General features: G+C 38.2%; 9 protein-coding genes and 1 long non-coding RNA gene across 20 annotated transcripts in view; 6 read left to right on the top strand and 4 right to left on the bottom strand.

Moving 5' to 3' along the window:
- The window catches only part of LOC125480728 (flowering locus K homology domain-like), a 6176-nt gene extending 4517 nt beyond the window's left edge, over positions 1-1659 (top strand). For both annotated transcript variants that reach the window (XM_048591806.1, XM_048591807.1), the window contains exons 8-9: positions 31-107; positions 1307-1659. In XM_048591806.1, the coding sequence (XP_048447763.1) occupies positions 31-107; positions 1307-1316 (87 nt within the window). In that variant the 3' untranslated portion in view covers positions 1317-1659. The remainder of the gene's footprint in view (positions 1-30; positions 108-1306) is intronic.
- A 21508-nt stretch (positions 1660-23167) lies between these two features.
- On the bottom strand, positions 23168-26416 carry LOC103942900. Of its 4 annotated transcripts, XM_048591653.1 has the most exons (5): positions 26130-26416; positions 25501-25628; positions 25180-25233; positions 24897-24919; positions 23168-24866 (listed from the first exon to the last, which is right to left on the bottom strand). In XM_048591653.1, exons 2-5 carry the CDS (start codon positions 25611-25613, stop codon positions 23461-23463), a joined length of 1596 nt encoding a protein of 531 aa, XP_048447610.1. In that variant the 5' UTR covers positions 25614-25628; positions 26130-26416; the 3' UTR covers positions 23168-23460. The 4 variants fall into 4 exon arrangements, with proteins under 4 accessions (XP_048447610.1, XP_018501911.2, XP_048447609.1 ...); XM_018646395.2 differs by having other exon boundaries at positions 23168-24919; XM_048591652.1 differs by having other exon boundaries at positions 23168-24919; positions 26164-26416.
- Positions 26417-33505: 7089 nt separating this feature from the next.
- On the bottom strand, positions 33506-34359 carry LOC125480655 (coiled-coil domain-containing protein 86-like). Its single transcript, XM_048591660.1, has one exon. The coding sequence runs from the start codon at positions 34305-34307 to the stop codon at positions 33708-33710; it is 600 nt and encodes a 199-aa protein (XP_048447617.1). The 5' UTR covers positions 34308-34359; the 3' UTR covers positions 33506-33707.
- A 34665-nt stretch (positions 34360-69024) lies between these two features.
- On the top strand, positions 69025-70241 carry LOC103942542. Its single transcript, XR_007261014.1, has 2 exons — positions 69025-69659; positions 69748-70241. It is a non-coding gene; the product is annotated as an uncharacterized LOC103942542 (long non-coding RNA).
- Positions 70110-81196, bottom strand: LOC103946136 (protein AATF). 6 transcript variants are annotated; one of them, XM_048591841.1, is made up of 16 exons: positions 81115-81176; positions 81012-81020; positions 80845-80925; positions 80538-80624; positions 80258-80445; positions 79822-79894; positions 79575-79649; positions 79380-79490; positions 79179-79221; positions 78322-78415; positions 77641-77743; positions 77438-77533; positions 77293-77325; positions 76792-76909; positions 76322-76406; positions 75853-76198 (listed from the first exon to the last, which is right to left on the bottom strand). In XM_048591841.1, the coding sequence occupies exons 4-16, from the start codon at positions 80607-80609 to the stop codon at positions 76075-76077; spliced, it is 1215 nt and encodes a 404-aa protein (XP_048447798.1). In that variant the 5' UTR covers positions 80610-80624; positions 80845-80925; positions 81012-81020; positions 81115-81176; the 3' UTR covers positions 75853-76074. The 6 variants fall into 6 exon arrangements, with proteins under 6 accessions (XP_048447802.1, XP_048447798.1, XP_048447797.1 ...); XM_048591845.1 differs by lacking the exons at positions 75853-76198; positions 76322-76406; positions 81012-81020 and adding exons at positions 70110-70359; positions 70483-70567 and having other exon boundaries at positions 81115-81196; XM_048591840.1 differs by lacking the exon at positions 81012-81020 and having other exon boundaries at positions 81115-81194.
- Positions 73852-74659, top strand: LOC125480741 (disease resistance protein RPV1-like). Its single transcript, XM_048591847.1, has 2 exons — positions 73852-74121; positions 74255-74659. Exons 1-2 carry the CDS (start codon positions 73855-73857, stop codon positions 74639-74641), a joined length of 654 nt encoding a protein of 217 aa, XP_048447804.1. The 5' UTR covers positions 73852-73854; the 3' UTR covers positions 74642-74659.
- Positions 81197-94016: 12820 nt separating the features above from the next.
- Positions 94017-96360, top strand: LOC125480740 (homeobox-leucine zipper protein HAT3). The gene is made up of 4 exons (XM_048591846.1): positions 94017-94416; positions 94628-94932; positions 95043-95122; positions 95651-96360. Exons 1-4 carry the CDS (start codon positions 94242-94244, stop codon positions 96006-96008), a joined length of 918 nt encoding a protein of 305 aa, XP_048447803.1. The 5' UTR covers positions 94017-94241; the 3' UTR covers positions 96009-96360.
- A 771-nt stretch (positions 96361-97131) lies between these two features.
- Positions 97132-99234, bottom strand: LOC125480742 (actin-related protein 2/3 complex subunit 5A). Its single transcript, XM_048591848.1, has 4 exons — positions 99075-99234; positions 98895-98967; positions 98604-98704; positions 97132-97455 (listed from the first exon to the last, which is right to left on the bottom strand). The coding sequence occupies exons 1-4, from the start codon at positions 99170-99172 to the stop codon at positions 97320-97322; spliced, it is 408 nt and encodes a 135-aa protein (XP_048447805.1). The 5' UTR covers positions 99173-99234; the 3' UTR covers positions 97132-97319.
- Positions 99235-101719: 2485 nt separating this feature from the next.
- LOC125480709 (secreted protein C-like) lies at positions 101720-103528 on the top strand. Of its 2 annotated transcripts, none has more exons than XM_048591740.1 (2): positions 101720-102686; positions 102717-103528. In XM_048591740.1, exons 1-2 carry the CDS (start codon positions 101729-101731, stop codon positions 103352-103354), a joined length of 1596 nt encoding a protein of 531 aa, XP_048447697.1. In that variant the 5' UTR covers positions 101720-101728; the 3' UTR covers positions 103355-103528. The 2 variants fall into 2 exon arrangements, with proteins under 2 accessions (XP_048447697.1, XP_048447698.1); XM_048591741.1 differs by having other exon boundaries at positions 101720-102707; positions 102744-103528.
- A 933-nt stretch (positions 103529-104461) lies between these two features.
- LOC125480710 (peptidyl-prolyl cis-trans isomerase FKBP20-2, chloroplastic-like) lies at positions 104462-107883 on the top strand. Its single transcript, XM_048591743.1, has 7 exons — positions 104462-104619; positions 105536-105614; positions 105719-105939; positions 106074-106183; positions 106315-106423; positions 106587-106663; positions 107559-107883. The coding sequence occupies exons 1-7, from the start codon at positions 104583-104585 to the stop codon at positions 107679-107681; spliced, it is 756 nt and encodes a 251-aa protein (XP_048447700.1). The 5' UTR covers positions 104462-104582; the 3' UTR covers positions 107682-107883.
- The last annotated feature ends 36296 nt before the right edge of the window (positions 107884-144179 follow it).

The following is a 144179-nucleotide window of genomic DNA, read 5'->3' as shown; positions in this document are numbered from 1 at the left end:
TCATCTTTTAAATCTCTGGTTGTGTACCAGGTGGCACTCGCAAAGCAGAGGGTTGATGAGTACATATATTCTCAGCTGGTACAACAACCTGGCGCTCAACAGCCCGTGTAAGTTTCCTACTATAATGCTTTTTCCCCACCATATCCTTGGTTGTGTACTAGCAATCGGTTATTTGTTATGCACAAGTTGCTTTTTGAAAAGTCACTTGGATGTTTCTCAGCACATATCTTTAATAATTTACATACCTAGAAGTGAAAGCTACTATGCGCTGGGACTAGTGTGGCACTTCCCCAAGACGTTTTTGTCTGGTAAATTGGCAGAAACTTTGTTAATGTATGAGTGATGCCTTTAACATTAAGTTGGGGGTGTAGTTTAAGATATCTTGCATAGGATCACAATAAATTCTCTTGCATACTGATCGCTTGGCCAGTTACTGTGAAAGAGACTTTATACCCGTTATGTGGTAGAATTTATTCTAATTTAGGTGTATGTGAGTATCAGCTTTTTTTATCTGCCGGGTATGGATACTTCTTTTTAGGCAGAGAACAGTTTGTACTGGTATAACTCAAGTGAACTTTCATTTTGTCTCTTGATAATTCACTTTGGTCTTTGATATTTTATTATGATCCACTTTTCCTGTAAAATTTTGCACATGACACTTTGTTTATTGCCGTGTTAAGTCAAACGAATTTGATGCTAATTAAGCTGTTATTAGGGTAGAATAAGAATGAAAAATGGGTTCCCACCTAAAGCAGAATAACTGCAATATCTGCAAAAACAACAGAACGAATGCAACAAAAGGCGGGTAGTATCCTAGGTATTGCACACTATATATGTTGTAGGTTGGAATTCATCAGGTGAAACTTCATTTGCTACACGAGGCAGTGCGCGATTGACCCATTTATCTTTGTCAATCTGTGAGCTCCGTTCTAGGTGTTGGGTCTTAGCACTATGGTTTAAATGTCATCTTTGGGTGAATACATGTGTTAATAAGGTTTTTAGTTTTTATTTTACATCTGGGCGTTGACTGGAAGGGAGATACTATCGTGAATAAAGGGCGTTAATTCAATGCATGCAGAGCCTTCCCTGTAAGCTCTATTAAATCTTGGGATGTTCGCTCTGGAACTTGCACCTTTGATTTGCAAGTGTTCATGACAATTTGATTTGCTTGATCAAGTTTGCCGTAGAATTGTCAGAAATGACGCTGTGCATTACAGAGGATATATAGTTTTGATTACTGAGTTATTGGTTTTGTATTCCCCTCTTTTAGCCCATTTCTAATCTAAGGCTGATGCTTTGTCCTCAGTTTACAGTGAATATGAGGCAGGAAACACCGATCTCGTTCATCAATTGCTCCAATCACCACTACTGAATCAGTTCATGTTAACTGCTGACCCTCGATTCTTCATTAGCATATTTGTAAATGCGAGTCATGCAGTTGGATTGCCTATGCTCTCTGCAACAGTGATGTACCAGATATCGAAACTATCGACAATTTACAGTACTCTTGTTTGTAATGGTTGTGTGTTGCCAGATACTTGAAGATAGAAAAAAAAAAAAAACAAATCAAGGAAGTTTGGCCTGGTGAAATTTGCTTGCAGAGTGGATAATTATCACTAGAGCAAAAACAATCAATGAGAATCTTTTATTCTGCTTTCATCGACTTCTCCAATTTTTTTTTCTTTTTTGATACAATATTCGCCAAAATTATATCCCGTCCTTGTCTCTCTTGGTACAAATGTTTAATGGTATTTATTTTCATTTATAAGTGAGAGATCTCATATTCGATTCTTGTTAATGGTGAATTTGAATTACAGTATTGCTAGACTATTGTGAGGTAAAGTCATTCTCATCTGTTTTAAAAATAAAAAAAATGCAATTATATATTTCTTAATACAACATTTTTGTAATAACCTACCAACTTTTTCTTATCATCTATACTATTACTAAGAAAATACTCATTTGTCAAACGCAATGTAAAATGTCAATTATGGGTCAGGATTGGAGGACATTTTTTTTTATGCATTTTGACAGACTTTCTTAGGGCTTACTCTACAATGTATTTTAATGATCCAATCGTTCATCTTTTAGATCTGTTCTCAAAAATGGTATCTATTAAAACTCACCCTTAATTGGGAATCATGACTGTTGACTAATAATAGTCATTTTAATTTTTTTTGTAGAATTATATTTCGTTATTTTCTTCACTATAAATAAATGTCTTTAATTTCTTAGATTTATCTAATTTTTTGCAAAGATAATAGTAATGAGTTGATTAAAAATAAAAAAAAATAAAAAAAATAAAAAAGGGTTCAAATTCTTAAAAAAAAAAACTTACAGAATGGGAACCACAAAAAAGTATTAATGTATCCTCCGATTTTGACACGACAATTGCAACTTTCTCATCTTTAATAAATATGAAAAAGAAGAATAATGTAATTAAGGGCATTATAATAATGAGACATAATTTTACTCCTCCACTGCCTCTCACTCCCTCAATTTCCTCTTTCCATTAATAAAAAATAAAAAAATTAAAAAAAAAACTCCATTATTGATATTCTAATTTCTTCTTCTATAAAAAAAAAAAAAGAAGTTTAATTTAATTTTCTAATTTTCTCTAATTTATGCTTTTATATTCCTTGAGAAAAAAAACCTCTTAATAATCATAACACACATATTTAGTTTCGTCTCAATTTTGAAAACTGAAAGTTACAGGATTAGTGACACACATCCGTCATTATCTTCAAAAAACACTGCGATCTTTGTATTTTTTGCCATATTATTTTAGGTTTTCTATTGAGAAAATTTGGGAAGAAGATTGTCTCATCTATTAATTCAATCGCCACAGAAGAACGTCATGGACATCATTGTCCCATTTGTCCCATTTGTGTTTGATTTTGGTTCGTTGTTTCTCGTTGTGTTTGATTCTAGTTTCTTCCAATAATTAAGTTGCTTTTGTTGGGCCAAAATAACATATAAGGCAATCAATATTAAAAAATTGGTAGTGCATAAAATTCAACTTATGTTCCATATATATAGGAATTACCTTGGAAGTAGGGATGGTAAACGGGTCCTGACACACCCCGATCGAGATAGGAGCGTGCTGGCCGTCACACAAAGGCGACGTAGCCATGTGTACGTGCGGAAGCTAATAGAGTAGTAATATAAAAGTACGAATAATTAAAAACTAGCATACTAGTACTAGAATAAGTGCTAGTTAGTGCGATACAAATTCAGAGCAGGTCTATAGCAGTCCAAATAAAACAACAACAGTAGTACGCCCGAAGGCGACCCTACAATGTGGAGTGTCTGTCAGAACGCCGAAAAGCTCGCAAGGGAAACCACCGCAACGGCTAAGCAACTAGAACCTGGAGGGGCGCAAAACAAAAGCGTGAGTGGGCAAAAACAAAGCTCTTTGAAAACCATTTAGCAAAACACAATCTAACCCCTCACCGTAAAACCTGTATACTTCCCAGAAAAATAACATATGTACGTATGTATAGATATGCCCAAACATGCTCAAGGGTATGCCAATCATGCTCAATATATGCTATGTCAAAATCTCCTAATGATATGCAAGTGATCGGGTGTGAGTCGTATCAATCACAAAATCCTCTGGCAGCCGGAGTCACCTAACGTGACCTGTACGGCTGTATATAGAGCTCAAATATCAATCTCACAAATAAACCTACCCACAAGTCGGAACCACCTAAAGGGGTCTGTACGACAGGCCTGGGTGTAACATGTATATACGCTCTAGTGCTACGATCAGGTGAAGGCTGTGCGAATAATCGCGGGTCACCTACGAGTCGGAACCACCTAATGTGGTCTGTACGACAGGCCTATGCACCTAACTTGGATCCAAGCTGAGCGTATGGTGCGGGAGGTGAACAACACGTGAAGGACTGTGCCCTACTCTGGGCGGGAGCACTAACACCGGGGGTGCAGGTTATGAGCTCTCTAAGCATCTCTAAACACTATGTAATGCAATCGTTAATTAACGCTTACCTGGCACTTACCTATGCCTCCACAGCACCCACACATAAATATATATGACATATGCATATGTATATGTATGCCACAAATAATGCATGCAACGATGCATAAACGATAAATAATAAAGTACATGGCATAAGGCATATAACCCTTTTTAAATCAATTTCTGGGAATATAAATGTATATAGGTATATACGGAAAACAAAAGCCCACTCACTGGTATGTAGAAGGGTCGTAGCCCCCCTGTCTCGCATGTGCACGCTCGTCCTCTGGGTACGTGTCACCTAGATGCGAAACAACTATAAAAACGTTAACTTTAAAGCACATAACCCGTTTCTCGTAATAACTTCTCATACATTGCTCAAAATGGACAAATGAATATACCAACGTGCTCTACACAACCTCAGGATCACAACCATATTTTTAAAATAATTTTTGGACCCCGCACGCGCCCCCACGCGCCAGAACAGGCACGGACCTACGCGCCACCCACGCGCGGCCACGTGCCAGGCACACTGACGGTGTCAACAGACGCCGTCAGGAATATTCCGTCAACTGACGGAATATTCCGTTAAGTCTAACTGGTTCCGTTAACGGCGTTAGGAATATTCCGTCAGAATTGACGGAATATTCCGTCGCCTTCAACCTTCGATCGCCGGCAACGTCGCCGGCGCCGGAAACTGGGAAAACCTGCAACTCAGGTTTTCTCACTCATTTTTCAATCGTTTTTCGTGATTTTTGGACCAAATGAAAGCCCTAGACTAGAAGAACATGTCCCAACAAGTTTTAAGGGCTAAAACTAAGAGATTATACCTGCTCAAAAACTCCAAGTTCGGCCAACCTCGAACCAGGCCTTCCCGACGTCCAAAATCGTCCAACGAGCTACTCCGACACTCCTGGGAACCTCACCAACACAACTACAAGTTCAGAAAACCCAAAAACTTAAAGTACAAACCTTGCATGAACAGTACACAATTCGGACCACTTCGAAACGACGTGAAAATGGTAGTTTTCTTACCTGAAAATGGTACCACTAGACTCCTCTCAACTTCACGAGCTTGAAGGTGTACCTGGCTCCCTCGATCTACTAAGATTTGAGGGGATTTGGGGTTGTCCGTACTGTTTCTAAGGAGAAGGGAGGAAGAGAGCACGGGAGAGACAGAGAGAAGACGGAAGGAGAGAGAGAGACAGTGTCTGTCTGTGGGAGTGTGTGTGTGGTCCAACACATGCCACCCCACACCAAAACAATCCACAACGTGACAAAAAAAACGACTAAGGGCAAAAAGGTAATTTCACACGTGCGTTTAATAATCCCGGGACGGGATGTCACAACCTTCCCACCTTAAAAGAATTTCGTCCCGAAATTCAAATAACCAAGTAACAACCCCTAGTGGTCAAAGAACAACCGAGGATACAAATCCCTCATTCGATCTTCCGTCTCCCACGTTGCTTCCTCAACTGAATGGTTCCTCCACAAAACCTTCACTAAATTCACTGTCTTGTTCCTCAGGACCTTTTCTTTCCAATCTAGTATCGTCACCGGCTCCTCGTCGTACGTCAAATCTGGGTTAATCTCAAGCGGTTGAGGTGGTATCACATGAGATGGATCAGCAACATAGTGTCGGAGCATAGACACGTGAAAAACATTATGCACTCTAGCCAACTCCGGAGGCAACTCCAACCTGTAAGCTACCTCACCAACTCGTTCTGTGACCACGTAAGGTCCGATGTACCTAGGACTCAGTTTCCCCTTCTTTCCGAACCGCACAACACCTCTCCACGGTGAAAGCTTCAGAAATACCCAATCTCCGACCTCATATGTTCTGTCCGTAGCACGCCGATCCGCTAGACTCTTCTGCCTGTCCTGGGCTGCTTTCAGGTTAGACTTAATCACCTGAACATTTTGAGTAGTCTCCTCGACAATCTCTGGACCTACTAAGACTCTCTCGCCAACCTCTGACCAACACAACGGTGTACGACAAGCTCTGCCATACAAGGCCTCAAATGGCGCCATGCCAATGCTTGAATGAAAACTGTTGTTGTAAGCAAACTCCATCAAATCTAACCGCTGGTGCCAAGCGTCACCAAACTGCAACACCGAAGCTCGCAGCATATCCTCTAAGGTCTGAATAGTTCTCTCTGACTGCCCGTCGGTCTGTGGATGATATGCCGTACTATAAAGTAATCTCGTGCCCAAGGCTTCTTGGAAAGCTACCCAAAACTTCGATGTAAATCGTGGATCTCGATCCGAGACAATACTCACAGGGACACCGTGGTACTTCACAACCTTCGAGATGAACAACTCCACTAAACGGCTCAAAGAATACTTCTCTCTCACTGGAATAAAATGAGCCGACTTAGTGAGTCGATCAACGATCACCCAAATGCCGTCAAAGCCATTATGTGTACGCGGCAACTTGTACACAAAATCCATGGTGATATTTTCCCATTTCCACTCGGGAACTGGAAGCGGCTGCAACAACCCAAACGGCTTCTTCCTTTCTGCTTTAACTTGCTGACAAACAGCACAACTGCTCACATACTCGGCTATCTCCCTCTTCATACCCGGCCAATAATAAAATGGTCGAATGGTATGATACATTTTCGTAGCTCCTGGATGCATGGCGTAAGCCGAGATATGTGCTTCATCGAGAATTTCTTTCTTCAACTCCACGCTCTTAGGTACGAACATTCTACCATCTAGCATCAACATGCCATCCGAATCTCGAACTCTGAGGTCTCGCCTCCTTCCTTGCTCTCGAGCTTGAATAAGTTCTTGAGTCTCTTGATCAGCTACTTGGGCTTCAAGCACCCGATCAATAAGAATTGGCCTAACTTGGAAATTAGCAAGTAACGCCACTTCTCGATCTTCAGCTTCTAACCTCACTCCCGTGGCACGCAAGTCAGCCAAAAGAGAAACACGACTAGCGTACAACGCATTAATGCGGCCCTGTGACTTCCTACTAAGCGCATCAGCCACTACGTTCGCACGACCAGGATGATAATCAATCGTGCAATCGTAATCGCTGAGCAACTCCAACCACCTCCGCTGACGAAGATTAAGTTCCTTCTGAGTAAAGAGATACTGGAGACTCTTGTGATCTGTAAAGATCCTGCACTTTTCTCCGTAAAGATAGTGTCTCCACAACTTCAACGCAAAAATGATAGCAGCCAACTCCAAATCATGTGTAGGGTAATTCATCTCATGAGGTTTCAACTGCCGCGAAGCATAAGCAATCACCCTACCCTGCTGCATCAATACACACCCCAAACCATTCAAGGAAGCATCGCTATAAACCTCGAAATCACCGCTATCGTCTGGGAGTGCCAAAACAGGTGCATGAGTGAGACAATGCTTCAACTGTTGGAAACTCCGTTCACACCTATCATCCCACTCAAATTTAACATCCTTCCTTGTTAACCTCGTCAGTGGTAAGGCAATCACCGAAAAATCCTTAACGAATCTCCGATAATACCCTGCCAATCCAAGGAAACTTCTCACCTCGGTGACGGTTCGCGGTTGCTCCCAACTCTCTACCGCTGCAACCTTCTGAGGGTCAACCAGAATACCCTGAGCAGAAATGACGTGCCCCAAGAACGCAACTTGGTCTAACCAGAACTGGCACTTGCTAAACTTAGCATATAGTTGGTGTTCCCTCAACCTCTTTAACACCAAAGTAAGATGTCGAACATGCTCCGCTTTCGACTTAGAATACACCAGAATATCGTCAATAAAGACAATGACAAATCTATCCAAGTAAGGCTGGAATACTCGGTTCATCAAATCCATGAAGGCGGCTGGTGCATTCGTCAACCCAAATGGCATAACCAGAAACTCGTAATGACCGTAACGAGTCCTGAACGCCGTCTTAGGGACATCATCCCTACTGATCTTCAGCTGATAGTAACCAGACCTCAAGTCTATCTTAGAGAACACGCAAGCACCTCTCAGCTGATCAAACAAATCATCGATACGAGGCAAGGGATAACGGTTTTTAATCGTCACCCGATTGAGTTGCCTGTAGTCGATGCACAGCCTCAAAGTTCCATCCTTCTTCCTCACAAATAACACTGGAGCGCCCCAAGGCGAAGTACTAGGCTGGACAAATCCCTTATCCACTAACTCCTGCAGCTGAACTTTCAATTCCCTCAACTCCGCAGGGGCCATACGATAAGGAGTTAGAGAAATAGGATTTGTACCTGGAATCAACTCAATGGTGAACTCTACGTCTCGATCTGGGGGTAACCCAGGTAAATCCTCAGGAAAAACATCAGGGAAGTGTCGGACCACTCTCACATCCTCCATTCTGCTAGTAACAGTCTCTTCTAGCACCACATGAGCCAGATACCCCTGACAACCCTTAGTTAACAACTTCTTCGCTCGTAGCGCCGAAATAACGCCATGTCTCACCCCACACTGCTCACCCACGAAAGTAACCACAGGTAGTCCAGGTCGGTGAAACGTAACTACTTTCCCGTAACAGTCAATGTTGGCACGGTAGAAGTGCAACCAATCCGTGCCCAGAATCACATCAAAGTCCACAATATCTAACGGGATAAGATCGGCTGACAAAGCAACACCCTCTACGATCACTGGACACCCTGGGTACACACAATCTACAACGCAACTCTCTCCCCTAGGCATAACAAACTCTAAATCATACCCTAGGGGTGTGGGGCGAGGTTGCGTCACTTGAGCAAACGTATGAGAAATTACGGAATGTGTAGCTCCACAATCAATTAAGACTCTAGCAAAACAACCAAGAATGTTCAACGTACCCATAATCAAGTCTGGGTTGTTCTGAGCGTCCTGCAGAGAAATATTGTGAAGACGCCCCTGTCCCTGCTGACGCCCACGGCGGCCTCTGCCCGCCTGAACGCCGCGTCCCTGAACACCACGCCCCTGACTGGGCTGGCCCGACTGTCTCGAAGACCCTGCACTGCTAGTGGCAATCTCCCCCTGCTGATACTGTCCTCCCTGATACCACTGTGAACCACCCGCTGGGGCTGGAGGATACGGCATATAGCCGCCCGAATACTAGGGATAGCCACCCTGGGAATGGGGATCCTGGGGATACTGATACTGCCCCGGAGCATAAGGGACAGCATCGCCCTGATAGTGGTAAGCACCACCTCGACCCGTCTGGCCGTAATTACTAGGACCCTGGATCTGCTGGAGTGGTGCAGGTGGTGGCATAAAGGTCTGCTGTGGTTTCTGCTGCTGCTGGCCCTGGGGACAATGTGCCGCTCTATGTCCCACCTGTCCACATGTGAAGCAACCGTTGCTACCACGTCTACACTCACCGAAATGCCGGTTGTTACACCTACGACAAACTGGGGCTCTGCCTCGCCCACCATCGCCCTGCCTCTGGCCTCTAGCGCCACCAGAAAATCTACCTCCACGACCCTGCCCAGTGGCACTGAAGCCACCACTCGAAGAACTAGAACTAGCTCCACCTCTCTTGAAGTTCTGAGTCTGACGGGGCCCAAGCGATGCTTGACCTTTACCTTTGTCATCTTTCTTCTGGTTGCTGTCCTTCTCTTCATCAGTATCGCTTGACATATTCTCCGAATCCTCGATCCTCAGCAGTATCTCATAGAAGTCCCGGTAAGTCTCGCTGTGGACTGTAGACGCCATAGAACGCCACCTCTTCCTAGTGCCCAAACGGAAAAGACGGAGCATCTCCGCCGGATTACCAGCGACATCAGGGTGATAACGGGACAAGTCCGTAAACTTACGGTAGTACTCATTTGCTGACATCTTCCGCTGTTTCAGTTCGGAAAACTCCTGTTTCTTACGGTCAATATACTCAGGGGGCACATACCTCCTCCTAAACAACCTCGTAAAAACATTCCAATCGATCCTCTGATCCGGGGTCAACCTACGAAGCTCCTGCTCCCACCAAGCTGCCGACTCCGTATCAAGAAACCAAGCGGTCGTCTCAACCCATCTCTCCATAGGTAAGTTCCCCTGATTATGTAGCACCCGAAAAGTCTTCTCTATGTGTTCTAGCCAGCGCTCTGCGTTCTCGGGTCCCTCACTGCCCTTAAACTTATCCAACTTCAGATTGTACATAGTTTCCAGAGGAGTCCTCTGGGGAGGGCGCATCACTGCCTGAAGGGCTGTAGCAAAAGCTTCCCCCAACTGAGTAATATCGGGGAATGTAGGCTCAGAAGAGCGACGGGGTTCCCGACGAGGCGGCATAGTTCTGACAGAAGACACCAAAATTATTAGAATACTCACAAGGACACAGGACTGCCAAACCTAGGCTCTGATACCAAACTGACACACCCCGATCGAGATAGGAGCGTGCTGGCCGTCACACAAAGGCGACGTAGCCATGTGTACGTGCGGAAGCTAATAGAGTAGTAATATAAAAGTACGAATAATTAAAAACTAGCATACTAGTACTAGAATAAGTGCTAGTTAGTGCGATACAAATTCAGAGCAGGTCTATAGCAGTCCAAATAAAACAACAACAGTAGTACGCCCGAAGGCGACCCTACAATGTGGAGTGTCTGTCAGAACGCCGAAAAGCTCGCAAGGGAAACCACCGCAACGGCTAAGCAACTAGAACCTGGAGGGGCGCAAAACAAAAGCGTGAGTGGGCAAAAACAAAGCTCTTTGAAAACCATTTAGCAAAACACAATCTAACCCCTCACCGTAAAACCTGTATACTTCCCAGAAAAATAACATATGTACGTATGTATAGATATGCCCAAACATGCTCAAGGGTATGCCAATCATGCTCAATATATGCTATGTCAAAATCTCCTAATGATATGCAAGTGATCGGGTGTGAGTCGTATCAATCACAAAATCCTCTGGCAGCCGGAGTCACCTAACGTGACCTGTACGGCTGTATATAGAGCTCAAATATCAATCTCACAAATAAACCTACCCACAAGTCGGAACCACCTAAAGGGGTCTGTACGACAGGCCTGGGTGTAACATGTATATACGCTCTAGTGCTACGATCAGGTGAAGGCTGTGCGAATAATCGCGGGTCACCTACGAGTCGGAACCACCTAATGTGGTCTGTACGACAGGCCTATGCACCTAACTTGGATCCAAGCTGAGCGTATGGTGCGGGAGGTGAACAACACGTGAAGGACTGTGCCCTACTCTGGGCGGGAGCACTAACACCGGGGGTGCAGGTTATGAGCTCTCTAAGCATCTCTAAACACTATGTAATGCAATCGTTAATTAACGCTTACCTGGCACTTACCTATGCCTCCACAGCACCCACACATAAATATATATGACATATGCATATGTATATGTATGCCACAAATAATGCATGCAACGATGCATAAACGATAAATAATAAAGTACATGGCATAAGGCATATAACCCTTTTTAAATCAATTTCTGGGAATATAAATGTATATAGGTATATACGGAAAACAAAAGCCCACTCACTGGTATGTAGAAGGGTCGTAGCCCCCCTGTCTCGCATGTGCACGCTCGTCCTCTGGGTACGTGTCACCTAGATGCGAAACAACTATAAAAACGTTAACTTTAAAGCACATAACCCGTTTCTCGTAATAACTTCTCATACATTGCTCAAAATGGACAAATGAATATACCAACGTGCTCTACACAACCTCAGGATCACAACCATATTTTTAAAATAATTTTTGGACCCCGCACGCGCCCCCACGCGCCAGAACAGGCACGGACCTACGCGCCACCCACGCGCGGCCACGTGCCAGGCACACTGACGGTGTCAACAGACGCCGTCAGGAATATTCCGTCAACTGACGGAATATTCCGTTAAGTCTAACTGGTTCCGTTAACGGCGTTAGGAATATTCCGTCAGAATTGACGGAATATTCCGTCGCCTTCAACCTTCGATCGCCGGCAACGTCGCCGGCGCCGGAAACTGGGAAAACCTGCAACTCAGGTTTTCTCACTCATTTTTCAATCGTTTTTCGTGATTTTTGGACCAAATGAAAGCCCTAGACTAGAAGAACATGTCCCAACAAGTTTTAAGGGCTAAAACTAAGAGATTATACCTGCTCAAAAACTCCAAGTTCGGCCAACCTCGAACCAGGCCTTCCCGACGTCCAAAATCGTCCAACGAGCTACTCCGACACTCCTGGGAACCTCACCAACACAACTACAAGTTCAGAAAACCCAAAAACTTAAAGTACAAACCTTGCATGAACAGTACACAATTCGGACCACTTCGAAACGACGTGAAAATGGTAGTTTTCTTACCTGAAAATGGTACCACTAGACTCCTCTCAACTTCACGAGCTTGAAGGTGTACCTGGCTCCCTCGATCTACTAAGATTTGAGGGGATTTGGGGTTGTCCGTACTGTTTCTAAGGAGAAGGGAGGAAGAGAGCACGGGAGAGACAGAGAGAAGACGGAAGGAGAGAGAGAGACAGTGTCTGTCTGTGGGAGTGTGTGTGTGGTCCAACACATGCCACCCCACACCAAAACAATCCACAACGTGACAAAAAAAACGACTAAGGGCAAAAAGGTAATTTCACACGTGCGTTTAATAATCCCGGGACGGGATGTCACAGGTCCTGTGTTAATGCTCAAAATTGGGAGGTCAACCCTCAATAAGCGCGCGTTAACGCTCATCAATAGTAAGGTTAACTTATAAGATTTAATCAAGATTAATAGTAAGATAAACATAAGAATATATAATAATTCACCCATAAACAGAGCCATGTCCAATGTAGTATATATTTGTGTTACTAGGGAATACACTGGGGAGCCCTCCAGAGATAGGAGGGTCCAACCCCTTTCTTCTACATGGCAGCCTCTTTATATAGGCCTAGGGCCTTACACCAGAAGGTCACGTATGTGGCTAAGGGTAGCCTAGACTTGCAAGATGCATGGTCCTAAAGTATGCTAGGCGTTAATCGGGCGATGGGTAAGAGCTTAACACTTAGGCCTAAGGCGATTTTTTTTTTAATTTTATTTTATTTTAATTAAATTTATTATGTAACATATAAATAACAGTTTACTTATACTTAAAAAAATATATAATTGTATTAGGATACATAAATTGCAAAATAGAATGACATATAGATTAAAATTTTAGAATTTAGAACATATTGAAAATGTTGGGTCCTACTCTAATCCTTGGAGTAAAACTCAAATTTTATGTTCTAAACCTACCCCAACTTACTCCAACCCTTGAGTCAAATATAAGTTTTAACCCAAAACTCATTGTTGGGGCAAGTTTAGGCTAGAATTCCCCCTGGGTAAGTGGGTTGGGGCACCATATTTGTGTATTTTTTTAGTTTCATATTTATAAATTCATTTAATCCAACAACTAAGATATAATCGTAGAGATCGAAGTTTCAGGATCGAACGGTAAAAAAATAAAAAAATAAAAAATCTAATGGTCCAAATTTAAATCCAACGGCTAAAATAATTTAAAAAAACTTTTTTGTGTTTCATATTCTTTCATAATGTTTGACGAGTTTCATGGTGTTGGTTTAGTAATTTTTCAATATTTATCGGAATATAAATATTTATAGGTTAAAATATTCGTAAAATTAAATTATAATAACCCACAAAAAAAAATTTATTTGTAAAAGTTACATTAAGGAAAAAAAAAATTATCCTAAATTCATTATTTAATAATCTCGGGCTAAAAATTTAACCCAGAAGGGTTGGAGCAGAAAACTATTTAAGGGTAAAAAAGTTAGGTTTTAATCCAAGGATTGGAGATGGCCTTACAATTTATTGAAAAAATAAAATACAAAATAAAAGTTATCTATTTTCTGTCTAAGTGAGAGTCGCCACTTAGACGAGTCTGGGCAGGCTAGCTGGGCGCCTAGGTAGGACTAGGCGTGCCTTCTTAATTTTCAAATGCCAAAGAATTAATCGGGGTCGTGGCCAGTCGTTTAGTGCTTAGGCAACGCTAGGTGGGAATTTTTAGAATAGTGACATGGTGGTGTGGCCTCATGCAAACCACTCAATAAATATCTATATACTAACAAATATCTAAAAACCAATGAAAGCACCAATTATTGGAATCAAATTCGCGCACCACCGTATGTGGTAGAAGTGCTCGAACTCGACTACTTGCAAAATAATAAGCAACTGTAAGCAAGCCTAGGACCGTCGGGAAGGGGGTGGAGGGGAGAAGGGGTGTGCCTGCCAAATACTCTTCAATGATCAAGGTAGTGAACAATTTTAGACTCAAGTTATGGGCAAGAGAATTCAAGTATTATGAATGCATTACCAGAGGATATCTAGAAGTAGATATTGCATCCTTTTAGGAGTTATGATTACTTGCAATGCATGTCAATTCCTAGATTATAGGAACTCCAAAACTTATAGGATCTGATTGTGTCCATATCTAGATCAGATCACGTATCTTGAGGAACAAGCATGTTCTTCTAATGATGTTTCCGGGACTCCACATATTGCCCTGGATTAAGGTGGTTGCATCACTACTATGTTTGATCCAGGTTTGCTTGGAGTCGGTGAGTCCATGATTGGACTTCTGATGTAACAGTAATCAGATCAGCCTTGCTCCGGCCCTAAAAATTATGGTCCCACATTTGAGTTTGTAAAACTTGTCATTTGGCAAAGCCTTGGTGAGTATGTCTACCAGCTCCTCAGACTTACAGTAAACAAGATTGGTGATATTTGATTGCAGTGATTCCCTTATATAACGATATTTTCTGGCAATGCGTTTGGACCTCTAATGGAATACAAGATTTCTTGTCATTGCAATTGTAGAGGTGTTGTCACAATAAATTGGATTCAATTCAAAGTCCATTGTACCTTGAATGTATCTGAGCACTCTTTTTGCAGTTCTAAAATGTTTCTTGGTTGTTTGTGCATATATCTTGCTAACAAACTAGCTGCATACATGATATATGGTCATGCTGCAGTAAGGTATAATAGACTTCCAACAAGTTGCCTATACACAATTTCATCAACATGCTCGCTTCCATTATCCTTTCTGAGTTTGTCATTCATCTAATGGGGTACTCATTGGCTTGCAATCCTTCAATCCAAATTTCTCAAGTAAGGTTAGTGCATACTTATTCTGGTTTATAAAAATACCATTTAAAAACTGTACAATTCTTATTCCCAAGAAGTGAATAACAATCCTAAATTAGTCCTCTCATATCTTTTCATCATGTCAGCTTTGAACTCATTCAACAAATCAATACTACTGCCAGTATATATTATGTCATCAACACATATCAAAATAATGATTGACTCAGATTCACCTTTAGTTTTGGTGTATAGTGTTGCTGCATTTGGACTTCTTGTGAAATCAGACTTGTGCAGATGTGTATCAAGTTCTTCATACCAAGCTCTTTATACTTGTTTAAGATCATAGAGATCTTTCTTTAGTCTGTAAATTTTGTCTTCAGCTTCAGCAACTTCAAAACCTTCATGTTGATCGACATATAACTCTTCTTGCGGTACACCATTCAGAAACGCTAATTTAACATCTAACTGGCATAATTTCAAACTCGTCTATGCTACAAGTGCAATTAGAGTTTAATTATATCTAACCTTGCCACTGGGCAAAGGTTACATTGAAGTCAATTCCATGCTTCTGAGAATAGCCTTTAGCTACTAGCCTAGATTTGTGTTTTTGTATAGTGTCATCCAAGTTTAGTTTGGTCTTGTACACCCATTTCACTTCCAACAATAGGTTTATCTGTAAGCTTATCCACCAACTTCCATGTGTTGTTCTTTGCTATCCATTTCAATTTATATATTCATCCATGCATTATCAGTTGTTGCCTCTTCATATTTCTTAGGTTTTGTCATACTGACATTACACCTAGCATATTCATCACTAAGTGTTTTTAGCTTCACAAGAGTACTACTTGGACTATTGGCTTCTCCAAATTCCGTCTGAGAATCAACAAACACTTGTGCATGAACATCACTCGCTTCTAGCTGAAGTACTTCATCAAAAACTCTTGAGTAATATTCGTTGCTCTATTCCCATCATTTACATTCAAATTCACTGGAAATATCATAGACATTTTCCAGTCCCATATACCTATTTCATCAAATACAACACTTCTAGACTGAAACACATTCTTGGTTGCTAAGTGATATACTTTGTAACCCTTCTTAGCCTTCCCATAACCAACAAAGGTCCCATATATAGAAGCTTCATCTAATTTTTAACTCAGTTGTCCAGGAATGTGACTGTAACAAATGCAATCAAACACTCTTAGATGCTTTATTCTCGACTTTCTGCCACTAAATGCTTCAAATGGAGTTTTGTCATTTGTTGGACATCTATTTAGAAGATATACTGCAGTGTTAACTGTTTCTCCGTCATGTAACATGCTTTTACCTATTTCAACAATGGTCATATTCTTCCTTTCTACAACATTATTTTGTTGAAGGGAATAAGCCACTGTCAGTTGCCTTTCGAGGCCTAGATGATCACAAAAGCTTTGAAACTCTAGAGAAGTATATTCACTTCCTCTATCACTTCTCAATTTCTGAATTTGATAATCACTCTAATCCTCAACCATAGCTTTGGACCTTTTGAATACATAGAATACCTCTGACTTATCCTTCAAGAAATATAGCCAACACATTTTGGTACAGTTATCAATAAATGTCAGACATTATCTATTTCCTCCAAGTGCAGTGACCTGCTTATGACCACATACATACTAGTGTATCAACTCCGGTGGTTTACTTGTTCTCTAAGACAACTCCTTACTGAATCCCTCTTTGTGGTTCTTTCATGCAACACAACATTCATATATAGCATTTGTTTTCTTCAATTTAGGCAAGACCACTACCATTTCCTTATCAGCTAACATATGCAAACTTTGAATATTCAAGTAGTCAAATCTTTTGTGCCACTCCCAAGAGTCTTCTTCAGTTGTTGCCTTTAATGCAAATGGCAACATATCCTCCATGATGAGAAAAGCATATGTTTTTTGTCATTTGCACTATGACAAATGACTTTCAAGACTTTTATCTTCAAATATCTTTACCTTATCATCTCCAAACAAAGGAATATCCATGTTGCAGCATTTGGTCTACACTTTGCAAGTTTTCATCTAAACAAGGAACAAGCATAACTTATTTATGTGCCTTGTACCATTTTTGGTTTCAATCACCAAAGTTCCTTTTGCAGTGGCTTGTACTATCTGTAAATTTCCTATCTTAATTCTTGTGGTCACATTTCTATCTACATCAATCAACATTGACTTATTTGAGGTCATGTGATTTATACATCCACTATCAATGTACTAAGATGTTCATTCTTGATGATTGTTGCAAAATTGCAAGCAAATATTATACTAGTGTTTCTCCAACTTCTTTGGCATAAGAACTTCCTGGACCATTTTACTCGTGGTTTTGGCAATGTGACCAAACTTATCACACTTGTGACATTTTGGTTTTCCCTTAAACCAGCATTGACCAAAATGTATATTGCCACAAATCTTTAGCCTTCTTTATTGCTATTGTTCTTCACATTCACATTTGGCTTTTCATTTTGTTTCACAAATATTTCTTCTCCTTATTCTTCCAAGGCTTCTTGCCTCTATAACCACCAGCTTGTGAGCTATCCTTTAGCTGAATACTTAGCCTACTAAATACTCTTTCATTCACCTCTCCATCTTTAGCATGTCTCATCAATTTTTGCTCAAAAACCTTGAGTGTTGCTACAACCTCAATAACAAATACAATATTATCATAAGTAGGAGTGAAGCTAATTAATAGTTTCTCTACCATCCTTTAATTTGGCAAATCCTCTCCATACATTTTTATTTGATTCACCAAAGCAAACAATCTATGTTATAAAAATAGATGAGACTTGTAAGGTGAAGCTTCACTTGGGATTTGGATATATGGACTTGAAGATATTACACAATTTGTGTGAAGTACGAGACAAAATGCATTGTATGAAGTGTCATGGCCTTTGAGCAATTTGTGTATCGATTCAAAACTTGCATCTATAATTACTTTTTGCTGATGGATCAACTTATGGACATTATGACAGATCTTGATTTTCTGGTTAAGGATACAATCATTGCCAACTTGTTTGCAAGCATGAAGCTGAGACGAACCTAATTAATGGAGTTTGTGATCACATTATGGAAGAACAATCGTGTGGATATGCTGGTATTTGTAGACAACTTAATGAGCACTATGAGAATCCTTGGAACCATACTCTGGCAACCATGACACAACTTTATTTCAAGGATCCATGGCCAACTAGTTCAACTATAGTTGCACTTCTTATCCTATTTTTCACAACATTTGGATTCATTAAGTCCATCACACAGTAATTGTTAGCATATAAATTATGAGTGTATGATTTTAATGGAAAGAATGTATGAGTTCTAGAAAATTGCAGTACAAGAAATCAGAGAGCGGAAAATGTATAAGAGCTCGAAATCTTCATTGGATTCTGTCTTTCACATCAAATCTGTGACGAAAATATATTACCGTTAAAGGAGAAGCCAGCTCACTCTCTCACTCTATCACATCATTACAAATCATCCTAGCCATTCAATCTCAAGTTATCCTATGAGATGATTACATTTGTCATGAGCTATGACTCAATAAAATCCAATCTAAGAGACCACATGGGATATGATCTAATGACTCACATTAAATCCTATAACTTGAATTAAAAACAATCACAGCAAATACATTTACACATTTATACTCCATTCTAAATGTTTTGTTGATTTCACTCCAAGTGCAACTCTCAAATACTCAAATCAATCTTTAGACAAAGCCTTTGTAAAAATGTTAGCCAACTATTCTTCTGTTTTGCAGTATTTCAATTCAATTATACCATCTTGAATAATATCTCTAATAAAATGGTCTCTTCTGTTTATATATCTGATTTTCTGGTGGAAAACTAGATTCATGAACATAGCTATGGCAGATGTATTGTCACATAGCAGAGGTATAGCTTCCATTTGTTCATCTCCCAAAACAACACGTACAATTCTTAACCAGATTTCTTATGATGTGGTTTCTGCAACACTCACATATTAAACTTCTGCAGTAGATAAAGCTATACTGCCTTGTTTGACAGAAGCCCAAGAAAACATTCCTAAGCCAAAATTGAATGCATAGCCAGAAGTGCTCTTCATATCATATTCACTTCCTGTCCAATCACTATTACAATATCCTATCAACACAACTTTACCCTTCACATACTCAATTCTAAAATCCAGTGTCCCTTGCACATATCTTAGAACCCATGTGTTTTTTTGGTAAGGTCATGCATAAATCTTGCAAGTAAGCAAGCTCATACATCAAATCTGATCTAATAGCAGTTGGGTACAAAAAACTACCCATAATCTTCCTGCATAAACTTTCATATACATTCTCACTGCCATCAAACTTAGACAACTTCTCATTAACCATTAATGGTGCTCTAACAACCTTGCAATCCTTTAGACCAAACTTCTCAAGCAATGACTTCGCATACTTCTTTTGGCAGATGAATATGCTCTTCTCAGTTTGAATTATACCTAAACCAAGAAAGTGATGTAACGGTCCTAAGTTTGACATCTTATACTATTTCATCATTTCCATTTTGAACTCTTGAATCATTGTATCTGAGCTCCCTTTGTAGATAATATTATATACATACAGAGATACAATAAGAATACCTGCATCACTGAACTTGATGTATAATATGACTTCACTTGGACTTTTCTCAAGCCCAAACTTGTTAAAATAGGTATCTATCTCATCATACCAAGTTTTGGGAGCTTGTTTCAAACCATATAAGGCCTTCTTCAACCTGTAGACTTTATCTTCTTGTTCTTTCACTTTGAATCTAATGGTTGATCAACATGCACTTCTTTGTGTAATGTATCATTCAAAAATGCTGACTTGACGTCCAATTAGAACAATTTCCATACCTTTTGAGCTCCCAAAGCAATCAAAGTTCTAATGGTATCCAAGTTTACGTCTCATTAAAATCAACACCAGGCTTTTGAGAATAGCTTTTTGCCACTAATCTTGCTTTGTCCGTGTACACAAAGCCATCAAGATTTAGTTTTTTCTTATAGACCTATTTGGCACCAATGAAAGGTTTATCAAATAGTCTATTTACCAACTCACATGTATCACTTCTCTATTTTCTCAATTTATGTGAACATAACGTTTCTCCAAACTTCATCTCTTGATGCCTATTCAAAACATTCAAGTTCAACCACACAAAAATTACATCTTTCATATATCTCATTCAAACTTTTAAAGCTGAGGCGAGTATGATTAAACTCAAGTGGAACTGTGGATGCCATCTGTGCATCTTGACTTGGTAAAGAAGTAATTGTTTGATCATGATGATCATGCAACAATTATGTATTCACCATTTCTTCATTTTCCTCTTCAATCTCAACTGCACTCCCTTCATCTCCATGTGTGCCATCTGTAATTGAATAGTCATGATCTTCTCAGTACCAGATTTCTAATCCTAGCTAGCATTCTCATTGAAGATTACATCTCTAGAGATGACTATTTTGTTTTTTTCTAGATTGCAGAGTCTATAGCCTTTTTCACAGGTTCCATAGCCAAGAAATACAAACTTGGAGCTGGTTGCATCAAGCGTTTCCTTATCTATATTGGAACTTGAGCATAACATAAGGATCCAAACACCTTTAAGTGTTTAAATCCAGGTTTTCTCCCACTATAGGCTTCAAAATGAGTTTTCTTATTCAAAGCCTTAGTAGGACACCTATTGAGGATATATTTAGCAATGTAACCACATGCCTCTGCCTAGAATTCTAGTGGAATACCCTTTTCCAAAATCATTCATTTGCCCATTTCTACAATGGTTCTGTTTTTCCTCTCAATAACTCCATTCTGTTGAGGAGAATAGGCCATTGTAAGTTGCCTTTCAAAACCAAGATCTTCACATAATTGACTGAACTCAAGAGAAGTATACTCTTCCCCTCTGTCACTTCTTAATTTTTGCAATTTATACTCACTTTGTAGCTCAAAAGTTGCCTTGAACTTCTTAAACACATTAAGTGCTTTTGAATTATTTCTTAGGAAGTACTCATCTCATCCTGGTACAATCATCTATAAAAGTAAGAAAATACTTGTTGCCAATTTTTGTAGATGTTTGCATAGGACCACAAATGTAAATGTGAACCAACTCAAGTGATAAAACAACCATCCAAGTTGCTTCTTTTGGAAATGAATCCTTACAGTGCTTGCCAAGTGCACATCCCTCACATACAGTGGTACTCACTTTCAACTCAAGCAATCCAATCACCATTTATCGTTCTAAAAGCTGCATTAAAGCACTCATGTTCAAGTGCCCCAATCTTCTATGCTAAATCTTAGCAACTTGTCTAACACTAGCTCTTATAGCTATTTGAATTCCTAGTTGTAATTTCAGAGGGAAGCTTGTGTTTCTTTTCATAGGGAGATGACTATCAAGTTGGAACAAGAGCAATCATCATAAATACTAACTTCATTTCCTCCAATTACAAGATAGCATCCATGCTCCATCATCTGTCCTACACTCAACAAATTTTCTTTCAAACCAAGTACTAACATTACTTCTTTTATGTATCTTTTGTCTTGCTTGGTTTCAACTACCAAATGACCTTTCCCAACCATATCAACTAGTTGTCTTGTGCCTATTTCAACCTTTGCAATGATACTCCTATCAATATTCACCAAAAGGTCTTCTCCCCCTATCATATGATTGCTACAACCACTGTCTACATACTAGACATCTTCACACTTCTTTCATAGTAGCTACAGTACATGCATAGAACATAGTAGGAGTATCCTTAATCTGGTTCGCATAATTCACATGTTGAGTAGCCTTCTTGGAACAACAATCCCTAGCAATGTGACCAAGTTTTTCACAATTGTGACATTTGAGCTTTCCCTTGATCCAACATTCCCCAAAATGCAATTTGTCATAGTATTTGCAAGGGTTCTTTGCTCCATCAAAAGTATAAATAGTTTATCCTTGCTAATACATAGGGTTATTGTCCAATTTCTTGCCCTTTATCTTCCAATTATTCAACGGTTTGAAGTTTTGATTGGCATTGTGATTATTGTTCTTAGGAGTTATACTCAGGCTAGCAAATGCCTTGTCGCTGTTGTTCTCAAAGTTCTCTCAATTCTTTGCTTATACCCTTCTAGAGTAGCCACAACATCTTGAACATCGATAGTCCCTAAATCCTTAGTATTTTCATTATACTATCATAGGACTTAGGCAAGCTAATCAATAATTTTTGCACAATTCTTTGATTACCAAGATCTTCACCATAGCTTTTCATTTGAATAACTAACTCAAGCATTCGAACAAGATATACAAAAACTGATTCATGCTTAGCCATTCGAGTATATTCAAGGTCACGCCTTAAACCTTGAAGTTTCACAGATCTTACATGTTTGTCTCCCACAAACTCTTACTTCAACGTATCCCAAGCTTCTTTCACCATCTCTAGTGTAGTAATTCTTTGGAAGATCTGATCAAATACAGCCCCTTAAATGATGCCAAGAGCCTTTGCATCCTTGACAATATTTTCTCTTAGAAGCTCGTGCTCGTTTGCAATGAGCTCCTCATCCTTCTTCACTAGAGAACCGAAACCCTTCTCAACCATAAGCGAGAGCTCATGGGATCTAAATATAGTCTTCATTCTTATCTGCCAAAAATCAAAGTTTTCTCCATTGAAAACTGGTGCTCAAAGATCAGCACCACTCGATCCAGCCATGTTAGATTTGTTATCGAATAACTCAGAAAGCTTTCAAAATTTTCTTTCATTGCAACGAAACTCAATTCTCCTTCGAGTTTCTTCGCTACCAATACTCACAGATTCACACCCAGATTACGAAGGAACCTGGCTCTGGGGCCATGTTAGTATATTAATTTTGAGTGTACGATTTATCTTAGAGTCATCCTATGAGATGATTACATTTGTCATGAGCTATGACTCAATAAAATCTAATCCAAGAGACCACATTGGATATGATCCAATGGCTCGCATTAAATCCTACAACTTGAATTAAAAACAATCACAGCACATTTTACACATCAACAGTAATTAGCCTTAAGCTAGATCCAAGTAGTGAGATTTGTTAGTCATATTTACATTGCTTCACAAATATAACATCTCTCTCTCCTTTGTAAATTAGGGATAGTATTTAGTAATTTGATTAGCCTAATGACATCTTCTATACTGTTCACAATTTGAAGAAACCTCGATAAAACGAGGGATATTAAATGAATTAGGAAAAGAGAAGTTACACACAGTCATGGGACATGAACCTTATTCCTCAAGAACAATTAAAACAAAAAATTCAAGAAAAGAGGGAGGTATAACCCTGACCCATCTTGAAGGAAAAAATGGAAAATACAAGAAAAAAGGGGAGACGTCGAACCCAACTTCTTGAAAGAAAATCCAAAAAAGGTATGGTAAGCGCCTCCATGCACTATTTAAAACTTATTTATTCTGTCTAATAAGAACTACAGAGCTTAAAGCTTATGATTTGAGCGACTTTATGCTTCCAATGATGGAGAAAACCAGGACGAAAAGTCCCAGTATAGTCGAACTGCCTGTCCAAAGATCCTTGAAGTAAACTCGTTTCAGGGTCGCCACATGATGGTTCCAGAAATTCTCATAGTGCTTGTTAAGCTGTTTACAGACGTCAGCATAGCAGGATTTATCCTCCATAATCTGCTCGCAAAGTCTATTAACCAGCTTTGTCACTGCTTCGTTGCTGCCCAGCATGTTAACAATAACTTTGTTCTCAACCAGCAAATCAACATCTTCTACAGTGTCCACAATTTGATCCATAAGCAAAAAGTAATTGCAGATATAAGGCTTGTCCGGGTACAAAAACTGCTCCAAGGCCATGATGTTTCGAATAACGAACTCTGTCTCATCCTTGACACAAAATTGTGCAAGCTTTAAGTTCATATTTCGAAAACACGCCAAGTTAAACTTACATTTAGTAGGCTTGTCTCCTGTTTTGATAAAGTATCCGTCTTCATGAAGTGGCGTAAACTTCACCCCTGCTGCCCTCAGCTTCCTTACATCATATATATTTTTTATAGGAGAAGCATTATGTACAAAGGTCATTTCTTCTTCGGGACAGAGAAAATGTCTTACCAAATCAGTGAAGTGTTTCGGTTTTACCCCATTCTTGATGGATTTTCCCTTGCAGTAATCTTTGAAGAACTCGCAGGTAAGCTTGAGAAAGGGATGATCAGGGACACGTTCAGCTTGTGGAACATCTATACAATCAGGGACAGGTTCGGCTTTTGGAACATCAATACAATGATCACCGGAGCGGAGAGGGTAGCATGGCAAGCAGTCCTGCTGGTCATGATTGGCACTGCTGTTTCTATGAGCCTGTTCTTGTTGCTGTAATTCGTTGGAATGAGGGGAACAGGAGGCTGGCACCGCAAAGTCATATAGCTCTTGAAGAAGAGAATACGGAAGCTGGTTTTCAAACAATATTAGTTCCTGCTCTACAGCTTTCCTCAGCCACGGTGATCTTAAAATGTAATCGTTTTCATGATTTTTTGTTTCAGAGGAGTTCATCAAAAAGAGCTCAATGATGAAGCAGGCATCAACCACAATTATGTCAACAGGATCTTCTTCAAGTTCAATGGCCCCTGCATAACAACGAAGAATGTGTTCTTGACGAGCCCTGACGAATTTTTTTAGTGCAACGTCCTTCTTCGAACAACGCGCGGAAAAATTCTTGTAGTACATATTTTTGTGGGTCTCCATGTCCTTGAGTTCCGGCTTGCCATAGTGGAAAAGGCCGATTGATAGTAACTGAGGAGTGTATGCTGCTTCGTTTACTTTGCGAAGTTTGCTCGGAACCCTGTAGATACACCACTTGTCTGGCTGATCCAAGACTAGTACGTGGTCATGGAAATCTTGTTCGCAATCATTTTTCTCCCCGATTTGTGGTGTTGTCTTTATCCTTCTGAAAATGACAATCAGTAAGGTAACAACAATTAGTACTTCTGGAAATAATTTCCGTGGTAACTCTACTACAACAGCATTCGCTGTAAGAAATCATTTATAATTACATTCTTTTTATATACTTGATATTTTTCTATTGGTTTTTTTATTCATATTTTTATACTATAATTGGTAGGCATGGAAACATTTGATGAAGAGATGAAAACCATTTTACACTAAAATAATTTGTCACGGTATCAAAAAAAAAAATTTCTTGCAAACCTTAGGTTCTTCCGTCGATAATTTGTGCTTGCACCCCTGATGAAAATTTTGGGCCTGGCAGGATAAAAAGCAGTTTATGGTAAGTAGATGACATGCATTCTACTAACTATTGATTAAAACTTGGTAATTACCTTATTAAATTTTAAATCACGAGTGTTGCACTAAATACATTTTTGGTACCTGCTCAAATCTACTAACACACTTGCTGACACTCTATTATTTAGAGTAGCATTACCCTTCGAAAATTGCTTGAACAATCCCAGGATTGTATAAAGTATTGACAGATACGATATATACACCTGAAAAATGGTTGTACGGTACCTGAGATTGAGAGACTTAGAGGTGTTGAAAGTGGGAGGATGTGGTGGAGGGTTAGGCTTTGGACTACTGTACTCCGCAGTCTCCTCCCTTGCTTTTTTCCCTTTTCTGACCATTGTTCTCTTGGGTAACTGTAAGTGAAAAGCAACCCCATGTCTCAAGAAAAATTAATAGCTTTTTACAAGTGACACAAAATTTAATTGACCACGCAACAAAATCCTTACATGGATTCTTACAAATTCAGACCATGCCTTACAACATTTGGTTTATAAAAACGCAATCTAATTGTAATTTTTTTGTTTATTTATAAATTTAGTAACTAGTTAACATTGAAAAACCACGCAGACGCGAACATGGGGTAGGCCACTTGCCGTAGACGATGTACTCGCCATCTTTCACCCAAGTCGAACTCCCTCCCTTAAAGATCTCGGAAAAAATACAAGTTTCCATTGAACTATGTATCAGTAGTTCAGATTTATATACTGTCCATGTTTATCATTGCATGAATGATTTAAAACTGATCAATATTAATTTGCAAGCAATGATCTCTCACTAAACGCTGTAAAAAAATGTGCAAACAGAAATATATTATTACATAATTTAGCAAAAAATGAAAACTGTGATTGAAGAACCTGCAAGTTTATCCAGAAGTAGCGTGAAGTTTACCAGCCGACCACGATGAAGTTGACTAGCAAGTGGTCTTCGTGTTATTGTCAAATCAAGAAACTGGTGTGGTTCTACTGTGATTGAAGAACCTGCAAGTTTATCCAGAAGTAGCGTGAAGTTTACCAGCCGACCACGATGAAGTTGACTAGCAAGTGGTCTTCGTGTTATTGGCAAATCAAGAAACTGGTGTGGTTCTACTGTGATTGAAGAACCTGCAACTTTATCCAGAAGTAGCGTGAAGTTTACCAGCCGACCACGATGAAGTTGACTAGCAAGTGGTCTTCGTGTTATTGTCAAATCAAGAAACTGGTGTGGTTCTACCAACCAGATCCAAGCCTTTGGCTACATTGACCTGACTAGACCAGACTTTCAATCACCGCCATCCGAAGTATCCAACCGTCGGAGTGATACCACGTCACGACTTTGTTTTTCTTCATCCTTTTGGCATTCAGTTCAATTTTATTCAGTTGACGATCTGAAAGGTGAAAGCTTTATGATTGCGGACTGGTCTTTATCATTATTGGTTGCTCTGTCTGTCACTATTTAAGGATTTTTATTGGAGATTGCACTGAGATACCTTTTGGGAAGGGGTAATGTCTAGAAAAATTAAATTTATAGATAAAATTTAATAAACTAAATCATATAAAAGATGATTGAATTATTACTTAATGTTCATTATCTATTGATGATATGTCATTTAGTTTGTAAAATTTATTTATAAATTTAATCTCCATAACATTACTCTTTGTGAAGTAATGTATCCAAGAGAAGCCCTAGTGCTTAAACAAACACTTGATGTGAGGTCAACCGCCTCCTAGTAAATTAATTCAACTGTGACAAAGACTAGTAATAATATGAATAAATTCAACTAGCAGTGTCAACCGAACTTTAATCCGTGTATTAAACGGAGAAGGTGAAGCCAAGTTGTCTAATGGATAGTTTTGTGCGATAGTCTCAAGGTACCTAAAGTTATTATTATAATATATATATATATATATATATATATATATATATATATATATATATTGTGGGGTCCAAACAATATTGAACTTTAAAGATTCGAACAGTTTATTTTTCAAGTTACACATTATAAATCATCTTTTCAAAATGTTAGCAAAATCTAAAATGAGGAATCTAATTAAGTTCAAAGAAATTAACGAAAACTTTGTTCTATAAGAAATAGTGAAATTTCATCGTGATAATTAAATAAGTAAATGATTTCGGATCTATGAATCTAGACTTACAAACTAGACAGTTTGAATCGTTAAAATTCAATGTGTAGTGAGTCTAACAACTAATGCTCATTTTTTGGAAGAAAAAAAAAAGGGATCGTTAAGAGCACTTCCAATGTTGGAAGGCCGCCCCAAGGCAACTGCCTATTGAATCCCCTCTAGTAAATAGTACCTGCCATTAATGAATAGTAATTGTCTTTTGCATCTCCATCGCTAAACTGAATAACCATGTCAATAGGCAATAAAATATTAGTATTTTTTATTTTATAAAATAATAAAAAATAATTTTATTTGTAATTTCGGATAGGATTTTTAATCGGTTTCGTTGTACCACATGTCATTAAATAAGAAATTACAACCCAAAGTATTTGAGAAAATATAAAATTATGGTGTAAGTTGAAAGATAATGATAAGATATTTATAGAAAAATTAAATCAATTTTTTTTTCAATTTAAAAAAAATTTTGGATTTTTTATTAATTTTTTACATTTTTTTTTAATTTGTTTACATTTTTTTATTAATTTTATAACATGGATGACGTCATCATGACGTCAACCTTGCATCAGCACGCCTCAGGCACTCGGGCCGTGGATTCCTGCCTCCCTTCTCCCACAGGCCCACCCCTAGCCCAATTACCCTCATGGGTTGGAGCAAGGAAGGCTAGAGCTTTGGGTTTTTGAGCAGCCGCTCCCCATGGCAGTGCACAAGGCTAGACTTGCTCTAAAGGGGCTGAGGCTGTATATATGTGTGTGAGTGTGTGTGTGTGTGTGTGTGTGTGTGTTGTTATATTAGTATTTATGAATATTTAATTTCTTGGGTTTGCTTGTTAGTTTATGATTTGTGTCTAACCCATTCAAATTATGATTTCATAGGTTTTGCTCTTTATAAATAAAGTTTATAGTTTAGTATGAATAATAAGTCAATAACATGTAACTTTCAGCTTATAGCCGTCTTTACAATCTCGTTTGTTTTTTCGTCTATTTATTTTTAGGTTGGTATCAAATCATGTTTAATCCTTTGGGATTTAATCTACTTGATTTGTTTGTTGTTCTTCGCCTCTCCGACTTCTCCTTTGTTTGTTTGTCTAGTTTGGATCAATATGTTTATTAGTTGTTCATACAAGTTGGATGGATGAAGTGGAAGAGTGCATCAGATGTGTAGGTATCATTTGGTATGCAAACGGGACGGGACGGAACGGAATGGGATGGGATGGGACGGGACAGTACAGAACGGAACGAAGCGGGAGTAAAGATGCCCTTGGATGGAAACAAGGAGGAAGAAGAAGGAGACGAGGATGTTATAATTTTGTGTTCCACGCATGCGGAACGAGTCGTTCCAAGAGGGTGAGGTGGAACGAAAATTCACCCAAAACTCGTCCCGTGGAACAACTCGTTCCACCCGTTTTAGGCGCACCAAACGTGGGACGGAACGCCTTGTCCCACTCTGTTCCGTCCCGTCTCACGTACCAAACGGTACTTTATGGAACAGAAGTATGCCACTAAAGCTTAAGGAAATTTTTTATAGAACGACAATAGGTAGCAATGTTTTATGGCACATAGTGTTGGACGGTTAAGCATTAACAAGTGCAAAGAATGAATGTAACAGAATGGTTTGTTAGATGTATAGGCATAAAAGAAAGGATATGGTTAAGAACGAGAATATCTGAGTTAAAATAAAAGTGGCCGCAATTGAAAAAAAGATGATAGAAAATCAGTTTAGGTGGTTTGAATATGTGCACTTAAGACTTATAGATGCTCCAATTAGTAGATGCAATTATGAGACAGAGGCTGTCTAAACTGCCACCTCTGCTCTAATAAATAAAGCAACTCCAGCTTGAAGGGAAAAGGATCATTGCCGGATCCTTTTTCTAGGGATCCTAGAAATCTCGTGATCGCGATTGTTCATTATACATCGTGCGGTCAGTTTTCGTTAGGTACTATTTATATTTAATTTTAAATTTTAAATGTTAAAATAACTTCTGATCATACAATGTACGATAGACGGTCTCAATCACGAAATTCCTAGGATCTGAAGAAAAAGGATCCGGCAAGGATCCTTTTCCAACTTGAAGCTACTGTGGCAGCTCTGTCCCATTCATCACTGCTTTCTGTTTAAAAGAAAAGTTAGAAAACATAGGAAGATTTGGAAAAAGACACTGAGAAAATACATAAAATACTTGGTGTTAACGAAAGACTTGACACAAATCTAAGCAAGTGACATGTTTAGGATTGATACAGCCTTATCACACTTAGTGGAATAAGGCTTTGTTATTGTTTTTTGTGTTGTGGGAAGCTCAAGCATTGACTGTGTTAAGATGGCTATCATGAAGAGCAAAGATACAAGCCTCTACATCTGACCTGCCCGTTGCCTAGAACCGTTGTCTGAATTCGTTGCCCAAATCCCAATGTCGCACCCACCAACCTTTAATCACAACCTCTACCCCGTCGCCGCTTAACCATCGTGCCAAACTATCACCATCTCACTGCGAGCCACAACTGTTTGAGCGCGGATCCCTATGCCGCACAACAGCTTCCCCCTACCTTGCCCATGCTTGAAATTAAAGGCCTACAATTTAAAACCAGACCGAGATCGAACCCGCTTGCACCCGCACCCTAATACGTAGTCGTCACCCGTGCTACAAAAATCAAAGTCCTGATTGCTGAAGCCATGCCTTAGTTGCGTCTGCAACTTCATCTCGTCACGCCTGCGACTTTATCTCGTCGCATGTGTCATTACCCAGAAGACTCTTGTTTTGCAGATAAGAAGAAGGCCACTTAAGGGAAAAACAAACGAGGAAAAAGAAAAAAGGGCAAGGAAGAAGAGAAATTGAAAACTGTTTGAGGTTTAAGCCCACAAGGGCTTGGTTTGTTTGAAGTCTTTGAAGCCCAAATGAGTTTTTGACATGTTTGGAAGTTTTTTTGTGACTATCACTCAAGTGCTTCGACTTGTGACTACTTGAGTGATAGTGTTACTTTTGTTTGTTTGTTGCTGCAATTGGGATATGGAACTCTTGTTGTTTAGTAACCGGGAGCACTCATAGGCTTTCTCTTCATACTCTCAACATCAACATGTTTGGATCAAAATCAGATTGTCAGTTCGAATCAGTTTGCCGCCAGTCAGAATCAGAATTAGTTTGCAAGTCAAGTCAAGTTCGTTAATCCAGTCCACTTCATCGCCAGTTTAGTTAGCCAGCATGTCCGCGTAGCAAAGCCTACATTCACATATGCTTGTTTGAAACTCATGTCATGTGATACCATGCGTTTGATGATGGGTGTTGAAAATATTAGTATTTTATGGTTATTTAGTGTTAGAATCAAATTTGCACATAGTCGTAGAAGGTGGAGATGCTTAAATCCATGTACCTGTAAAATAACAAACAACCATGAGAAAGTCAAAGATCGCCGCTGTAGTGTTGGGGGTGGTTGCACCGGTCAAAAGCTTTCTAACGGTTAAGTTAGTAAGAGAATAAGTGTGCAGAAATTGCAATACCAGAGATAAACCCTAGAACGGTGAATTTATACTAATCGAGGAGATGACCTTTTATCATAGCAGAATCCTTATTAAACCGGGAGAACCCTAAAGGATATCTAGGAAGTAGATATTGTATACTCTTAGGAGTATAATTACTTGTGACGCACACTAATCCTTAGATTGTAAGGACTCCAATATTATAGGAAACCTGTTAATTTCTCGCTAGATTAGGTTTCTGTATCTTCTGGAATAAGCATGGTCACTCTCAACGAAGTCATCAGCCTTCGCCCATTGATTCCTAAACATGATGATGGTGGCATCGGTGCTCTGTTTATTCAGCTTTGCAATAGAGGTTGTTAAGTGCATAACCAAACTTCTGAGGCATGCGTGTCTGATCTACCTTACATTTGACCCCGGAAAAAGTCAATATAAAATTTAGCCACCAGGTTGTAGCCATCTCGGCAATCTCATTTATTTGTTTTCTGTTAATAATATAATGTTCATTCGTACATTCGTTTATTTTCAATTAAAGACTCGAAAATATGATTATTTTTTTAAGTCCTATACTAAGAAGGTTAGTAAACAAGAAAAAACATCTCACAATTTGTATAGAAACACTTTAAAAGTTTAGATAGAAAGGAAAGAAGACTATTCATCTATTTACGTATAAGTTGAGGTTTTTTTGTTCTCTACTCAGTAGTACAAAATAAATTAGTTATTTTTTGTTTCTAAATAATTGAGTTTGAAGTGGTTTATTAAGTATAATTTTATCTAAATTTTACATATGAAAACAAATCATTTTTCTTATATAAAATTAGGGCATATTTTTTGGCTCGGCCCGGGCCCCAAAAATCCCAAGATTGGCCCTGTCCAAACTGTCACTCATCCTCTCTCTTGAATCCTAATTTCGCAGACCATCAAAACCATGGCCGCTATTTACAATGGATCCATTAATTGCCTCGCGCCGTTGCTAGTTGCCCAGCCATGAAACGGGCAGTTTCAGATTTGGGGGAGGAATGCTCTGGCGGGCACCTACCTAATCCGTCACAAACCCTACAGTATTGTTAGCTTCTACATTCCTAGTCCTTCAAAAACTTACAGTTTTACGGAAATAAAACCCTTACAAGTAACTATTATTTACTCTCAAAGATGTAATATGTGTTTAATACGCTCTAAACGACATCATATCATGCGAATATTTCACCCAAAAAAGATCATCTCTCTTAACCAAGTAGCAACGCTAGCAACAAACGCTACAACACTTGCTGCCTCACTCGCTGGTCGTGAGGTGGACACCTACAATGGTCGTAGGGTGTATACAAGCAGCGACTGCGGCAGCAAGTGTTGCAGTGTTTATTGCTACAATTTGTTCCTTAACAAGTGTTCCACATTTAACAACCTCCCTAGAAGCTAACCTTGATAAGGGAAATCAAGGACAGACCATATACTCCAATACAGAAGTTGAAGAAATTCTACAAGAACTTCAGAAAACAAACTGCAAGGAAAGGAAATTCATAACCCCGTCCCCGTTTTCCTCCTCTCTTTGACCTAGAAACTTTCATGCACAGCAATACAGGAATATTGATCGAAACAGAAAAATGAATATAGCAGTATGAATCATGATAAGGGTAGTATATATAAAAATGTATATAGATACCATCTCTATCTGTTGCTTGAGCAATAGACAGTTTGTTTCAAGTGAAATTTGTCCACGACAAAGTTGCATGAAGCAAACAAGCGGAGAAAACACACCGATAAGGCAATATTAACAGATCCGAATATTGTATGAATCCAATATCAAGCTACGACAAGCTAACCATAGATCAAGCAACACAAAGTCCACGTAATAGTTTTTCTATAACAATGCTTCTTGGAGTTTTATTTGAGAATCCAAAATTTTCATCACATGAGTTAATCAGATACGAATATGCGAGATTGGCACCCTCAACTGAACCATTGAATAAAACTGTTCTGCAGACAAGCTCTCCAAATATTTGAACATACAAGAGAGCGACATAAACAAGATTAGGAAAAAGAAAAACTGCAAAAACAGGTATATGCAACCTATTTCAACTCGAAAACGCTTTTTGAAGCAAGAATCTGCACTTGGGAGTTCTATTACAGAGACAAATACCTAAAAACACTACAGAGAGAAAGGGGTAAAGAATCAACATCAACGAAAATGCATGTCATTTCTTGAATCCATACAGTTTAAACCTATTGAGATACAAGTTTTTGCATTATAATAGAGAATCAGTAACTTTATGAAGAGGTGTTTGGCTTTGCCACACTAAGTTAAGAACACTAGGAGGTTTACATCATCCCGTTGACAGCACAAAGAGGGTACAAGAACAATAGAAAGCCGAAACAGAAGCTAATTACGAGTCAACTAGGTCACCCATATCTGTAACCAAGTGAAAATGAAGCCTTCGAAACAGGTCCAAACAAACCCAACACTGCTTGCTCGCATAAATTAAAGATTTTTGAACACCTTAACCAACTATTACTAACAAGATAACAGCGATTAACGCAGGCAATATGGATACAATCCACAAACAAAATACATGTATTGTGCAAATATTTTGAAGTATCGAAACGAAACACCAATCTATCAACAACATCATACAACTCACAATCAGTAACTTAATCTTTGTCTTCCTTTCCATTCATCGAATAAATATCAACCATAAGTGATTCATAACTGCAAAATTCGAGCAAGCAAAAGATTTCGCATACGAAAGAAACTACATTCGGAACATAGCAACTCTGAAAACAAAAACAAAGGATCAAAATTGAATCCAACCCTAAACATAAAACCGAAAAGCAAACGAACTGACTAGCCTATTCGTGGTCGTTGTTGTTCTTCTTCCTCCTGTTCTTGTTGATCAAATGCTCCGGAACCGGCTGGAGGAGCTTCCGATCCTTCGTCTTTGCAATCTTCTTGATTGTCTTCGGGTTCGAAATCACCTGCAGCTTAGTCCCAGACCTCAAGATATTCTCCTTCTTCTTCTTCTCCCTCTCCTCCCTCTTCCTCCTCTTCTCCTCCTTGTTCTTCTTGATCTCGTCCTTCAGCTCCGTCATTCTCTCTCTGTAAGCCCTCTTTATCTCCTTCGCCTTCGCCCTTTCCTCGAACGTCGTCCCCTTTCGGCTAACTTGCACCGCCGACGCTCTCTGCTTCCTCGGCTGCTTCCACTTCCGGCCGGAGACTTTTCCCGCGATGACGCCGTCGTAGCTCGGCTTCCCGAAGCTGGGCTTGTCAGGATTGTCAGACGAGGGTACCGCCGACCGCTTCGCTGGAGGTGGATACGAGTCATCGATTTCCATTGCAGCGCCGCCAAAGACAGAGGCATCTTCGTCAGAGGCTTGGGGGTTTCTCTTGCGCTTGTAGGTTTTGCCGCCGAAGCCTTCGTCTAGGCGGCGGAAATCGATTGTGCAGGCCATGGATGAAGGGACTTGTTTTACTCGCCCACCGCCACAAACACAGGATTGTGCTATTTATATGCAAATAATAAGAATTAAAACATTTTATTTTATTACGGAATACTGCAATTACAAAAAGGTTTGTGCTATCCACACAAACACTTTTTTACTTTTCACATATCTTTTATTAATTTTTATCAGTTAATTTTTTTCATTTCATCCCATCAGACGGTAAAAAATTAGACAGAAGTCGAAAAGTAAAAAAGAGTGTGAATATCATGCATCTTTAAAAAAATTCTCATTCATATATAAGTCCATGACCATATAAGAGCACAACAACATTTTAAACCTCTATGAATGGTGCCTTACCGTAATAACAGAAAGTAATTATGCATTTTAATTATGCATTTTAGTACAAGTTCGATTTTTATTAATTTTCTTTTTTCTTAACAATTTGCTATCTAACCCATTAATGTTAACAATCCTCTAAAAATATAAATTTTGAACCACTGGTATGACATTAATAGTTTGGTTCTTATCTTTAATCTCTAATATTAAAAAGTCACAAGTAAATTTTGATGTCTCAAAACTTTACCAAAAACAATTGGACTAAAAAGCCCCTCAAACAAAAAAACTTATAACTGATAGAAAAAATAGGATTATAATTGCTAAGGGTATTTTAGTCAATTTAGTATTAAAACTAACTATTTTAATTAACCAAAAAGTTGATAATTATCCATTGTGTAGTTCTACAGTTATAGATCTTCCTCCCTCGTACCTCACGTCCCACATTTTTTCTCCCATTTTTTTTTTTTACCTTTTTCATGCCAAACCCCTTCCATAATATATAGTTTCTTGCAGGGTCTGGGAGGCATAACAAAATGAAAAAAAATTCAGATCACTGTAAAAGCCCTTGGCATTGGAGATTTCTTCCTCGGAAGTGAACGAAAAAAAATTCAAAACTGCCAAAGAAAAATCAAATATAATATCCAGTAACATTTTCGTACATAAAAAGCTGAAGGTATTTTTTTATTTATTTTTTTTATCACAAATAGTTCCTGAAATTGATCAAATTCATCATTTTAGTCTCTCACTTTCAAAATCAATCAATGTCGTCCCTAATATTCATTACCCCACATCAATTTGGTCATTCTGTTAAGATTTTGTTAACTATTCTGTTAGTTTGCATGTGAGACTCACAAATCCAATGAAATTGTGACATGTGGATATAAAAAATAAAGGTTTTATCGCAAATGGTCCCAGATATTGATCCAACTCTTCATTTTGGTCCCTAAGTTTCAAAAATTGATAAATTTGGTCACTAACCTTCAATACTGCACGTCAATTTAATCTTTTCGTTAAAGTTTCGTCAATATCTTTTGTCCCACTAATCTAATCATATGGTACCTCATGAATTAACTATAAGAAACTATTTTCTTAAGATTTAAAATTAAAAGTAATATAAGAAACTAAAAACCAAAACTAAAAGAAAAAAAGAAAGTCATCGTTGTCTTCACCATGGTATGCTCAAAAAGAAAAGGAAGGCACCATGATACCACTAAAGTACTTGACCTCCTGAACTCACTACTCGTTCTCTCTAATTGTTATAATCCTATCTTAAAAAAAAGTTTCTAATAGTTAATCCACATAGAGCCATATGATTGGATTAGTGGGATCATATCAGCACACAAACGAAAAATATTGATGATATTTTAACGGAATGACTAAATTGATGTGTGGTAGTGAAAGTCAAGGACGAAACTTATCGGTTTTTGAAACTCAAGGACCAAAATGAGGAATTTGATCAATGTCAGGGACCATTTGCCATAAAAACTCTTATTTTGTGTAATCCATATGTCACCATTTCATTGGATTTGTGAGTCTCACATACAAATTAACAAAATAATTTACGGAATCTTAACGGAATGACTAAATTGATGTGTGGCAGTGAATGTTAGGGACGACACTGATTGATTTTAAAAGTAAATGACCAAAATGATGAGTTTGATCAATCTCAATGACCATTTGTAATAAAAACCCAAAATTGAATAGTCAATCTCTCAGTATTTGCTTCCACTTTTTCCTTCTCTTTTGTCTTCTTTCACTTTTGATTCCTATCTCCATTTTTATTCTGTATTTTGATTTTAGATTTTGGGTTTGTTTCTAGCATTGCAAGGTATAGTTTAATCACTTCAAATATATACTGCTCTCTCATTATATTGCTTTCTGATTATATCTTCATCTTCTCCATAAACATTGTCTCGCCTCCAATATCTTCATCTTCTCCATAGACATGATTGGTTCCTCCTATGTTATCTGGTATTCAGACAAGATTGAGAACTAACACCATAACCAGACAAGATTATATTGCAGTCATTGCAACTTTTCCAAAAGTTCAATCTTTAAATTTAATTGATGATAGTCATTTTTTAGGATTGTCAAAGAAGAATTTGATGCACTGCAAACTTATTCATCTGAGCCTTCAACATTCAAGCAAGCTTCTTATATTCCTTATTGGCAAATAGCATGCGAGAAGAATTTGATGCACTACAAACTCAAGGTACTTGGGTTCTTGTTCCTTCTCTTCTGATAAAAATGTCATTGATAGTAAATGAGTTTACAAAATCAAAAGAAATTATGATGGTTCCATATCTAGATACAAAGCAAGATTGGTTACTCAAGGGTTTAGTCAAGAGAAAAGATTGGACTATATTGAAACCTTTAGTCCAGTAGTAAGGCATACCACAATTAGGTTGGTTTTAGCTGTTAATGATTATTCAATATGCCATTAATACTCTTAGTGCAGTGTTTGATCTCAAAGATATAGGCAAATTATCCTATTTTCTTGGTCTTCAAGTTTCTTATAAATCAAATGGTGACATATATGTGAATTTGTCCAAATATGTCAAAGGTCGTATTCATAAGGCTACCATGGATGACTGCAAACCTTGTTCAACTCCTTGCAAGCCTCATATCAAGTTCTTACAACAGAGGTTATATTATTAAATGATCCCTATTTATTAGTAGTCTTGTAGGAGATTTACAATACCTCACTTTCACAAGACCAGATATGGCTTTTGCAATTAACACAATATGCCAGTATATGAGTGCTCCAACTAATGTACATTTTGGAATAGTTAAAAGGATCTTGAGATTTTTACAAGGAACATTGTGGTTTGAATTTTACTGCAGCATCATCTCTATCTCTTACTGCATATAGTGACTCAGATTGGTTAGCTGACTTGAACACCCGGAGATCTATTACTAGTTATGTGGTATTTTTTGGAGATAATCCAATTTCAGGGCAATCCAAAAAACAAGAATCTGTTTCTAGGAGCTCTACGAAAGCAAAATATAGGGCCTTAGCTCATGCTACAGCTGATATTTCTTAGATTCAATTGTTACTCGAAGATCTTCATGAAGTTTTGGTGTCCCCTCCACTTATTCATTGTGATAACCAATCTATTATTACTTTGAGCTTGAATCTTGTTCAACATTCTCAGATTAAGCATTTGGAAATTGATGTACATTTTGTTCGAGAACAAGTTCAAAAGGGTGATTTGGTGGTGCAGTATATATCAAATCAGGATCAGGTGGCAGATGTTCTTACTAAGAGCCTTCATGGTCCAGATTTTCTCAAGCATTGTTTCAATCTTAGACTCAGTTATCCTAGCTAATATCCAGTGGGTATTGGCTATGTATATCATATCAGTATTTTCCACATCAGCTTAATAATAGCTATGCCACATAAATAGTAATGACACATCAGTTGTGGCTTATGTCCTAAGCTACCTAGGTTGAATATTAGTGCACAAATACATTTTCCTTCTCATTTCTAAAGGATAAGGTCGATTGTAATAATTGTTTTCTCTAGTGAAATACATTTCAGCTTTCTTTCATCTCTCTTAAGATTTCTCTAAGTTTTTGATTTCTCTGTGTTCTTGATTTCTTGGCTTTCTGCTTAGAGTGTTAATAGTATTAAACCAACTCTCTCTCTCCCCCCCCCCCCCCTCTCTCTCCCTCTATCATAATAGTAAGATTTGAAAAAGTAATGGAAAAATATTTTACAAAAACACTTTCTCTTCTATACCTTGATCATCGGTCATCGCTAACTTGTAGCAAGGTCAAGGTTGTACTAGTAAGGAATTGGTATCTAACATAACAAGAGAGAGGGAGAGAGTTTAAAGAGCTTTGAGTCTTCAAACATCTAAGAGGGAGAAAGGGAGGGAAATAGGGATGAAGATAAAATTTGCAGGAAACGGCCTAAAATAGAATGTTTTAATTCTTATTATTTGTATATAAATAGAAAAATCCTAAGAAGCCCAACTTCTGGAAACTGAGTGATGACGGCACTTTAGGGCCAAAAATAGAAAGTTTTAATTCTTGTTATTTGCATATAAATAGAAAAATCCAATGTTTGTGGTGGCACATGAGTAAAGACCTAGGTTTGTAAAGTAAACAAGCCCTTTCATCCATGGCCTGCACAATTGATTTCCACCGCCTAGACTAAGGCTTCAACAGCAAAACCTAAAGTGCAAGAGAAACCCCCAAGCCACTGACGAATATGCCTCTGTCTTTGGCGGCATTGCAATGGAAATCGACAACTTATATCCATATTCAGCAAAACGATCAGCGGTACCTTTCTCTGACAATCCTGAGAAGCCCAGCTTTTGGAAACTAAGCAATCACAGCATGATTGTGGGACAAATCTCCAGCTAGAGATGGAAGTAACCAAGGAAGTAGAGGGCATCAGTTACACAAGTTAGCCAAAAGGGAACAACGTTCAAGGAGAAGGTGAAGGTGAAAGAGATAAAGAGAGCTTACAAAGCAAGAATGACGGAGCTGAAGGACGAAATCAAAAAGAACAATGAGAAGAAAAGGAGGAAGAGGGAGGAGAGGGAGAAGAAGAAGGAGGAGAATATCTAGTAGTTATATAGTCACTATAAGAATAAGAAAACTAATAAAGTCACTTCAAGAATTTTTGCTTGTAGTAAAGAGGGTTTTCCCCCTAAAAAATGAGCGGGATCACAAGATAAAGAAGACATGGGCAGAGATAAGGATTGTCTCCCCTCCCATTTTTCATCATCTCCTACTTTCTCAGCCATTGATTTCATGCCAAGTTAACGTAATGCTCCAGATTCTATCACGTCACCAACAACACTAAAGTATCTTTAAAGTAGTGTTATTCATACACTAATTTTTACTTCTAACACACCCTTGTTAATTTCTATCCATTGATTTTCTTTAATTCATTCGATCCGACGATCAAAAATAGACAGGAGTGTGTGAAAGGTAAAAGTGGGTGCATTACAAATACTTAGGCCTTCCAACTTTTGTAGGGAAGAATAAGAAATATACTTTTTCCTTTATTAAGGAGAATGTCACTCAAAGGTTACACAATTAGAAGAGCAAGTTGTTGAGTAGTGCTGGTAATAAGCTACTTATAAAGGTGGTTACCCAAGCATTCCCCGCGTATGTTATCCAGAGTTTTTTTGCTTCCTAAAATATTTTGTGAGGAACTTCAACAATTGATAACATGATTTTTGTGGAGCAGTGACGTTAAGGCACAGAAGATCCATTGGATGTATTGGGAGAAGATGAGTTAGCCAAAGTGTGAGGGGGCTTAGATTTTCGTGATTTATATGCATTTAATTTAGCGCTTCTTGCAAAACAGGGTTGGTGAATTCTACATAATCCAGACTCTTTGTTGGTAGAGTATTGAAAGCCAAATATTTTTCGGATGGTAATTTTTCAAATGCAATGGCCCTTCCTCATGCGTCATATGCATGGAAGAGTATTGTGCATGCAAGGAAGTGTTGGAACAAGGGTCAAGATTGGCCATTGGCAATGGGGAGAAAGTGCGAGTATAGAGGGATAAGTTGTTGTTGAAGCCTTCAACTTTTAAGGTCCTAACATCAGTCCCTCTAACCTTGGGAAGTTGTTGGTAAGGGATTTGATAGATGTTGATTCTATGTGCTAGAAAGTTGAGGTGCTACAACACCTCCTTGCCGAAGTGGCTATACGGGGCTGTGGCAAGCCATGTGGAAGGCGTAAGTGCCACCTAAGGTGAAGAATTTGGGTTAGAGAGTGTGCATTGATAGTCTTCCAACAAGGGTGAATCTTCAAAAAAAAAAAAAAAAAAGGAATTCAACCAAAGGCAGTTTTTCTTAGGTGTTATGCTCTCCATGAAACTGCACAACACGTTCAACATGACTACAATTTCTTGGGCACTGTGGTTTGCTACTTCAGTAAGTCTGGGACCAGTGATGCACTCGTTTAACCTTCTAAATGATTGGTTGTACTAGGTTTAGGAGAATAAAGGGGTGAATTTTAATGCCATTTTGATGTTGATCTAACTTCTTGTATGTGGTGCAAAGAACCTTGAGCTGCCTGCAAGAGTTTCAGTTGGTTAATCAACATCCTTGGCCTACATAGGAACCCAAACTGACACGGTGCAAAATGCTTATGCAAGATGGGTCAAACTAAACGTGGATGGGGCTATTAAACTCAATGAGAGATGTGGCGATGCTAGGATTGATCCATAAGGAATGAGGGTTGTTCAGGGTAGCAGAGCTATGGAAGTTTCAGCGTGTGTTGTCTGTTAAGCAAGTGGAGTTGTTTGCTGTGCGTGAAGAGGTGCTGCATGCGAGGTCATTAAGGGTCACACAAGTTGCGATGGAAACAAATTCTATGGAGACAGTGGAAGCATGCAAAGTTGATAGTGCGGACCTCTTTAATCCTGAGTTTATTGCCAAGGATATTAAAGATGTGGTGTTTGAGTTTGTGGGATGGACGATATCGTATGTCTTGAAAGTTTGTAATGGTGTTGCTCATTTCCTTGCTAAGTCGAGTTTATATAGTAATGAGTCAATGGTGTGGTTTAAGGAACCCCTGATTTTGTTCAAAATGTTCTTAGCCAAGATTTGAATTCATAAATGAGTTATTATCAATAAAACAATCGTTTCATTACAAACAAAAAAAAAAACCCCAATTTTCCTGCCTTTTTATGCCGCCCTTCCTAATCCTATTTACCTTTTAAGCTGCCTACCTTTGTTTCTGAAATGCTTTTTACACTTGCTCTGTTATATATTAGGTTATCCGGCTAAGATAAAAGTAAGAGTGCTTTTGCTTGGATATGAAATTTCAGAAGCCTGGACTAGAGTACCAAGACGAACAAAGTGTACAACCGGTGTAGAATCGAATTTGTTTGAGTCATCATTGTTGATATTGTTTGCTTATTCAAAATCAATCATTTTCAATCCTACTACAATATATAAAATAATATGATAGAGAAAAAAAAAACAACATTTCAAATTTTGTTTCTTTACAGAGGCTGTGGGTTTTAATCAACTAGTACTAAAACTTTTGTTATTCAAAATTGCTCTCAATTACTTATAAGAACAAATAATGAGACACATTCAGCCAAAAAAAGGACCTAACATGCATGTTATAAAAAGGAAAATACAAATCCAGTAGCAAAAACAAGCAAAAAAAAAAAAAAAACAAATACAAGAACTCAGACTTGGGAGGACCCAATGAAGATGCAGTGGTATAAAATGGCATAAGGATAGAGTTGCAAAAGTTTAGACAATCAAACTTCTTGTGATTGTGACCCAGAAATCAAATCGGCAAGAGGTGAAGGTTAGGAAAATAAGAGGGGGCGGGAAAGGCAAGAAAATGGGCTTTAAAGGTATTTTAGTGTTGTTGGTGATGTAGTAGAATCTAGAACATTAAATTAACATGGCATGAAATCAATGGTTGAGAAAGTAGGAGGGGATGGAAAATGGGGGAGGAAACCATCCTAGTCCACTTTCAAAACCTCTTCCCTTTTTTTCCTCTTTTTCTCAATCGTGCCCTTTTTTTTTTTTTTTTTTATTATGGTTCATACTTTGTCTCCCCTCTGATCCCAAATCCTTCCTTTCTACAACAGCTATCTCACCTAAACACACCTCACGGCCGAAATCAGCACACACAAAACAATAATCATCCTCGTCCTCAACAACTCCACCATCTCCGCCCTCGCTGCCAAACACCCCCTCTCCGTCATAAAATACACATTAAGCCTCCACGTCCTCCTTGACTACTATGACCCCCTAAAATTCCACAAAATCTCTAAAAGCTTCGTCCTCACCACCACTCTCTACCAGACCATCGGCCACACCCTTAATAATCTCGGCGTCGTCAACATCACCGATTTGTTTGACGTCGCGATTGGAGCCATTGGCGACAAGAACAAGGTTGGCCATGCAACTAAACTCTTGCTGACATGAAATAGATTTTGAGCTCACACAAAAGTAGGAATATGGTTGGAAATTTTTCCCGAAAGTCCCAAACCAAACCAAAAAAATCTCGATTCCATACCAAAAAATTCTCAAATTTTGGGATCCTTTCCGAACCGATCTCGAACTTTTTGGTACGGAAATCAGGATTACATATTCAATGATTTAGGAATCCCGAACCGAACCGAAAAATATATATATTTATTTTGGTTGCAAGCATGTTGAATGTTGAATTTAAGTAGTTTGATAGTAAACTATATTAGAAAATTAAGAAAAGGTGCCTAGACTTTCTTAGGTGCCCACCTAAACCACCTAGGCACCCACCTAACTAGCCAAACCCGCCTAGGTCAAACTCACTTAGACAGAAAATAAATAATTTTCATTTTACATTTTAATTTTTTCAGTAAATCATAACAGACTTGTAGAATACTTAGATGAACACACATTATATACTTGTTCCCCATATTTTCATTATGTTTCAATACTTTATAACTTAGATGAACACACATTATATACTTGTTCCCCATATTTTCATTATGTTTCAATACTTTATAATATATATATATATATGTATATATATTTATTTATTTATATATCATTTTATTTCACAGTTTATGATGAAATTATATATGTTTTAAATATAAACAAATACTTATTGTATGATATATGGTGGATTTACTTAAATCCGCCTAGACCCCAGCTTGCTGCCCAATTAGCATCTAACGTCTTTTAGAACCTTGCCACCAACTATGATACTCCTTTTATTCAGTTGAATAAATTGGAGATTAAATTAAATATCAAACATTTGGTTCAACAGTATCTTTGAATATCTATGTAATTTTCTTAATTTGGCCAAGAAGTTGGAAACTCACGAGTAGTTGTATATATAGGATCTTTCGGCCTGTGAGCCATCTGGTAAAACTATAAATAGCACTATATATTTTGGTATTGCTTCTTGTTGTTTTCTTCTTTCCATTTTGCTGAAAGTTCTTTATTCTGTCATTATATTCATTCTGTTTGCCAAAGCAGAGTTGCAAATTGTTTAACGTACGTACATTCATCTAACTTGTTTTCCAGCAGAATTGGAATGTTAGAGAAGGTTCTAATGATTCTACGTACTGCATGTATGTGTCTTCCCATTTCATCAAACCCTAGTAGAGTCAATTTTTGGTCATTTATACATTTCATATTACAACATATGTATGTGTACGATCTCTTAAAAATGAGAGTAATTATATGTACTAATGTAACCATTGGGATGAGGGTCTTAGTAATTATAAACTTCGTTTGTACAAGAGTGTACATAAGTTAGTACGATTGATGCATGTTTTGCGTTCTCATAGGCATTGCCTCTTATATATGTTGCAAAAGTACAGTAGCTTAATGATAGTTTACCGCAATTCTTGTTATGTTTTTTCCCTTCTACCATACCATAACTCCCCAAGTACTGTTAACTGTGTATTATGTTCGTTTTGGGATGTTGTTAGAGTTTTGTATTCAAACTGATAAGATTAGATATGAAAAAAGTCTGTTTTATTTTTCTACTTCTTAGCATAAACACATGGGTTCTAATTTCCATTTTTATTTAATAAGCAGTAGATAAAAGACAATACAAATAATTAACTTGTATAGTGTGTCTCTGTCTTCAATTATATAAAAAAGAAAGACGCGGTTTCACTACTTGACTAAAACGACCAATTTGTTGTAGGTATAATTTACTAAACAATTATGGAGGCCAGAGAGAGAGAGAGAGAGGTGCGGCAATAGTAGAGAGAAGAGAGATGTGTAATTGTGAGGTGTGTTCTATTCCACCCCATTGTGCCTTTATTTATAGTAGGGACGGTTAATTCCTTACCCTTTAGGATTACAATATTTAATAGGTAATCTACTCCTAATAGGAATATAAGATACATTCTCATATCTATTAGGATTTACATAATCACATTCCTAATCTAATAGAACTACAACACTCCTCTTTAAGTGTGTAAATACTCAAGTAAATGGCACATCAGGTCTTCAACGATGAAGTAAGTACAGTTGATGAAGTCGTCAGCATACTGAGCGAATGCAAGTCTCGTATCAACGGAAGAATACATAAAAAGTAAAACTCACAAAACCTCACTGTGGTAAACCCCAAGATAGGAGAATAACTCATAGACTAAGTAGAAAGATGAGAAGTCACAAGGGTATGATCAGCCCAAGATGGGTGCCTCATTAAAACCTAGTTAGGTAGCAAAAACCCAGTGGGAAAAATGCTCCTAATCGTAGGGAAAAATAGTACATTAAGATCAAGTGAATATCCTTCTGGATACTCCCCCTGAGTTTGACATAACTTCCAAATGAGAATTACAAGCATTGCATATGATAGTTAGGCATACCAATTCCTTGGACAAGCTTTTGGAAGGTTGACTTCGGCAGTGATGTCGTGTAGAGGTTAGCAAGGTTGTTTGGGATCGGCTTGCATAACTTCAATCTCTTGATGTTTAACTGATGTAGATGTAGACGCAATATGTCTTAGTGTTGACTTTGTTGATGTATCATGTATTGGTCAAGTGGATACATGCGGTATAGTCTTCATGGATTGTCATTAGGACTCAATGATAGATGAAAAACATAGCAAGTACTTCAAATATGCTTAACAAGAACTCCTAACCATGTCTCACTTGTGGCATAGTGAAATAAGGTGAGTCTTGGAACGATTAGAAGATTTCGCAACGAAGGTCATATTGTGGACTTTAAGATATTGCGATATCCCTAATGGTAAAGACATAACCATTTGGGGATTTTGCCTTGAACAGGTTTGATAAGTAATCTGCGTCAGCATAACAAACAAGGCACGCATCATTTTGAAAATTAAACAAGCTAAATAGACTCAAAACACCCAAACTAAGTTAAATTGACTCAAAACAGGTCCTAGAGAATGATTTGGACGAAAATTAAACTAAAAAGACTCAAAATACTAAATTGGAGAGATTCTGACGAATTTAAACTAAACTAAGACAAATAAGAACTAAGTGATGTATTTGGACAAATTTTAACTTAACTTGACTCAAAGCACTAATAGAAATAGACTTAAACATGTTCTAACTAAATTCAAACACAAAATATTAAAGGGGGATTGGTTTTGACGAATTTAAAACTTAAACAAACAGATTGGAGCAAACAAACTAAATTGGTACGAAATTAAATGAATGAATGGATGAAAGGCTAGCTAGAGGGTTCATCTCCACACATGACACATATGCATACAAATCGATTTCCAGTTATTATTCCAATAAACCATGAATGACAATGCCCCAAATTAATCGTGAAAAGCACAAATTAACTTTCAGATTTTCCTAAATACATTGAATTGGATGGACAATGCATCCGCAACCAAATTATTCTTCAATAATTCCCTACATGAACAGCATAATAGAGATACAATCAAAGATCATTAAGCTTTATGAAAATCATAAGCATTGACATGACATTCGTAACTATGAACTACATGATAATCCTGCCATGGATTTACTTAACATAATCATGACTTGTGACTTCCACTACTTATAAATATATGTTCATAACTATTAGGTGAAATTCCCTTATATTTTAGCATCAAATTCATGCATGCAAACTATGTAGGTCTCCTTATTCAACACACAAGAATAAGTTACGAATCAAATAGATAAGTAAATCGCATTCATGTTTTACGAAACAATAACTAGAGGAAATGAATTCATATCACATATATGTTCATGGTTTTTAATTCTCCTCTAGCCAAAATGAAATTAGTTCCACATAATTGCATAAATTAACAACGAAATCAACATAATTGTAAAACTAAAACAAGGATAGAAGACACCCCAGAGACATTCCAGCACTCCCAAAAGCTTGGGCATAGGCACAGCACAAAGGGTTCTCCCTTCCTTTCTTCTCCTTGCTGCGGCACACCTTTGAAACTCTCTAAAAATCTCTCAATTGCTCTCTCCGTGTGTTCTGCAAATTATGGTGTGAATATATGGGATGTGGTGCTTGAATTATGTAGCAAAGACATGTATTTATAGGCTAGGGTTATGCACAATTTCTAAAGGGAAAAGGATTGCACAATCGTTGGGGGAAAAGGATTACACAATCGTTGGGGGAAAAGGTTTAGGTTTTATGGCAGATTTGTATTGGAAAAAGGATTAGTTACAAGGCAGAAACAATGGAGAATAAGGAGAGGGTGCGGCAGATTCTTAGGGCTTCTAGAAAGGGGTTTTGTGACAAGTTTCTAGAATGACAATGAACAAGATATGTGGCACAAACTTAGGGCACAAAAATAGGGCTTCTAGGACCAGATATTTAGGTGATTTCATTTGAAATTAAGTCCTTTTTGCAGCTAGAATTAAGGTGGAATAAGATTAAGTTAGGATAAGATAAGATAAGGCTAGATAAGGTTTGGATAAGATAAGTTAGTTTGAATAATGTTTCCTTCTTTATAGCTGATTCCTTATCTTCTTTGTCTTGAATTTGTTTCTCCAGATTTGTAGCACATTCCTAGCCTCTTTTGATCTTCAAATTCGTCCATCCACCTTGCTCCATATGCAAGCTATCCATTCCAACCCAAAATTGCTCTAAAATGCACCAAAATGCACTTTCTTACCTCTTTTGCCATTTAAACCTACAAAACACACGAAAATAGCTTAAATCACTATATAAATAGAAACTAACTTACTAAATGCAAAGAAACAAGCTAACTAAGTCGCATAAATATGTTCCTATCAGTGGCATAGTGAAATAAGGTGAGTCTTGGAACGATTAGAAGATTTCGCAACTAAGGTTATATTGTGGACCTCCAAGATATTGCGATATCCCTAATGGTAAAGACATAACCATTTGAGGATTTTACCTTGAACGTGTTTGATAAGTAACCTGCGTCATCATAACAAATAAGAAAAACATCATTTCGAGGATCAGGGGGGGTTAGATCCCCTGAGATACGTTGAGATTTGTCCTCGTAGTACCTTCAGGGTACGTCTTTAATACCAATTCAGTGGTTGCGTGTAGGCGCAGTGCTGTACCTTTACCAAGATCAATAGCGAATAAGATGTCATGTCTAAATACAATGAGTTAAGTACAACGAAGTGCAAAGTTGAACTTTAGATATGGAGTTTCAGATTCGATAACCTCTTCAAGGGTCTCATTTGCATATAACTTAACTTTAGATATGGAATTTCAGATTCCATAACCTCTTCAAGGGTCTCATTTGCATATAACGTATGTACAATCAAAGGTATACTCAAAGGTGATACCTTCAGGGTGTAGTTCAACTGGTAGGCCAAAATACTGTCAAAACAATGCTTCAATGGTGTAGTTCGACTGGTAGGCCAAAATACTGTCAAAACAATGCTTCAACTTCAGGTCAAGGCATAAACGAGTTTTCCCAAGATCCTTTATCTCAAATTTCATCTTCAGGTACGAGGCAGTTTTCTCAAGCTCTTCGGAGTCTTAGTGAGATTCATGTCAATGACATAAACTGTAGCTCTAGCAATTTGGAATAAGACTTCATAGTTTAACATGCAAAGGCAAAATTCATCCCTGACTGATCAAATAATCACTTAGATAGGTATACCACATCTGTTGGATTATAAGTGAACTCCTCAAACAAGTTAAGAGGGTGTTCTGTGGTTTGGAATTATTTGAACCAATCCATGTAATTCTTTGGGAACTTACATGTAAATCTCTGTATCTATATCCCTATGGAGAAATGCTAACCATATTTCATAATGCTGTTATCAATCACAAGATGTTTTGAAAGAAACCTTGCATCATAAGGCGTACATCATATTGCACTATTTCATTCATCTCATTAAACTTCCTTTCCCACTTGTAACACAATAGGGTTACCTTAGGCAGTGTAAGAACGACAGGTTCAAAACACACTTTGGTAAAGAATTTGATCTGGATTATAACTTTAGTTGTCCAATAAGTTCTACATTGTCACTTAATCAACGGAACACGGTTTGATATCGTTGTTTTTCATTTATGTCGGTAACTACCATATAAGTGAAAACATCATCGATGGTAATCTCATTTCAATTCCATTTAGCTCATCCAAACTAGTATACTGCACCAAGAACTTCAAATCTCAAGAGTAATTCGGATTAATCTTATGAGATATAAATGATTTAAGACAACGATCAAGTATGGATTCATTGTTGTGTCGTGTCTTCCTCTTTTAGGGAAGTGAATCCTACGAACCGAATGATCTGTCGTGCTTCAGGCCAAGATAGATTGATTCGCTATCTGTCGGTGTATCGGACCGTCCAATAGGGGCGTCCAAACTATCCAACAAGGGCGGCACACCCTCCAGGGATGTTGACTCGATGTCCGTTAAGTACATCTATCCTTGCAGACATGTTTGCAGTTGGTATATGATCTCATCACTTTAACTAGATCAAAGGAATGCGTCTAGAGCAACATTTTGAAAGCTAGAATTTATCACACTTGCTTATCATACTTATGCGCTATGGGGATCGAGATAAGACATTGTGGGCAACGTCCAAGCAAATTCACGTTGTTCTATAGGAACGTTGACGTTCTTATCTGCCGCCAACAACAGGAAAACTGTCTCATTAAAGTGATAACCCACAAATGAGCGGTAAAGAGATGGAATGCAAGGGCTCGAAAAGAGCTAGTGTGAAGGAGAATCATAATCGACAAAGATTCATATCCTTTTTTGAGGACCCATGTTGGTACGTTACGGCAGCGCAACTTGGCACATGGAATGCTCACCCAAATGTGTAAATACGAAAATTGTCAAGTTCGTACCCAGTAACCAACTGTAATGTCATATAGGTTAGGTGGCAATAGGCCTCAAGGCGAACCAACATAACTACGTACAAGATTGCATAGCCTAGGTAAAAACCAAAAACTTGGTACGTTTTCCAAAATCCGGGCGATCATTTAATTTGCGCTTTATGATCACTAGGCGAGGCTATTTGAGGTGAACATGTGAATTCAATGTTCAATTATTAACCTAAACTACATGCAATACTTTATTGAAAATCGTTGATACAAACTCTCTGGCATTATCCAGTCTCCCAGACTCTAAGGGATAAGTAGGGTGGTAAACCCTTAATTGGCCATAAGGTTTAGTAGTAATATGTGTGGACAAACATGTGACCAGTTTGTCAATTCATCAACCAAAACCATAAGTATTTATATAGTCCACATTTTGGTTGGATTAGTCCACATATATTCCCCTGAATCCACTATGAAAAGGGGTGATTTCGTATCTTTGCGAGAAATGATATAGAAAATCAATTTCCCTAATGAACAGCCTTGTCAAAGTGTGCTTGTAGACATAAGATCCTTACTTCGACTAAGAAGATGCATCGTAGTATCATTGTTCGACCTAAATGTCCCAAAGGGTCATGCCAAATCAAGTAATCTACTCAATCACCAGGCTTCAGGTTGGCCATATGTGGTGTGTTCCCAATTGAGAGACAACCCATTGACCCTAAATCAAAGTTTCAGGCTCATTTTTAGAGGTGGTGCAAAGATATTCCACTCGATTTTCTTCAGTGGTTCATTTATGATCATTGTCATCTCGAATATCCTTAAAAACTCAACGACAAGAAGAATTTAAGGTCCCTTAAATGGTGATGCAGTACCATTCATACAACGAGAAACGTGCTAATGCTCTTAATCAGGTTGGATAGACCTAAAGTCGTTGTTAGAGATGTGATTTAAGTGTAAAGTTAGTGTGCGAAGTATTGCATTCATCCAGACAACTAACTTTCCCACATTTTTACCTAAACACGTGTTTTATTAAATCGGTCACATGTATTAAGAAACATTATTCAATTAACTCATATTCGAGGACAATATCAATAAGATTATCCACAAGTAAAACATACACCAAACTTGAATCCAAGAACATGGAAAAATGTCAACAAAGTAAATGGTTTACTAAGGGGATTCGGCCAACAAGGTCATCCATGTCAAAATTCTGCTCTTCCAACGATGTTTGGTGGAGCAAAATTAGTCTCATATATTGACTACTAGAATGCTACTCCTTAACAACATTGGTAGAGGCACGAATAGGTGCCTAACCAATGATTTATTCCATCGATACGGAAGTAGATTCTGCAAGGTTAAGGTTTAGGAATACTATCCCTTATTCTTGAAGTTTTAGGTCTTAGGTGCTAAAGATCACACTTTGAGCATGATGTCATACCTTGGCAGGTCTTGATTATACCATATGTTTGTGGTAATAATCAGATCTGAGAATTTGGTAAACTTCTGTTGGAAGTATGCCCACAAAGCCACTCATTTGATGTAATAGCTTTTTGGAATACTTATTGTGTTAAACTTTTATATGTTTAATAGAAGGCAAAGCTTATTGTTAATCACTATTTATAGTATCTTGTGTTTAAGCAATAAGGGAATCCAAGGAATGTATTTGATCTAAGAGACAAGTGATTTAAGTTAGTTAAATTAACGAGACCTTTCTCTTATGTTCATTCCTAAAACGTTCCTAGCCATAGGATTGCCAATTGGGCATTGACAATCCGCTAAGGTTAGTATGTGTTATGTCGACTCAAGCGTGAGTATGAACTAGTCTCAAGTCATTTGGTGTTGGACACTAAGGCAAACACATAGGTGCTCGAAAGAGTAATCGAGTACACTGAACAACGATCAAACGAGAGTTCGAACATACATGTCATGTGAGAACTCAATAGTTGCAATATGCAAAGTAGTCCTTTGACCTGAGGCATCATTGATGTCTAATGGTTAGGTCCTTGATCTTTGATTATGTCAACGGCATTCCATTGGAGTGTCCACGGCATTGTTGGGGTCAAGCTATCTAGTCATGTAGGCATATGAATGCACAACAAGGGATCTCTAACCTTCCATGATGGAAGGAGAATACTCTAAGATATGATTCGAGAGTCTTTGGCCAAAGCATATGAATATGACTAAGGAAGATGTTCCAAATCTTATTCAAATGAATCATATAGAGAAGTATCACATTGGATAGTAGACATGAAACAAACTATCACTTAAACAATGTGATTAAGAGTATTGTATTAGAGAAGGACCGTATTGCATTGTAGTTGTAACTGGATAGGTTCTCCAACCACTTCTACTTAGCTTGGGTAACCATGACATGCTGCTAGGCGTCACCCATGGTTTGTGGAAGCCCTAAAGATTAGCAAACACTAATTTAAGGGAGAATTAAAATGTGGTTTCAATTCACAATCGATCGTTAAGAGTAACATCGCCCACTACCTCGCTAATTGGAACCTAATGGATCGTACACCGAGTAAAGATATAAGTGAAGAAATTATATGAAATGGATAAGCAATTAAATGGTTTAATTGAAGAATGGTCAAGATTAATTAAATAGTTAATTAATTATACGAAACGTTCGTATTGGGCGTTTAAGTTAGTTTTGGGCTTCGGGGCACAAAAACGTTTTGGTCCACAAGGCCCATTATGTTTAAGTTGTATGACAACTAAAACAAAATGGGCAATTAAGCCCAATAACAACTAATGGCCGGCCATAAGGGTGGAGGGTAGTGAACTTGGCTTAATTGCAAGTTTGCCACTCCATTGTGAGGTGGTATAAAGACATCTTTATAGCCATTTCATCATTAGGGTTTTTCTAATTGAATTTGGGTGAAACAAACTCTCTCATTTTCTTTGAGAACAAATTACCTTAGGTGAGGAACATCTAGCAATCTTTCTTCCCTAAGTCATCCATTTCATCTTCACACAACATCTTTGGTGTGGAGACTTAGAGACACCAAACTTTTGGTGTTTTGGAGAACAAATCCTCAAATCCTCAAAGAAGAAAAAGGAGCACTAAAAGGGAGAAAATCAAAAGGAAGATCCAAGGAGCAAGGAGGTGACTTGAAGGCCCTCCACTTGGGTGAATCCCTTGTGCAATCAAGGATGAGCTTCAAGGGTAAAGAATCTCTAAATTCTTATTCTCTTTAATTTTGTTAAAGAGTCTTATGATTCACCATATACTAGGCTTTGAAAGTCATGGGTTTTATGAATTGTTTTTGAATGCATGCCTACTTTAAAGTGTTATTAGTTTGCATATGTATTCAAATGTTCTTACATGTTCTTAGCTAGGACAAAATTTTTCCTTCAAGTGGTATCAAGAGGCTAGGCCTAGTTTATGGTGGATCCTTTTGGGTTTTGTGATTTTTCCATATTTTGTGATTTAAGTGTTGTAAATGTTACAAGCTTTGTTCTTGCTTTGAATATAAATTTTACTTGAAAATTTAGCATCTCAAATGTTGTAGATGTATTTCATTAAAGCATGAATAATGGAACTAAAAGTTGGTGCCAAGTGTTTTGGGATTTTCGACCAAATCCAAAGGGTGATTTTTTGGGTTCTTGTTAGTCTTGTTAAAATGGTTTTAAAGTGCCTTTTGGAACCCCTAAGTACCCTAGGATATTAACCCTCTTTTGAGTTGTGAAAATTTGAGTTTTTGGTGAAAGAAAACATCCATGGAGCTATTATGAGTTTTCATGTATGTTCTTCATATTTCTTGAAGTTCTTACCAAGAACAAAAAGTTTTGAAGTTTTGATTCAAAAAGTTTTATGTTTTTCATAAAGTTTTGATTTTCAAATGGTGGGTGATAGTTATTAGTGAGATGTGACTAAAAGAATTTTAAAGTTTTATAAAAAACATTTTCTTACAAACCATCAAAGTCACCTTTGTCTCACCTACCAAAAACCACTCACAAAACTTTAGAATTTTTTCAATTTTACAACACTATGGCCGGCCACCTTTGGTAAAAGGTGATGGAGGGACTTTTGTGCAATTATATAAAGTTTTGATACTTTTGTGTATTTGCATTTTGACCCCAAAAGTTTTTTGTTTTAACAAAGTGACCCAAATTGTTGTGGTCATTGTTTTTGGCCCAAAAACAAAATGAGAACAAAAATTGTTTTGTCTCTTTAATGAGAATTTGATTTTCATTATATTTAGTTCCATTTAAATCAATTCTATGGATCCAAAAACCAATTGTTTAAAGTTGCTTTCTTAGTTAATTTAGTTAATTAAGAAAAGGGTGATTATGAACCAAAGGCCTCGATAATTGAGCTATGTGATTGGCCGATTTACATTATGAATGCTTGGGTTTTAAGTAAAGTAGATTTGAATGTAATTTGATTAGTTCAAGTTGTTGTAAAGGGCATAAGCCCATTATTTGTGTTGTAAAAGGGCATAAGCCCTTCTTATTATTTCATGTATTCCTCTTTGTTTATATGTATGCAAATTGGAATAGTTGGGTCCAACGCCCAATAGGAAATAACGGTTTAATTGGATTAAACGCGTAACTAAAATCAACAACTATCTACCTTAAACCCAAGGTCCAACACAAGGCTCGTGTTGGATCAAATCAAACGGTTCATAATCATCCTAAAACCTAATATGACTATAGTCCATATGAGGATGCAATGCGTTCGTTAGTAGTTCCATATAGTCTCGCTTGTTTCAACGAAACAGTGGGAGTATTATATGCTACTAAATCATATTAACTTGGACCAATAGTTATGATAGGGCCATGTTCTTTTAATATGATTAAAATGTTTTTTGATGTAGCCCAAAACTACTCCCTCAAACGAATATTAAGTTGATAAACGAGAGATGTTTTGAACATTTCTTCGTAGGCCTTCCACCGTGGTGGGCTCCAATCGTTTGTGACTTGTACACCAGCTTCACCCTATCATGGGGGAGTACAAAGTGCATGCTTACACTCAGGAGGAGTCCATAAACATATGATGAGGTAAGTGTAGGCAACGAAGATAGCCAACATCGTATCATCGTGAGGTTATTCTTGAACCCCTACACGAACTAAGCATGGTGGGAATAACTTAACTAAGTGCAATAATGCCAACATCGTATCATCGTGAGGCAACATTCTCTAGAGGCCAAACAAGATGGGTAATTACAAACGTTGTAAATGAATAAAGCGTTATTCTCTCATCATTATTTTTGCTAACCAACATCGTATCATCGTGAGGTGGGCTTGGTAATGGTGAGTCTCCCATGCCCTGCTAAGAGTTCAATATAACTCTCGAATTCCATTGAGGGATGTGGAGTTTGCCAAAAATAGTGGGTGGTACTATTTGATTCAAGACCTAATCAAGTAGTTAATCAACAATCTAATACGATTTCTGTTATGTTATATAGTTAACGACATGCCTAAAATACTACCCACCATTATACTTGACAAAATGGCCCAAGACTTTTTCCTAGCATATCTCTCGGATGATTTCACTAAGTTTATTGTAAACTATAAAGTGAATAGATTCGATCATACTTTTAACGAGATGATTGACATGTGCTGTAAATTTGAAAGATGTTTCAAAAAGGACAGTGGGAGTGAGAATGCAAAAACAAGGAAAAGGTTTCTTAAGAAGAAGGCAAAGAAATCCAAAGGAACATGCTTTCATTGTGGAAGGGGTGAACGTTGGAAGAAGAAATACAGGGTGCGCATTGCGAGCCTTATGACACGAACTTTTGAAGAGACTATTTCGGTCATAGAAAGTGCTTTTACAGTGAGCTCCAATTCCTGGATATTTGATTCAGGCGCTAGTCAACATATCTGTAATACGATGCAGGGACTAGTAGGGAGCAAGACACTGCGCAATGGGGAGATGGTTGTGCGAGTTGGGAACGGCGCCAAAATCTCTGCAAAAGCAATAGGCACCTACATGCTTAACCTACCCTCTGGGGAAGTCCTGGAACTTAAAAATTGTTTATATTTTCCTTCATGTATAAAGAATTTGATTTCTATCTCTAAGCTTTTACGAGATGGGCACTCAGTATTGTTTGACAAAATGAGTTGCACTTTATACTTGAACGGTCGTATTATCTCTCATGGTAATATGATAGAGGGACTTTTTCACCTAGAGACGAATAGTGGGATGCACTGTATTGAAAGCGGTAATACCTCAAAACCCAAAAGGGCTAGAGAAGAAGTTAACCAAGAAAGGATGTGGCATCTTAAACTTGGACATGTGAACCTTGAAAAGATTCGCAAGATGTCAAAAGACGGATATGTCCGCCCATTAGGTAATGACCAGATGGGTACTTGTGAATGCTGTTTGAAAGGGAAGATGACCAAATCTCCATTCACTGAGAAAGGAGAGCGTGCCACTGAAATTCTAGGGTTAATCCACACTGACGTATGTGGACCTATGTCTACTACGTCGAGAGGAGGTTTCTCCTACTATATCACATTCACCAACGATCACTCTCGGTTTGGCTATGTGTATCTTATGAAGTACAAGTCAGAATCCTTTGAAAGGTTCAAAGAATTCAAGAATGAAGTTGAGAAGCAAACTGGGAAACAGATAAAAATCCTAAGATCAGATCGAGGGGGTGAATATCTGAGTAATGAATTCCTAGATTATCTCAAAGAGTGTGGAATAAAATCACGTGGACTCCACCGGGAACTCCACAACTTAATGGAGTTTCTGAAAGGAGAAATCGAACCTTGATGAACATGGTTCGTTCTATGATGAGTTCTGCTGATCTGCCAGTAACATTCTGGGGATACGCTCTATATACAGCAGCTTACTTGCTTAATAGAGTACCTTCCAAATCAGTTTCACAAACGCCCTATGAGATATGGCATGGAAGAAAGCCAAGTCTTAATCACATTAAGATTTGGGGTTGTGAAGCATATGTCAAGAAGCTTGAAGCTACTAAGCTTGAAGCGAGATCAGAAAGGTGCTATTTTGTGGGATATCCTAGAGAAACTATGGGATATGAGTTCTACCATCCTGACGACCAGAAAGTCTTTGTCGCCAGAACTGCTAAGTTTCTAGAGGACGAATTTGTTCTCAAAGAAACTATAAGTAAAACGATGGAAATTAATGAGATTAATGATGAACCACAAACAAGCACTCGACATGTTGACAACCTTGTTCCTAAACCCCTAGCTCCACGTAGATCTGAACGGGTCAATAAGCCACCTAGGAGGTATGGCTTAGACAATGACTTTGCGGAATTGCACCTTCTAGGTGACAATGACACAAAGGAGGACCCTAGAGACTACAATGAAGCAATGTCCGACATTGATTCAAAGAGATGGCATGAGGCCATGAAATCCGAGATGGATTCCATGTATCAAAATCAGGTCTGGACTCTTGTAGACCCTCCAGAAGGTATAGTACCTGTTGGAAATAAATGGGTATTCAAGAGGAAGATAGGCGTTGATGGGAACGTGGAGACTTATAAGGCTAGACTAGTAGCCAAGGGTTACAGGCAACGAGAAGGGATTGACTATGAAGAAACTTTCTCTCCTGTAGCCATGATTAAGTCCATTCGGATTTTGCTTGCTATAGCTGCGTACCATGATTATGAAATCTGGCAAATGGACGTGAAGACAGCCTTTTTGAACGGCTACCTAGAGGAAGAGCTTTATATGGCTCAACCCGAAGGTTTCGTGTCCAAATCTGAAAAGACTAAGGTATGCAAACTTCAGAGGTCTATTTATGGACTTAAGCAAGCCTCCAGGAGCTGGAACATTCGTTTTGATACTGAAATCAAATCGTTTGGTTTTACTCAAAACGAAGACGAAAATTGTGTTTATCAAAAGGTCGTTGGGGAAACAGTTGTATTCCTAGTGTTATATGTAGATGACATATTACTATTTGGGAATGACACTGCAGTACTTTCTTCTGTAAAAGTGTGGTTGTCCAAAACCTTCCACATGAAAGATTTAGGAGATGCATCTTATGTACTTGGGATAAAGCTCTATCGTGATAGATCCAGAAAATTAATTGGATTATCCCAATCTATGTACATTGATAAGGTGCTAAGTAGGTTCCAGATGGAACAATCTAAGAAAGGTTTTCTTCCTGTGAGACATGGAATTCACCTTTCTAAGTCCATGGGACCTAAGACTCCTGAAGAGATACGGCAAATGAATACTATTCCTTATGCTTCCGCCATAGGAAGTCTCATGTATGCCATGATATGCACAAGGCCTGATATCGCATATGCTGTGAGCATTACTAGTCGATATCAATCTAACCCAGGATCAGAACACTGGGCAGCTGTCAAGACGGTCCTTAAGTACTTAAGAAGAACTAAGGACATGTTCCTCGTTTATGGAGGAGCGACAGAGTTGCGAGTGGAAGGCTATACAGACGCAGATTTCCAATCTGACGTCGATGATAGAAGTTCCAACTCCGGATATGTATTCACTCTGAATGGTGGGGCTGTCAGCTGGAAAAGCAAGAAACAAAGTGTAATTGCTGATTCCACGACAGAGGCTGAATATGTTGTTGCAGCTGAAGCCGGCAAAGAAGCGTTCTGGATGCAGAAGTTCATCACTGAACTTGGAGTGGTTCCAACCATTACGTCACCAGTAACTTTGTACTGTGATAATAATGGGGCGATAGCTCAAGCCAAGGAACCCAGGGCACATCAAAAGAACAAGCATTTTGATAGGCGCTTTAATATCATTAGAAGATATGCTGCCGAAGGGAAAGTCAACATCCTCAAAGTTGCTTCAGCCGATAACGTAGCAGATCCACTAACGAAGCCAATGTCTCAAATCCAACTTGACCGCCATATGGAAAAGATGGGTATTAGATACATGGGAGGATGGCTTTGAGTGCAAGTGGGAGATTGTTGGAAGTATGCCCACAAAGCCACTCATTTGATGTAATAGCTTTTTGGAATACTTATTGTATTAAACTTTTATATGTTTAATAGAGGGCAAAGCTTATTGTTAATCACTATTTATAGTATCTTGTGTTTAAGCAATAAGGGAATCCAAGGAATGTATTTGATCTAAGAGACAAGTGATTTAAGTTAGTTAAATTAACGAGACCTTTCTCTTATGTTCATTCCTAAAACGTTCCTAGCCATAGGATTGCCAATTGGGCATTGACAATCCGCTAAGGTTAGTATGTGTTATGTCGACTCAAGCGTGAGTATGAACTAGTCTCAAGTCATTTGGTGTTGGACACTAAGGCAAACACATAGGTGCTCGAAAGAGTAATCGAGTACACTGAACAACGATCAAACGAGAGTTCGAACATACATGTCATGTGAGAACTCAATAGTTGCAATATGCAAAGTAGTCCTTTGACCTGAGGCATCATTGATGTCTAATGGTTAGGTCCTTGATCTTTGATTATGTCAACGGCATTCCATTGGAGTGTCCACGGCATTGTTGGGGTCAAGCTATCTAGTCATGTAGGCATATGAATGCACAACAAGGGATCTCTAACCTTCCATGATGGAAGGAGAATACTCTAAGATATGATTCGAGAGTCTTTGGCCAAAGCATATGAATATGACTAAGGAAGATGTTCCAAATCTTATTCAAATGAATCATATAGAGAAGTATCACATTGGATAGTAGACATGAAACAAACTATCACTTAAACAATGTGATTAAGAGTATTGTATTAGAGAAGGACCGTATTGCATTGTAGTTGTAACTGGATAGGTTCTCCAACCACTTCTACTTAGCTTGGGTAACCATGACATGCTGCTAGGCGTCACCCATGGTTTGTGGAAGCCCTAAAGATTAGCAAACACTAATTTAAGGGAGAATTGAAATGTGGTTTCAATTCACAATCGATCGTTAAGAGTAACATCGCCCACTACCTCGCTAATTGGAACCTAATGGATCGTACACCGAGTAAAGATATAAGTGAAGAAATTATATGAAATGGATAAGCAATTAAATGGTTTAATTGAAGAATGGTCAAGATTAATTAAATAGTTAATTAATTATACGAAACGTTCGTATTGGGCGTTTAAGTTAGTTTTGGGCTTCGGGGCACAAAAACGTTTTGGTCCACAAGGCCCATTATGTTTAAGTTGTATGACAACTAAAACAAAATGGGCAATTAAGCCCAATAACAACTAATGGCCGGCCATAAGGGTGGAGGGTAGTGAACTTGGCTTAATTGCAAGTTTGCCACTCCATTGTGAGGTGGTATAAAGACATCTTTATAGCCATTTCATCCTTAGGGTTTTTCTAATTGAATTTGGGTGAAACAAACTCTCTCATTTTCTTTGAGAACAAATTACCTTAGGTGAGGAACATCTAGCAATCTTTCTTCCCTAAGTCATCCATTTCATCTTCACACAACATCTTTGGTGTGGAGACTTAGAGACACCAAACTTTTGGTGTTTTGGAGAACAAATCCTCAAATCCTCAAAGAAGAAAAAGGAGCACTAAAAGGGAGAAAATCAAAAGGAAGATCCAAGGAGCAAGGAGGTGACTTGAAGGCCCTCCACTTGGGTGAATCCCTTGTGCAATCAAGGATGAGCTTCAAGGGTAAAGAATCTCTAAATTCTTATTCTCTTTAATTTTGTTAAAGAGTCTTATGATTCACCATATACTAGGCTTTGAAAGTCATGGGTTTTATGAATTGTTTTTGAATGCATGCCTACTTTAAAGTGTTATTAGTTTGCATATGTATTCAAATGTTCTTACATGTTCTTAGCTAGGACAAAATTTTTCCTTCAACTTCTACTTTCTACACTGCTGCTTTAGGGGCGAGTTAGAAACATGGAAGGACGAGAAAAGTATTCTCTAGTCAAAATTCAATCAAATTTATAAACTTTAGAATCATACTCTTTCATAGACGTCATCATGGTGTGCTTAAGGCAATGTCTTTCATGATTAGACGGTCCGTCTAAGCAAGCCAAAGAGCCATGGAATCCTCATTCATGAGGTACTTCTGTTGGTAATGCTTCGGGCATAAGTCTTTTAATGAATATCATGGTGGAGGCTTATTCAGCTCTTCCATGCCATTGTTGGCTATAATGGTTCCCCAGCTTCTTAATAGTCAAGTAGAGATTCATGTCTTGTATCCCACATAAAGTGATTTCTATTAGAAACATCCAAATAAGGGAAATCGAACTTGTGACGGTTTGACAATCCATTGAATTGGAGAGAACAAGATTGTGATTGGTGCTTATGGGAATGAATCATCCATATGCATCAAAGTTAGAACATTTGAGTTCTAAGACGTGGTTTTCATGAAAAACGTCAGGCTTTCATAGGTGTATTGTTTTATGAAAACTTCGAGTCTGAAGGGCACTAAATTTGAAACTACTAGTTCAATTTAGTTTATGAATGTTTAGTTCATAAAAGAGAGGTTCCTGCAAGAATACAGAATGAAATATGCTGATTTAAGTGTAGTGGATTTGAGGTTCTTCGGGAACTCAAGTGTGAGAGCTTCATTACTACGAAAGTATGTCAACGTTTCAAAGTATAAAAATAAATTATTGAATTGTTAATATCCTAAAGTGATATTCAAGTCAATAATTTTGGATTCATTATCAAATTAATGGATTGCATGTCACTTTTAATTAATTCAATAGATCGAGACCATTTAGGGTCAATCGTAGAAGTAAAATAATGACATTCAGGTCTTATTAACTTCAATTGGCTTCATGCCAGGTGATAAAGAAAATATAGATTAATGTGGCTTTAACCAAAAACATCCCAAAAATATTTGGGTATGGTTAAAAAGTGGGGATACCAAAAAAAAAATGGCATCGGGTATAAAAACAAACCAAAAATAACTTTGGACCGTGCAAGGCTGCTGCAGGCAACCTAATAACAAGCAAAGCAAGTCTGCGTACTTGATGTGATGTTACGAGCCGAAGAAAAATGGCGCAGGGGTTAGCAAGCCCAGCTTGTGCTGGCACGGGCTGGTGCGCAACGAAGCCCAGTATGAGCTGGCTTCAGGGTTTGGGTTAGAGCGAGGCGAGCCCATCAGCTTAGGTTCTGCTGCGGGCAGGCCGTGACATGTGGTAAGGCCTAGCAAGCATCAGCCTTGCGAGAGTGGGCCATCGTGCAATGGGTAAAGTCCAGCAAGCAGCAGGCTTGCTTGCTTGGGTCAGGGACGCATAGACAAGGTCCAACATGGCTGCAGGCCTGCTAGAGGTAGGTTGAGGGCTGTAGGCCCATGTAGAACCCTTCTTAGGCCAAAGCCTAGTTGTCATGCGCAAGCAACAAGCCCCAAAAAGGCTGTTGTCGTGGTGGTCCAGATGTCAAACAACATCGTCCCAAGGTTACACAACGCGGCTTAGCCACAAAAATCCCACTTTTTTAATCCCTTTTTTTTTAACTCTAGGGTTTGAAAAAAAACCCTTAATTGCTTCTAATTTCTTTCGATTCTTTGACTCACAAATTCCACATAGCATAATTACGTATTGCATGAACAAATATATATATTGACAAAATATGAACACATATGCAATATATATAATTGAAAGGTAAATATAAATGTAAGGGGTTCATGCATCATGGGGAATGTTTTCATGCTTCAAAGTCGTTTCAAATATCTTACTTTATTTTAAGCGTACCCGATTGGTAGAAAACAACAAAAGCCTTTGAATTTTGTAGAAGATCATTCTCGGAAAGCTGGAATTACATCTCCAATGCGTTGTATGACATTCAACAGAGAAAAATTAAATTGAATCAATAGCATGTAAATCAATTCAATAAAATAATAAATTAATCATAAAAAGAATGATTAAAACGTAATACTCCCCTAATTGAAGAATAAATTCTCTTGTTAGTACAGCGTCAAGAGCGTACTGATAACGTGTTGTAGGTATAATTTACTGAACAATTAGGCAGGCCATAAAGAGAGAGAAGGGTGCAGCAATAGTAGAGAGGAGATGTGTAATTGTGAGGTGTGTTCTATTCCACCCCATTTTGCTTTTATTTATAGTAGTAAGGAAGGTTAATTCCTTACCCTTTAGGGTTACAACATTTAGTAGGTAATCTACTCCTAATAGGAATATAAGATACATTCTCATATCTACTAGGATTTACACAATCACATATGGGACTGCAACACAATTATATTTGTTTGTAATTTTTCCACTAAGCAGATAGGAATGACCCAATTAATTAAAGAGAAATCCTTTTGTTTGTTCATTGATCGTAAACATTATATCGGATTACGTTGACATATCAATCAGTCAAATTGAAAAATATGGAATTAGAGAGAGATACACATCAGGAGGAGCATCCAGGACATATATATGTTGTACTTGATGAGTCAATGTTATACCATATATTTTACCTTAATCTTAGTATTAATTTATTGGTTATTTTGGTAGAATTTTGATACTTTGGATTATATTTCCAGTGTAGGACATTCAACTTCCTCCAGAGCAAATCGTGATCAAACGGATGAATTTTGGAGTGATTCCTATTGAAGGATGTTCGTGAGTCATTCAAGATGATTGTATCAAAATTTCAGATTTTTCTACTAAACCGTTTGACCGTAGCGATGAAAAGAAGGTCAGCACGCAACTTTTCCAGATTAATCTTTCTGGGCATTTTGAGTATTTTGGAGGTCAAGATGGCATATTTTGAGGAAGATTCCTTCTGATGCTTTGTTAGGCATCTCAAGCTTTAAAAAGAGACATTTTTGGACCAAATCAGAGTTGATTTGGTTGGTTAAAAGTTTGATTTTTTGAGAAGTCTGAATTTCAGTTCGAATATGAAACCATTTATTTCCTAGTTATCTTATTCTATTATGTTTCCTAGTTTTTAGAAGACCTTTTCTAGTAAGGATTTTATTTTATAGTAGTATAAATAAGGCTTATTAACCATTAGGGATGTATGCATCAATTTGAAGAACTTAGCTAGGCTTTGACGATTTGTATTTTACATGTTAGTATATGCATTAGTATACATATGCATAATATTAGTTGATGCTGCAAAGGCCCAGGTAAGTTTCAGGTGAGTATATCATGATGATAGTGATTACAGTGAGTATGGTTATGATCAGTTGTATTTAGTGCTCATTACCTGCACCCTGGTGTTAGTGCTCCGCCCGTGGCTAGGGCCTAGCCTTCATGTGATCGTTCACCTCCCACACCGCACGCTCAGCTTGGATCCAAGTTAGGTGTCAGCCTGTTGTATAGACCACATTAGGTGGTTCCAACTCGTAGATGACATGCGATTCGTCGCACAGCCTTTACGCGACCGTAGCACTTGAGTGTACTTATTTACACCCAGCCTGTCGTACAGACCACATTAGGTGGTTCCGACTCGTGTGCAGGTTTAGTGTCGTACATATCACATTAGGTGACTTCGGCTGGATTGATAAGTAATAGGTTCAGCTGTACAGGTCACATTAGGTGATTTCGATTGGCATATCACTTTTGCATTGATGTATATCACCTGAATTACATAATTACTGCTGAGTTAGTGACATGGTATATACCTGATTTTTGTTACTCTCAAGCTTGATTTCTATAAATACGTATATGTTGACCCTAAAAATTACAAAACCTACGCGGCGCGCAGGCCGAGCAACTAATAAGCTAACTAAGTCATTCGGTTAAATGCAGGGCGTGCCAACTCGTCGGCCAAGCTCAGCCGAGGAGTAAAATTTGTTGATGTTGCGTTGAGCGCGTTGCTGACTTCTTTACCTTACGACTGCGACCGAGGAAGGAACACTCTTGGTCTTCAGGTTCTAGAGCCTGAAGATAAGGCTGCTAGTTCTGCGAAGTTCACAAATTGTTGGCGCCCAATTTGGTTACCGTGATTATATTCGTAAGAGTATAAGCACGTCGAATCGACACCAGACTATATGGACAAAAATATTCAAAGGTGATGTATGTCTTGATGGTGAATGTGGTTCGGCCGTCAAAATGCCGAACTCTGAAACTCACTTGTGAGTATCCAATCATAAAATTACTTCGGCGTCTAGTACGCCAAATATCGTAGCTAGTAACACCTTACTTCGCCGAGAAGGCTAATAAGATAACCTTTGCCAACAAGGATTCAAAAACCCTTCTCGGCCGAGACTTAGATAGGTAACCAGTCGGCCTCGATGCAGTGTTGTTTATCCAAATTGAAGGTGCTCCTTGGTCAGCTGATTCTACGGCAACAGTGTTGTTTATCCAAACTGAAGGTGTTCGCCGGTTGTCTCCACAGTGCTGTCTATCCAAACTGAAGGTGTGTCGGCGAGAAAAAGAAAATAAAAATCTCACGCTATTTGAGAGGTTTTGTGCAAGGCAATTGTGTGTTGAATTGAAGGTCTTTAATTGTTGCATGATTTCTTGTATTTATAGCACCAACTCATTCTTGAGATCGAATTAAACTCCTACCCGGATTGGGAGTTTTTGTTTCGTTCTGACTCTACTCCGAACAACCCTACACTCACTAGGACTTTGAACTCACCCCCTTTTGGGGCTTTATTCATTGTCAGTCGAGAATCCTATTTGCACCACGACTTCCTCGATCCTCTTTGCTTATCTGAACTACTCCTTCTTGCGATAAGACTCGACCATCCCTACTAACTGGCCCGAAATCATCAGGCAGCCAATAGTATTTTGGACATGGCTTTGGGCTGAGCCCAACCCTACATTCGGCCCAAACCATATTATTTTGGGCCCAAACAGTATGTATTACTATTTTCTGGGAAATTATACAAGTTTCAGGTGAGGGGTTATTACTTTTGGAAAGAGAAATGGTTTTTAAAAGCTTTGTTTTTGCCCACTCACATTTTCTGTTTTGCGCCCTTCTAGGTTCTAGTTAGACGTTCGTGTTGGTGGCTCACGAGGACTCTACAGCGGTTCTGACAAACTCCAAGTAATGTAGGGTTTTCTTTCATATCCTTATAATTAGAATTTAGCTTGCTGGACTACATTTAGGTTATCTATGCTCTAAGGATGTGTATCTGTGCTTTAAACATCTTCACTCGCACTTCTATACTTACCTAGTGTAAATTAATTAGTTTTGGTTTTTAATTACTCACACTTTTGTATCTTTATCACTTCCGCATTGCGCTCATGGCTACGTCACCCTCACGCGACGGCCAGCATGCCTCGAGTTAGGTCGGGGTGTGTCAATCTACTTTGTATGGAAATAAGAGGTTAGTTTGGTTGTGATTACTTTTTTTATTTGGTTAAATTCGAAGTTGGTTGGCTTGCGTCTAATTTAGTTGTTTGCTTGCACAAGTTGAAGTAACTTGTTTATTAATGCTGGTGACCGAGATCAACCCAAGTTCATGTGAAAATGATATCATAATTTTTCTTATGGTGAGAACTGAGAACTTTTAACCTTTTTTTTTTTTCCTTTTCCGTTTTTGAAATTGAGAAATTGAATTACTTATCTATACCTTTTTTGTGATCATTCACTGAGAATTTGTTAATTTCTTTAATATATATGAGGTAGGATTTCTATATTCTAAGCTCCATTCTCACCTTCAGAGATTGCTTGATTTCATAATGTCAAATAGTTTATGAATTTTCATATTAAGTGTGTCAATATGTTGTCACAGGAATTTAATTAGATGTGATAGGTTGATGTGTTTATACCTTTGAAATATAATTTTTCGCACAATTTCTACTCTGGCAGCAATGCGCTGCAGCAACACGCAGACAAAACTTTTTAGTCAATTCTAATTTCCAAGTTTTTTATTTTTATTTTTTGGTAAGCAGTTAATAAAAGACAACACAAATAATTAACTTGTATGGTATGTCTCTGTCTCAATTACATAAAAAGACGAGGCGTTTTCATTTGCTTGACTAAAACGACCGATTATATTTATTTGTAATTTTTCCAGGAAGTAGATGGGAATGAACCAATTAATTAAAGAGAACTTTAACGAAAAGCTCTAGGTACTGTTCACTTTAACGAAAAATCATATTTTTACACTAAAAAGTCAATCATGGTACTATTCACTTTACCCTTTATTTTATCTTTATCGTTAAAACTCAAAGTTTTCAAACTTTTTTCGTTAGTTTTCTTTTAATTAAAGTGACACACCCCGACCGTGGACAAGGCGTGCTGGTTGTCACATGAGACTGACGTAACCATGTGCACAGTGCGGAAGCAAAACTAATAATAAAAGTATGAATAAATAAAAATCAAACTACTAAACAAGGTAGTACAAGTGCAAGTGTGAGTGTAAACAGCAATATTCAGAGCATAGAAAATCCTAGTGCAATCTAGAGGAACAACACTAATTAAAAATACCCAGAGGTGCTCCTACATTGGTGAAAGTCTATCAGATATGTCATGGATTCCTCATAAGTCACCAACAGAGCAAGCCAAACTAGAACCTGGAGGGGCGCCAAACAAAAAGTGTGAGTGGGCAAAAACAAAGCTTTTCAAAATCATTTCAATATCAAAAGTTCTAAACCCCTCACCGTAAAACCTGTATACTTTCCCAGAAACCAAAATATACATATATATATATATATATATATCAAAAGCATGATTAGAATTATGCCATGACAAATGCCTCAACATAAGAATGAAGGTAATCCAGGTAACGTTAATCAATATAAATAACATGACAGCCGGAGTCACCTAACGTGACCTGTATGGCTGAATCTAGAGCTCATGTCCACAACTCACTAACTAAACCTGCACACAAGTTGGAACCACCTAAAGTGGTCTGTACGACAGGACTGGGTGTAAATCAATACGCTCAGGTGCTTCGATCACGCGAAGGCTGGGCGAATAATCGCGGGTCACCTACTACTCGGAACCACCTAAAGTGGTCTGTACGACAAGACTGTGCACCTAACTTGGATCTAAGATGAGCGTGTGGTGCGGGAGGTGAACATCACGTGAAGGACTATGCCTTACTCTAGGCGGGAGCACTAACACCGGGGTTGTAGGTTATGAGCTCTCTATGCATCTCACATAACCACTAATCCACAATCACAAGCCATAAACTTACCTGGCACTTACCTGTGCGTCCACAGCACCAACATATATATATATATATATATGCAACCACAAATGCATAAATAAATATCCAAACATTATGCATGGCCTTTAAAACATATAAACACTTATTTCATTATCTGGGAAAAATCACAAGTATATAGGTATTTATGGAAAACCAAAAGCCCGCTCACTAGTATGTGGAAGGGTCGTAACCCCCTTGCCTCGAGTGACCGTGCTCTTCCTCGGGATAGGTCTCACCTATATGCGAAACAACTATAAAAACGTTAATTTAAAACACATAACCAACATTACGTAATAACTTCTCATACACTGCTCAAATGGGGTGTATGAATACACCAACGTGATTTACTCAACCTCACGAACATCCTCATATTTTTAAAATAATTTTCCGACCACCCACGCGCCGGCCAAGGCACGACCAGACACGTCGACCACGCGCGGACAACACGTGTCGGGCGCACATGTGGCAACCCTAACGGCGTTAGGGAATATTCCATTAAAACTAACAGATTTCGTTAAAGTTAACCTGACGCCGTTAGGAATATTCTGTCCAAACTGACGGAACATTCCGTCGTCTTCTCCGACCAACCTCTGTCGCTGTCGCCGTCGCCGAAAAAACGAGAAAATTTCAAACCTTTGTTTCTCACTCGTTTTTCAACCAAATTTCATGAAATTGGTACCAAAATGACAACTAGTAGAACAAAACCTTATCACTTTCAAGCCCTGAAATTCACGAAATCTTGCCGGAAAAACTTCGCAAAATCTGGCCAAACCTGTAACTCACGATCCTGACGTCCAAAACCTTCAAACAAACCACCCCGAGCTTCCTAAGGACCTCACCAAGTTTTCTATAAACCTAAAATTCCCAAAAACACACGATTTTACGTGTGCATGAATAGTACCCCGAATTGAACATCTCGGGTTCGACGTGAAATCGAAGGTTTCCTTACCTGAAATGGGTATGGTTGAACTCGTATGATCCTCATGAACACAAAGGTAAAGTTTTCTTCCTCGATCCGTAATGTTTTCGAGTGTTTTGGTATATGTCTGTACGTAACACAAAGAAAAGGGGGAGAGAGAGGCTTCGGGACAGAGGAAACATTGGAGAAATGGATGAAGAATATAAGGATGGATGTGTGGCTGAGATGCCACTAGCCAAAAGAAAAACAACCACACACCAAAATGACAATTATCCACTAGGGGCAAAAACGTCATTTCACGTACACGGTATAAATAATTCGGGATGGGCTGTCACAACCTACCCACCTTAAGAAATTTCATCCCGAAATTCAAAACAACCAATCAAACTGCCCACTAGTAATCGTAGAACAATCGAGGATACAAACCTCTCATCTTATCTTCTGTTTCCCAAGTAGCTTCCTCAACAGAGTGATTCCTCCACAAAAGCTTCACTAATTTCACCGTCTTGTTCCGCAGAACCTTCTCCTTCGAATCTAGAATCGTTACTGATTCCTCGTCATATGTCAAATCTGGATTAATTTCCAATGGTTGAGGAAGTATCACGTGCGACGGATCTACAACGTAATGACGAAGCATCGACACATGAAAAACATTATGCACTTTAGCCAGTTCAGAAGGTAACTCAAGCCTGTAAGCCACTTCACTAACTCTCTAGGTGATCATATATGGTCCGATATACTTGGAACTTAACTTGCCTTTCTTCCCGAACCGGACAACACCTCTCCATGGTGACAACTTCAAAAACACCCAATCACCCACTTCATTTTTTGCGGAGAATGAGGCTCCGGGCCGGTTCAGCTATAAAAGTACAAATTCCTCAATATCTTTTATTGTGCCTTTTCTTTCAAGTCACAAAATTAGAGGTTTGAACATCTTTGCTATCATTGCAAAAGATAGATTGATATATACGCCTGAGCCAGTAATGAGTATTGAAGTGAGTAACAAGAGCAAGGGTATGAAATGGATCTATGGTCCACGATTCTACTGTCGCTGTTCTCCAGAAGACATAACATGGTTGAGCCGTTGGAAAATGGACAATCAAACAATAAGATTAGAATGTGGAGATGAAGTGGTTGTTTCCGTAATGACGATGGAACGTAGAGAGTCTTTTCGGGTAAAGGACAATCAAACAATAATATTAGAATGTGAAGATGTGACGAAACGTGGAAAGTCTTTTCGGGTAAAGGAGTTTGGGGTTGAGCTTGTGCAAGAGCACCAAGACAAGATGAGTACCAAACACAACACCACTCCAGATCCTAATGATCCATTTGTCATCGGTGGAGATTTGTCACCGCTGGGCATATATCAGGAAATTACTACTTTTGCTGGTTCAGTGAAGCAGAAATGAAAAATACTGATTTTTGTAGGCCGAAATGGTTGAATACCCTCATCATGGACTCAGGTAAATCATGCTCCATTAAAGCACTTGGGGGTCTGCTCGTATTCATTTCATTTTTCTCTAAATTTTCTGTTATTTGTATGTTTTTCAGATAAAGAAGAAGAGCAACAGAACGATCTTGATCACAAAATTGCAGCAGCGAGTGCTAGAGGCAATAACTGCCATCTGGGAGGATGGTGAGGGCTAGTCACTGCTGCCGTCTTCTTTCTCACGCTAACTCTAATCGTTCCGCCCTCCATCTCTCAAAAAGAGAAGCGACAGTAGTCCGAAAGCCCTCCACGAGTTTTTTATTTTACTACATATAGACATCTCTGCATTATCACCTTGTCTTCAAGATGTTTTCTGCCTTCAAACACAAGAATTCGATTCATAGCTAAGCCATCTTAAACGCATGGCAATAGGTATCTTTAGCAACACTGGCAAGAATCAATTCTTTGAATTTTGGGGAGAAGATTTCAGCACGGGGGAAAGCAAGAACATCCGCTTTGCTAGTAAGTGTCAAAGTTACAGATCTTAATTGTCATTTGCAACAAAATTGTGTAAATTACATAAATATCAGTACAACAAATATTAGCCTTGCCTACACTACGGAAGTTGGGTTTTGCTTCTTCAACCCGAACAAATTATTAAGGTCAGGAAGCATCGGAGGAATAGCCATAGTCTCTGGGACCATGAAATTTACTATTTCTCGTGAACATTGTACCTGCAAAAGCATAATACAATAAGCCTTCAACAATGTGGCCTAGTTTGCTCAACAGATGCTCCAAGGTATTCCAAAACAAAATCATAGCAGTTTCACATAGGGAACCGAAGAATCTATTGATACCTTATCTCGCGACTCTTAGAGGCTCTTCTGTCAACAATCTTCCTCTTCTTCGTATGCAACTTTTTCAAAGAATAAAAGGCTGTCTCTGAGGATAATCAAATAGTGCAAAATCAGAATCAACACAATATGCTGACAATAAAGGTATTGATTGTTAGCAGGAATAACTACGATAGCACTTTCCACTTTTAAAGTTACAAAAACTTGAATAACAGATATTCAGGATCGCCTAGGTTCCAAGCCCACTATAACGAAGACAATAGATGCAGATACAGATTCAAACCAGAAAATGAACAAGGATATCCGGCATCACTTGGGAATATAAAATCTTATACAAATTTAAAAGCCACAATTTTTACATGCAATCTGATTGTGTTTTGATTTACCAGAACGCTTATAGATTTGGATAAACCGTATCACATTCAAATGCAATCATGTATTATGTATATGATGCTCTAATAGTTTTACCACAAGATGCTGGGTCAGTTGTCTCAAAAAATTCTTTCAATAACTGCTGGTAAAACTCAAGAGTCATCCAAAAGTTCAGGGTCACCATCAGCTTGTGCACCAGCTTCAGATTGTGTCTCCTATCAGAGTGAAAGAATAATAAAGAAAACTTTTAATTAAAAGATACAATCAAAGCTACAGATGATGAGTATTAAAATAATCACAGGTCGCATGATTCATTCTTATAGCAAAGGAACAAATTCATCAAATAAAATTGGGGCCATGCCAAATAAAAATTGAAGTAAACACCACAAACGATACAAAAAATTGTTCAAATATGGTATCAAATTAACAAAATGCATCCTTCCTCAAACAAAGAATTTGTACCTCGCTTGAGAATTAAAATAGCACATAGGAAATTGTAGAATCCATGGTCACCTGTCTTCCTCTGCCATTTGTTGATTGATTTGTCTCTGAAAGTAGCTATTCTACGAGATACAACGTGACAATTTTAGTTAGACCAAGTAACCCACATGGAAATGCATACAATAATGAGAAGTTGAACAACATAGTAGAACAAATTTCTAGAAATCATACAAGAGAAGTTGACGGAGCATGACTACAAGTATAAGATTTTTAATACCAGTTGTGCTTCATATTTTTTTTTTTTTACTGTAGCCCGACTTGTTTGGGCTGGGATGGAGCTCATTGTGTTGGTTTTGGTAGATTGAATCACCCAATCACTCTTGCAATTGGAAGGGGTGAAGTTGCTCTTAGGGGTGATGCTATCCATACACCTATTTTTACCCTCACACACTCTTTTCACTTTCTGGCCGTCGGATCAAATGAATTGAAGAAAGGTCAATGAACAGAAGTTAACAAGACTGTACAGTATAAAAGGTAAAAAGTGATGTGTATATAGCATTACCCGTATGTTACACAAAGAAGTTCAATATAGTACAGTACTAGAAAAACTGTCCACGCTCTGCTGTGGGTTTTGAAACCGTAATCCACAACAGCTATGAATCACTTCCACAGAAAAATACAAAATCTGGAAAACACAATTGCATTCTCAAATACATCAATTTGGATAATGCACACCTAGCAATGAATTGATACTCAAAAGCCAGCAGCAACACAATTGCACTCTCAAATACATCAATTAGGATAATGCACATTTTGCTTCGGTAAATCCCACAAAACTGCAAATCAACAAAGCTATCTTTAAAATAATTCAAAAACTAACCAGACATGGTAAAATAAGTATGTCGGTTTGCATCAAGAGCCCATGTACAATCAAAAGGGCGGATTTTAAAGACAAAACGAATATGATCATTGTGTCTTATTAATTACCTAAAATTCAAAAGGTTACAATCATTAGTACATTGAAAAAGCTAATTACATTTCATTAAACTAAATTTTGTACAGAATATGGGGAATAAAGAACTTGTATTGTTTATATGGAAATAGAGTAACAAAGAACACCATTCACTAGGATCAAACCGAACCACGAAGGCATGAAAATTGGGTCAACCATGAAATGATCCAACCAAAATCAAAGCAAGCATGTATCAGTTGTATGACGGTCAGACTAATTACTCTTATTCATTCCATGGGAGCAAAAGGCAACATCAAAAAAGTAATATTTATCACTTCACGGTAAAATCAAAGAAGCAATCGTCAAGCAAGAATGAAAAATCTCACTTCATAGGCTGAATATTTTGAAATTTTCGAACTCCGAATTATATACACAATTCAATAATAAGGAAAAAATTCAAACTTTCTCATCTTGTATTAATCCCTAGTAAAACAACCAAACAAAGCATAAAATTGATAGACGGCCAAAAGGAATTATATAAGCAATTGCATACAAAAGTTCCACTTACAGAGAATTGAGAAAAAATGGAAAAAAAAAAAGAGAGCATAACCAAAACCATCAACATCCCGAAAACAAAATATAGCGAAAACCCAGTACCTTATTCATGCACAAAACCACCCCCAGAGAACAATCAAAATTACAAATTTCCACTGGCAAATATATATACACGCATATATACTGGATTCTGAAAGTGATGAGAGGAATATACCTTTGGGGCGTCGATGCCATAAGGGTGAGTAAGGGATCTGATATGTTTGAGAGCTGTAATTTTTTAGCAATTCGGGCGAAAACGTTGAAGAACTTCAGAGTGAGAGACACAGAGAGGGTGGAGTGAGTCAGTCTGGACTAAATTTAAAGGTTCAGAATCACTTGATTTGATAACTTGGTGAAAAACATCATCTCGTTGTTCAACCAAACTCAACAGTAAAGAAACCATTTTTTAATTTGAGTAAGTCTACAGCAAACTTAACTTCACAGGATTTCATACCCATACTTCTCTCAATCTGACCGAAATGACGGCATGCTTTCAGAGGAAAAATCAGGTCCCTCTTTCTGTCTATGGCATCTCTATTTTCTCACATCCCCACCCCCTTCCGAGCAGGGTTAATGACACCAACATCTCTGAAGTTTATCGTATTTTCACAAAATTTTCATACGTTTCAAACATATCACTAACGTCCCTTAAAATACGGATTTGTCGAGGAACTTATCACCGACGGGGTACTTGTTGTTTAAACTTTGTAAAATTTGTGTTCTAATTGGTATGTATACAATTGATTTAATTGCTTGTATGAAACATAACATATTATTAGTGTCATCGCATACTAGTGTGGAAGGATTTTATTGGAATATTTAAAATTAGGATAAGGGATAGAACTGCCTTTTGTATGGGTGAGTTCGACACTAGTAGAGACCAGCAAGGGTGACAAGTGAAATTATAGGAATAATATGAAGTAGTGGGGACTCTTCTTGTGAAAAATATCCATGCTAATGTTGTTCCACTTTTCTGTCCTTAGGGTACACAAACAATCCAAGGTCTTGTTCTGCACATGCATGGACATCCTGCAAAGAGTCCAAAAAACACAAATGAGACAATCTTTGAAACCAATGCAATTGAAAGGATACACAAATTACAACTACTCCATCTTAGACGTGTACGGCTAGAGGGATGTTATACAAATTTCCCTACAGGATTAAGATGGTTGTGTTGGCTTGAATTTCCTTTGGATTCTATACCCATTGATTTTCCCTTGGAGTGTCTAATTGTTCTTGAAATGCAATATAGTAGCATGAGAGAAGTCTACAAAGGAACAAAAGTATGTTACTATGTGCATCTCAGTTCCTTTTCCTTCTTTTGCTTTTTAAAGTTTTGATTCGTTGACTAATTGGATATGTTAACTCCCAAAAATTTTATCTCTCTTTTTTTTTATTTTAATTTTTTTCTTGCAGTCTCTTCCATCATTGAAGATCCTTGATTTGAGCCATTCTCATGGCCTTAGTCAAACCATGGACTTCTCATACTGCCCCAATCTAGAGGAATTGATTCTTGTAGATTGTGGAAGCCTGCTTGATGTTCATGAATCCATTGGAAACCTAGACAGACTTGTGCACTTGAATCTAAAGGATTCCAAGAACCTTAGGATGCTTCCAAAGAACATGTGCATGCTAAAATCACTTGAGACTCTCATTTTATGTGGGTGCTCAAATCTTGATGAGACGATGAAGAAGACGGAATCTTTAAAAATGCTCGAAACAGATGGAATTCCAAGAAGTGAATTATGGCCTGGAAGAAATTCAAGTATCTTGACTTATTTGCCATGTTCTTTAGTAGAGTAAGGACTTCGTAGCTGCAATCTTTCTGATGATGCCTTTGCTACGGATTTAAGTAATCTATCCTCACTGCAAATACTAGATTTAGATGATAAACCAATTTTCTAGCCTACCTGTTTTCATCAAAGGTTTGACGAAGCTCTGGTTACTCTCTTTTAATCACTGTAAGAGGCTTGAATCACTTGTGGGGTTGCCGAAAACTGAAGTCGTTGCTGTAGTTGGTTGCATATATACAGCACATTTTTTACTGGGAATGAGGTTCCTGGCCGGTTCAGCTATAAAAGTACAAAGTCCTCAATATCTTTTATTGTGCCTTGTCTTTCAAGTCACAAAATTCGGGGCTTGAATATCTTTGCTACCTACGCAAACAAGACCCTCAATTGGACTTATTCACCTCATACATTTATGAGTATTGAAGAGAGCAACAAGAGCAAGGGTGTGGATCTATGGCCCACGATTCTACGGTGGCCATTTTAGAGAGGTAGGAGATGATCGGACATGGTTGAGCCATTGGAAAATGGACAGTGAAACAATAATATTAGAATGTGGAGATGAAGTGGTTGTTTCCATAATGACGAGTAAGCCTGATGAATTTATTCGGGTAAAGGAGTTCGGGGTTGAGCTTGTGCAAGAGCACCAAGACAAGATAAGTACCCAACACAACACCACTCCAGATCCTAATGATCCATTTGTCATCGGTGGAGGTTTGTCACCGCTGGAGCATATATGAGGAACGTACAACTTTTGCTGGTTCAGTGAAGCAGAAATGAAAAATGTTGATTTCTGTAGGGCCGAAATGGTTGAATACCCGCATCATGGACTCAGGTAAATTATGCTCCATTAAAGCACTTAGGTGTCTGCTCGTATTCATTTCATTTTTCTCTAAATTCTCTCTTATTTGTATGTTTTTCAGGCAAAGAAGAAGAGCAACAAAATGATCTCGATCACAAAATTGCAGCGGCAACGGCTGGAGGCAACGACCGCCATCTGGGAGGATGGAAGGGGCTCGTCAATGCTGCCGTCTTCTTTCTCACGTTCACTCTAATCGTTCGACCCCTTCCATCTCTCGAAAAAAGAAGCGACACTAGTCCAAAAGCCCTCCATGAGTTTTTTTATTTGACTAGATACAGACATCTCTGCATTATCACCTTGTCTTCAAGGCGTTTTATGCCTTCATACACAAGACATGGGATTCATAGCTAAGTCATGTTAACTGCTTGAGATATAAAAGCCCCTTGCTATTAGATATCAAGTTCAAATGTCTTCAGCATCATCAAATATTGTGTACATTATGGCTTTACCGTTACGAAATTTTTCTTTCCTGCCACTGAGTGCTTACAACCTCATGCACTTTGTCAAAAGTTACACATCTTAATTGTCATTTGCAACAAAACTGTGTAAATTACATAAATATCAGTACAACAGATATTAGCCATTTCCTACACTACGGAAGCTGGTTTTTGCTTCTTCAACCCAAACAAATTATTGAGGTCAGGAAGCATCGGAGGAACGGCCATGGTCTCCGGGGCCATGAAATTTACTATCTTCTCGTGAACATTGTACCTGCAAAAGCATAATACAATAAGCCTTCAACAACGTGCCCTCGTTTGCTCAACAGATGCTCCAAGGCATTCCAAAACAAAATCATAGCAGTTTCACATTGGGAACCGAAGAATCTATTGATACCTTATCTTGCGACTCTTAGAGGCTCTTCTGTCAACAATCTTCCTCTTCTTTGTATGCAACTTTTTCAAAGAATAAAAGGCTGTCTCTGAGGATAATCAAATAGTGCAAAATCAGAATCAATAACAATATGCTGACAATATACGTCTTAATTGTTAGCAGGAATAACTACGATAGTGCGTTCCATTTGTAAAGTTACAAAAGCTTGAATAATAGATATCCAGGATCTCCTAGGTTCCAAGCCCACTATAACGAAGACAACAGATGCAGATACAGATCCCAAACAAAAAATTAACAAGGATATCCAGAACCGCTTGGGAATATACAATCATAAACAATTTCAAAAGCCACAATTTTTAAATGCAATCTGATTGTGTGTTTTGATTTACCGGAACTCTTATAGATTTGGAAAAACCGTATATCACATTCAAATGCAATCATGTATTACATATGAGATGCACTAATAATTTTACCAGAAGATGCTGGGTCAATTGTCTCAAAAAATTCTTTCAGTAACTGCTGGTAAAACTCAGAGTCATCCAAAAGTTCAGGGTCACCGTCAGCTTGGGCACCAGCTTCAGATTGTGTCTCCTATCAGAGTGAAGGAATAATAAAGAAATTTTTTAATTAAAAGATACAATCAAAGCTACAGATGATGAGTACTAAAATAATCACAGGTGGCACGATTCATTCTTATATAACAAAGGAATAAATTCATCAAATAGAATAGGGGCCATCCAAAATGAAAATTGAAGTAAACACCACAAACGACGCAAAATATTGTTCAAATATGGTATCAAATTAACAGAATGCATCCTTCCTCAAACAATGAATTTGTACCTCGTTTGAGAATTAAAATAGCACTTAGGAAACTGTAAAATCCATGTGACATTTAAGTGCAACAAATTTATAGATGAGCCTCAGATTTGAATAGAATTCTAGTTAACCAATTATATGCAGAACAGTAGGATTACCTCCCCCTTTGCAGTATGTTTCTCCTCAGGAACCTGCACATCCATTTAAAAATTAAGAAGAAATCTCTTTTGGGAATGGACAAGAAGCTTGGGAAGTGTAAAATTTTCAATTTTTTCAATTTAGATGTAAGAGTTAATATCTTACAGCGCCAAATACAGAAACTGCTGATTTCCTCATCTGCATCTGCCTAACCATTCTGCTTGGATCTCTCATATAAGAAGCAACTTGTTCACTAATATTCTGCAATTGGAAAGGATAAATGAATTCATGTTGAATATCTCGCAAGGGATGGCACAAGTCCGCTCATAGGGGAACGCATGGTTACAATTTTAATTGTAGGGCCAGACCTGATTAAAAGCATGCAGTTTGCTTTTAATAGCAGCAGCACCTGTGGTCACCTCTGTCTTCCTCTGCCATTTGTTGATGGATTTGTCTCTGAAAGTAGCTATTCTACAAGATAAAACATGACAGGTTTAGTTAGACCAAGTAACCCACATGGAAATTCATACAATGATGAAAAGTTGAACAACATAGTAGAACAAATTTCTACAAATCATGCAAGAGAAGTTGATGGAGCATGACTACAAGTAGAAGATTTTTTATACCATAACTGCCCTACATCTCAAATTAAACACATAACAAACAAATTTACTTTAGTGCCTAATGGAATTTCAATGTCAGAAAACTATCAAAGCGTATATTGCATATTAAACAGTTGAGACAAAATAACATAACAGCCTGATGTATTAACTGAGAAAAACTATATATCGAAGTATAACAAAAGTTGGATATTATGGTATTGAAATACAGCAATAAAAGTAAGGTACTTGAATCTACCATTACGAGAATTTTAAACAATAAAAATTCCACATTTCCTTTTGCTGCTCCATATGGAGCAAAGAAATATGGCATGAAGAAGAAAACAAATATTTCAGTTTTATACAAGTATTGATAGACTTCAACACAAGAGCATATGTAGTTAGTAGAACATAATTCTTCTCAGAGTATCTAAAGTACGATCTGAGTACCTCGACAGCAACTGAGAAATCCGTGACCAATCCTCATCACCATCACCGTCAATGTTCTTAGATGACTCTGACTTCTTAGATTGTCCAGATTTACCTTCAGAACAGGATATTTATTAGGAGAAGCACTACATGAACATATGCAGTATGAAACTAATGAAAATGCAAACAGTACAAACTAGGACACCAAAGTAGCCCAAAAGCCAAATGTTTTCTTTTTTTTTTTTTTTTGCTTAATCAGGCTAAGGTTTATACAAGATCAAGCACGAAAGATTTGTCCTGGGGCAGATTTCAAATCTGGCTTTATCTTGGCTATGCTCAGATCAACAAAGCAAGACCCAACTGATTTAGCTTCTATGCCAACATTATGCTTTTGACCACTGGAACATATACCTAAACCCTATTGATGTTTCCTTGAATGCTGTATACAAAATCACAGTGTCTAATTTTTGTTGAACACAACAATATTTCTGACCGATCAAACTACTCTGAAGTTCCAACCTATTGTGTGTAAACCATCACCTGTTGGGACTGCCTTGATCTCAATTAGAACTAAGCACAAACTTTATTACAATTCAACTGACCCAAAGTTGATGTGCGAAGATTTAGGTTAACAATTGAGCCGGTCCAAGCTCAAGCTCGATGCTTTGTACTTTGGGATGAGCTTGGGCAAGGCTCAGCTTAATCCATTCCTCTTGATAGACACTCTTACTCTCTTAATAATAACTCAGTACCAGCATATCAAACCTTACACATACTGGCAATTCTTATCACGCCGATAGCAAATGCACAACAATAATAGAGAGCCAATTGTATTACAAAATAAACATAATCGTATGATAAATGTAGTTTGCACATACTATCCGTTGCTTGAACGATGGACGGGTTCTTCTCAAGTAAAGCCTGTAACAAGAAAAAATGGCATGATGTGATAAATTTTAGCATATACAAATGTCAATATTAACAAATCGTAATAATTTATATTATATTACCACAAGGTATGAAGCTAAACCACAGACCAAGTAGTATTATAGGTAGACAACTTTTTACGATAGCCATACCTCTTGTAGTTCCGCTAGTGAATCCAAAGTTTGCTTTGATGAGTCAACTAGATCAGAATATGCTGTACTGACACCCTGATGTGAATCACAAAATAAAGACCTAACTGGCTCCTGCAGACAACCTCTTGGGTAACATACTATCTTAACATGTCAAAAAGCTACAAAAAAAAAAAAGGAGGGGGACGCATAAGCAACCTGTGGTAATCTATTTGAATTTGAGAATGCTTTCTGAAGCAAGAATCTGAACTCAAGAGCTTTGTCCCAGAGAGCCTTCGGGAAAATGAAAAGAAAAAAAAGCATAAAAAATGGGTAAAATAAACATCGACCAGACAATAATCCGCTACATAAATATTTTTTGTCAACTTTAAGGCGAGGCATAAAAAGAAGCTCTAATCAAGGAGCAATATGGATATTACAAGAGCTATTATCTTGAACAACGCACCTTTTGGTTCTTCACTGCTTGACCTTTAAGAAGATCTTCGTCCTTATGACGCTTTAGATTCTTTAAAATATCTCTGCATGGGAAGAGGGAATAAACGATGAACAAAATTAACTTCATACATCCACCTATACCTATGTATAGATGTATGTTCCTTCTTATTATCTCAAACTCAATAATTGCAGAGGTATGTAATACTCCATTTTTTCCTTTCATAATAACTAAATTAAATAGAAACTGAAACTTAGAGGCGAGCTACGATGAAATGGCACTATTATTGAATAACTTCTGTAACCTAATATCAAATTTCCCCACCAACCTCCGACTGCAATGCATATTATCTCCTACATTCATATTATTTAGTTCTACGTCGTCAGTCTAATTAAGCATCACAAGTTTATAATAAAAAATAAAAGGTTAGTGAGCAGAAGTCTCTTACTGCTCCTGATGACGAAGATTCATGTATTCTTTCTCGAGTTCTTCCATCTCGGCATCTTTATTGTCGTTTTTCTCCTCACCATTTTCCTCTTCCCCATCTTCTCGTCCATCTTCTTCCTCATTTTCTGATTCTTCTTCCTCCTCCTCACCGTCATGCTCATCATCAAAGTCATCCTCTTCCTGCTCCATCTACATCACAAATCATCAATTAACAACACAATCACCAAAACAAAACCAGATAACTACCGAAACTGAACAACAGAATTACAAATTAAACTAACATTCAGCTCATCGCTGTCGAAATCACTATCGTCCTCAAACTCACTGTCACTGTGACGAGCCTTCCTCCCCATTGTGACGCCTGACCCCTAGAAATTCAAACACCCAAATGTTTATACAATTTACTTCCACAAAGATTTTAGCTTTGGTGTGACATACAACTTCAGTTCAAATATTCAAACTTCATCAATCTCGAATTCTAGAATTGATGAAATTTCCTTGTTTTATTTGAAGCGAAACAAATGATATGTACACAGAAATATATATATATAGAGAGAGAGAGAGAGAGAGAGAGAGAGAAACCCTAACCTTTTGAAGATGAAAGAAGGAGGACGGCGAGGGTTAGAGAGGCAGAGACAAGTCTGAGAGAGAAACCCTAACCTTCTGAAGCTGAAAGAAGAAGGACGGCGAGGGTTAGAGAGAAAGAGACAAGTCTGAGGAGAGAGAGAGAGAGAGAGAGAGAGAGAAACCCTAACCTTCTGAAGCTGAAAGAAGAAGGACGGCGAGGGTTAGAGAGAAAGAGAAAAGTATGAGAAGAGAGAGAGAGAGAGAGAGAGAGAGAGAGAGAGAGACCCCAACCTTCTGAAGCTGAAAGAAGATGGAAGACAGCGAGGGTTGGAGAGTGGCGGAGACAAGTCTGAGAAGTAGCTACAGGGTTTGGGTTTGGGGGTTTAAGCATTGATATGGAATTTACCGGTTTGGAATTACCCGATTTTAAAACCCAAACCCGGCTGCTGAAATGGGCTTCGTGGGCCAGTTAGATCAATATTAGACTGAGTCAGGTCCGTCACATTTGATTTGTACTTTATTGCACACTTTATAAGGGCGACTTATATACTATCATAATCTAGTAGTAAATCTCTTGATTCAGTAATATTATATTTGGATGATGGAAATAAATTTGGAATTTTGATAAAAATCAGAATTTATAAATTGACATGCACCAATTTCCTTATTTGGATTCATAAATATAGAAATTTAGAATTTCCGTGTGGAAAAAAACTTGAAATTTGAGACCTCTAATTCCCAAGTTCAAATTTCATGTAAATATGTGTCATTTCTCGATTTCTATGATTGAGAGTTTAAAAATAACAAATTCTGTATTCAATTTCATTGTTCTTTTAGGTTAACCAAACAAGAAAATTTACAAATTCTAAAAAATAAAATCTCATCATTTCAATTTCCGTCATTTTTAAATTCCTTAATAATCTTAAATTTCTTCATCCAAACACAGCATAAGTGTTAGATTTTATATTCGATTCATGTAAATGGCTAATTCAATACTAAATTATGATATTTGACTCATTGTGTGACTAATCCAAACCCAACACCTCTTAAATATAATAGAGACTTACCTAAAGTACTTAAGGGCATGTTTGGTATTCTACTTGAATTCAACCTTTTAAACTCAAAAACAATTTTCAAGTTTTAGGCCTTGAAAATTTGTCTGGTAGGGCTATTTTCAAAAACTGAACTCAAGACTAACTCAAAAATATAATCTATTATCTAAAAACATAAAAAGTGAGTTTTTAGAGTTTTTAAATTTAAATTCACTCATTTCTTCTCTCCCTCCTCCCCTCACTCCAAATCTATCTATCTCTCTTTTCTTATTTCTCTCTCTTTTTTTTTTTTTTACCTTTTTCGTCTCTTCTCCAATCGCTCTCTTCATTCTCTCAGTTATTTCTCTCACTCATCTTCCTTTCTATCTCGTCTGATCCTCTCTTCCTTATCTTTACTTCAATCATCTCTAACTTTCTTTCATCTTCTCTCCTCTTTCTCCCTCTCTTTTTAGATCTCTTTATCTAGTTTAAGTCGTAAGATTTAAAAATTTTAAATCGCAAACCAATCAAGTTTTTAAGTCTTAAAGAAAATTGTTTTCAAGAAATGTCCTTAAGAAATGTTTTGAGAAATGATATAAAATTTCAAATATGATACCAAACAGGGCCTAAAATAGTGATGATAAATTGTCAGATGTAACTCAAGCCAATTTTATAACCGTTTCCCTCTAATCTCTCCCATCTCCTCCAATCCCTCAATTATGGCCATATGTCTTTTGTTTGTGGATTTTTGGAATGCAATTAACCTAGCACCCTTGTTTTTTATTAATCGTTCTCGCGTTCAAAACAAAACACCACAATTTTCATAAAGTGAGCACATGTAGGGCTATAATATGCTCGAAACAATTTGAATCGGCTTTTTATTTTTTTGCTCATCTAAGCTTGATTTTCAATGGAGTGAATTGAACTCGAACAAAATAATAGACTCGTTAATGGAATAAGTTGATATAGAGCTTTGCTATGTTCAGCTCATAAAGCTAGTGAACTGCTCGTATCTTCTTATCAGATAGCTCAAATTTGGTTTAAGCTCGACTTGTTCGTTAAAGCTTGGCTCATAAGTGTATCTTATCTCTGTTACAAAATCCAACGATACTCTTATCTGAAAAATATTCAAATAATTATTCATACCTTATCCCGATGATTGATATTAGACCCAATGGAATGTGGGGTGCTAGGATTGATTAGAGCAACTCCACCCTACTGAGTCAATTAATGTTCGGGCTATTGAGTAAAGGCAATTACAGCTTTGAACAATAACTACCCGTGTGCATTTGCACTTCTAAAATATTTTTTTTAAAAATTAATAAGAAGATAAATATATGTTTAATTTTGAATAAGATTTTTAACTGATTTCTTCACGTGTTATGATTCTGTAATTTGTAAATTTTTTTATAATTTTTAATATTTATTTTTTACCTAATTAATATGAACCTTTTAATACATTCTTTTCTTGTAATCCAACAACCCATAAGAGCACTTTCACTGTGTGCTCCAGCCTAAGGGACAAGTGCAGGAACAAGGCCAAAGAGCCCGAGTGATGAAGTCCAGCGTGTGCTGGCGAGCAAGCCCGAGTAGGCCCGAGCGAGAAGCCCGGCAAGAATCGACAGCCTGAGAGCCTGAGGGCTGTGTGATGTGTGGCTGATGTTCGGCATCGGTGCATGCGCCGACCTTGCATCTCCCCGTCCTCCTTCCCCTCATTTGACCTGGATCTACACACCCAAACCCTCAATTCGAACAAAAAACATCAACTATGCAGAATCAATTTCAAAAAATTAAATTAAACTAAAATTTCCAATAAAACTATGGTTATAAAACCACTGCATATATGATCAAATTCGATCTGCAGCAAATAAATCAAACCAGAAATTAAAAAAAAAAAAAAAGAATCATCGGATTGAACTCGCTATTTTGGATTCATGGCTGGGACTTCGAATAAGTCGTGAAAAATTAGGGAGAAATTCTAGTCCCGGCAAGCAATTGCCACTATGTGTAGAGAGAAGGGAAGTGGAAGAGGAAGGGAAGGGAATGAAAGCAGAGAAGAGGAGAGGAAGACAAAGATTGGGGAAGAAGGAGAAACCGAGGAGGAAGGGAATGAAAGCAGAGAAGAGGAGAGATGATGAAGGTGGAATGAGGGAAAAACGTAAATGAGAGGAAGAAGGGAAAGAGAGATAGAAAGAAAAGAGAGAGAGAGAGAGAGGAAGAGAGAGAGAGAGAGAGAGAGAGAGAGAGAGGAAAGAGAGATAGAAATAAAAGAGAAAAAGAGAAAGAGAGAGAGAGAGAGGAAGAAGAACCGGTCAAGCAAAAAAAAAAAGGGGGGAAAGGGTGATGGGATGTTTGATGGATTGGATGTGAAAAAAATTAATATTTTATTATCCATTGCCAGAGCTATTCAAGTGCAACGGTGGAGATGCAAAAGGCGATTACTGTTCATTAAGGGCAATTATTGTTCACTGCGTGGATTAAATAGTGTATTGTCTGGGGGAAGGGTTCCCACGCTGGAACTGCTCTGAAGTGCCACATTGGCCACAACAGCTAATAAATATTTCTTTTTTTTTTAATTTTTTTTGTTGAAAAATTTGGACTGTAGGATAGAAATCTTGTGCAAATCAAATGGTTGAAGGTCCCCCAGCACTATAGTGTTGGTCAGTCTACTTGCGCTCACGCATGTGTTAAGCCCACACACCTAACCCAAAATAATAATAACGTGGGTGCCATCACACTCCCTAAAACGCTGGATTGGGCGATTTTGGCCCAAGTGAGTAGTCGTGCCTTCGTATTTTTATTGTAGCCCGACTTGTTTGGGTTGAGGTGGAGCTCATTTTGTTGGTTTTGATAGATTGAATCACCCAATCCTTCTTGCAATTGGAAAGGGTGAAGTTGCTCTCATGGATGATGCTATCTATAAACCTATTTTTACTGCTCACACGCTATTTTTACTTTCTGGTCGTCGGATCAAATAAATTGAAGAAAGTCAAGGAACAAAAGTTAACAAGATTATACAGTATAAAAGATAAAACAAAATAATGTGTAAATAGCACTACCTTTAATTATATGTTACATAAGGAGTTGAATATAGTACAGTATTAATGTCTTAGCTCCAACATGAAAATTCTTGAAATCCAACACTACCACACGTGCTTGACCACCCAACCTATCATTTTTAACACCTCAACTTTAGGTCTTCTAACAAACTCATACCTCATCTTTTAAACATTATAATATCATACATTAACTTATGAATTTGTAACAATTTCATACCTCCAGTCTATTTTTCTGTTAAAATTTTTATTAAATGCTGACATGGTAAATATGAGACCATCTCTTTGCCCAACTAAAACTCCACGCTCTCTTTATTATTTTTTAAAAAAATTCAAAATTCAAAACCAAAAAAATTTAAATTAAAAAAAATTTTGCCTTGAACTTGGCCCCAAGGCGAAAACACCACCACCCTCTCAAGAACCTTAATCCCTAAATTTGATAGGAGCATATTTATGCGACTTAGTTAGCTTGTTTTCTTGCATTTACATAGTTAGTTTCTACTTATTATAGTGTTTTAAGCTATTTTCGTGTGTTTGTAGGTACTAATGGCAAAGTTACCAAGAAAGTGCATTTTGGAGCCATTTGTTGCAATTTTGAGCATGGAATGGATAGCTTGCATATAAAGCATGGTGGATGGACAAATTTGAAGTCAAGAGAGGCTAGGAATGTGATTAACATCTGGAGGAATTAAATTGAAGACTTGGAAGATAAGGAATTAGCTACAAAGAAGGAACATTATCCAAATTACCTTATCTTATCCAAACCTTATCCAACCTTATCTTATCCTATCCTAATATTTTCCTACCTTAATTCCAGCTGCAAAGATGACTCATTTTCACATTAAATCACCTAAATATTAGGTTCTCGAAGCCCTATTTTCGTACCTTAAGTTTATGCCACATGTAACCCTTCTAGAAGTTCTAGAATTTGCCATAAGGACCATTCCTTGTCCTCTCTAGAATCTGATTGAAAGTGACCTTGTTCTTTGGTGATTTGGAGTCCTAATTCCTCTCATTTTCAACCCAATTTCGTGCCTTTCCTTCACCCTATAAATATATGATGCCGCACCCATCATTAAGCACCACCTTCTACCACAAATTCACACCACACTTGGAGTCGTGCTTGCCATTCAAAACGTTGAATTGTTGGAGCGTTTCTAGGTGTATTCTATTCTTTGTTTTCAATGTTTAAATTTAATTATCTTTGCTTTGCGAACATGAGGAACTAAATTCATTTTAGTTAGAGATGAATTCAAAGCCATAAACATATATGTGATATGAATTGATTTCCTCTAGTTATTGTTTCGTAAAACATGAATGCGATTTACTTATCTGTTTGATTGATAACTTATTCTTGTATGTTGATTAAGGAGGCCTGCTTAGTTTGCATGCATCAATTTGATGCTAGAATATAAGGGAGATTCACGTAATAGTTATTCACTTATATTCACAAGTTGTTTAGAGTCTTTACAATATGCTTGTTTTTACCTTAATTTCATCCAAAATCCAATCCCCATTTACTTGGTTGTGTCTTTTAGTTAGAATATGTCCAAATTTATGTTTTTAAGTGTTTTGAGTCATATAAGTCTAGTTAAGTGTTTTTAAGTTTAGTTTTGTATTTTTAAGTCAGTTTAGAGTAGATTAGCATCCCTTCTAATTCCCGGCCTAGAACGATCCCTACTTTCATATACTACAATCATAGGGTTTTAATTTGAGTGTTAGAATATTTCACATCAAATTTTGGCGCCGTTGCCCGGGAATTGCTAATCCCTCTGTTTGTTTGTTTATTTTTCTTTTGATATTTGATTTAGTTTTATTTCTTTGATTTTAGGTACTAGAGAAGCAAGACATGACAATTGCTAATCTTCAAGCTCAAATAGCGAATATTAATTCTCAGTTGTCACAGTATGCCGAAGGGCGATTAACTTTTTATTTTATAAACTTACAATTCCAATTCGGAAAGATCCGTACGTTGGATTCCCGATCCGTATGTTCCTATGATGCTCAAATATTACGTACTATAACATATTAAAGTTTGGTGATGATCCAACGGTTGGATCGTCGATACATATTTTGACCTATTCATGTGTAGAAATGAAACTAAGTCCAAATAATGAAATTACGTCATACGGATATCAAATATGAACTCAAGGCATCTAATAGTACTTTAAAAAAACATCATTGGCCCACAGGCCACGTGCCGCCGCACGCGTCGCCGCGGGTGGTGGTCGGCCGCCCCGACTCGCCGGAAAATTCAACTATTTTTTTTTAATTCTCAAAAATTACACAATTGAAGATCTCAAAGAGTAGAGTAAACTTTATACCTGTGGCCAAGTCCAATTTAGCCTAGAAAGGCTCCAATTTTGCTAAAACCGTACGAAACCCTAGAATTGGGTGTGATTTGATTCAACCTCCAAACTTGCTTCGATGCCTCCACCACTTCTTGGGCTTTGTTCCTGGGTTCTAGGGGAGTGTTTTGGTAGTGGTAATTGAAGGAAAATGTTTCACAAATGGGTGGATTTCGAGTAAGTTTCCCACAACACCCATGGTGTTCTTTGTGAAATTTCTACCATTTCATGCAAATTTTGGTTAGAATTGAATGTTGGGATATGGTGATAAGGTTTGATGGTGGTGAATGGGTGAAAATCACCTGAAAAACGGGTGAGAATCGCCAGAAACCACCTCAGGTCAAAACCGGGTTTTTGGGTGTTCGAAGGCCACGGGAAGAAAAATGGGAGGGAGGCTGAGAGCTTCCCTCTCTCCTCCTAATTGGTTGCTTCTAATCTCCAAATTTCTGATTGGTTCCCCTTCCCACAAAGTGGGAGTTAACACTTATAATCTAAAATATAATTAACTAGTTTCAAATGTCCATAATTATACCGTTATAATTTGAACTCGCAAATCGCTTTCGCCTATGCGTTCGTAAAGAGGAGTACTACAAGGACATACTAAAAGAATAAGTCCCATGTGTCTCTAACCGATGGTCAACTAAGGTCAACACCCTAGCCTCTAAGGGCATTTTCGTAAAATCACGCTTTTAAAATTTATAAAATTGTAAAATTAGGGACAAGTTGTCACATTCACGTGCAATTTAATTTAGACAGAATGTGAATGAATACTTGCAATGTTAATTAACTTCAGTAACACTATGTTTAGATGATGAAGTTTAAGATTATTACAGAATTTTAAAATGATAGAAATTGAAATGATGAGATTTTATTTTCTAGAATTTGTGAATTTTCTTGTTTGGTTAACCTAAAAGAATAGTAAAAGTGAATAAGAAATTTGTTATTTTAAAACTCTCAATCATAGAAATTGAGAAATGACACATATTTACATTGAATTTAAACTTGGGAATTGGATGTCCCAAATCTAAGTTTTTTTTTTTCATGCGGAAATTATAAATTTATATGCTTATGAGTATAAATAAGAGAATTGGTGCATGTTAATTTATAAATTTTGATTTTTACTCAAATTCCAAGTTTATTTCTGTCATCTAAACGTAGTGTAACTAACAATAAAAGGAAAAGAAGGAAAGGCCGACGGACGGGCATGTTAATGGATAATAAATAGAAAGATTGGTTGTGTTAATCCCAATTAATTGTAGTCAAAATTGAGATTTTCGTTAAAGTTCCATTAAAGTTTTACATGAGGCTCATATGCATGGTCTAAAAAAGCCACATCATGTGTATTTTTTTTCTTTTTACGTGTGACCTTTTTTGGCACAACTTGAGCAAAAAATTGTATTTTGACTAAGATTGGTAAGTGATAAGAACAGGTAAAAAAAAGGAGGCCGAAGCAGACCAAATTAACAAATAAGAGTAGCTCCAAGGGAGGAGTCAATCCGACGAAGGAGATGCCAACAAGCATTTTGACAGCAAAATCCAATCCAAGTGGAGGACTTGTGTAATGAGGCTTTAACATTTTGGTACACCAAAGAGATTTGGACACATATCTTGAGCATCTCCAAACACAAAATGCAAAGTGCCTTAAATGAGCATTTGGCATTTCTCGTTAGCCGAAAAGCTCTTTAATGAAATGAATGAAAAATTATTAAACATTTTGAACGAAAATGTAAATAAAAAAAATGTAAAATACAATGTAAATGTAACTTTACATCTCAAAGTTGCACTTCTTAATTACAAATGCTCTTAGAATCAAATAAAAAATTTGAGGGCAAATTTCCTACTGCATCGGAGATCACTTTATTGTTAGATTTCTTTCAATCAACCATAATTCTCCAATCCTTGTACCAAAGCAGTAATAGAATAAAGGCTCATTTGGAAGCGTTTTTAAAATAATTGAAACGCATTTTAGTGAAAGTGTTCTTAAAATCAATTCTTAGTAAATTTTTTAGTGGATTCTAGAAAAACATTTAAAGTACTTTTTGGAAGAAAAAAAAGGTCATATATGTGCTTCTTCCATGAAGCAACTTAAAGTGTTTTTGGAATCCAAAATCAATTTCACCAAAAGCGCTTTCAGTCTTCTGAAATACACTTTCAAACGAGCTATTATAGCAGGTGCAATCAATTAGGAGTGTGTTTGTTGCACAGACTATCTCATATTAGATTAACTTCAAAATAAGTTCAAAATTGATTTAGTAGGCTGATTTTTTTGGGGATCTCGCTAAGACCGTCTACAAGGTCGTTAGTTCAGGTGAGTTTGACTTAATCCAATTAAAGCTAGTCCCTGCAAGTAACAAATACGGGATTACACTAATTCTTTGTCCAGTTCAGTCCAGTCAAGTAAAAACTAATAAGAACAAACAAACGCAACCTAGGTTTGCATTTAGAGATTTTTTATTTAATTTTATATTCTAGAGTATAGAATATTCTCTCAACTTTTTAACCGCGATATTTTAGTCAAAACATAACAAACTAAGATCTAACGATAAAATGATCCGGAACATCCGAATGACCATAGAAATATTAGTTACGTCTAATCTATGACTCAAGTAGGCGTTACACACAAAAGCAAACAAAGCAATGAGAAGAAAATGGGAATTCACGCCCTTGAATTAATTACAAAACCAAATTGCCCAATCCAATCGCTCGAGTGTTTGACTAACCAAAAACGAACATGAAAAAGTGTGTGAATTATTTTGACATTAATTTTGCTTTCAATTTGGAAACCAATCTCCATGTTCCAACTTCTCCCAACTTCACCAAAAATCAAACTGAATGCCAACCAAATCCCCCAATCCTACTACACTTTCTTGAAATCATTTTTGCCCGCCACTGTAACTACAGTGTATATTTATTATACGTCTAATTAATTAACACATGTTTTTCACTTAACTGTAGTTAATTTTCACATTGAATATTATTTTTCAACTTTTGAAGAACATTTATTAAAATGCACTATAACTTATGATGAGGAGCGAATTGCTCCCCACTTTCTTCGTCATCATTTCCCGCTGACCAAGACAAACGAAACGTACAGAAACCTCCCCACGCCCACCATTCAATCCACCGTTCAATCTGTGGGGGCATGCATGACCTGATTAAACCTCATCATGATCCGATGATTTTGAGGCGCGTGAATGATTCTCGCGTGACTGTTGAACAATCCCCTAATAAAGCTACTGGTCAACTTAGCATTCAAATCGTTTGCCCTACTTCTTTTTGAGAAATTATAAGAATGGTTCTTTTAAAATGAGATTTTTCATCAATTTTCTGCTACATTATAAATTAACGTTAAGTTTTATGTTAATAATATAAAAATTATGCAAAAAACATTAAGGGCAAATAGTTCTACATTTGAGAAAGTCTTCATAACATTTCTCTTTTATTTTTGGTAAAACATTTATAGTGACGTTACACCCAACTTAATGTGTTATTTTTTTCACTCACATTCTAATCTCATCCACTACAAAAAAATTAAAATGTTATTTTCTCATCCACTTTTATTTTCAACATGACCTTTAATATATATTGAATTCTTTTTTAAATATTTTAGAAGAATAAATATTAGAGTGTTGATAAATCCAACCGAGCCTCCACTCACCACCAAGGTCTACCTTCTTGATTTTTATTCCGGTCAGTAGTTCAAAATTTGATCATGTCCAGATCTCCAGCCTATTGCAACTCTCATTCCTTCACTCTTTCTAGACCCCTAACACAACCTCCTTCCCTCATCCTTCCAAATCCCACGACAAACCACATGTCGCATTTCCAAAATTTCATCCTCATGCCCCATTTCTAAATTCGCAACAACCCAATCCACTCCTCCAAGCTCAATTTTATAAAAAAAGTGGTGGGAATATAAAATAGTGGGGTGAGTCTATCAACGCTCTCATTTAATATGTAAACTCTTTGTTAAAAAAAAAAAAATTGTAAACTTCGGTTTTTTTATTGTCCTACATAAATTAATAATAATACCTATAATTTTGAGTTCTTTTGATAATACGATGAGATGTTTATGTTAAGAGAATGTTTACTCACAAGAAACAGTAATTTAATCATTTGATTCTTGTTTTCAAGTGTTTACCTACACCTAAAATCGAAAAATATAAATTCTCCTCTGAAATCCGTAATAAAATATCTAAAATTTGATAATTGTGGATGCAAATTTCTTCATTTTTGTTCTTGGACAAAATTGCACCTACAAAACAAATAACACCTTAGGTCAAGGTCAAGAGCCTCATGCGCCCACAATGAATTGGGGGGGGGGGCTTTAGCCAAAGAACCTCCGATGCCAAAGTTAGAATTTTGAGAGAAAAGTGTTTGGAGAATTTAGAGAATTTAGCAAGAGGATTCAACTTGGGTTTTTGTAGAAAATAGGGTGATATTTATAGGGGTGTGGCCGGCCCCTTTGGGAGAGATGGGAACCGGCCACTTGGATCAGTTTTTTGGGTGTGATTCACAATTTATTAGCTAATTAATAAATTAATTGAGTAATAAATCAATTAATTAGCTAATTAATATAATTTGAAAGGAATGATTTCGGGTTACATTGTGGAGAAGATTTGATGAGGATGGATGAAATAAGTTTTGAATAATTACCTATTTTGAGCACTTTTGACCTTAATTAAGTCATGATTGTCCATTGCTTGTACGTAGGAGTTCGATGTGTCTCCAAGGTAATCTTGTTTTTTTTATCCAAAAATTCATGTGTCGCCTTCATATTTTTCTTGATTATTTTTTGCTCCACAATAATCATATAAACTAGGGGCTCTTTACCTTACTTTCCTCATTTCTAAGTTCTCGATCTGATTCCTTCATCTTCGTATTTTTGTCAAGTAAACATACTCTAGCTTCGTCTAAAATACTGATAAAAGAATTCGAACCTGAGTGAATAGATAGTACACATGTTAAACACATATTAGGCTTTTTAGCTAAAATTGTCCTTGAGATTTGTATAACTTGTCACTTTGGTTCTTAAGATTTGAAATCGATATAATTGGTCTTTGAAATTGTCCACCATCAATTATTTTGGTCATTTCATGAAAAATCTCCATTAAATAAGAATATATGACAAAAATACCTTCAATTTTTATCAAATCATTTTGGCCTATAGTTTATTAGAGTGAGGGTATTTTTGTCATTTAGATCATTATATAGCATAACTTCTCATAGAATGACCAAAATGATTGATGTTGGACAATCTCAAGGACCATTTCTATTGATTTCAAATCTCATGAACCAAAATAAGAAGTTATAAAAATCTCAAAGATTATTTTGGCTAAAAAGCCAAAATATCGCTATACATGTCAAATTGTATTATTAAAGAAAAACAACACATATCGACTTGTAATTTATATGAAAAGTTAAGAAAATGTTACTTTTGAAAAGTAATCTACGAATTATTTTCCTTTATTGTTAGAAGACGTCACATCGTTATCTCAAACTTTTAGATAATTTTCCATTAAGCAAAACTTTTGGATAATTTGATCGTGTTTCATCTCCTTGCGTTGCTTCCGTTCAATTCCATTCCATGCCTAATTTTTAATTTTTTAATTTTTTTTTGGATTAAACCGGACATTGGCACATCAATTGAAGTTAAAAAAAAAAATTAAGAAAAAATACATGATATTCTAGTATTATTGAAAAATTAAAAGCATGAAAAGGATATTTTGCAACTCGGGTGCATCCTGCTAGGGTTTCACATATTTATTAACAGGTGTGGAATGATAGAAATAATCTTATTTTTTGTGATTGCAAGCCGCATGCTACTAGGGTTCCTACGGTTGTTGCTACGGTTGGCAGACAATATTACCATGCCAATAAAAACTTAAGATCAGTTCATACCCAGATTGCAACTCAAATTATCAAGTGGAGACCGCTTCATTCTCCCAAACTCAAAATTAATTTTGATTGCTCTCTGGTGGGTTCTAAGGTTGCTGCTGGTTTTGTCATCAGAATCTCTAACGATTCACCTATTGTGGTTGGTTCCCTCAATCTTGTAGAAAGTACAATTTTTGTTGCTGAAGCTCTGACTCTTCGTGATGCTTTGAGGTTTGCAAATGTCAAAGGTTTTAAGAAGGTGTGTGTTGAATGAGATTCTAAACTTATAATTGATGCAATTTTGAACAAATGTATTACACCTTGGCAGCTGAGGATCATCATTAAAGACATCAAATTGCTGACCACTTCCTTTTCTTTTATCTCTTGGTCTCATGTCTTTTGTGAGACTAATTTCATTGTCGATGCCATTATTAGTGTTGGTCACTCAATAAAGGTAACTCATATTCGGGATAGGTTCTTAAGAGATGCTTATCTGATTGATTGTACTGGAAACGGTTGTATTAAAAGTTTCTCTCTTTAATTAAATTTATTTTTCCGTGAAAAAAAAATCCCGTGTTCATTAATCGTTATCAAAAGAAAAGTAAAAAACATTAACTTTCCAATTTCTATACTCATTTTAACCGTGGTTAAAACCTTACACCTAATCATGGTTAAAAATTGTTGGTAACTGAGTCTAGTAGTAGTAAAAATGCTAAAGCCTATGGAGCCATCATGTCATATCATTGGTAGAGCCAACAGGCAATAGGGTCTGTCTGCTCAGATACAAAATCATGATTAACTCTACAACCTCCTACCTATGTCTTTCCCTCTGTATCTATACACCGTATCTATATATGCACACATATAAATATATGTAGTCCCCATCATCCTTTTACTCTTACTGCAAAAAGCAAAAGCCCAAAGGCTGTGACGCCCCTCTTGCTCCAAAGCGCACCCATTTTTTCCACCCCTTTTAATTTCCTGGCATCCAAACAGTAGACAAAACCAACCCAGATACCCCAACATGGAAAGAATGATCCTTTCTTGCTTTTCTCTGTAATCTGGGAGCCGGGTTTTTCTTCTTACTCTGTTTGGCTGCTGAGAAAATGAGTGAGAACATGAAAGATATGAATGGGTTGGGGTTGGGATTGAGTCTGAGCTTGGGATTGAAACCCAATGAGAGTGAGCCTTGTTTGCAGTTGAATCTCATGGAGAAGCCTTCACACGCCATGCAGAATCACCCTCACAGAACTTCATGGAATGAAAGCTTCCAATTTCCTGGTAATTAATTGTTCTTTGTTTCCTCTATTTTTCAGTAATTTTGATTTTTTGGACGTTTTAATCCCCATTTTCCTTGAATTATTGTTATGAATTTTTTTCAGATCTGATTTTCTGAGGGTTCCCCCCCCCCTCTCTTGTATATAGTTATGAATTGGTTTTGTTACACAATGACGTCTTTATTTACACCCTGCCCTTTTGAATTCTTAAACAGATCGAAACCCAGATACGAGGTCGTTTCTCATAGACGTGAACGAGGCGCCATCGATGGCGGATTTCGAGGAAGAAAACGGGGTTTCATCGCCGAACAGCACGGTGTCGAGCCTGAGCGGGAAGAGAAGCGACAGGGAGCCCATCGTCGACGAGAACGAGGGCGAGAGGACCTCGTGCTCCCACGGCGGCGGCAGCGACGACGAAGATGGCAACGGCGGCGACATGTCAAGGAAGAAGCTGAGGCTGTCGAAGGAGCAGTCTCTGCTCCTCGAGGAGACGTTTAAGGAGCACAACACTCTGAATCCGGTTAGTTATTTTCCTGTTTTCTCAAGGGTGTTTTGGTCTTTTCCGCTCGACCGAACAGTGGCAATTTTGTTAATTTGGTAGTGAAGCAAGGGTGTTACGTTGTGTTTCAGAAGCAGAAGCAGGAGTTGGCAAAGCAGCTGAACCTAAGATCAAGACAAGTGGAGGTCTGGTTTCAGAACAGGAGGGCAAGGTGAGAAATTTCTTCACTGAAACAAGGGTAAATTGTCTTTTGGACTATTTTATTTCGAGTGCTGCCACGCCCACCTGTTTTAGAAATTCAAACCTTTTATATTTAGAAACAAAAAAAAAACGATTGAATTTTTAGAATGCTAATAACAATTTATTTTATAAATTAAAAATTTATAATTAAATTATTTATTAGGAAGTTGGTAGAAAAATAAGACAATGAGATAAAGAATAGCAGCAATCTTTATTTGATTTTATATTTTGGTTTCTTGTGTAACGTACCAATTTGGTGTCACAGTTCTCATGTGTTAGCATTTAATGAGATGAGTCCAAATGTAGATGTTTCCCATACATAAATAATGGTATTTTGGGTCACCCTAGGTGCCTATTTATCGAAATATGAACATAAGAAAAAGTTGCCGTGGATTTAATTCATGTGATTGGTTTGAAATTTTCTAGTATGCATCGGGCGTACACTGCACGCAGCATTTGTGTTCGCTGGATCTTCCATTATTAGATAATTTAACTGCAGGACTAAGTTAAAGCAAACAGAGGTGGATTGTGAATTACTAAAGAGGTGCTGTGAGAAACTAACAGAGGACAACAGGAGGTTGCACAAGGAAGTGCAAGAGCTTAGAGCACTCAAACTCTCACCACAGTTCTACATGCAGATGAACCCTCCCACAACCCTCACCATGTGCCCGTCATGCGAGCGTGTAGCCGTCTCATCCTCGTCATCTTCTGCTGCTGCTCCTGCTTCCTCCCCAGCTCTTGCAAATGGCCCGACCTGCCAAAATGGTCCGCCTAATATCCAACGCCCTATCCCCATCAGCCCGTGGGCGAAATTGCCGATCCAACATCGAACTCGTGATGCTTCCGCCCCTCGGTGATAATTTCCGGTTCGAAGTAGGGGGAAAATTGGAAAACTGATGTGACTTGGACAACTTTTTCCTCATTAGGAGGAAATGGCTGACAATGTGTTTGGTAGACCATGTTAGGAATGGTTTTGGTAATTGAAGGCCCCTCTGTTTTTTTTTCTTTCAAAAATTTGGGCTTTTACTAATTTTATGGTAGGCAAAGTGAAGAAGTTGGTGAGCAAGCCGAAAGAAGTTATTTGATATGTTGCAAGTAGTAGTAGGACAATTTCAAAGGTAATTAACAGAGGATAATCTAATTTGTTTATATAATCTCAGTGGATAACTTAACCTTTTGAATGTCAATTGTTGTTAACTTATTTCATAATTTTCATTAGATCTTGACTCTTATAATCTCTCCCTTTCTTCTAGCTATGGATTCGATCATGGGGCTTGACTATGAATTACCCATTAAAATAAAGGGTAATCCCAAGTCAACAAGGTTCTCTGTTTTGTGAGGATCGGGAGAGAAACATTTGTCGTATGTAGCCTTACCTTTGCTTTTCAAAGAGACATTTTCTATGACTCAAACCTGTCAATTTTTGGTCACAAAGAAGCAATATTTCTATTGCGCCAAAACTTGCCCTCAATAGGTTAAAATAAAACAGTATACTTTCACAAACTCCTTACATTTTAAAAGCCGCTATCGCTTACAAATCTCAATATGATACATACATAAAAATAAATATCTTGTTAAAGGGGCGGCAACTTTTTATTTAGGACTTGATGAAATCTTCTCTTGACAAAATAACAAAGTGGCAATTCTAACAAAGGAGGGAGTAGCGTGTGGAGGGCTTTTCTTGCTTCGTAAAGCTTGAACTTTTTTTATTTTTTTTTTAAAATTTAATGAAAAGGTGATTCGAACTTGTGATATCTTTCAACATTGGTAAGATACCATTAGACTAAGACGCCGTACCTAAAAGAGAGTAGATCAAAACTTAGCTTCACCTTATTTTCTCTACAGATAAAATACATTTCTTTTTCTATGAAGATTAGTTTAAATTTCACTCACATTAAGGGTTATGATTCACATGAAGCCGTTTCAAACAAAACCAAATGAAATGCAGTAAAAAGTGAGACGCTAGAAAGACCAAGGTCCTCAGGAATCAAGTATGCCTACAAGGACAAATATATTGAGGATTTGAGTGTCGCAGAACTATCTTAAACAGAGAAATAAAACCAACATTCAAAAGATCTGGAGTAGAATTTCTGTTAAGTTTCAATAATCACCGAAAGGACGCTGCATGCAGTAGTTTGCTAAGTGAGGATATCAACATTGTCTTGAGATCAAACCGTATTCACAGTGTCTGCAAGGCACCGCAATATGCATCCCAAACCAGCTTTCTCTGTTAGTTTTTCATGAATCCGAAGGCACTGGTCGCATGTAGGCCGGTCTCCAGTAGACAATCCTCTATACAAGTACCTTCAGTGAGAGAAACCCCCAAATTGTAAACGTCCTAAAGGTCAGTATATATACCAAAGATGGAGAAACGAAAGGCAGGAGAGCATTCCTTATTGGAAAAGGAAGAATAATAAATAAAACTCATGAGAAAAACATCAATAAATCAAAATCACAAACTTAAATACACACACACACACGCACCAAACATCGTCTAAAATTTTGGGGTAGAATACTTGCTCACCAAAGTAGGGCACATAAGAAACGCTCTAACGAGTATAATCTGACTTCTTGGGAAGCAAAAGCAAAATAGATGAAACCTACATATATTTCGTATAATATGATACACATGCATGAATGTGCGACACATATAATACGTCCCAGTTTCTACTTTGAAGCCTATTTCAATATTTTATTTTCTAGACATTCCATGAAGCCAATACTTTGATTACCAAGAATGAGACTATTCGTTTCCCACTAGGTCCCACTCTCAACAATAAAATGCTGTGAAATGTAGACAGTCATAGTGTGTTGAATGCCCGGAAAGACTAAAGAGCATAGGATTAGGCCTTGCGAGGATGCAATGCTGTTACGAACTTAAAACGGAACCTTGTTCTTGAATTTCCCTTAATCTCATTCACTAATAATTCAAGTTAGGATCTTTCAAAAATAAAGAACAATGAGACTTTGGAAAATAAAGAGCAAAGTTCCGTTGTAAGTTAGATACTCAACTGCCATATTTGATTCAAATAAATCCCTCTAAGGCCTGAATGATGGACAGTTAAGGCCCCTGTTTCTTCGTACCCTAACAAAGCAAAAGTCTACCTAGTCAAATGCAAGTTCATTTCTAATTTTCTATTGCTCACGACACTTTGGTTCTCCGTATGGGAAATTCTAGACCAGTTTATCTCAAACACTGCAGTATACTCATTACATGTACTCTATATTTGGTTAAAGAAATTCCAATGATTCTAAGCTCATTGAATCGTGCAATAAAACTATTACCAACCGCTAACGACATCCGTGCTATATACAGAAAACAAATCTATACAAAACCACCTTCAAGCAAAACACAGTTAATTATCTACATAAATTTCAAATTTGAATTCAATGGATTACATCAAAAACTCGAAAGCAAAATTGGATGGCATTCATAAGGTATAACCACTCACTTCATAAGAATGTCGTAGTACTCGGGATCCAAAGAAGAAAACATTGCATCCACATCTTTTATAGCCATGATAGCTCTATGCACCATTATCCAATTTGCAGACTGCAAAACTCAAAAATAAATAAACAGAACAATTGAAGTGTATAATTAAACAGGGGAGAATTCTGATTGGTACCCAAGAAACCCACTGGAAAAGGAAAAGTAAAGATCTAACTCGCACATCAATTTTCTTTTCCATCGATTGATTTTCTCGGCAACAAAACAGAAGATTGGAAAAAGAGAAAAGACAAACCTTGCAGCGCTCGTCTTTGGTGTTGAGAGGCGATCCTTCAAGAGCAGTTTTTAGAGCTTCCACTGTCTTGTACCTAGATGAAAAACGGATCCAACAGTTGAGGTTTTTGGTGAATTATCAAATTATTAGGGGGTTTTACAGAAAATTGTATGAAAAAAGGGGAAAGGATTAGAGTGTTACTGTTTGAGTAAGCTCTCGATCTTTCGAGACTTTTGTTCGATTCTGTTGATTATGGCCTCTGCATTATCTGCTTCCACAAATTCCTCCGTTCCTGCCATTTTTCTCTTTCTCCTTTTTCACTGTGATTTTCTCACCTGGCAATTGGAGAAGACTTGAGAAAACATTTTCCCGAGAAAGTGACACGCCAGGTGAACCAAACGGTGTATATTGGGCTGGAGCCCAGGTCGGCCCAAAGATCACCTTGAATTCGGACCCTTTGATGGCCAACTTTCAATTCTGTAGTTTACTATAAAAGAAAATTGTAGCAATAATCTCTAAATTTTAATATAATTAGAGTAATGGTCTCTTAATTAAAAAATCATGACTATTGGTCCCTTAATTCATTAAAACATGCAGCTATGATTCTTTTCGTCAATCCGTCAAAATGAGTTGGAAGGACTATTGCTACAATTGGGTTAAAATTGAGGGACAGTTAGTCTAATTAGGTTAAATTTGAGGGACCCTTGCTACAAATTTTCTCATTTCATTTTCCATATTTGTCACTTAATTCAGGGCCACGTGCGTGACACGTGACTTATTTGGACACAAATGATAACAGAGTTGACAAAAAGACCATCGTTGCACGTTTTGATGAGTTAAGAGACCAATAGTCACATATTTTTAGTTGAGGGACTATTATTCCAATTGTGTTAAAATTAAGAGACCATTGCCACAATTTCCTCTTATTAGAATCTCTCTCAAATAAAATATGTTCAACGAAAAAAAAATTATACATATTTTCATACATAAATTTTTTTAAATTCACATTTAGGTGTGGAGAAAAACACGTGTGATCAATGTGTTGCATTTGCATCTACAAACAAACCAATCAATAAAACTAAATAAAGTTTCAATTATAATTTTGGATTCTAAAATTCCATTATCATTTTCTCCCTTGCACTAAGTTGTTTGTTTGTGTCTTCTTTTTAGATGTATTCACCATACGACTATAAATAGATGAATAAATGTTAAAACAAAAACAGAATGTGAAAAATCGCTTTCTTTTCATTGTCTTGTACAATCAATCGATCAATCGATCAATCGTTTACAAAAAAAAAGAAAAAGAAAAAAAACAAGAAGCTAGATGTCTATAATCAAATTTGTATGTCGATGACTTATGTTTGGTTAGGTGCTCAATGAGCTTTGTGTTGCACTCTATTTATTTTCCTTTTCTTCTTTTCTTTAAACGACTTTTATGTTCCTCCGTAATTAACGGAAGGGCCGCATCGTTTTTCAACTAGGACGCTGTCGTTTACATTGTTCCCCAAATTTGCTTTCGTTTTGTCCTTTGGTCAAATGACCTCCAAGACCCAACAGATAAGATCACCACATTTCATAAAATCCCGTAAAACCAGACAAAATGCAGGGCTAATAAAGTCATTTCAACTAATCGGTAATAATTATACACACTCCACTTGTTGAATTCCTCTCCCTCCTCACACACTTTTTTCCACTCTTTCTTCTTCCGTGCCTGCAAAGTCTTCCTTGCTTCACACAAAATCCAAAAGCTCCGCAGAAGCTCACCTGCTCATCAATGGCGGACTCCATCCCCTACCGAAAACCCCACTTCCCATTCTCCGATCCGCGCCCAGAACCTCACCGAAACCCGATTCGACACGGTAAGTCCTACACCATGCACTTTCTCCTTAAAGCTCTTACCTTTGCCGTTTTCATCGTCCTTCTTCCACTTTTTCCCTCACAAGCTCCCGAATTCATCAACCACACGATCCTCACCAAGTTCTGGGAGCTCATTCACGTTATCGTCGTCGGCATTGCCGTGTCCTACGGCTTGTTCAGCAGAAGAAATAGCGCTGAAATGGGATTTGAAAATAGCTCAAATGTAGGTAGTTCTGACTCTTACGTGCCTAGATTTTTTCCCGTTTCGTCGAGTTTCGAGGGCGAGTGTGAACACGCATTTGGGTATGGTGAGAAAAGAGAGGGTCAGAGTTGGGATTCTGGGTATTTTGTGGGTAACCCTGTGGCAGCTGTGTCTGAATCTTGTCATGAAAGCAATGTTTTTGATGCCCAATGCAAACCCAGTTCGGGGATTTGTGAAAGTGGGGGTGAAAATTCATGTGGGTATGGAGAGAAAAATGTTACCCAAGCTTGGAACTCTCAGTATTTTCAGGGTGAATCCATGGTGTTTGTTGCTCAACCAAATTATGGTCTTGATGAATGGGGAAAACCCAGATCAATTGCTGATAATCAGCCGTTGGGATTGCCCGTTCGGAGTTTGAAATCGAGGGTGAAAAGCCATGATAGTTCTGAGTTTGTTGCTAGGGGTGAGTTTAGTTTAGGTTCCACGGGTTCTTTTAATAGCTCTGATGGGGTTAGAATGGGGATATGGGTCCTCTAAATTTGGAAGATAAGTTAAATGAAGCTGCTGCGTCACCTTCTCCGGTTAATTGGCGTTCGGGTTCTGGAAAGATGGAGAGGGGGAACAGACTAGGTAGTAATGCTCGTCCATCGCGTTTGAGGCTGTTCTCCGTTGATGAAACTCAATTTGAATCAATGAAAACTCGTCTTTCCAGTCCGCATTGTCCTTTACTTCTGAGTCTTCTTCTCAAACTAGTTCTCCGTCTTCTTCCCCAAAAGAAGACTCTTCAGCGTGCTCCATGTCTTCGCAGGTGCTTAACTCAAAGTCGGAGAATGTAAAGAAAAGAAGGAGTTCCCATTCTCAAGGGTCTTCTTCTCCTTCAGGATTTGCATCATCACCACCAAAACCAATGAATGAAAAAGCTTCATTGAGTGCATTACATTCGCGGGGCTATAGCATTGGTTCTTTCCATGAGGAGGACTTAAGGAGAAGCTCAGAAAATTACTTGAAGGATTTGAGTGGGAGAAGAAGTGGAAGTGGAAGCGGCAGGGGAAGCAGAAGGGGAAGCAGAAGCGGAAGCGGAAGCGGAAGCAGAAGTGGTAGCGGAAGTGGAAGTGGAAGTGAGGAGGAGCAATTGAAAAGCAATGAATTGGGGCATGGATTTTTGGGATTGAATACGAAACCTGCAAGCCTTGGTAAATCCTCAGAAAATTACTTGAAGGATTTGAGTGGAAGCAGAAGCGGAAGTGGAAGCAGAAGCGGAAGTGAGGAGGAGCAATTGAAAAGCAAAGATCTGGCGCAAGTTTTTTTGGGATTGAATACGAAACCTGTAAGCCTCAGTAAGTCCCCAGAAAATTACTTGAAGGATTTGAGTGGAAGCAGAAGCGGAAGTGAGGAGGAGCAATTGAAAAGCAAAGATCTGGGGCAAGGTTTTTTGGGATTGAATACGAAAACTGCAAGCCTCAGTAAATCCTCAGAAAATTACTTGAAGGATTTGAGTGGAAGTGGAAGCAGAAGCGGAAGTGAGGAGGAGCAATTGAAAGGCAAAGATCTGGGGCAAGGTTTTTTGGGATTGAATACGAAACCTGCAAGTCTTGGTAAATCCTCAGAAAATTACTTGAAGGATTTGAGTGGAAGCAGAAGTGGAAGCGGAGCCAGAAGCGGAAGTGAGGAGGAGCAATTGAAAAGCAAAGATCTGGGGCAAGTTTTTTTGGGATTGAATACGAAACCTGCAAGCCTCAGTAAATCCTCAGAAAATTACTTGAAGGATTTGAGTGGAAGCAGAAGTGGAAGCAGAAGTGGAAGCGGAAGAGGAAGCAGAAGCGGAAGTGAGGAGGAGCAATTGAAAAGCAAAGAATTGGGGCAAGGTTTTTTGGGATTGGATACTAAACCTGCAAGCCTCACTAAATCCTCATCAAGGGGAAAATCGGTTAGAACTATCAGAGGTAGTAGACTTACCACTCCTGAAAAGGTTGAGAAGATGCGAGACATGGGTGATTTTATACCTATGAGAAAAGATACAATGCAAAACGGAGGAACCAATGTGAAAAATCTCGGCACTGCAACTACTAAGCTCGATTTTGGCAATCTCTTGCAGCCAAAGCCAGAAATTCCAAAACATGAGAAGAAGCAGATGCGAGAATTTCGTGGCAATGCAGCTGCAGAGTCTGAAGAAGAAGAAGACTTGGAAAGTGAGGCGGAAAACTTTGAAGTAAGCTCGGATGATGAAAGCGAAGATGACGCTCTTGCTGCTGCTGCTGCTGCTACATGTAGTAACTGTGTGGATGTTGGAGCAGCAGACTCAGAGGTTGATAAGAAGGCGGGCGAGTTCATAGCGAGATTTAGAGAGCAGATTAGGCTTCAAAAAGTGGCATCAATGGACCGATCAAGAGCGCAACACATCTCTGCTAATTCGTTTAGGTGATCGTATAATTGCAATGCTTGATGGAGAGTTATGGAAAGATGGATTTTTCATCCTGTTCTAGCTCAAAGTATTATCTGTTTATCAATTTTATTTACACATTTGATGAACATTTGTTCTCTGTTGTACCATTTTGGATGTTTAGAAAGCATTTCTAATGGTTTAATTTTACTACTAGGGTTTGTGTTGCATTTTGGAAAAAAATAATGCTAGGGAGACCACAAAACATGTTTCGACTAACGGGCCACAATTACAGTCGGCCTATTGTGATCCCGTTAGTCGAAATTGTGCAAAAAGAACAAGGGTTGATATTTATGCGTTGGTAGAATCATGATTGCCTATGGATTGATTTGAATACAGCATTTCGGGTGCTTTGATAAATATTCCTACCCACTTGAGCTACAACATCTTTGTATTTTAAACTATAGTTCAATGAATTATACCTAAGTCCACCTCCTTTCTCATCAATGATAAGTGCACCCTCTTTCTCATCTAGTTGTGGTCAAGGAATATATACAGCCACATGTCATAATCAAAATCGTTTATTTTCTAAATCACTATTTACATAGGAAACAATTATTTAAATATAAAAAATTTTGAGTGCACAATTATATTTTTGAAGTGTCAATTACAATTCTCTTTAAATATCATTATATGCAAAAAAAAAAAAAAAAACTAATCAAATTGAAGATTGTTTTGTGATCTATATGCATTGAACATATCGAAATTTTCGAGCATTTAAATCTGCTTTATGAGACCGCTCAGTATTACGGTCTGGTGATATTTCTCTCTACTTGGAAGTGAGAGGTCTTAGGTTCCAATCTCGTGGATGACAAATTCAATACTAAATTAGGTTGTCCATTGTGTACTTTAACTGAACTCCTCCTCCTAATGTAAAAATATCGATGTACTAAAAAAAAAAAAAAAGAAAATCCGCGCTTGAAATGCGTTTTTGGTTGGGCTTAATCCGAATGGACATATTTGGATCGAATTGGACCCCAAGAGAAGAAAGATGGGTCTAGGTCAGCCTGGACCCCTCCGGCAATATTGAAGAATCTTGGGGGAGGAAATGATATAACAAGAACCATTGGGGAGTCAAATGATATTTACTTATTTGTCTCTTTACCAGCAATCTGAAGAGATAACATCACCAAATAACGGTTTCCTTCCTTCTGTGTGTGTGTTTGGCTAACTCCCATACATGCCGGAAACTTAAAGCTCGAGCCGAGCCATGCTGATGATTCCCTCTTCTCTCTCTTTTAAACCCTGTAATCTCTTTCTCTCTCTCTCTCTCTCTCTCTCTATATATATATATATATGTAGAATATTGGATAGAGAAGTGATTTCCGCACACTCGTTCTTCCTGCACACTTGTTATTTGAATTGGATAAACCATTGGAGGATCGATGCACAAAAAATAAACAAGGTTGTGCAAAATGAGAGAAGGACGTGCGGAAGTCATTTCTCTACAGGATAATTTTATTGGGTTGGAATTTGATTTATACAAGAAACGTACATTTCTTAAAGTTGTGCTTTTTTTTTCCCTTAATGTTTCTACCTTCTTGGCTTTTCTCTGTTTTGCTACTGCAACTTTTAGTTTATTAAAAACCCAGAAATTGGTTACGAAAAACTGCCTCTAATTATCTTGTTTGCAGCGTCTGGTAATCTAGTATCTTTGTCAATTACAATTCAATAAGTTTTCGAAAGCGAAGGAAAGTGGTGTCTCAAGGACTTGGTCTTCTGTTAAATTAGATTTTCTGATGCCTACTAAAAACTACTTGAAGAGCTGCAAAAGCTTAAAGATATTCGAGAATGAATCAACAATGTATATCAAGTTAAAACCCTCCTCGCGTCCAACCCCGTCCTGTACAGAGAAATTGATAACCCGAAAATGGTGGGGTGAGACTGACTGTGAGGGGCTCGAGGTTTCTTCCTAGGGCTGGTTCTGGGGTGAGCTTCTATTAGAGATGCAACTATAAACCGCTGTGAATGCTTTATCTTTGTTATACTTGCCAGTAAGACTGAATGAAGCTATGAAACTTGCCAAATTCTTACTATTTCCATATGCTTTGACTTTATAAAATTTTCACTCTCTTTTTTATCAGCAGCTAAACCATGAGCGTAAATATGTTTTTGTTATCTTTCTTGTCAATTTCAACTTACTGACAAACAGAATTCTTCCAGCTCCCTTACTAAGGATTCATTTGAATCAGAATAACCAAATAATACAATGCTGCTCGCGTCATGACTCGAGACATCACAGGTTAGATTTTCTTTAATCGGTTTACAAATTTTATCTAGTTTTTGCCCCCCTTATTCTGTTGATGAATAACAAAAATTCGTGTTACGTAAACCTTTGCTTTGCAGAACTGGGGAAAGGAGCCATGGCTTATCACATTACGAAGAGAATTTGAGTCGGAGGCTTCTCCTATTTCTTTCGGTCACAACTAGCTTGTTTCCAAATTTATCTTCTTCTGCAAAGACAAAGAGTAAAAGTCCATTTGATGAAAGGCGCTTACTTGAACAAAACAAGCGCATACAGAAAGAAAATAATGCACCCGAAGACTTTCCAAGTTTCATTAGAGAAGGTTTGTATCACTGTTGCCTTTACAAATACAAACTCTCGATATATTTTTTCCTCTAATTAATCTGCTGTTACCGAGTCATTGTTTTTTTACGGATCCCAGCAGAATCAATATGTATATATGAACGTGTGTATCAGGTTTTCAGGTTCAGGTAATAACGCCACCAAACTACATCACAAGAGACTCGGGGCTTATATTTCGGGATTTTGTAGTTGGTGAAGGTGATTGCCCAGAGGCTGGTCAGCAGGTTTTTCTTTCATGCTTTTTAAAAGCTGTTGTTTTCCTCTCTGAATAATACTAGAATTTGAAAAATTTACCCAAAAAGGGTAAAAGGTGACAGTAAAGTTACGAGCACCTCTGATTCAAGATACTTTGCAGGTGATGTTCCACTATATTGGATACAACGAGTCAGGCCGGCGTATTGACAGCAGTTACACGCAGGGTTCTCCGGCCAGAATCCGCATGGGCACAAATGCATTGGTCCCAGGTTAAAATTACAATCAACTCTCAAGTTCATAAAATCTTGTGTACTTTGTCCCTTGCCCTGGCCCCTCTTCTCCACCCCGAGAAGGAAACGGAGAAGTGGCGGAGAAGAGGGAGGAGGAAAAGATAACTTGTAGCTAAAGTTGCTAAACTAGGAAGTACTGCAGGATTTGAAGAAGGAATTCGTGACATGAAACCTGGAGGGAAAAGAAGAATAATCATTCCACCAGAACTTGGACCACCGGTCAGTTTACTCAACTCTCCAATTTTCTTGGTTTACTGATAAGTTGGTATTGTTCCGTAGTGTATACTTGCATAACTTCCTCTCGTAATTTCAATCTTATTGGTTGATTGGTATCCATAACGAATGAGGGATGCTAAACATGTTGGAGCATTCAAACAAACTGTAAATGGCTCCAGGAAAGACTCCGTAGTCCAAGAAGTTTCGGAATTCATTATAAAATGTTGAAACGAGTAGCCTTCTACGAGTAGTTTGTGTACTTGTGTCCGTTTTATTCTTGCGTAGTTCACCTCACCTAAGATATTTTCGACATGGCCTAGGAGGCAAAGTTTTAGCAGACTTACGATTTCAAGTTACTATTTCGATTGTGGTCCTTTCCTTTTACCTGCATTTTGAAGGCAGTCCTCTATACTGTGATAACTTAGTTTAAGGTTCACCAAAATTCCTTGAATTCGTAATGTCTTTTAAGTTCACCGAAATTCCTTGAATTCGTAATATCTTCTCTATTTGAGCATGAATTCTGCAAAATCTGCACCCATAGATCCAACTGTCCTGGCTGTTTTGCCATCCAACCCTGTGAGTTTTGATCCATTGTTCGACATCTCGGGACTTGAGAATTCGAAGATCAAGGTCTCAACAGAAATGTTGTTGTCTGTATTTCAGGCGGATTCGGTCTTGAAATGCAAGAATATCATGAATGTTAACCCTCCAAAATCCTTGACAACCCCAGAATGACATGAACACATTAGATCATTAGATTAGTTCTTTTATACAAGAGATCCTATTTACCAAAATCCCAAAGTCGGAGTTGAAGATGTTTTTGTTGCACAAACTAGTACCTAGTATTTTTGTGTTTGAATTTCCTCGTATACTTGATAAAAGACTATTGGTTTTACAGGTCGGACCATCCACCTTCTTCAGCTCGAAACAGTTTGAAGTTTTTGATGTGGAACTACTAAGCATTCAGAACTGTCAAAGGAGGACAGTCCTAGCTTTCTACTCCGATTTTGTATGCCAATAAATTATGAAGCGAGGCAACATTTTTACCGTTGTATGGACGCATCTCCAATCCATGAAACGCAGTCTGCGGCTGATGCTTTGGTTCTTACTGTGAATAAATTCCGAATTTGGTCCTTGGAGTTCGGGGTTTCGCTGATGTAGTTTGGAAAACGAAGATCATGTAACTAAAATTCATTAAGAATAGTTATGCTACTATTTACCAATTCTTGACGAGGAATGTGTTTACAAATTCATGTCTCACGGATGTAAATTTATTCACTGTTACTATCAATATGCAGTGGGACAATTTACCTCTCAATAGAAGGGCTAGAAGCTGTGCCACTGAAGATCGACAAGGAAAAATAAGCCGAAAGCAAAATCTTGGGATGAGAACGATCTTTTCCTAATACTCTCACTTCGATCTTAGATTGCCACGCACTACATTGTGCAAGCTGCTATTTTCTAAGTATTAGAATAGAGTCGATCTGCTATCCAATTAAATTTCCCTAAATTTGGACAATTGTGAAATCGTTCAGACTTCATACGATTTGATACCAGAATATTTCCAAGGCTTTACATCATCCTACGCTTGAACCAGAGGAGAAAGCAAGAAGGTTGCAGCAAAGGTTCTCCGTCGAAAGACCAACTTAAAGCTGTACAGTGTGGCTCAGGTAGGCTTTGGGAGTGCAATGGCCAGCAGAGGGAGTGCAGTCAGTGGTGCTCTTCTACAATATTCTTTCTCCACTCAGAGTGAGAGCTCAACACAACCTTTTTCTTGTAAAGCAAGAAACCATTGTCAATAGTGTACTTTCGCAAAGCTGAACTACCTGTGCCACTCATTGAAGAATTAACCACTTCTTTCTTTTTTTCTATAATCGCTCGTCATGCTCAGCGTTCATTCTCAACTCATCTATCCATCCATGGTAAGGGTAAGAAATAGAATTGCATTCCCCAATAGATTGAGAAGAGGTTTCTGGTAACTGAGGTGCACCCTAAAATCTACATAATGCATCTACAACTAAACCATTTTTGAACTATATTTCATGGTCATACCCAATAACTTTGGAAACCCACTTCTGTTGAAATGCAGTATTGGCTTTTTGATGCAAGAAATACTTAAGACTGTTGTGGTCAGTCTTAATTATGAAATGCCTACCCTGCAAGTAATTTTGCCACTTTCTCATTGCAAAAACCACTGTAATTAACTCTCTTTCATAAGTAAAGTGCTTGATTCCTTGATCCCAATAATCGGCTTGAAAAAGCAATAGGTTTCCCGCATTGTTGCAGCACAGCCCTAATGCCACAGCCTGATGCATTACACTTTAGCTCAAATGGCTAGGAGAAATCTGGTAGGGTAAGTACCTATGGAGAGATCATGGCAACTTTAAGTCTTTCAAAGGTTTGTTTAGCTTTTGTATCCTAATAGAACCCATCCCATCCTTTCTTGTCAATTGGTATAAGGGCTGGCAAATTTTGCCATAGCATGGCACAAACTTCCTATAATAGGGAGAATCCCCTCAATTCCTTAACATTCTTTGGTCCAGGCCAGTATAGCTTGTATTTTCCCAGGGACTCCTTCTTTGGAGACAAAGTGTCCCAAATACTCAACTCTACCTTGGCCAAAAGAACATTTGGATTTTTTTAAAGAAGAGTTGGTTGTGCTTCATTATCTCAAACACCACCTGCAAGTGAGCTAAATGGGTTTCCCAGGTCTTGCTATAGATGAGGATGTCATCAAAGAAGACTAACACAAATTTCCTAAAGTGAGGTTTGAACAAATCATTCATTAAGCTCTGGAATGTAGCAGGAGCATTTGTAAGCTGAAAAGGCATTACTAGGAATTGATAGTGGCCCTCATTAGTCCTAAAGGTAGTTTTCTCAATATCTCCAGGTTGCATTAAGATCTGGTGATATCCAGACCTCAAGTCTTACTTAGAGAAGTAGAAAGATACATGCAATTCATGCAATAAATCATTGATAAGGGGTATGAGGTACTTAATCCTTAATGGTGAGTGCATTGAGCTCTTTATAGTTTATACACATTCTCGAGATGCCCTCTTTCTTTTTTCACTACTAACACAGGGAAGGAAATTGGGCTATGCCTTTGCCTTATAAAACCTGCATCAAGTAGCTCTTGGATTGTTTTATCTATCTCTGTCTTCCGTAATAGACCATGGTGATATGGTCTAATGATTGTGGGTTTAGCACCTTGCACAAGAGGGATATGATGATCATGTTCTCTTTGTATTTCATATCCCGACCCGAGGCGGATCACTTCCCGGGCCCGCTCCACCACCGTAGCACGATATTGTCCGCTTTGGGCTTACCATTCCCTCACGGTTTTGTTTTTGGGAACTCACGAGCAACTTCCCAGTGGGTCACCCATCATGGGATTGCTCAAGCCCCCTTCTCACTTAACTTCGGAGTTCCTACGGAACCCGAAGCCAGTGAGCTCCCAAAAGGCCTCGTGCTAGGCAGGGATGTGAATACACATTTAAGGATCACTCCCCTGGGCGATGTGGGATGTCACACTGTGGGGGTAGCTTGTTAGGCAAGACAAAGAGCTCTTCAAATGCACCCAAGAGTTGCTGCAGCTCTTGGAACTGCACTGAGCTCAATTCACAGAATTCTAACTTCTCTCATTTCATAGAGTACAAGAATAACCCCAAGTTATAATTGACTATTTCCTTGTCTAGATAGTGGAGAGACACCTTCTGAATCTTAATTTTAGTGGAGGAATTGTGAAACAGTTTGTAGGTGTGATGGTTCTTGGTGAATTCCATAATGAGAAGTTGGAAATCCCATAACACATGGCTCACTGTAGAAAGCCATTGCACTCCCAAAATTACATCACATCTACCTAATGGCAGGGAATATAGGTCCATGTGATAGTGGTAACCTGCTAGTGATGATTCAACAGCTTTGCAGCAACCAGAACTTGTAACCTTGCCCCTATTAGCTATCATGACCTTAAAGGACTTGGTAGTTTAATCTTACCATCCTCAATGTTTTAACAATTTAGAATCTACGAAATTGTGAGAATTGCTAGAGTCGAGAAGGATTTTCATAGTGTGACCATTAACTTGATAGAGAACCTTCATAATTTGGGTTGTAGAACCTCCACATGTGCCATAAAAAGCACACTCACTGAGCTCCATATGCTGCAATTCAGGTTGGTCCTCCACTGTTTCAACCTCAGCAACTTCAGAATCCATTATATCCATCATTAATAGTTGCTTGAGCCCACACTTATGCCCTCTTACCCACTTGTCATTACAGAACCAACATTCACACCTTTCTCTCTTATTCTGTAACTCATTTGGGGTAAGTTTCTTAATGGCAAGATTGCTAGTTCTAGGGATAGTATGGTAGTGAGGTGCAACAATTGTATTAGAACCTCTAGAGGTTGTGAAAGTTCGAGAATGAGGCAATTTAAGCTCAGTGAGTTTGGAATCAAGTTGCACTACAATGGCAATAGCCTCATGCACATTTGCAAGTTTTAACAATTTGACATCATATCTTAACTCTTTTTTCAACCCTCCTAGAAAGCAATTTTTCAGCAAAATGGGGCCAATCTCAGGAGACCTTGTAGCTAAACGCCTAAATTCAGCTATGTAATCATGAAGAGTACCTATGTGCCTGAGTTTGAAGAGAGCCTCAACACTATCCCCGAACTTAGAGGGCCCAAATTCACAGAAAAGAGCTTTGGTGAACTCCGGCTAACTCGGAGTGGTGTTGGTGCAGTCCATCCAAAGGAACTAGTGAAGAAGCTCGCCGTAAAAATGGAAGGAGGCAGTGAAAACATGTTGAGAATCCGAAATCCCATAGAAGTGAAGAACTGTTCAACTTTGTAGATCTAAGCAAGGAGATCATCACCTTTAGTAAATCGGGGAAATTCAAGCCGTTGCTGCCATAACGGTCGCAGATTCTGAGTACCACTAATCCACATAGGACTTCGCGGTTGATGAATTGGTTCCAGATCAAGAGGTACATGATGATTGGTGAGAGGAGGATCGATGAACTTTCACCCTCTCTGAGTTCATGCTAGAGCTCGTGTCGGAACTGCTCAAAATAGGTCGGAATGTGCAAATCGAGTTGGGTGGAAAGCCTTGTGTCAAAAGCTGTGTTCACCACATCAATGATAAGAAAGGGTAAATCAGCTTTGAAAGTAGCAAAATGAACATCCATGGTTTTGGGACAAGTGTTTGGCTTAGGACGAGGCATACACAGTGGGAAAATCTAGATCGGTGGGTGATACCAATTTTAGGACCACATGCGAACTTGAACCATATTATTACTAGCCCATTTTGAGGCTTAGCCCACTCCCTCACCCCTTAGTGTAGATAATATTATTTGTTCAAAAAAAAAAAAATTATTAATCTTTGAAGTACTTGATTTGGATTGTTACTATGGAGAGGTTTTTTAATGTACTAGGAATATGGAGTGGTGCGCCACATGTATTATATATTTCAAGGAAATTTTCTTTTTGCAAGCGTCCCTTCAATTTATAATGATATGTATTCTGCCACTTGTGTTTCAAACACACTGAGAAATCTCTCATTACTTTGCATCGGCTCATACTTTTCACTTATTTCTTACTTTAACTTTTTCTTATGGTAATTTAATGTGAGTGTTTTTCCTTTAAGAAAGGCTCCTCAATGACTGTAGTCGATTTACGGATCGTTATGTTTATTAAAGAAATTGTTCATATTATAAATCACTATGAAAATATTATTTTTGCAAAAACAAATTAAATAGAAGATCATTTAGTAATCAAAATATATGAAAACAACCGTAGTTTTAATTAATTTAGTGCAGATATGATTTTACAGAGTGGGTCATCAAAAACACAAATAAATTTCCTTTTAATGAGGAAGAATGATCGAATAACTTGTAAGGATTGCAAAGTTATACCAAGAAAGTGCCTAGCTTACCAACATTATGTACATTTCAAAAGAGATAGAAGAAAGAACATGACTTTGAAGTGCCCAAGAACTAGATAATGGAATCTAAAAGGAGAAAAACAAGTCAATTTCAAAGAGCAAGTACCCAACCAGTGCTTTTGGGATGCAGAGGGGGATGCTAGCCAAATGTGGGGTTCCTTGGTTAGCTGTATCCGACTTGCAAGAAGGGTACTAGGAAAGTTCAAGGGTTTTACTCCACATAAAAAAAAATCTTGGTGTGGAGGGAGGAGGTACAAGAAAAGGTTGAGGCTAAGAAAGGTTGTTGTAAAGTCTTATAAAAGGATAGAACCAATGAAAACTGTGAAAGGTATAAAGTAGTGAAGAGGAGGTGAATAAAGCTATGAGAGAAGTAAACCTAGCGGTTTTTGACGATATGTATAAGCAATTAGATACCAAAGAAGGGGAGTTTAAATTCTATAAACTAGCTGGAGCAAGGGAAAGGAAGAAAAGAGACTTGAACCAAGTAAAGTGCATCAAGGATGCAAAAGGAGATGTTCTAGGTACAGAGACCGTGGTTAAAGACAGATAAAGAGATTATTGTCATAATCTTTTCTATGAAGAACATAAAAGAAGGACTTCTTTGGAGGAGTTGAGTAACTTAAAAGATTGTAGAAATTACTTATTTTATCACAAACTCAAGAAGGAAGAAGTGGTTGTAGCTTTGAAAAAGATGAAGAATAGAAAAGCAGTGGGCCAGGATGATATACTGATCAAAGTGTGGAAAGTCTTGGGAGAGACAACTATAACATGGCTCGCAAGCCTTTTCAATAAGATTTTGAAATAAAGAAGATGCCAAATAAGTGATGAAAAAGCACTTTAGTGCCTATCTACAAGAATAAGGGCGATATACAAAGTTGTATTAACTATAGGGGTATTAAGTTAATGAGTCATACAATGAAGCTCTGTGAGAGAGTAATTGAGCATAGGCTAAGGAAAGAGACACAAGTTTTAGACAATCAAATCGGGTTCATGACAGGACGCTTGACCATAGCGGCAATCTATCTCTTACGAAGATCAATGAAATGATATAGAGGTATGAAAAAGGATTGGCACGTGGTCTTTATAGATTTGGAAAAAGTGTATAATAGGGTCCCAAGAGAGATTTGTTGGAGGATTTTAGAGAAGAAAGGAGTGTGAGTAGCATATATTCAAGTTATAAAGGATATGTACGATGGAGCAAGGACTATCGTAAGAACTTATGAAAGACAAACCAAAAGCTTCCCTATAACTGTATGGTTACATTAAGGCTCATCTTTAAGTCATTACCTTTTTGCATTGGTAATAGATGGGTTAACGAGACATATTCATGATGATATTCCTTGGTGTATGCCTTTCGTAGACGATATAATGTTGATAGATGAAACTCAAGATGGAGTAAATGCGAAACTTAACCTTTGGCAAAAAGTGTTGGAATCTAAAGGTTCTCGTCAAAGTAGGTCAAAGGCATAGTATATAGAGTGTAAGTTCAGTAAGAACAGAGGTTCAAATGAGTTAGGGGCAAGGATTAGAGATCAGCAAGTACCAAAGAGTGAACATTTCTCTATCTTTGATCTATGTTGCAAAATAATGGACAATTGGATGGAGACCTCAACCATAGAATACAAGTTGGATGGATAAAGTAAAAGAATGCATTGGGTGTGTTGTGCGACCATGGAACACCACTAAAGCTCAAAGAAATTTTTATAGGATGATAATAAGGCAATCAATGCTTTATAACACAGAATGTTGGGAGGGGGGTCAAGCATTAAGATGTACACAAAATGAGTGTAGTCGATATGAGAATGCTTTGTTGGATGTGTGGGCACACGAGAAATGATAGGATTAAGAAGGAGGATATGTGAGGTAACATGAATTTTTCATGGTTCTTAAATGACTTTTTAGTTCTATCCACCTCTTCCTTCAACAATGGCTCCCTTAATTTGTATTGGCTTGGAGGTTGGTAACTCGGGCCAAATTGACCAACCACTTCCACACATTTTTTTGTAGCTATTATTATTGATAACATGAAAAGGAATGCATATTATACACGATCGAGTCAAATATTTATAACATCATGTGCTCTATCCTTCCAACTTACATCATTGAAATTTTGTTGCTGAATTGCTTGCTTCCATCATTTGAAGAATCAGGATTGATGGCAGGTGCAAACTTTTATCCATAGGCCTAAGATTGCGAGGCATTTTCCTGATCAACAACTTCAATGTCTTCACCTTCTTCTACAATATTTTGAAGTTGAACTTCTTCCCTTACTTCCCTATTGTCACTAATATAATATTAGCTTAATTTGTCGAAGTGTGGTGACAGTTTAATACGGTATGCTTTCGGATAAAACATTGTCAGATAAAAATTTAATGATGTCGCTTATAACAGACATAACCTATAAATGTCATATATAACCGACATAAACTCATTATTATTGGACATGAATAGTGAAGCGGCAAAATTCCCGCCCTTAACTTGTATTCCTAGCGAATAGTTTTTATTTTTCAAATATTTTTAACCAATCCTGGTGGATATAAGTTAATAATGGTGTTTCTATCCGACAGGATTGGTTTAATTGATTATTTTTAAATTTCATGTCAGTTAGGTATAACTAGATTGGTTCTCTTTATTTATCTTGCGCCGCTTCTTCTTCTTCTTCTTCGTCCTTGCACATCTTTCTTCTTTCTTCTTCTTCATCTTTGTTTTTTTCCTTCTTCTTCATCTTTATTTTTTTCCTTCTTCTTCACCCTAAGTTCAATTCTTCTTCTTCCTATTTTTTCTTCTATTTTTTTCATCTTATTCTCTCATCTTCTATTTCTTCTTTTGTTCAGCGCCTCTTGTGTTTAATTTTTGTTTTCGATTTGATTTTGCAGGGGTTTTATTTGAGTTGGCTAGGTACATAAATGTGACATCCCACATCGCCTAGGGGAATAGATCATGTAAGCCTTATATGTATATTCCCATCTCTACCTAGCACGAGGCTTTTTGGGAGCTCACTAGCTTTGGGTTCTGTAGGAACTCCGAAGTTAAGCGAGTTCGTGCGAGAGCAATCCCAGGATGGGTGACCCACTGGGAAGTTCTCGTGTGAGTTCCTAGAAACAAAACCATGAAGGCGTGGTCAAGGCCCAAAGCGGACAATATCGTGCTACGGTGAAATCGAGTTCGGGATGTGGTGGGGGCCCAGGCCGGGATGTGACATAAAGAATAGATAGACAACAAAATTCTTCAATGATTCAGGTTTCTATTACTGAATTCCATGATTTTTAAATTGTTTACTTAAGACACACAAGTTTATTTATTTAAAAAAATTAATTTAATTAATTAGATATATTAGTAATATTTATGTTTAATTAGTAAATATTTAATTAAATTTATTTATTTTTTCACGTAAATTATTATGAATAAATAATATTTATAAATATTTATGGTTTTTTATTTATTTTATTTTTATTTTATTTTTAATTAAATTTTAGAATGAATGATATCTACAGTAAGGGGGAGGGGTGGACTTAGCCTCATAATTGGCTAGCAATAATGTGGTTTAAACTCGTCTTTGGCGAGAATCGAATCTAAGACTTCTCACTTACAAGTGAAGATGAATACCACCAGACTTTAATATTAAGTGGCATAAATATTTATGTTAAGTTAACAATATTTAATATAATATAAATTAGTAATATTTACTAATGTAGGCATATATTATATTAAATTAATTTATTTTTTTCACTCTAATTGGTATAAGGATATACAAAACTTGAATTTAATGAATAATCAAGATTAGATAAGCATAATTTGATTTTTTTTTAATTTGGTTTTACTATAATAGGTGTTGGAAATTAAAAGATAGCAAGTGTGATACAGTTCGAGGGTTGAAAGATAGGGTTGAAAATTCTAATAGTTGTGCCTACATGATAGGGATTGAAAGATTGTAGGGATCTTTGTGTCAACTTAATATTTTGCCCCTGTAAAGTGGTAAAACATGGACAAGATGTGACAGCCCGTCCCAAAATATTACAACGTATGTGTGAAAAGACAAGTTTGCCCTTAGTTCGTTTTCTTTACGTTTTGTGGTTATTTTTGGTTGGTTGCTGGCTAATGGTGGACCACACATTTCCCTCACTATTTTCTCCCTTTCCCTGCGCCTATCCCGAGCCCCATTCCTTTCCCATTTCCTTTGAAACGTACGGACACACCCACACACCCACACACCCATCGAATCTTCACAGATCGTGGAATCCAAGCACATTTACAGACTCGTGAGGCTTGCAGGAGTCCAACCATGCCCATTTCAGGTAAGAACACCTTCGTTTTCACGTCGAATACACGATGTCCGATTTGAGGTACTGTTCATGCACGCGTGATTTCTCACGTTTTAGGGAATTTCAAGCTTGTAGGTAGCTTGGTGAGGTCCCTAGGAGACTCGGGGTGGTTCGTTTGATGGTTTTGGACGTCGGGATCACTAGTTTCGAAGTTAGCCGGAGTTGGGTTGATTTTTCAGGTGAGATTTTGTGAATTTTAGCCCTTGAAAGTGGTATGATTGTGTTCCTCTAGTTCTAAGCTTCATTTTGGTACCAATTTTGTGAAATTTGGATGAAAAACGAAGAAGATATCAACGTTTGAAAAATTCCCAATTTTCCGGCGCCGGAGAAGACGACGGAATATTTCGTCAAGTCTGACGGAATATTCCTGACGCCGTTGACGGAAACCGTTAGGGATAACGGAATATTCCCTCACGACGTCAGTTGACGCCGTTAGCGTGCCAGGCACGTGACTGCGCGTGGCCGGCGCGTGTAGCCGTGCCTTGGCCGGCTCGTGGGGGCACATGCGACGGTGAAAAATTATTTTAAAAATATGGGGATGTTCTTGAGGTTGAGTAGATTACGTTGGTGTATTCATACACCCCATTTGAGGATTGTATGAGAAGTTATTTCTAAAGGTTGGTTATGTACTTTAAAATTAACGTTTTTATAGTTATTTCGCATATAGGTGAGACGTATCCCGAGGACGAGCGTGGTCACTCGAGGCAGGGGGGTTAAGACCCTTCCACTTACCAGTGAGTGGGCTTTTGGTTTTCCGTATATACCTATATACTTATATTTTCCCAGAAATCGATTTGAATTGTCATTTACCATATGCAATGCATTAGATTATCGTTATTTATGCATCGTTAGTTGCATTATTAGTTGTATATATATACATATGCATATTGGGTGCTGCGGACGCACAGGTAAGTGCCAGGTAAGTGTTATTCATGTTTACATTCAGTAGCGATTCGAGATGCTTAGAGAGCTCATAACCTGCACCCCTGGTGTCAGTGCTACCGCCCAGAGTAGGGCACAGTCCTTCATGTGATGTTCACCTCCCGCACCACATGCTTAGCTTGGATCCAAGTTAGGTGCACAATCCTGTCGTACAAACCACCTTAGGTGGTTCCGACTCGTAGGTGACCCGCGATTATTCGTCCAGCCTTTACGTGATCGTAGCACTAGAGCGTATTTATATTACACCCAGGCCTGTCGTACATACTACTTTAGGTGGTTCCGACTCGTGTGCAGGTATAGATAGTGAGATTGAAATTTGAGCTCTAGATTCAGCCGTACAGGTCACGTTAGGTGACTCCGGCTGACAGTTTATACGATTTGGATGTGATATTACCTGAGCACTTACATTTTATTTGAGGTCTTGGTATGGCATATCCCTGAGCATTTGTATGTTACTTAGAGGCATATCGCATGGCACGCTTCTCGAGCATGATATATATATATATATATAGATTCTACAGGTTTTACAGCGAGAGGTTAGAACTTATTTATTAAATGGTTTTCAAAAAGCTTTGTTTTTGCCCACTCACGCTTTTGTTTTGCGCCCTTCCAGGTTCTAGTTGGCTAGCACGTTTAGTGGTTTCCCAGAGGGCTTTCCCGGCATATCTGACAGACGATCACCAGCGTAGGACCACCTACGGGTGTACTGTTGTTGCGTCATTTTCTTTTGGACTGCTTTAGGCTTATTGCTCTGAACCTGTGTCTCACTTACGCTAGCACTTGTTCTATTACTTTATGTATGCTAGTTTTTATTTATTCGTACTATTTACATTACTATTTTATTAGCTTCCGCACTGTGCATATGGTTGCGTCACTTCCACGTGACGGCCAGCATGCCCTGATCTAGATCGGGGTGTGTCACAAGAGTTGGTTGAAGATACCGTGAAAATTTGGAGGTGTATACAGATGGAATTACTTTGTTTTTGGATCAAGCGGTTGCGAATAGTGCTGGCCCCAATAAGTGTAGATGTCTTTGCACAAGATGTTGCAATTGATATACTTTTGTAAGAAAAACTATTGTCAAACATCTTGTGTTGTATGATATGGATAAAGATTATAAAAAGGCTTGGTGGCAGCATTATGGGGAGCCTAACATTGGAGAGAAAAATGTGACAATTGGAGAAGATGAAACAGAAGATGAGGTGACTGGTATTCATGATTTTTTTTAATGATGTGTTTGTCCAAGTTGGTCCGTATACCGAACCCCCTATATTGGGGAAGGGTGTCCGGAAGAGGTCGAAACTTTTTTTAAGTTGCTTGAAGAGGTAGATCAAGATTTGTGGCCAAGTTGTAAGGAATTTAAGAAACTGGAGGCAGTTGTAAGACTGTATCAGATCAAGTATTTAGGGGGGATGTTGGATGTGTTATTCAACACGTTACTTGAGTTAATTAATAGAATGTTGCCTGAAGGGAATTGTTTGTCTAAATCTTGTTATAAGGAAAAAAAACTTATGACTTGCGTCTCACGTAGAGATTGATACATATCCTAATGATTGCATGATCTATTGGAAAGACACTTTGAAGTTGACCGTGTGCTTGGTGTGTGGTAAATCAAGATATAAAAATGCCAATGAAAAGAATATTTATAGAAAAAAAATCACAACTAAGGTTATATGGTACTTTCCTTTAAAATCACGATGGCAACATTTATATATGTCGAAGCATATGGCTGAACATATGAAGGCACACAACTCAATGTCCTAAAGTCTAAAAATGGGTTTATGAGACATCTTTCATATGCTCCAGCCTGGAAGCATTTGGATAATTTATATCTAGATTTTGCGTCAGAAATTGGAAATGTCCGATTAGAGTTGGCAGTGGTGGATTTCATCTTTCTGGGAAAATATAGAATGACCATAGCACATGGCCTGTGGTGCTTTTAGTTTACAATTTGCAGCACTAGATGTGTATGAAGCAACCAAATTTGATGTTGTCTCTGTTGATACTAGGACTGCTTAGTCCCGGTAATGACATTCATGTGTATTTGTGTCCATTGATTGACAAGTTGAATGAGTTGTGGAAGGTGGGCACTCCCACTTATGATTCATATTCCAAATAAGATTTTACAATGAAGGATGTCATCTTATGGATCATAAATGATTTTTCGGCGTATGGAATGTTATCTGGATGGAGTCACATATATATAAAGAATGTCTACATTGAGTGCATGATAAATAATCTATTTACTTGCCAGCAAGTTATGAGCTTTGCTATTCGGGGCATCAATGCTTTCTTGCAGATACTCATAGGTTTCAAAGGTAAACCATAACTTTTAATGGTCATTGAGAGCATTGTAGTGCACCAAGGCAATTGACTGGTTTATAATGTCTTGAAGAACTTTCTACTTTGAGATTTACTTTTGGAAAGCCAAACAGAGATGCTTCGGTTGGGCAACATAGAGGAAGAACTTCGAGCAGTTGAAGTGGTAACAGTTAGTGGAAGAAGAAATCTATTTTTTATGAATTATCTTATTGGAGGCCTCTGTTGACTAGACACAATCTTGAGGTTATGCATATTGAGAAGAATATAAGTGACAATATGGTGGGAACAATGCAAGCTATAGATAAAAAATCTAAAGATGGATTAGCTACACATGCAAATCTTAAAATGTTGAACATAAGACATAGCTAACACCCAAATAGAGAAGGAAATAGAACATTTCGACCCCTGACACTGTACACATTGAAAAAAGAAGAAAAAAAATTGTATTCTGCAAAGTGTTGTCTACTATTTGAGTCCATGATGGATATTCATCAAATTTGTCATAACGTGACGTGAATGAATGAAAAATACATGGGTTGAAAAGCCACGATTGCTATGTTTTAATGCAACAGTTACTCATACTTGCAATGCATGCGATTGTGCCTAAATCTGTTACTATTGTAGTATTAGAGTTAGAGTGTAATCTTCAAACAGTTGTGTAGCAAGAAGAAGTATGAGGAAGGACTTAAGCAATTGAATTCAAAAACTGCCTTGACATTATGTCAACTGGAGAACATATTCCCTCCTGCATTTTTTTTATGTAATGGTGCACCACCCAATTCGCTTGGTAGATGAAGCAGCTATTGCAGGGCCTCTTTAATATAGATGGATGTATCCAATTGAAAGGCAATTAACAAATTTTTATAAATTTTTTACAGTTGTACTCATAACTTTGATTACTAATTATAATAATTTGTGTTTCGTGTTATAATTGTAGGTGTTTGTAAACACTGAAGCGCTATGTTCGTAATAAGGGTTGTCTTGAAGGTTCTATTGTTGAAATGTATTTGGTGGATGAGTGCTTGTCCTTTTGTTCCATGTATCTTAGAGATGTTGAGACTCATTGCAATCTTAAAGGTCGAAATGCAAATGGTATTGGACGTGGAGTATCTAGTGGGTTATCAATTTTTGACTCCAAAGGATGTTATATAAGTTTAGGAGAAAATGTGGAGCTCTATTTAAATGTTTGGGGATGAATGCCACATATACATTTTAGATAATGTGATGAGGTCAACCTATTTAGAAGGTAAGAATGTCTAGTCATACGTCTTAAAGTTTTATCAGTTTTCTTAACTTTGAAAAATTAATTAAGTAAATTTGGTCCTAATTGGGTAGGCAACATGAAAAATTCTTGAAAAATAAACATTATCAAGAAAGGTTGACTATGCGACAAATCAGGGAGCTAAGCAAGAAGGAATTGCCATAATGGTTTAAGCAACATGTGAGTTGATATAACAGTCACATTATTTACTTAATTTTTTATATTTTAATTATGACATGTATATAGTTGTCCCATCAATTTAAATCTTTGTACTTATTACATATTAATGTCATGCTAATGACATGTTGATATCTGAAGATTTGCATTGGATAGCTAATTATCCTAGTAGGCTTGTGACTAGATATAAAAGTCACATTATTAATGGGTTTAGATTTCGTACAAAATATGTGGATGATAAGCATAAGAATCAAAATTGTGGTGTTTTTGTACCTGCAAATATCCTTGGTGCATGGGCAAGTGAATTGTTTGGTAAAGTCGTAGATATGTTTGAGGTTAGATAATGTAGTCCTACTGAGGCATGAGATATGGATCGAGCTGTGATGTTGTTTAAGTGCGAATAGGTTAATAGTGAAAGTCCAAGAGGTATGAAGACCGATCAATATAGCTTTACTTTGGTGAATTTCAATCAATTGTGATTTAAAGAGGATCCTTTCATATTAGCTTCACAAGTATTAAAAATATTTTATTCGAAGCACACAATTGAAAATGATTAGCATGTATATGATAGCCCATCCCGGATTATTCGTACCGTAGGTGTGAAATGATGATTTTGACCTTGGTGGGTATTTGTCATTTTGGGTGGTTGTTTTGTTGTTTGGCTGGCTGCATCTGGACCACACACCCTCATCCTCATCTCCTTTCCCATGTTTCCCTTTCTGTCTCGAACACTCCCACTCTCTTCTTCTTCCTTTGTATGGACGAGACCCAAATCCCTTGCAAACGTCACTGATTGAGGTGGAAAATTAAACCTTTGTGTTCGTGAAGACCATACGAGTTCAACATACCAATTTCAGGTAAGGAATCCTTCGATTTCACGTTGAACCAGGATTCTCCATTTTGGTCACTGTTCATGCACACGTGAAATGTTGGTTTTCAGGGAATTTGAAGCTTATAGGAAGCTTAGTAAGGTCCTTAGGAAGCTCGGGGTGGTTCGTTGTGTGGAATTGGATGTCGGGTTCGTGAGTTGCAAGTTTGGCCGATTTTTCTTGAATTTTTTCGGCGAGATCCTGTGATCTTTGAGGTTTCAAACATGTATAGTGTTGTTCTACTCATCTCCAGCTTTTCATTTGTGTACGTTTCATAGAAATTGGTGAAGAAATGAGTGAGAAACGAAGGTTTTAAGAATTTTCCAATTTTTGGCGATCGGCGATTCGCCGGAGAAGATAACAGTATATTTCATCAGTTTTGGACGGAATATGTTGAAGCCGTTAGTCAGTTTTAACGGAATCTGTTAGGTTTTAACGGAATATTCATGACGGCGTTAACTGGGGCCGTCAGTGTGCTTGGCACGTGGCCGCGTGTGGAGGGTCGCGTGGAGCCTTGAAAAATTATTTTAATAATATGGGGATGTTCGTGAGGTTGAGTAGATCACGTTGGTATATCCAAACACCCCATTTGAGCATTGTATGAGAAGTTATTACCTAGTTTTGGTTATGTGCTTTAAATAGACGCTTTTATAGTTGTTTCGCATATAAGTGAGACCTATCCTGAGGACGAGCGCTGTCACTCGAGACAAAGGGGTTACGACCCTTCCACATACCAGTGAGTGAGCTTTTAGTTTTCCGTATATACCTATATACTTGTGGTTTTTCCCAGAAAATGATATGGAATGTTTATATGTTTTAAATGTCATGCATAGCTTTGCCTATTTATTTATGCATTAGTAGTTGCATATATGTATGTTTAGTGCTGCGGACGCATAGGTAAGTGCCAGGTAAGTTTATGGTTTATGGTTGTGAATTAGTGGTTATGTGAGATGCATAGAGAGCTCATAACTTGCACCCCCGGTGTTAGTGTTCCCGCCCAGAATAGGGTACAATCCTTCACGTGATGTTCACCTCCCGCACCACATGCTTATCTTGGATCTAAGTTAGGTGCACAGTCTTGTCGTAAAGACCATTATAGGTGGTTTCGACTCGTAGGTGACCCGCGATTATTCGCCCAGTCTTCACGTGATCGTAGCACTTGAGCGTATTTATTTACACCCAGTTCTGTCGTACAGACCACTTTAGGTGGTTTCGACTCGTGTGCAGGTATAGTTAGTGAGTTGGGGATTTGAGCTCTAGATTCAGCTGTACAGGTCACGTTAGGTGACTCCGGCTGACATGTTATTTACATTGATTGACATTACCTGGGTTACCTTTATTTTATGTGGAGGCATTCGATATGGCATACTTTTGAACATGTTTTCTATATATGCGTATATTCTATTTTCTGGGAACTATAAAGGTTTTACGGCGAGGGGTTAGAACCGTGGATAATGAAATGATTTTGAAAAGCTTTGTTTTTGCCCACTCACACTTTCTGTTTTGCGCCCCTCCAGGTTCTAGTTTGGGTTGCTCTTTAGGTGGCTTACGAGGAATCCACAACACATATGACAGATTATCACCAATGTAGGACCACCTGTAGGTGTGCTTAGTTAGTGTTTGTTCCTTTGAGCTGCAGTAGGCTTTCTGTGCTCTGAATATTGTTTATCACACTTACACTTGCACTTGTACGATAACTACATTGTTTAGTAGTTTGGTTTTTATTTATTCATACTTTTATTATTATGTTTTGCTTCCACACTGTGCACATGGCTACGTCACCCTCACGTGACGCCCAGCACACCTTGATTTCGGTCGGGGTGTGTCAGTTTGGTATCAGAGCATAGGTTTGGCAGTCTTGCATATTTTGTGAGTTATCTAATTGTTTTGGTGTTTTCTGTCAGAACTATGCCGCCTCGTAGGGAACCATGTCGTTCTGCTGAGCCTAGTTTCCCTGATATAGCTCAAATAAGGGAAGCTATTGCTACTGCTATTCAGTCGGCGCTCCGCCCTCCTTAGAGGACTCCTCTGGAGACCATGTATAATTTGAAGTTGGATAAGTTTGAGGGCCACGAGGGTTTTGAGGAAGTTGAGCGGTGGCTTGACCATATTGAAAAGACTTTTCGAGTGTTGCATAATCAGGGGAATCTTCCTATTGAAAAGTGGGTAGAGACGACTTCACGGTTCTTGGGTAAGGAATCGTCATCCTGGTGGGAACAGGAGATTCTCGTTTGACCCTAGAGGAAATGGCTGACTGGGAAGTGTTTAAGCATTTGTTTCGGAAAAGGTTTGTGCCTCATGAGTACATTGATCGTAAGAAGCAATAATTTACCGAGTTGAGGCAAGGGAAGTTAACAGTGAATGAGTACTATAAGAGGTTTACTGATTTATCTCGTTATTATCCGGAGGTTGCTGCCAATCCGAGTGAGATGCTTCGTCGTTTTCGATTGGGTACTAAGAAGAAGTGGCGTTCTATGGCAACCACTACTCCTTGCGACTCTTATCAGGAGTTTTGTGAGATTCTGTTGAGGATTTATGATTCCGAGAACATGCCTAGTGAGAGTGAGGAAGAAGAAAAAGATGGCAATTAGAGGAAAAACGATAAAGGCAAAGGTTAGGCGTCTTTAGGACCTCACAAGACCCGGAGTTTTAAGCAAGGTGGGACTAGTTCTAGTTCTTCCAGCGGAGATTTTAGTGCCATTGGTCAGGGAAGAGGTGGTAGATTTTCTGGGGGTCCTAGAGGCCAGAGATAGGGTGATATTGGTATAGGAAGAGCTCCGTTGTGCCGCAGGTGTAACAATCAGCATTTTGGAGAGTGCAAGAGAGGCAACAGTGGTTGTTTCACTTGTGGGCAGATAGGACATAGAGCTGCAAATTGTCCCCAGAGTCAGCAGAGGCCTCATCAGTCTTTCTTACCACTACTTGTGCCGATCTAGCAGGTTCTAGGGCCTGGTAGTTATGGTCAGTTGGATCGTGGTGGTGCCTACTATTATTAGGGTGATGCTGTTCCTTATGCTCCAGGACAATATTCGTATCCCTAAGATCCTTATTCTCAGAATGGGTATCCTTAGTACTCCGGAGGTTATATGCTGTATCTTCCCATTCCAGCGGGTGGATCTCAGTGGTACCAGGGAGGACAGCCTTAGCAGGGAAAGATTGCTACTAGTAGTGCAGGATCTTTAAGGCAATCTGGTCAGCCTAGTCAGGGGCGTAATGTGTAGGGTCGAGGTGGTCAGACTAATAGAGGTTATGGTGGACGACAGCAGACCTAGGGGCACATCCACAATATTTCTCTATAAGATGCTCAGAATAATCCTAACTTGATTATGGGTATGTTAAACATCCTTGGTTATTTTGCTAGAGTATTGATTAATTGTGGTGCAACACATTCTATTATTTCTCATACATTTGCTCAGGTGACGCAACCTCACCCTACACCTCTAGGGTATGATTTAGAGTTTGCTATGCCTAGAGGGGAGAAAAGTTATGTCGATTGTGTGTATCTAAGATGTCTAGTGATGGTGGAGAATGTTGTTATGCTAACTAACCTTATCCCGTTAGATCTTGTTGATTTTGATGTGATTTTGGGCACATATTGGTTGCACCATAATCGTGCCAATATTGATTGTTATGGGAAAACAGTTACCTTTCATCGTCCTGGATTACCTATGGTTACTTTTGTGGGTGAGCAGAATGGGGTGAGACATGTCGTTATTTCTGCTGTGCGAGCAAAAAGATTGTTATCAAAAGGGTGCCAGGGATACTTAGCTCATGTAGTGTTGAACGATGTTGCTCCTAGTAGCATGGAGGACGTAAAGGTAGTCAGGCATTTTCTTGATGTTTTCCCTGATGATTTGCCTGGATTCCCGCCAGACCGAGATGTGGAGTTCACTATTGATTTATTTTCTAGTACTAATCTTATATCCTTGACTCTTTATCGAATGGCTCTTGCTGAGTTGAGAGAATTGAAAATCTAGTTGCAGGAATTGGTGGATAAAGGTTTTATTCATCCTAGTACTTCACCCTGGGGAGCTCCAGTGTTGTTTGTGAGGAAGAAAGACGGGACATTGAGGCTATGCATTAATTACCGGCAATTGAATCGGGTAACAATTAAAAACCATTATCCATTGCCACGTATAGATGATTTGTTTGATCAGCTTCGAGGTGCTTGTGTATTTTCCAAGATTGATTTGAGGTTTAGTTATTATCAGTTGAAGATCAGTAGTGAGGATGTCCTTAAGACAGCTTTCAGGACTCGTTATTGTCATTACGAGTTTCTGGTAATGCCATTTGAATTGACGAATGCACCAGCAGCTTTTATAGATTTGATGAATCGAGTATTCCAACCGTATTTGGATAGGTTTGTCATTGTCTTTATTGACAATATCCTGGTATACTCTAAGTCTAAATCTGAGCATGTTCGACATCTTACTTTGATGTTGACAAGGTTGAAGGAACACCAACTGTATGCTAAATTTAGCAAGTGCCAATTTTGGTTAGATCTAGTGGCATTTTTGGGACACGTCATATCTGCTCAAGGTATTTTGGTGGATCCTTAAAAGGTAGCAGCAATGAAGAATTGGGAACATCCATGAGCCGTCACTGAGGTGAGGAGTTTTCTTGGCTTAGCAGGATATTACTGACGATTTGTAAATGATTTTTCCGTAATTGCTTTACCATTAATGAGGTTAACTAGGAAGGATGTTAAATTTGAATGGGATGATAATTATGAGCAGTGTTTCCAGCAATTGAAGTATTGTCTCACTCAAGCACCTATTTTGGCACTCTAGGATGATAGTGGTAATTTCGAAGTATACAGTGATGCTTCCTTAAATGGTCTGGGATGTGTGTTGATGCAACATGGTAGGATGATTGCTTATGCTTCACGATAATTAAAGCCTCATGAGTTGAATTATCCTACGCATGATTTGGAGTTAGCAACCATTATCTTTGCTTTGAAGATGTGGAGACATTATCTTTATGGGGAAAAATGTAAGATCTTTACGGATCATAAGAGTCTTCAATATCTTTTCACTCAGAGGGATCTTAATCTTCGTTAGCATAGATGGTTGGAACTACTTAATGATTATGATTGCATGATTGATTATCAACCTGTCGTGCGAATGTGGTAGCGGATGCACTTAACAGGAAATCTCAGGGCCGTATTAACGTGTTGTACCCTAGTCGTGTTCCTTTTCTTGCAGATTTAAGATCAAATGGAGTGTGGTTAGAGGTAGAAGATCAGGAGGTAGCCTTACTTGCTAATTTTCAAGTTAGGTCGATTTTAATTGATCATGTACTTGAAGCCCACATGGTTGATGAAAAGACCCAAGAAATAATTCAAGCAAGGAATCAGGGGAAAAAGAAAGACTTCAGAGTTCGAGAATCGGATGGCATGCTTATGCAGGAGAGTAGAATGTTTGTGCCGAATAATTTGGTATTAAAGAAAACAATTCTTGATGAAGTGTATATCTCAGCTAATGTGATGCATCTAGGAGGTACTAAAATGTATCATACCATTCAACCAGTTTATTATTGGCCAGGTATGAAAATAGAGATAACTGAGTATATGAGTAGGTGTGCCATTTGCCAACAGGTTAAAGCTAAAAGGAAGAAGCCGTTTGGGTTCTTGCAGCCGCTTCCTGTTCTAGAGTGGAAATGGGAAAATATTACTATGGATTTTGTGTACAAGCTTCCGCGTACACATAATGGTTTTGATGGCATTTGGGTGATAGTTGATCAGCTTACTAAGTCAGCGCATTTTATTCCAGTGAGGGAAAAATATTCTTTGGGCCGATTAGCTGAATTATTCATATCGAAGATTGTGAAGTACCATGGTGTTCCAGTGAGTATTGTCTCGGATCGTGACCCAGGGTTTACTTCTAAATTTTAGGTGGTTTTTTAGGAAGCTTTAGGTATGAGATTACTTTACAGTACGACATATCATCCTCAGACAGACGGACAATCAAAGAAGACCATTCAGACGTTGAAGGATATGTTGAGATCTTCGGTGTTGCAGTTTGGCGATGCTTGGCACAAGCGGTTGGATTTAATGGAATTTGCCTACAACAACAGCTTTCATTCGAGTATCGGCATGTCACCATTTGAGGCATTATATGGTAAATCTTGTCAAACACCCTTGTGTTGGTCGGAGGTCGAAGAAAGAGTTTTGGTGGGCCCTGAGATTGTAGATGAGACTGCTTAGAATGTTCAGGTAATTAAGTCTAACCTAAAAGCGGCCCAAGATCGACAAAAGAGCTTAGCGGACAGGTATGCCATTGACAGAGTGTATAAAGTTGAGGATTGGGTGTTTCTGAAGCTTTCACTGTGGAAAGGTGTAGTACAGTTCAGAAAGAAAGGTAAGTTAAGTCCCAGGTATAACGATGATCACCGAGCGAGTTGGTGAAGTGGCTTATAGGCTTAAGTTGCCTTCTGAGCTGGCTAAAGTGCATAATGTTTTTCATGTGTCCATGCTTCATCATTACGTTGTGGATATGTTACATGTGATACTTCCTCAACCATTGGAAATTAATCCAGATTTGACAAATGACGAGGAACCAGTAACGATTCTAGATTAGAAGGAAATGGTTCTGAGGAACAAGACTGTCAGTTTAATGAAAGTTTTGTGGAGGAATCACTCAGCGGAGAAGGCTACTTGGGAGACGGAAGACTGGATGAGAGATTTGTATCCTCAGTTGTTCTATGATTACTAGTGGGTAGTTTGAGTTGTTGTTTTGAATTTCGGGATGAAATTTCTTAAGGTGGGTAGGTTGTGATAGCCCGTTTTGGATTATTCGTACTGTAGGTGTGAAATGATGATTTTGCCCTTGGTGGATATTTGTCATTTTGGGTGGTTGTTTTGTTGTTTGGCTGGCTGCATCTGGACCACACACCCTCATCCTCATCTCCTTTCCCGTGTTTCCCTTTCTGTCTCGAACACTCCTTCTCTCTTCTTCTTCCTTTGTATGGACGAGACCCCAAATCCCTTGCAAGCGTCACTGATCGAGGTGGAAAATTATACCTTTGTGTTCGTGAGGACCATACGAGTTCAACCATACCAATTTCAGGTAAGGAATCTTTCGATTTCACGTCAAACTAGGATTCTCCGTTTTGGTCACTGTTCATGCACACGTGAAATGTTGATTTTCAGGGAATTTGAAGCTTATAGGAAGCTTAGTAAAGTCCTTAGGAAGCTCGGGGTGGTTCGTTGCGTGGAATTGAACGTCGGGATCGTGACTTGCAAGTTTGGCCGATTTTTCATGAATTTTTCTGGCGAGATCCTGTGATCTTTGAGGTTTCAAACAGGTATAACGTTGTTTTACTCATCTCCAGCTTTCCATTGGTGTAAATTTCATAGAAATTGGTGAAGAAACGAGTGAGAAACGAAGGTTTTAAGAATTTTCCAGTTTCAGGCAACCGGCAATTCGCTGAAGAAGATAACAGTATATTCCGTCAGTTTTGGATGGAATATGCTGATGTCGTCAATCAGTTTTAATGGAATACGTTAGGGTTTAACGGAATATTCTTGACGGCGTCTAATGGAATATTCCTGAGGGCGTTAGTGTGCCTGGCACATGACCAGGCGTGGGGGGCGCGTAGTCCGTGCACTCGTCGGCTCATGGCGGCTCGTGAAGCCTTGAAAAATTATTTTAAAAATATAGGGATGTTCGTGAGGTTGAGTAGATCACGTTGGTATATCCAAACACCCCATTTGAGCATTGTATGAGAAGTTATTACCTAGTTTTGGTTATGTGCTTTAAATTGACATTTTTATAGTTGTTTCGCATATAGGTGAGACCTATCCTGAGGACGAGCGCAGTCACTCGAGACAAGGTGGTTACGATCTTTCCACATACCAATGAGTGGGCTTGTGGTTTTCCGTATATACCTATATACTTATGGTTTTTCCCAGAAAATGATATGGAATGTTTATATGTTTTAAATGCCATGCATATCCTTTGCCTATTTATTTATGCATTAGTAGTTGCATATATGTATGTTTAGTGTTACGGATGCACAGGTAATTACCAGGTAAGTTTATGGTTTATGGTTGTGAATTAATGGTTATGTGAAATGCATAGAGAGCTCATAACCTGCACCCCTGGTGTTTGTTAGCATGAGTCAATATTAGGAAAAATAGGGAATGTAAATAATAGGAGTCCTTTATTAAGTAGGTTTGTGTATATGTGATTCGTTTCCTTGTAAAACTATAATACTACTGATGTATATATATTTCTAAACAAGTAATAGAAGAAGGCAATTCCCGTAAAAGTTCTATTTGGCATCAGAGCCAACCGTAACCCTAAGGCTCCACCGTACCACTGCTACCGTGAAACCAAGAAAAAAAATACAAAAATATTCGGCAAGTCTCTGGTCTCTGCCGCATCTTGCAGCAAGCCAAGATTGTTGCCCGTGTGTGCTGTATCATTACTGTCAAAGGGGAACAAAATTCATAGCAGGTCTTCAGTTGGTGTGCGTTGACTGTTTCTCTGCAAATCTTCCGCAGAAAAACAGTGTTGCCGTGTGTGTGTATTTTTGGCTGCGTGTGCAGCAGTGTGGGTGGTGCTGTGTCTACACAGTGCTGCCGTGTGTGTGTGGTACTGCTGTGGGTGTAGCAGTGTGGTAAATCATCAGGGGACAATAACATCAAAAGGAGGCAGTGCCGTGTGCGTGTGGAATTGTTGTGAGTATTGCTGGTAGTGCAGTGTGCGTATTGCTGTGTGTATTGCTGCTGCCAGTACCCTTGTGCACTGTTGGGTTTGAGCTTTTTTTGAATCCAATAGGTCACGGGTTCGACTCCGGCGGAAGTTGTTGTTGTTTGTTTGTGGATTGCTGTGCTGTTGGGTTTGAGCCTTTTTCGAATCCAATAGGTCACGGGTTCGACTCCGGCGGAAGTTGTTGTTGCTTGTTTGTTCTTGCAACTTGTGGTTCCGTAATTGGTAGGGTGCTGTGATTGCCGTGTACTTGTGATTGTCATTTTTGCGTATTATTAAATGGCAAATACAGGTTGGATTTTAGATTCTGGTGCAACGGATCATATGACATATGATAAAAATATGTTTCAATACATGACCACATCTCACAGGAAAAATATATCAACTGCCAATGGTACTTTGGCACCCGTGTGTGGTGCCGGCACTGTGCATCTTACCCCTACACTTCCCCTACATCATTGCTTGCTTGTTCCTTCTTTATCCCATCATCTGTTATCCATACCACAGGTTATTGAACAATTGGATTGTGTTGTTCTAATGTATCCATCATTTTGTCTCCTTCAGGATATTCAGACCAAGGAGATAATTGGGCGTGGCACTAAGAGAGAGGGGTTGTACTATGTGGACGACGTCGTTTCTGGCAGAGCTAATGCGGTTCAAGCGTCCCGGTCTAGTAATTTACAAGAAGTGTGGTTGTTGCATCGTCGGTTAGGGCATGCATCTTTTGGGTATTTACGGCGTATGTTACCTAGTCTATTTAGTGGAATAAATGAATCAGACTTACATTGTGAAGTATGTATTCTTGCTAAAAGCCATCGGGCTTCGTTTCCTCCTAGTATGAATAAAAGAGCTTTACCGTTTGAACTTGTGCACTCTGATGTTTGGGGACCATCTCCTGTTGTTACTTCTTCTGGGATTAAGTGGTTTGTTACGTTTGTTGATGATTGCACTCGTATGACGTGGTTATATGTGGTGAAAAATAAGAGTGATGTTGGTATGGTATTCCGAACCTTTTCTCAAATGATTGGGACACAATACTTATCTGTAATTAAAGTTCTTCATTCTGATAATGGTGGTGAGTATCTTAATTGTGAGTTGTCGGAGTTTCTTTGTGATCAAGGCATTCTCCATGAAACAACCTGTCCCTATACTCCACAGCAAAATGGAGTGGCTGAACGGAAAAATCACCATATCTTAGAAACGGCACGTGCTCTACTTCTGGGCGCGTCTGTTCCTAAGATTTTTTGGCCTGAAGCAGTTACTTATGCGGTCTACGTGATTAATCGTATGCCCTCTCGGGTGATTGACTTTCGAACTCCTCTTCAAGTTCTCACTCAACATGTTCAGGTGATGTATACTCATACTCTCAAGCCCCGGGTATTTGGTTGTGTGGCTTATGTGCATATTCCGAAAATTCATCGCACTAAGTTGGATCCGTGTGCCATTCGATGTGTGTTTGTTGGTTTCTCATCTCACTAAAAAGAATATAAATGTTATCACCCTGAGACTCGGCATATGTATGTTACTATGGATGTGACCTTTTCTGAATCGGAGTTTTTTTATGCCCCCGTATCTTCATCTTCAGATCACCAGGGGGAGAGCTCTAGTGGTGATCTGGAATGGTTGGACTTGGGAGAAAATATTGTGGTTGATGTTGAGGCCGTGCATGCTGGTGCCGTGCCTAATGCGGCAGTGATCATACATGCCGTGCCAGAAGTTGCTGCCGAGAGCAGCATGCAGTCAGAAGAAAAAGATGCCGAGAGTGATCCGCAGTCAGGACAGTTCATTGTTGAGCCTACTTGTGTAACCCCCTCTCTCTCTAGCTCCACGGTGATGCCCAATGATTCTTCTCTGAATAAACCTGAGGTAAGTATTGTGGATGATTATGTAACTAATGCAAGTACTGATGTAAATACATATAAGCTGCCACCGAGACAAAATCGGGGTGTGCCACCTGACAGGTTTTCTCCGGAAGGCAAAGTAAAGTATCCGATAGCCAACTATGTCTCATGCAATGGTCTTGCACCAGAGCGTAAGACCTTGATAGACAATATGAAGGCTATTCAAGTACCAACTCGTGTGGATGAGGCTCCAAAGGATCCAAAGTGGGCAAATGCAATGGATGAAGAAATGTTGGCGTTACAGAAGAATAATACCTGGGAGGTGACGTCCTTGCCGGAGGGAAAAAAAACAGTTGGATGCCGGTGGGTGTTTACCGTCAAATACAAAGCCGATGGATCAATAGACAGGTACAAAGCAAGGTTGGTAGCTAAAGGATACACCCAAACATATGGTGTAGATTATCAAGAGACGTTCTCTCCGGTTCCCAAGATGAATACGGTACGTGTTCTGATTTCTTTAGCTGCTAATATGGACTGGCCATTAAAACAGTTTGATGTGAAAAATGCTTTTCTCCATGGGAACTTGGAGGAAGAAGTATATATGGATTTTCCTCCTGGGTACAGTGCTGGTAGAAGTACCGAAGTATGCCGGTTGCGTAAGTCTCTTTATGGGCTGAAGCAATCGCCTCGTGCATGGTTTGATAGGTTTACTCAAGTTATGAAAAAGATTGGGTATTATCAGAGTCATTCTGATCATACATTGTTCGTTAAACGGAGACAAAAAAAAGTGACAGCCTTAATCATCTATGTAGATGACATGATTATTACTGGGGATGATTGTGATGAGATTGCAAGGCTGCAGAGAAATCTTGCGGCTGAGTTTGAAATGAAGAACCTAGGGGATTTGAAGTATTTTCTTGGAGTCGAAGTTGCTCGATCTTCGAAAGGTATTTTCTTGTCACAACGTAAGTATGTTTTGGATTTGTTAAAAGAAACTGGTATGCTGGGATGTAAGCCAGTTGATACTCCTATTGTTGAAAAACATCATCTATGTTTGGATCCGAATCAGAAATCGGTTGATAAGGGGAGATATCAGAGACTTGTAGGGAGACTAATTTATTTGGCTCATACACGACCAGATATTGCCTATGCAGTAAGTGTAGTAAGTCAATTTATGCATTCACCGAGTGAAGATCATATGGCTGCTGTTATGCGTATCTTAGCTTATTTAAAGTCTGCACCTGGAAAATGAGTTCTCTATCGGAAGCATGGACATTTTAGGATTGAGGGGTTCACGGATGCTGATTGGGCAGGAAGTGTAGGTGACAGACGGCCTACTTCGGGATATTTTACTTTTGTAGGAGGCAATTTAGTCACATGGAGAAGTAAGAAACAGAAGGTAGTATCAAGATCCTCGGCTGAGGTCGAGTATCGAGGGATGGCTCACGGCATTTGTGAGATTCTCTGGCTTCGAAAGCTTCTTGAGGGGCTTGGGTTCAAGCCAAAGGAAACCATGAGACTATACTGTGATAATAAGTCAGCAAGAGATATAGCTGATAATCCGGTACAGCATGATAGGACAAAACATGTGGAAGTTGATCGACATTTTATTAAAGAGAAGCTTGAAAGGAAGATTGTGTCAATACCTTTTGTGAAGTCAGAGGAGCAACTTGCAGACGTTCTAACTCATGCAGTATGTAGTCGAAGGTTTGATGACTCACTTGTCAAGTTGGGCATGTGTGATATCTATGCACCAACTTGAGGGGGAGTGTTAGCATGAGTCAATATTAGGAAAAATAGGGAATGTAAATAATAGGAGTCCTTTATTAAGTAGGTTTATGTATATGTGATTTGTTTCCTTGTAAAACTATAATACTACTGATGTATATATATTTCTAAACAAGTAATAGAAGAAGGCAATTCCCGTAAAAGTTCTATTGTGTTAGTGTTCCCACCCAGAGTAGGGCACAGTCTTTTACGTGATGTTCACCTCCAACATCACACGCTCATCTTGGATCCAAGTTAGGTGCACAGTCCTGTCGTACAGACCACTATAGGTGGTTCCGACTCGTAGGTGACCTGCGATTATTCGCTCAGTCTTCACGTGATCGTAGCACTTAAGCATATTTATTTACACCCAGTCCTGTCGTACATACCACTTTAGGTGGTTCTGACTCATGTGCAGGTATAGTTAGTGAATTGGGGGATTTGAGCTCTAGATTTAGCCGTACAGGTCACGTTTGGTGACTCCAGCTGACATGTTATTTGCATTGATGACATTACCTGGGTTACCTTTATTTTATGTGGAGGCATTTGACATGGCATACTTTTGAACATGTTTTCTATATATGTGTCTATTCTATTTTCTGGGAACTATACAAGTTTTATGGCGAGGGGTTAGAACTGTTGATAATTAAATGATTTTGAAAATCTTTGTTTTTGCCCACTCACACTTTCTATTTTGCACCCCTCTAGGTTCTAGTTCGGGTTGCTCTTTTGGTGGTTTACGAGGAATCCACGGAATATCTGACATATTATCACCAGTGTAGGACCACCTGTTGGTGTGTTTAGTTAGTGTTTGTTCCTCTAGACTGCACTAGGCTTTCTGTGCTCTAAATATTGTTTATCACACTTACACTTGCACTTGTATGATAACTACATTGTTTAGTAGTTTGGTTTTTATTTATTCGTACTTTTATTATTATCTTTTGCTTTCGCACTGTGCACATGACTACGTCACCCTCACGTGATGCCCAGCACGCCTTGATTTCGGTCGAGGTGTGTCAATGTAGTTGTTCAAACGCATTCGATGGACGATTGGGTACTTAACAATGAAAATTTGCATACAAGGTTGGCGTGGAAGAGACATCTTTTCATGAAGAATTACCATTGCCTACCAAGTTCATTAGTTCGGTCAATGACAATCATGAGCTTAATGGATGGTGACATGGAATAATTTTGTAATTTATTTTATGCTTTTTAAATGTTGATTAGACTATAATTTAGTTTGTGTGGTGACATTTTCATTCTCCAATTTTCTTTTTGTTCCTTTATCGCATATTTTATGTGGGTTAAATTTTATCTATTAAAAGACTAAAATATTAGAGATATATACATAAGAAAAACTCTACTTGAACTCATGCCCACAAAAACACACAATCAACATACAATAATTTTTTTTTTTAAATAAGTATTCTTGTCGGATAAGGGAGCATTGGAGTTGGATTTATCCAACATGATTTTTCTAGCCCGTGTTAACTTTTGGGCGATAAATTTCATGCTAGTTTTATATGGAATAGAAGTAATGTTGGTTCGTATCTGGCGTCATTGGGCAATCCTAGCGGTTATTAGTAATTCTTGTTGGTTAGCATTAATTTGTGTCGGTTAGCATTAATGAATTTTTATTTTTGTATTTTTGATTCATGTCGATTAATAACCGACACCATTTAGCAGTTCTGTCGAATAAGTTGAGTGGTGTCATTATTATTTGACGCAATTGATCATTCTTGTCATCTATATTCAACGGTAACCCCAGATAAAACCCCCTTTCTCTCTTCCCTTATGCCATTTTTCTTCCTGCGCTGCTACATTCCCCCTTCCGCCTTTCCTTCTCCTTTTCGCTGCATTCCCACCTTCCCCTTCTCCTTCCCCGCTGCATTCCCACCTTCCCCGTTTCCCTTCCCATTCTACTTTCCGTTGCACTCCCATTCCTCGTTGCTTTCTCCTTCAATCTCCATGTATGAACAATTCGAGGAGCATCAATTTGAGGATCAACATTCCGAAAGTGGTGTGCTTTAGATTATTTGTATTACATTGAATTTTTGTTTTGAATTTTGATTATGTTGTTAAATCAAGTTTTTGTTTTGAATTTAGACTGGAGATACCTTATCAAATATTATGCATAGGTTGAAAATTGCTCTTTGTTTAGGGTTTTTATGTCTACTTTATTTTTTTTAATATGCATCACAAATGTTCCTTGTTATTAATAAGGAACAATGCCTCAATGGAGAACTCATAGCTGTGGAAAAATAAAATGGACAGGAAAACAAAATTGTGAATTTGATTCAACTAGAAAATGCATTAGTACGAATAGTCTCGATTTTTCGAAGTTTATCGTATTTAAGGTCAAGGATCCCCAAAATCTTCCTTTGAAGAATGATTGGTGCTTGATTAAGGAAAATGATAAGGAGGTTTTGTGGAATAGAATACACGTGTATATTTTCTTTTTCTTATAAATGGTACAATTAATAAAATACTCATAAACATAATTAGCTAACTTGTATTTTTTTATGAACGCAGTGTAGTATTATTTTTTGAGATGAAGAACAGGATAAAATGCACGTAATCCACAATCTGATGCTTGCTATTGCTGAACATGCATACAAAGAATATAGGAATTTTTCAAAAGGAAAATATTATACTCGCAGAGAAGGGGAGTAGCGCTTATGATCTCCTCCAAAATTGTAACACTATGTGTGTACACATGTCAACAAACAGATTTTTCACCATTTTCAATTAGTTTAACCTGCACATAGAACAACACATGAATTTTGCTAATGGGAAAATCCCTCATCAAGCAAAATCCCTCCTTAAAAAAAAAAAAAACTATGATATGCAATCTAAATAAAAAGTAATATGAAGGGAAAATGTAAAAGCAAGCAAGACTTACCAACGATGTATAAGCGATGTACACTCCACTCATATATGTTCCTACAAGATATATGTACATTTTCACTAGTCTATAATGCATTAGAGATGTGAAGATAATCATATATTATGTGACACACCTCGACCCAGAAAGTCCACTTGGATCCTGAATCGAGCTATGCTGGCCGATACCTGAAAGGTGACGAAGCCATAAATGTGTGTAGAAAAAAGTGAATAATTTGAACCTAAAAATTTTAATTACCCGAGTGCGTTGTGAGCGGAAGCGAAGCCATTTCACACACGACGTCAGAGCATAAGTAAGGTACAGAAGTGTGGGTAAGAATCATACCCTCAGAAGTATCCATCAATACTAAGATTTGCCACATATCTTTGTCGATACAAACTCAGCAGCTAAAACCTGGAGGTCACCAAACAGAGAGTGTGAGTAAGCAATAAAACCAAGCTTCCCAAAGTTATTACCACTCTAAAAGTAATGCCCCTCAATGTAAAACCCGTATCGTTTTCCATAAGACAATACAACATATATACATATATCTAAACCATACTCGAAAATGGCCAAAACCACGGTTTGCCATGTCCATCAACTCCACCATGCATTAATAAGTGGGCCAAATGAACTTAATCAATACAAAATGATATATTAGTCGGACTTATCTAATGCGACCTGTACGACTGCATCCATATCTCATCAATCAATGCTAGGTCGGAGTCACCTCTAATGACCTGTACGACTTACCCATATCTCATCACATATCTCATCAATCATGCTAGCCAATAACGCAATAACATGCTAGCCAATAGCTTAATAAGTATACTTGCACACGAGTCAGAACCACCGAAAGTGGTCTGTACGACAAGACTAGTGCAAATAAATACGCTTAAGTACTACGATCATGTGAAGACTGTGCGAATAATCGTGGGTCACCTACGAGTCGGAACCACCTAAAGTGGTCTGTACGACAGGACTGCACACTTACCTTGGATCCAAGGTAAGCGTAAGGTGCGGAAGGTGAACATCACGTGAAGGATTGTGCCCTGGCCACGGGCGGAAGCACTAACACTGGGGTGCATGTTTATGAGCTATAATATATCTCAACACAGTCATACTCACTACCATCATTATCATTAACATGTACTCACTTGAAGCTTACCTGGGCGTCCGTGGCGTCATTTAGCACTTCAAAGCATTCGCAATAGTTAGGTTCATGTAATATCCATATGAATATGCCATGATGCAATCTAAACCCAAGCATTTCATGATATTCCCAAAATATATAATATGACGTAACATGTACAATCAATAACACCCTACTCCCAAACAATTTACTTTTAAGAGTAATCATCAGTGATAAGCCCAATTAGACACTAGTTAAATTAACTATTATTACTTACCTTTCCTTACTTCAATTTCTTGATTCTTCACGCATTGATTTACGATCGATAATTAATCACCAAATCATAAAGCTAAATCTCACACTTCCCACCAATGTCCCTTACATTGCTCAATTCACTAAACAAGGCTATTGTCTCAATTATTTAATCTCATTTATTATATGGCTGCATCTAACGTTTTGTTAGACTGCCTACGTACCCTAAACAGGAATCAAGCCATTCGTAGTTCGCAATGATTAATTGTAGGTAACAAGCATAGATCACTTTAGAAGTGTTTATGGAACTATCAATTATATGCCTATGAAAGAAAAAGACCCACTCACCTGGAGTCCATGCTATGATTATCTTGCACACACATCGAGACATCACGATCTATTGTCGACTGTGACCAATTATCAAATTACGTCTCAAAGTTCTTACCGATAGAATACATAATTTACATAAAACATATCCTCAAGGACCTTCAAGAATAATTTGAGACCCATTGACCAAAAGTTAACTGTCGATCTTTGGTCGACGATAAGGTCTACAACCCTATATAACTCGATTCGGAAGATCTGCATATCAGATTTCCAATCCGTAACTTACAAAGATCTACATTATGCTTCCAGAATAATATACTAAGATTTTAATACGATCCAACGGTTGGATCCTCGCCAATTCCCAAAACTGATTAGCGGTTAACGTTTTTGTGAACACGAAAAATTCCTGAAACAAGAAACAAGAATACGTGTACAAAATAATATTTTTGTGTTTAATGATTTTGGGGTTACAACCTCTTTGTAATTTGATCATCTGATTCTATCTTCTAGGGTGTAGGTTTGTGGATGAGTTGTTGATCCAAAGGGCCGTCAGGGCTTGATCTAAGGATGAACAGTTGATGAACGGATCTTCAAGGGGCGTTGGGCTTGATCTTGAAGAATGGGTGTATGGGTTTGTTGAGGTTGTTGATCCAAAGGGCCGTTGGGGCTTGATCTTAGGATGAACAGATGATGAATGATGAACACTTTCTTCAAGGGGCCGTTGGGGCTTGATCTTGAGTTGGTGGGAGTTCTTCAAGGGCCGTTGGGGCTTGATCTTGAAGGAGGATTTGACGAAGAACGAAGAGTGCTTTCTTGATCCTTCGGGATTTTCTTGAGAGCTTTAGAACTTTAAGGCTTCAAGGTTTTGGTGTGTGTAGGGAGTATTCTCTTCCATTTTGGGAGTAGAGAAATGTATTTGTGAATTGGTGTATCTTCCTCTTGATGGAGAAGCTTATTTATAGGTTTTGAGAGTGAATCACCACCATTCATTTTTTTGGTGAAGTGAGTGGATGATGTAAGTGAAGTGAGTGGAGGTTGTAGGTGAGGTAAATGGATGATGTAGGTGAAATGAGTGGAGGTTGTTGGTGAAGTGAGGGAATGATAAAGGTGAAATAAGTGTTGTATTGGTTAACATTTATTTCACTGAAATTTCGATGTCTACAAATGCCCCCACTTCAAGACGCGTCATAGACATGTGCTTGTCACGTGTAGAAGATGCGTTTTGAAGTCCTTTAATGTAGATGTCAACCCAAGGGCCGTCGAGGCTTGATCTTGAATTGGGCTGGAAATTTCTTCAAGGGCCATCGAGGCTTGATCTTGAGTTCGACTGGAAGATTTTCTGGTTTCCTCCAATCGTTGATTTTCCACAGGCTTAATCTTGAACTGGGCTGGAGGATTCTTTTGGTCTCCCCCGAAGGTCTGAACTCACTCCTTTTATCTGGAGTTGAATTTGATTCAAGGGTGGTGAACACTTGATTTTGAATCGGACTTGTGATTTCTTCAAGGGCCATCGAGGCTTGATCTTGAGTTCGACTGGAAGATTTTCTGGTTTCCTCCAATCGTTGATTTTCCACAGGCTTAATCTTGAACTGGGCTGGAGGATTCTTTTGGTCTTCCTCGAAGGTCTGAACTTGCTCCTTTTATCTGGAGTTGAATTTGATTCAAGGGTGGTGAACACTTGATTTTGAGTCGGACTTGTGATTTCTTCAAGGGCCATCGAGGCTTGATCTTGAGTGAAAATAGGACCATGAGCGGTTTCAGGATTCAGACATATGGCAGGCAAGCATGAGGTGGAGGTGATGACATGTTTCTTTGTTCAATATTTCCAATTATATTGAAGAGGGTTAGAGGATGACTCAGCATATACAGTTGTTGCGTTTGCTGACGATCCACAAGATTGATGTTTCATTGTCACTCGTCTTAGCTGTTCTCCAAGCAGATGTGGTCCCTTCTCTGGAAGTGTATCAACCGTTGAAGATGACTACTCGAGAGCAACGCTAGGTAAGCAACCAGGGAATAGATTCCAGGTAGTCGGTTCCAGATCGGAAGACTGACTCCAAGTGCCGGTTGATTGCTCTCTTTCTCTTTGCCATGCGAGTAAGAACAAGGACAAAGAAAAAAACAGGGAAATAGCATGATATGAGATACCTTTGCTTTCGCCCTTGATGATATGAGATACTTTTGTTTTTGAAGAAGCAGCGAATGAATCAGCACATATATTTGTTGCGCTCGTCTCCACATGCTTCGATCTACCGTTTCCTCCTACCTCATCTGTACTCCAGGCATCTGGTATCTTCTTTGGGGGTACATCAATGGTTGAAGATGAGTACTTGAGAGCAGAGCTGGATAAGCAATCAGGGAAGGGATTCCAGGCAGTTGGCTCCAAACGGAAACTTGATTCCAAGTGCCGACTGATCTTTCTCTCTCTCTCTTTGTCTTTCAGGGAACAACAAGAACAAAGGAAAGGATGAGGGAAAGGCATGCTATGAGATACTCTTGCTTTCGACCCTAATGATATGGGATACGTTTGCTCTCGAAGACTTGGTTGAATAGGTGTTCTCAAGGGAAGAAGAAAACTGAGCATGTTGAGAGGTTTGGTTGCAGCTACATTCTCAGCCGAGAAGAAGAGTCATGCGTTTTTGGATGTATACCTTGCCATGAATGTTGACATATATAGGAATTTTAATGGCAAGTAGTAGTGCGGATGCGGCTTTGTCACCCACGCTTGTCGGCAAAAGTGTGGTAGTTGGGATAATGACCTCCACGCGTTTTCAACTTTGTCAGAGATCTTTTGACAAAGTTGCACGCGTTATCTGAAAAGCCGAGATTGTGTCTGAAGAGTGTTGACGAACTTTACGCAGGAAAATCCGTCTTTTAAGATTTGAAGAGTGGTGTCTCTTCAATTTTTTTGAATCGGTGGTTGTGTCGCCTTTCCTTTTATAGAGGTATCGATCACCTCCAACATGCACACTTTGAAGATTGTCCATTCGTGAAAATCGTCTCCGGTGTATTTTGTTTTAACGACCCTTTGAGATTTTACTCCATCCAACCCTTCTCTTTTAACATCTTTGAAAATGGCTAACCCATCTAACATTTGCTTAGATTTGAGTCTCAGCAGTGATACGGGTGCGCCGCGTCAGGGTAATATATGGTGCCCGTCTTTCTTATCTTCTAATGGCCCTCTTACAGGTGAAGACTCCGTGATGAAGGATGCAACAATAGCTACGATAGTAGCTAGGAACCTCCTCACTCCTAGAGATAGTAGGCTGCTTTCAGAACGGTCCGATGAGTTGGCCGTTCAAGAGTCCCTAGCTCGCAGTGTTCAGTGTGCGGGCTCTGTGTCCAACATGGGCCAACGCCTACTTGCTCGATCCCGTCAAGTTAAATCATTGACGGCGGAGGTGGAAAATCTTAAACAAGAGATCAAACAGCTTAAGCGCGAGAATAGAGGTTTGCATGTGCTTGCAAATAATTATTCGACGAGCATGAAGAGGAAGCTTGATCAGCTGCAAGAATCTGAAGGTCGAATTCAAAGTGACCCTCAAAGGCTTGCGGCTTTCTTCCAGAGGCACCTTTTTCCTTCATCATCTAGCGTTCCACCAAGTATTGAGGCCTCGAATGATCTATCTTCGATGCCTCCCGCTCCTGGAGTTTTGCCAAGTAGTGGGGCTTCACGTGAACAACCTTTGTGAAAGCTCCATCTTTTTTTTTTTTTTTTGTACGCACTTGTAATTTCTCGGAGATCAATGGACATGCTTTATTTTATTCAGTGTATTGTGCTAAATATAGATAAAACATATATATCACCAAGATGTGTTATTTCCTCTTTTTTTGTATTTTTTTTTGGGTGATTTTGATGATGATTTTGCTGTACACAGTTTATGCTCTTGCGGGTCAGGAGCGTGATGCGTTTGCTTTAGGGGTAGTAGCGCTTCAAAAATATGCCGTTGATGGGGCCGATTTTCAAGCCGTCTTCTGCCATGATTAAGTAGGCACCATTGGTGTAGACCTCTTGTATTACGTAGGGTCCATCCCACTTTGATGTGAACTTGCTTTTTGTCTTGTGGGTTGTAATGATAGGCCTATGCAATGCCAGCACGAGATCTCCGACTTGGAAAGACCTTGGGCGGACTTTCTTGTTGAATGCCTTGGATAGTCGTGCTTGGTAGCATTCCAAGTGTTGTTGAGCTTCGAGCCTTCTTTCATCCAGCACTTCGAACTCTTGAAGGCGCAACTTTGCATTTTCTTCATCAGTCAAGCCTTCTTGTATAACCATCCTTAGTGAGGGGATTTGACTTTCGAGCGGTAGCACAGCTTCCATGCCATATATAAGAGAATAAGGCGTAGCTTGGGTGGGAGTCCTGTATGTAGTCCTATATGCCCAAAGTGCTTTACTTATTCTTTCATGCCAGTCTCTCTTTATTCGGCTGATTACCTTTTTAGGAGGTTGCACAACGTCTTGTTGAATGCTTCTGCGAGGCCGTTGGCCGGAGCATGATACATGGAAGACTTGTGCTGCTTGAACTTGTATTTGTCGCAAAGCTTGTCCACGAGTCGGTTGGAGAACTGTTTTCCGTTGTCAGTGATAATGTAGCGAGGCACACCATATCGGTGGATGATATGCTCCTTGATGAAACGAACAACAGTTTCCTTTTTGACTTCCCTTAAAGGTATGGCTTCAGCCCACTTGGAGAAGTAATCTGTTGCAGCTAGGATGTAAGCTTCTCCTGCAGATGACTTTGGCGTAATTGGTCCTACAACGTCCAA

The sequence above is a fragment of a genome, unplaced genomic scaffold (genome assembly GCF_019419815.1).
Source record: "Pyrus x bretschneideri cultivar Hongxiangsu unplaced genomic scaffold, Pyrus_bretschneideri_v1 Contig35, whole genome shotgun sequence".
Taxonomy (NCBI): Eukaryota; Viridiplantae; Streptophyta; class Magnoliopsida; order Rosales; family Rosaceae; genus Pyrus; species Pyrus x bretschneideri.
This window is presented reverse-complemented; position numbering and strand designations above follow the sequence as displayed.

Excerpts from the sequence above, each read along its gene's own strand:
- LOC103942900 (XM_018646395.2), bottom strand. The coding sequence starts at position 25,613 with ATGGTCAGAAAAGGGAAAAAAGCAAGGGAGGAGACTGCGGAGTACAGT. Across the intron at positions 25,234-25,500 it reads TCTAAGTCTCTCAATCTCAG|GCCCAAAATTTTCATCAGGG; the intron begins GTACCGTACAAC and ends TTATCCTGCCAG. Across the intron at positions 24,920-25,179 it reads TATCGACGGAAGAACCTAAG|AAGGATAAAGACAACACCAC; the intron begins GTTTGCAAGAAA and ends TGTCATTTTCAG.
- LOC125480655 (XM_048591660.1), bottom strand. The coding sequence starts at position 34,307 with ATGGCCTGCACAATCGATTTCCGCCGCCTAGACGAAGGCTTCGGCGGC.
- LOC125480741 (XM_048591847.1), top strand. The coding sequence starts at position 73,855 with ATGCATGGACATCCTGCAAAGAGTCCAAAAAACACAAATGAGACAATC. Across the intron at positions 74,122-74,254 it reads AAGTCTACAAAGGAACAAAA|TCTCTTCCATCATTGAAGAT; the intron begins GTATGTTACTAT and ends TTTTTCTTGCAG.
- LOC103946136 (XM_048591840.1), bottom strand. The coding sequence starts at position 80,609 with ATGGGGAGGAAGGCTCGTCACAGTGACAGTGAGTTTGAGGACGATAGT. Across the intron at positions 77,534-77,640 it reads AACTGCATGCTTTTAATCAG|AATATTAGTGAACAAGTTGC; the intron begins GTCTGGCCCTAC and ends TTCCAATTGCAG. Across the intron at positions 77,326-77,437 it reads CAGTTTCTGTATTTGGCGCT|GTTCCTGAGGAGAAACATAC; the intron begins GTAAGATATTAA and ends ATGGATGTGCAG.
- LOC125480740 (XM_048591846.1), top strand. The coding sequence starts at position 94,242 with ATGAGTGAGAACATGAAAGATATGAATGGGTTGGGGTTGGGATTGAGT. Across the intron at positions 94,417-94,627 it reads TGAAAGCTTCCAATTTCCTG|ATCGAAACCCAGATACGAGG; the intron begins GTAATTAATTGT and ends ATTCTTAAACAG. Across the intron at positions 95,123-95,650 it reads TTTCAGAACAGGAGGGCAAG|GACTAAGTTAAAGCAAACAG; the intron begins GTGAGAAATTTC and ends ATTTAACTGCAG.
- LOC125480742 (XM_048591848.1), bottom strand. The coding sequence starts at position 99,172 with ATGGCAGGAACGGAGGAATTTGTGGAAGCAGATAATGCAGAGGCCATA. Across the intron at positions 98,968-99,074 it reads ATCGAGAGCTTACTCAAACA|GTACAAGACAGTGGAAGCTC; the intron begins GTAACACTCTAA and ends TTTTTCATCTAG. Across the intron at positions 98,705-98,894 it reads CCAAAGACGAGCGCTGCAAG|TCTGCAAATTGGATAATGGT; the intron begins GTTTGTCTTTTC and ends TGAGTTTTGCAG.
- LOC125480709 (XM_048591740.1), top strand. The coding sequence starts at position 101,729 with ATGTCTTCGCAGGTGCTTAACTCAAAGTCGGAGAATGTAAAGAAAAGA. Across the intron at positions 102,687-102,716 it reads CCTCAGTAAATCCTCAGAAA|GTGGAAGCAGAAGTGGAAGC; the intron begins ATTACTTGAAGG and ends GTGGAAGCAGAA.
- LOC125480710 (XM_048591743.1), top strand. The coding sequence starts at position 104,583 with ATGCTGATGATTCCCTCTTCTCTCTCTTTTAAACCCT. Across the intron at positions 105,940-106,073 it reads TCCAAGTTTCATTAGAGAAG|GTTTTCAGGTTCAGGTAATA; the intron begins GTTTGTATCACT and ends CGTGTGTATCAG. Across the intron at positions 106,184-106,314 it reads GCCCAGAGGCTGGTCAGCAG|GTGATGTTCCACTATATTGG; the intron begins GTTTTTCTTTCA and ends GATACTTTGCAG.